General features: G+C 34.5%; 10 protein-coding genes, 3 long non-coding RNA genes and 1 pseudogene across 40 annotated transcripts in view; 6 read left to right on the top strand and 8 right to left on the bottom strand.

Annotated features, from left to right (window-relative positions):
• Nucleotides 1-5,953: 5,953 nt before the first annotated feature.
• Nucleotides 5,954-51,231, bottom strand: Pnut (septin 7-like protein pnut). 8 transcript variants are annotated; one of them, XM_083092471.1, is made up of 11 exons: nt 41,581-42,067; nt 37,459-37,968; nt 22,918-23,389; nt 20,509-20,716; nt 20,155-20,407; nt 19,729-19,918; nt 19,220-19,385; nt 18,259-18,300; nt 16,263-16,398; nt 15,818-15,981; nt 5,954-10,306 (listed from the first exon to the last, which is right to left on the bottom strand). In XM_083092471.1, exons 2-11 carry the CDS (start codon nt 37,861-37,863, stop codon nt 10,258-10,260), a joined length of 2,085 nt encoding a protein of 694 aa, XP_082948597.1. In that variant the 5' UTR covers nt 37,864-37,968; nt 41,581-42,067; the 3' UTR covers nt 5,954-10,257. The 8 variants fall into 8 exon arrangements, with proteins under 8 accessions (XP_082948597.1, XP_082948598.1, XP_082948599.1 ...); XM_083092473.1 differs by lacking the exons at nt 5,954-10,306; nt 37,459-37,968; nt 41,581-42,067 and adding exons at nt 11,497-14,246; nt 47,180-47,290; nt 50,874-51,231; XM_083092469.1 differs by lacking the exon at nt 5,954-10,306 and adding an exon at nt 11,497-14,246 and having other exon boundaries at nt 37,459-37,946.
• LOC145967520 (uncharacterized) lies at nt 50,859-55,994 on the top strand. 4 transcript variants are annotated; one of them, XM_083092510.1, is made up of 5 exons: nt 50,859-51,502; nt 51,596-52,287; nt 52,470-52,592; nt 52,823-54,005; nt 54,079-55,994. In XM_083092510.1, exons 2-3 carry the CDS (start codon nt 51,599-51,601, stop codon nt 52,471-52,473), a joined length of 693 nt encoding a protein of 230 aa, XP_082948636.1. In that variant the 5' UTR covers nt 50,859-51,502; nt 51,596-51,598; the 3' UTR covers nt 52,474-52,592; nt 52,823-54,005; nt 54,079-55,994. The 4 variants fall into 4 exon arrangements, with proteins under 4 accessions (XP_082948636.1, XP_082948635.1, XP_082948634.1 ...); XM_083092509.1 differs by having other exon boundaries at nt 51,596-52,592; nt 52,823-52,904; nt 53,760-54,005; nt 54,079-55,990; XM_083092508.1 differs by having other exon boundaries at nt 51,596-52,592.
• Nucleotides 55,995-59,089: 3,095 nt separating this feature from the next.
• Nucleotides 59,090-78,997, bottom strand: Bma (SCY1-like protein bma). 2 transcript variants are annotated; one of them, XM_083092464.1, is made up of 17 exons: nt 78,454-78,997; nt 74,823-75,040; nt 73,230-73,364; nt 72,358-72,588; nt 70,531-70,651; nt 69,960-70,043; nt 68,688-68,833; nt 67,721-67,966; nt 66,769-66,914; nt 66,517-66,667; nt 65,949-66,189; nt 65,220-65,388; nt 64,599-64,780; nt 64,105-64,158; nt 63,698-63,939; nt 62,480-62,626; nt 59,090-61,569 (listed from the first exon to the last, which is right to left on the bottom strand). In XM_083092464.1, the coding sequence occupies exons 2-17, from the start codon at nt 74,973-74,975 to the stop codon at nt 61,537-61,539; spliced, it is 2,481 nt and encodes an 826-aa protein (XP_082948590.1). In that variant the 5' UTR covers nt 74,976-75,040; nt 78,454-78,997; the 3' UTR covers nt 59,090-61,536. The 2 variants fall into 2 exon arrangements, with proteins under 2 accessions (XP_082948590.1, XP_082948589.1); XM_083092463.1 differs by having other exon boundaries at nt 59,091-61,569; nt 62,367-62,626.
• A 6,119-nt stretch (nt 78,998-85,116) lies between these two features.
• LOC145967510 (DDB1- and CUL4-associated factor 11) lies at nt 85,117-90,463 on the top strand. 3 transcript variants are annotated; one of them, XM_083092490.1, is made up of 10 exons: nt 85,117-85,290; nt 86,508-86,601; nt 86,809-87,058; nt 87,226-87,372; nt 87,440-87,624; nt 87,708-87,800; nt 87,957-88,203; nt 88,406-88,558; nt 88,648-88,754; nt 89,004-90,463. In XM_083092490.1, the coding sequence occupies exons 1-10, from the start codon at nt 85,274-85,276 to the stop codon at nt 89,145-89,147; spliced, it is 1,437 nt and encodes a 478-aa protein (XP_082948616.1). In that variant the 5' UTR covers nt 85,117-85,273; the 3' UTR covers nt 89,148-90,463. The 3 variants fall into 3 exon arrangements, with proteins under 3 accessions (XP_082948616.1, XP_082948614.1, XP_082948615.1); XM_083092488.1 differs by lacking the exon at nt 85,117-85,290 and adding an exon at nt 85,398-85,736; XM_083092489.1 differs by lacking the exon at nt 85,117-85,290 and adding an exon at nt 86,230-86,386.
• Nucleotides 90,464-90,810: 347 nt separating this feature from the next.
• Nucleotides 90,811-91,575, bottom strand: LOC145967533 (uncharacterized). Its single transcript, XR_014437446.1, has 3 exons — nt 91,229-91,575; nt 90,960-91,146; nt 90,811-90,855 (listed from the first exon to the last, which is right to left on the bottom strand). It is a non-coding gene; the product is annotated as an uncharacterized LOC145967533 (long non-coding RNA).
• Nucleotides 91,576-97,875: 6,300 nt separating this feature from the next.
• On the top strand, nt 97,876-109,691 carry Tan (C45 family peptidase tan). 4 transcript variants are annotated; one of them, XM_083092497.1, is made up of 8 exons: nt 97,876-98,390; nt 99,281-99,452; nt 100,470-100,667; nt 102,143-102,250; nt 104,907-105,123; nt 105,420-105,660; nt 107,849-108,045; nt 108,383-109,691. In XM_083092497.1, exons 2-8 carry the CDS (start codon nt 99,339-99,341, stop codon nt 108,508-108,510), a joined length of 1,203 nt encoding a protein of 400 aa, XP_082948623.1. In that variant the 5' UTR covers nt 97,876-98,390; nt 99,281-99,338; the 3' UTR covers nt 108,511-109,691. The 4 variants fall into 4 exon arrangements, with proteins under 4 accessions (XP_082948623.1, XP_082948621.1, XP_082948620.1 ...); XM_083092495.1 differs by having other exon boundaries at nt 97,876-98,386; nt 99,276-99,452; XM_083092494.1 differs by having other exon boundaries at nt 97,878-98,390; nt 99,276-99,452.
• LOC145967532 (uncharacterized) lies at nt 104,754-107,247 on the bottom strand. 3 transcript variants are annotated; one of them, XR_014437444.1, is made up of 5 exons: nt 107,039-107,247; nt 106,689-106,784; nt 106,428-106,612; nt 105,227-105,651; nt 104,754-105,157 (listed from the first exon to the last, which is right to left on the bottom strand). It is a non-coding gene; the product is annotated as an uncharacterized LOC145967532 (long non-coding RNA). The 3 variants fall into 3 exon arrangements; XR_014437445.1 differs by having other exon boundaries at nt 104,757-105,157; nt 106,731-106,784; nt 107,039-107,244; XR_014437443.1 differs by having other exon boundaries at nt 104,755-105,157; nt 106,428-106,784; nt 107,039-107,246.
• Nucleotides 109,692-109,851: 160 nt separating the features above from the next.
• On the bottom strand, nt 109,852-116,518 carry Eef2 (eukaryotic translation elongation factor 2). Its single transcript, XM_083092466.1, has 14 exons — nt 116,363-116,518; nt 114,314-114,528; nt 114,040-114,233; nt 113,441-113,649; nt 113,119-113,352; nt 112,911-113,024; nt 112,565-112,711; nt 112,151-112,391; nt 111,802-111,969; nt 111,250-111,539; nt 110,922-111,131; nt 110,647-110,829; nt 110,278-110,535; nt 109,852-110,006 (listed from the first exon to the last, which is right to left on the bottom strand). Exons 1-14 carry the CDS (start codon nt 116,363-116,365, stop codon nt 109,938-109,940), a joined length of 2,535 nt encoding a protein of 844 aa, XP_082948592.1. The 5' UTR covers nt 116,366-116,518; the 3' UTR covers nt 109,852-109,937.
• Nucleotides 116,519-116,915: 397 nt separating this feature from the next.
• On the top strand, nt 116,916-122,008 carry LOC145967534 (uncharacterized). Of its 2 annotated transcripts, XR_014437448.1 has the most exons (4): nt 116,916-116,987; nt 117,419-117,773; nt 118,369-120,159; nt 120,290-122,008. It is a non-coding gene; the product is annotated as an uncharacterized LOC145967534 (long non-coding RNA). The 2 variants fall into 2 exon arrangements; XR_014437447.1 differs by lacking the exons at nt 116,916-116,987; nt 117,419-117,773 and adding an exon at nt 117,784-118,175.
• Nucleotides 117,785-129,806, bottom strand: Cactin (cactin, spliceosome C complex subunit). The gene is made up of 13 exons (XM_083092530.1): nt 129,480-129,806; nt 128,550-129,397; nt 128,283-128,459; nt 127,995-128,193; nt 127,396-127,891; nt 126,018-126,047; nt 124,555-125,039; nt 123,325-123,805; nt 121,754-121,870; nt 120,676-120,765; nt 120,368-120,592; nt 119,844-120,015; nt 117,785-118,642 (listed from the first exon to the last, which is right to left on the bottom strand). The coding sequence occupies exons 1-13, from the start codon at nt 129,626-129,628 to the stop codon at nt 118,443-118,445; spliced, it is 3,669 nt and encodes a 1,222-aa protein (XP_082948656.1). The 5' UTR covers nt 129,629-129,806; the 3' UTR covers nt 117,785-118,442.
• A 186-nt stretch (nt 129,807-129,992) lies between these two features.
• Nucleotides 129,993-132,029, top strand: Cks30a (Cyclin-dependent kinase subunit 30A). Of its 2 annotated transcripts, none has more exons than XM_083092526.1 (3): nt 129,993-130,437; nt 131,382-131,489; nt 131,569-132,029. In XM_083092526.1, the coding sequence occupies exons 1-3, from the start codon at nt 130,284-130,286 to the stop codon at nt 131,634-131,636; spliced, it is 330 nt and encodes a 109-aa protein (XP_082948652.1). In that variant the 5' UTR covers nt 129,993-130,283; the 3' UTR covers nt 131,637-132,029. The 2 variants fall into 2 exon arrangements, with proteins under 2 accessions (XP_082948652.1, XP_082948654.1); XM_083092528.1 differs by having other exon boundaries at nt 130,012-130,437; nt 131,362-131,489.
• A 566-nt stretch (nt 132,030-132,595) lies between these two features.
• Nucleotides 132,596-134,260, bottom strand: Vps25 (vacuolar protein sorting 25). The gene is made up of 5 exons (XM_083092523.1): nt 134,178-134,260; nt 133,808-133,904; nt 133,414-133,559; nt 132,993-133,211; nt 132,596-132,896 (listed from the first exon to the last, which is right to left on the bottom strand). The coding sequence occupies exons 2-5, from the start codon at nt 133,855-133,857 to the stop codon at nt 132,784-132,786; spliced, it is 528 nt and encodes a 175-aa protein (XP_082948649.1). The 5' UTR covers nt 133,858-133,904; nt 134,178-134,260; the 3' UTR covers nt 132,596-132,783.
• Nucleotides 134,261-135,364: 1,104 nt separating this feature from the next.
• Nucleotides 135,365-140,058, bottom strand: LOC145967508 (E3 ubiquitin-protein ligase RNF34). 7 transcript variants are annotated; one of them, XM_083092484.1, is made up of 9 exons: nt 139,776-139,833; nt 139,481-139,527; nt 139,120-139,381; nt 138,920-139,005; nt 138,422-138,614; nt 137,919-138,030; nt 137,013-137,370; nt 136,760-136,940; nt 135,365-136,683 (listed from the first exon to the last, which is right to left on the bottom strand). In XM_083092484.1, exons 1-9 carry the CDS (start codon nt 139,816-139,818, stop codon nt 136,508-136,510), a joined length of 1,458 nt encoding a protein of 485 aa, XP_082948610.1. In that variant the 5' UTR covers nt 139,819-139,833; the 3' UTR covers nt 135,365-136,507. The 7 variants fall into 7 exon arrangements, with proteins under 7 accessions (XP_082948610.1, XP_082948608.1, XP_082948611.1 ...); XM_083092482.1 differs by having other exon boundaries at nt 139,445-139,527; XM_083092485.1 differs by lacking the exons at nt 139,481-139,527; nt 139,776-139,833 and adding an exon at nt 139,990-140,058.
• Nucleotides 140,059-141,832: 1,774 nt separating this feature from the next.
• Nucleotides 141,833-144,179, top strand: part of LOC145967503 (transient receptor potential channel pyrexia-like) — a 4,679-nt pseudogene continuing 2,332 nt past the window's right edge. Inside the window, exons 1-6 of the transcript XR_014437437.1 lie at nt 141,833-141,922; nt 141,986-142,296; nt 142,657-142,839; nt 143,057-143,333; nt 143,546-143,923; nt 144,130-144,179. The exon at nt 144,130-144,179 is cut by the window's right edge and continues 1,674 nt beyond it. The product of XR_014437437.1 is annotated as a transient receptor potential channel pyrexia-like (transcript). The remainder of the gene's footprint in view (nt 141,923-141,985; nt 142,297-142,656; nt 142,840-143,056; nt 143,334-143,545; nt 143,924-144,129) is intronic.

The raw sequence follows: 144,179 nt of genomic DNA on the forward strand, positions 1-144,179 counted from the left end.
CTATATCTCATTTAAATGAGGTATAGATGTTATGAATATAAGGATGCCAGCGACATCAGAAATTTTATCCTTTATGTCTTTTTATATCGAGCATTATTTTTTTCTCGTTAGAAGATCATATACTGGAATTAAAAAAAAAAGAAAATATGTAAAATCAAGGTGCTCATTTATATGATGATTTTGCATATGATAGATCAAAACTTACTGATAAGCCAAGCTCTGAATCTTCCGTAAATTTTTTGTAGTAATTTTTTGTAGCCAATTGTAACATTGTAATATGATATAAAAAAAAAGACAACGTATTAGAGTTTTACGAATGCAATGACCATAATATATGCTTAAGTATGGAATAGAAGAACGATAAGCAGAACTAATCCCTGTATCTCATGCTCCAACCGTACAGGGATTAGTTCCCCTTAATATCCTTCTATCCCATATCTAAGCCGATAAGATGACATTGAAGACTAATGTAGAGAGATCTTTTTGCGTAATCGTTTAATTTTATTTTGTGGGGAATATTTCAATGTGCTCGATCTCTTTCCGATACTCGACTTATGTTACTGGAGAAAGAAAGAAAGAAGAGGAAAGTTCTCGGTTCGATTATACACAATTCGTCGTCGGCCACTTGATCAATAAGTGGCCATTTAAAGTCTGTCCATCTCTCACATCTCCCTCACATATAGCCCTAACCGGATGTACATATATCGTGCACTTGGCGATAGAATTGTATAAGGAAAGATGTATAAGGAAATTGTAAAATGTATAAGAAAATTTCATGGAATATTTGGAATATGAATTATATCGTAGATATAGCCATATTTCTAGAATAATAAACATATTGTGCGGAACTGATACATGTAGCTGGAGTATATCTTATAGCCCAATATCGCATAAAATTTTTATACCTTATCGGAATTTGAACCCGAGATCTCTTATAGCAGCCATTTTGCCGCCTCAGCCACTCACGGTCCCTTGGCTGTGTTCGATATTTTATTGATGTGAAACGGATGTTGTAATATGCTTCACTTAGTTCCTTCAGTAAGATAATTTATTTTACGACAGGTCGTACACACTCACACACCACCGGCAAGACTAAACATTATGAGTTATAAAATTTAAACGATAATTTTTATTGGTCGTCGACAGAAACAACTTGATTATCGCTTCACTTCTCTTGAGTTTATAAAAAAAAATCTCAACTTTGATCGAAGAAAAAAGAAAAATTTCTCGAATTTCTTTTGAAAAAATCACTATAATATTTTTCAGGCCATTTTATTTTAAATAATAATAATCTGTACAGAAAAACGCTTGTTTATTTTTTTTGAAAGCCTATTTTATGTCGGGATTATTTAACGCATATATACATATTCAGATAGTCCTATTTCGCTTCTTTATGCATTTTTCAAATTAGATTTTTAATTAGATCGGTAAAAAACGCATTTCAAACTCGCGTTTCTTGCTGAAATGTAAATACATTTCAGCAAGAATAGCGAGTCTAAAATGCATTTTTTATCAAGGTATTCAGTTGATGGCGACAAACAAGTGAGAAATATGCACATATATGAATTCATGTATGAGAATCAAACATAAATATAATCATTATCGTCATTGGAAAAGCAAATTCGGCTATTTTTCATAATACAGCAGAAACGTGCAAAAAAACCGCAAAGTTAATACTAGACTTTTTATTGGACTTGAAAACTAGAAATTTGCTTGTAAAATTTTGTTATCTATGCTGTTCAAATTTTAAATAGTTCTTGTCACGAAATATTTAATAGTTATATTATCATTAAACAGAAATTTATTTCTCGAAATAGATATATTATACTTCAGAATTGTTATGCAAACAAATTGAATGAAAAATAAAACGCCAAATTGACAGATGAATAAGTTTCGATAAAAGACGAATAGATTGCAATTTAAATAAAACAGAACTTTTGGCCCGTGTCAGACAATAATTATTTACAACTGAAGTAAAAACTATGGTCTTTATCAATTGCTATTTTTTCTGTTTATAATAGTATATATATTGTATTTATTATTAGAAGCAATATTGAACTTTAAACTATTTTTTAAACTTTATAAAATATCTTAGCTGCTTTATAAAATATCCTAATATATCTTGTAAATTGTATATTTGGCTCATTAATAATTAAATTAAAAATTAGTTTTTATCAATTACAATTTCTTCGTCTTAATTAGCTAGTAGACCCAATACATAAAATATTTTATAAAGAATTCAAAATTAATAATCTCAAAATCAATAGTCTCTGCTAATAACTACAATAAATACGTGATATTTAGTTTTTATTTCAGTTTATAATTAATTAAAGAAATATACGTTTTTATTTTACTGTTATATTCATATTTAAATTTTATGTAACTCTTTTAATATATTTTTGTTAAGAAAATAAATTTATACATATTTATACATATTTATATATTTTATGTAATACTTTACGTATTCATAATAAATCAGCAATATTTTTTTCATTGAATAATATACAATTAAATATCATCTAAAATAATTTTTTCTTTCGGTTTTATAAAATTTTTCTTAGAAGATAAGTAATTTACGACAGAATTTAAGACAGAATTCTATTTATTATACAAGGTGTTAAAAAAAAAACATTCAGCATTCATATTGTAGACAGTATACATCGAATTTTGATTCGCAATTATGTAAGAAGATGTCAAGCGTGCATTGATAGGAAGATATTTATAAATATTAAGATAGAGATTTTGAAAGATCATCTTTTTTCATATCGTATGACGTAAAAGCCACTAAAGTAGTTATAGTAGTCATATACATGTTTATATTTCTGAAATAATTGAGTTTTCAACCTACCAAGACTTTTCTTGCGTCCACTATTTACCATATGAATGCTCTAAATGCTTTTTTCTAATATCCTGTATATGTAAAATTATGTATTTTTTTATATGATTATTTTTCTATTTAATAAGTGTTTTTATTTAATAAAATTAGGATTTTATTTTTAATTTTGTCATTAACTATTACTTATAGTCTAAACAAGATTATGTAAAGCGACTTTGGTAATTATATACATTAGCGATTTCTCACCGATTTCAATGATCTTGAAATATGTTGTCGGGAGCATGATTCTGAACAACTTTTCCTTATACATGTTACCGCCGCTCGGCCTTAGTTTCCGAGATATTTATAAAAATATTTTATGGTTTTGCAATATTGTCACCATTATGAAATAACTTTTTTGCACCATGTATTCAGTTTTTGACAAAGTAATAATGTTTACCAAAAAGAGTTGTAAAGCGAGATCCTACCGGCGGGGTGGTCGCGGGAGGGGGGGCCGAAGGCCCCCCTTGCACCCTCCGCGTGTGTGTGTGTAATATATATACATTTCTGATATTTTTTAATTTGTATAGAATTTAATACAATTTAATACAATTAAAAAATATCAGAAATGTATGTGTACACACACGCAGGGGGTGCAAGGGGGGCCTTCGGCCCCCCCTCCCGCAACCACCCCGCCGGTAGGATCTCGCTTTACAACTCTTTTTGATAAACATTATTACTTTGTCAAAAACTGAATACATGGTGCAAAAAAGTTATTTCATAATGGTGACAATATTGCAAAACCATAAAATATTTTTATAAATATCTCGGAAACTAAGGCCGAGCGGCGGTAACATGTATAAGGAAAAGTTGTTCAGAATCATGCTCCCGACAACATATTTCAAGGTCATTGAAATCGGTAAGGAATCGCTAATGTATATAATTACCGCGACTTTTAATTTGCAAAGAGAAAAGCATTTGCAATATAATTAATTGATTCAAAATTGAAATTATATCGAAATCGAAGATATAATCGATCGATTGTTAACAATTTATACCATTTCAATGCTGATTCGAAAAAATTGAGAATTTCAATTTTAATTAGTTCGACGTCACTATATATTTCTGACGGGGGAAAGAGGAATTATATTCAAAATTTTAAATTTTGCGTATAACTTACTATTTGTAAATTTTTATTATATTTATTATTGATAATAAAAAAATCACAATCAATTTAGATAATCTCAGACTAATTTACGAAACATATTCAAAAATAATAAGTCGATATTGTACGAAAATCTCATGTATTTTAGCTTTCTACTAGACATTAAAAGAAGTAGAAGTGAAGGGGATTCTATGAGAACGGAATTCTACTCGTATTGCGCGTTCATAATATCAACGAGGAAGATTAGCACATATAAATATTTTTGCAAGTCTATTATTTTTTACCTTGCAAGTATTATTTACCTTGAAGAAATAAGATACGCGAAATAATTACCATTGTTAGACTATATTTCGCCTATAATACCACGCAGAAATAAATTTTAAACATTTCAGTACGAAATTATTACTATATTATACGTAGCTTTTAAAATAGACAAAAAATGAAAAAGATAAAATAAATTGTAACTATGTATATATTATAATTCATACTTTAGTATTTTAATAATATGCAAATCGATAATTTAAATTTATCGAAAATATCTTTATAGAATCTTATCGCAATCCAAGAATAAAACTATAATCTAATCTGGTAGAATTATAACTTTCTTTTAACTAAATTTAATCTATTTTCTATTAGAATTTTGTACAAGTTCATTTTTTGAAAGCTTGAAGAATAAGAATAAAAATTTGAAATTTGTTTCTCTATCAATTTCTTTTTATGTATATATCTGTCAATGTAAAACTATTAAGATTTCCAAGCTATTTCCAAGAGACTTAATCCTGATTAAAATTTAAAATAAAAAATTAACACATGTAGCTCAAATTTTCGCTAAACGATATTGAAAAGACGCAGTTAAAAAAGCATGCAAGAAATATTTAACAATAATGCTAAATCTTAGCGATTTAATGAGCTTATTTATTTTCGTTTCTTCTTTGACGTCTCTTTCGGAAGGAGACAAAAGGTAAATAATTATCGAAGAAAAAAATTTCGCCAGTGAATAGAAAACGTATGTATGAGTCACGTGTCCAGTCACATGTATATTTTATGTGTATGCATGTGCGTCGAGAACGGTATGTAAATAAATATTTAATAGCTTTCCACTTTCCGTTATACACGCTATTCCATCTCGGCGTGGCTTTCGTTAAAAGCGCATGTTGAGGAATAGTAAAAGCAGGCCGGAAGAAGAAATTCCTTGAATACATTCCTTCTTCGATGACGCGAGTTACACAAGTTTCTTCGACTTTCATTATCGATAAAAAAATCTCTGTAATAAATCTCACGATTCATGTAATCTTGACATTCTATTCATGTTTAATGTAAACCGTTTAATCTTATCGTCTAAAATACAAAAAAAAAAAAAAATATTTAGTAAATATTATATTTAATTTTTTTTACATTTCTTTTTTACTCCTAATTCTTTTTATATTACTTTTATTATAACTTCATGTTATAAGAAAGATTTGTATATGTTATATTCAAGATTATGTCAAATAACGCGAAATTATATACACATCTTTTTATAAACTATTTGTATGTCGTGAATAATAATATAAATCTTTTTTTTAGTATATTCTTGTTTATATAATTATTAATATAATCTATGCAAGAGGAGATAATTTTTTCCGATAAAAGAATCGAGTAACAAAAGTAAATATCAAGTGACAGAAATTATACTCGCAGACTATATCTTTTACTACGTATTTTTTACTTACTATACATAAAGTTGCTTTGCTGATGAAAAGACGCCGAGTTCATCAATCTATTGGACCTTGCACCATGACACACATGTGTTTGATAGTTACGAAATACTTACGATTACTATCTTTATCTTGTATCAGCGAGTGTCTTCTTCGCGTCTATTCATAGGATGAACGGCTCATAATTCTAACAAAAAAACTCTTGTCTTGCCATGAAGATCGATTGTCGATTGAATTCATGAAATTCAGAAGGGGAAGACTCGCGGGAGATCGAAATCACCTGGTGTTTTTTTTTTATTATAGTTTTATATATAATTTATTGGATACATATTCTCTCTAAAGTGTTCGTCGCGATACAATAGTGAGTCGTTATTACATCTACAATTAGCGGCGGCAGCTTTCGTTTTCGTCTGGCACGGCAAAATATATAATTTGTTTTGTTTATCTATTTTCTCGCCAGCCCTTCTCTTTTCCTCTCATCGTTCCCCCACCCTCTCTTTCTCTCTTTCCGTCTTTTATTCCCGGAACTAATGTAATCACATCGATTATCGCGTACAAAGTAGTCACTTTACAATAACCCTAAGAGTAACCGTATTACAAGCATCGTTCATTAAGAAATACGTGTAATTAATAATGTCGCTTGACCATCTGGTTTTCGATTATGGCCCTATAAGTAACGTCCTTTATCCGACTCGTCTTGATTGTAAAAGCAATCAGGAATTTCGCGCGATAATTAAGTACAATCGACTATCCCGATTCGTGCAAAAACACGCAAAGCAATTCCAAGAACGCTCCAGGAAATTCCGCATCATTGATAAGAATTTATCTGATATTTATTTATTTAATAAAAATTTTGATAAGACATTAAATGAAAAATTTAATTAAACTTCGTCAATTAACATCGATATTTCATGAAATTAATTATATTGAGATTTTATAGAACCGAAACAGCGTCAATTATCGCAATTAATTAACATCGACGTTCAACATTACTATTATGTTCTGCATCATCAGTATTATGCTGATACGAAATTTAGAATTCGAAAATGTCAATATCTTTTTGTTAAAAATACACTTGATACAGGATTCGTAAATTTTTTTAACAAATCATATTTAATTTTCAATTCCTGGATTTGTGCAGGATCTGTTCCTTGGATCTTTGCTTTTTCGTGTTTTTCGCTCGGATCTTTGTATTCCTATTTGCGTTATAAACGCATCTCCGCTCGCTTTTTCTTACTTTCAATTACTCGACACGTATACCAACGAGAGATTAATTAGCCACATCCTCGGCAAACGCTCGAGCCGGCGAGCCTATTTAGAAAAATGCGTAGAAAATAGGAATGTAGCGCACGCGCGCGCGTTTTTCATCCCCGAGAGATGAAGAAAAGTCTAGTGCGATAAAATAAAATGACGATATCGAATAGAAATTAATTGAGATGATAATCGACAATTTTTACTGGCCGTACTGATCGTTTCTTCGAGATCTGTTCTCTCTAGTCGCCTCTTCTCCGTATTTAACGTAAGATGAATACATTTCGAAGAGACGGAAGTCTTTAGGAAGAGTATAATTAAAAAGGAACAAATCTCTTTTCCATGAGATCGAACAATGGAATAAATTATGACATCAATAAGCGAATTCGCCAGATAGTATCTAACAACATCTGGCCACTAGAAACGAAATCGGGTGCGTTTGAAATACCCACCGGAGGGGTTAAATGCGAGCACGTGATCCCTTGAACCCTTCAAACGCATCTAGGGGGAATCTTCCCGTGAAGAACACCTCGCGGTAACTGAAGAGACCGCTCGCTACAATGTTAGAAAATTGCTCTCATTCCCTCGCTCGTCTTGGCACAGAAGTAACTTAATTTGTAGCTTAGCCCCTAAACATATCAATTTGAACAGATTCCAGACGGTGCGCGCTTCCGATTCCAATGTAAACGTCAATTGTGTAAACGCCATCAACGACGCCAATAATTTGATTACTATTATTTCTCAGTACTACTTTGTCGGAGTAAGAGAAACCTCAAAGAAGCGTCATAACTTTAATTCATATTTGTGTAACTTCTAATATTGTAAATTCGGTAAAGTAAATAAATACTTTTAAGAAAAAATTATACGAAAATATTTCTCGAAAAAGAAAATTACAATTTTGCTGCGATTTAATAATAGTTTTCGCTTCGTGTATCATACAGAACAATACATCATACAGTACAATTATACTGAAATCACTGTTCCGCAAGTGACTCGGCGCTCGGCTTCTAATGAAGATCCCAGAATTAATTTTACGCCGTAACGATCTTTAAACACGGTAAAAAAACCGAATCCCGAGTGACTTTGATCTAAATATAGGAAGAAGGAGGAAGCGCACCGTCTCGAATCGCAGTATTCATAACACACCTAGATTTACTATATTTATACAATGATCCGTTCTTATCATATATAATCGATCCGTCGCGCGTCTATTGCGACGTTTTACGCGTACATATACATGAATTAGACTTACACTTACTCTTTCTCTCTCACTTGAGATTTATACATAAATATATATATATATTTATATATATAATATATGGCCGCTGCTTTGTGCGATATCATGTTCAGCCTCCCTCTGCAACATGATTATGCTAGTCACGTGAATATCACTCTTCCTCCCTACTATTTTACTGCCACGCTACCTAAAATTGAGAGTTGAACGAGCCAAAAATGCGAGAACCGAGAAATAACGTAAGTATAATAATATAATTTTGTATAACGTTATAAAAATTCGATACTTTTTTATTTCAATGATTTTTTTAGAAAGCTAATTTTCCTAATCTCTCTACTCGAAATTGTATAATTTACATTATAAATTTTTGCTTAACCAATATTTAAGCATAACCGCCATAATTTTTCACAATTTTTTAACCACGCAAGTTTCAATACACACATTTCTCTTTTAAATTAAAATCCTATTAAAGATTATTTGAAATTAATTCAAAAATGTTATCTGTGTGTGAATGTTACTTGTTACTTGTTACTGATTCGTAGAAACTTTTAAATTTGTGCTGACACTTGAAAACTATCATTGCTTCAATATTCTAAAAAGAAAGGAAAGTGTAACAGAATAAAAATACAATAAAATCTAAAACACTATTTGATTCAATATTACAAGTTAAATTAAATTATAATTTTACCACGATTATTTTGATAAATAGCAAATAGACGAATCATCCAAAATCATAAATTTTAATATCATCACAATAATTGAAATTAGTAGTTAATATGTAAAAATCAGGGCGATTGATTTCATCATTGGAAGAAACAAATCCATAATGTTCTCATCTCTATTTCAGGACGCGAGACGATTGCTTTCATTCTAGCTAGGATATTGATATGATGAGTTAGAAACTCTCTATCCAATTGTATATGTACGTTAACGCACAACAATGTAATCGCGATCAGCGGAGGACGGCGAACATGACATTTCTCGTGTTACGCAGAAAGATACATAGGTTTAAATGGCTAACGAGCTAACTCGCGTCGAGGAAAGTACGAAAGTTACGTTCTCCAAAAAATTACGTCTACATGGATTCTTTTTCTTTTGTACACAGTTGTTGTTGTTGTAAGCAAATGATGGTCGCGAATGAGCGTGAAAGGACGACTATGCGTCCCTTTTGTTCTCTTCCCTTCAAACACACACATACTACACACATACACACACATTCTCTTTTTATTTTCCTCTTGAATGCTAGTAGGAAGCGCGAAAAAGCATAGGCAGACACACCTTTTCGTCGTGGAGAACGTTCTTTCCCTCTCTCTCTTTCTCTCTGTCCGTCTGTAGATTTGCACGAAGCATATATTGCGAACAATAAAATGAAACAGACATCTCGCCGATGCAGAGCATTCGCGTAATCTAGACAGCACTTCACGATCTCCCTCAACGATGATATCTCTTCTGAATATTAATAATGGCGCAGCTAATCGGCAATCAGTCAAATTTGCATTCAGGACTCTTGGATCGGCGACTCTATGTATGAACGGAAACTAGGCATCGCGGGTCTTCGAGTTCCACAGATCGATGTATCATATAAGAATTTGCTTCAGCCATCCTTTTTGAATTATTGCAATTTTTCTTAGGTAAACTTCTGTTTCAATATCTCTCGGCAGTGAAGACGCTTGTTTCATGTGTCCTTGACTCTGTAGACTTTTAGTTTCATTCTTTCTCGATTCCGCAGGATCTTGATCACAAAATTCCAAGGAGATCTTTGTAAACCGGGAACCATTCTTCGTCTTCGCGAACTCTGATTTTCAAATCCGCAGATCTTCAGACATATCTAGAATAGCCAAGCATGGATCCATGGTTGCAAATTGAGTTTTACAAAATTCAGCAGCTCTTCTTCCGATTTTAGCATTTGTGAAACATGTGATGAAATCGCCAGATTTTCGCGTAATCACCGATCCTTATATGTATCGCGCGCGAATCAAGTTTATCGCTGACTGGCTCTATCTAACTCGTCATCAGTTAAAGCGATGCCGGAAGTACGACAATCGTGCCGGGTCGTTCCTGCCCATTCTCTCTCTCTCTCTCATTTATAGATCGATTAGAAGAGGCCCTTCTTCTTGCTCTTCTTATCTTTACCGTCGACAGCCCTGAAAGGAGAATTTCCATATCAAGCACCCGAACTATTGCTTGCGTCGCTAAAAATGAGAGGATCCGAGAATCATCGAACGCTTATATCCGAGTTGCACACGGTTGCATATACATAAATTATACCGGGTGTTTGACGACGAAAAGACGAGGAAGAACAGGAATGATTCTGATGAAGTGCAGAGCTGATCTCTTAAAACTTTCGTCTTCTCATCTCGATCATTTTCGTTTGCGATATCAAAGAGTTACTCGACAGGATTATGAAAATTAACAGTAACTTAAGTCATAATAATTCTAATGAAAATACGTGTAAAATGCATATACAATTATAGAATAAATACATACTTGACTACTCGATGTCTCTTGTAGTCATCGAGAAGAAACCTACGACTCTTTTTTATTAGTATATAAATACATAAGCTCTATTTTTCAGGGGAACACAGTCTGGACAAGAGTCTATAATGTATCTGTTATGCAAAAAATAATCTTTTTGCGAGTACAAAATCTATCCATGCGAAAATCATGCTTCGAACCCATCCATTGCACACGCGACCAAAGAGCAACATGCTAATCACATGTGTGTTCCAATATTATGCGCTAAGAAATCATTTTCACAATCTTCCTATTATGTACGTCAGCAGTGGATAGAGTATTCACTTTATTTCGCACATGTAAAATAATTTGAACTTAACGACATTTATGCAAAATTATAGATACATATGCGTATCGACAACGTAGCAAATCGGCGTTTTAAAGAAGACACTTTGTTAACGCGAAAAAAAATAGGAAAAGAAGAAACTAAAATGTATAATTATCAGATCTATTTGATAACGTTTACACACGCGATTATTCATATTAATTTAAAAATTTAATTCATATTAGTTTAAAAATTTAATTTGATTCTCTAAAGAATTCTAGAAAAATTTCCAAGGTCTCGTTAAATAAAGCTAACGATTAGAATTAAAATGAAAAGCAGCTCCAAAGTGACAATATGCGACGACGAAACAGCGTAAACATTATATGTAACAAATAATAAAAAAGCGACGAGGCAAAACTGTGTTCATCTTCCGAGGGATTAATGACATATTTAATTTTCTCTTCTCCCACGACACAATCACACTTTTCCCCTCGTCGCGAGCGCCTCGAACACGAAGATAAGCTACATAAAAATCGCAATGAAGACGGTTAGTAATTGTTTTAGGTAAGCATTGCGTTTATTTGCGAAAAAAAGGATTATCAATCATGAAATTAACAATGTATAATCTCTGCTTGTGAGTAATTATTAGTAATAGGCGGTTATATATCCTCTACCAAGCTGTCTCTATTCTCTTCCTTCGTTTCGATCCCCCCGTAAAATTCGAGGGAATCTCTCATCGGAATGAAACGGCGAATCGTGTAAGCAATTTGACCATGACTCGAGTGTACTTTTGATTCGATCAGTTTATCATTGTGCGAACAAAGTGGAACAAAAAGAAACGAATGCGCGAGTCGAACTGGGATAAGATCGATCGACAGCTTGCTCAGAGTCTTACAAACTGGCTTGATTTTGCTGATCGCGCCCAACTTGTGTATGCAAGGTGGCCATATTCGTATATCAAATCGACCCTTTACCGCACAAGACTATTACTTAATCAGGCATTTAATTCGTCGAGCGATAGAAACAAACTTGTCTCGTGAATTTTCCTCAACGAAAACATGCGTATAATTAAAAAAAAAAAAGAGGAACTTTCTTTATAACTCTCCTGTCATTATAGTATCTTTCGCAACAAGACAAGTCAACTTGTCTCCGCTATTTTGCGAAATAATCGGTGGGATAAAATAAGAAGTAGCACACAAAAATACGTTCAGATTTGCCCGACAGAGAACGATAAAGCCACGCTTTCGCCAACACCAACGCACTAAAAACGTTCAGACGAGAACTTTAGATCAATACGAATACGTAAATATAGCCGGAAATGAATGTAACTAGTGGCAATCATAGACATTACAGTGTATCACTGGAAGGGAGCGGGGGTAAATTACTGCACGCGATGCGGTAAAGGATCGAAGTGCGTGTAAAAGTATGTATGTCAACGTGTGTAAATTGTATGCCCTGGGCGAGTGTACAAAAAACGACGCCGAGAATAATTCTTCTTTTTTTTTTTGCGCCCCTGTTTTTTACATGTAATCTAAAAGTTTATCAAAGTCCGTGCCAAAAATACATTGCAAAATGTACATATCGCTAAATATATACGCTTAGTATAGTTCGTCGTCGTCCTACCTCTCTACGGATGTCGTCGACTGTAATTTACCGTAACGCGAGATTCCACGTTTGTTTTGTACCTAACGGACGCGTTACGGCCAAAGAAAATGCACGATAATCGCGATAATGCAAGGATAAACAGGCGTGCTCCAAGAATCGCGCTCGGGATGTATAATTTTGCCGCGAGGAGACGCGTAATTTGCGAAATGAATTTGCGTCTCGTTGAGACGGCATGTCTCGGAAAACGGGGGTAATCGACTAGAACGTGAGACAAAATTAAGACCAAATTTATCTCGGACAAGCTTTCTAATTTCGACGTCAATATTCTCCTCGCCTTGTGGGACAATCTCCCTCCTTTAATCGATTCGCTTTTAATAAAACGTCATCCGGACAATCGATTCAATCCTTCTTCGAAGCGAGGATTAATTGCAATTTTCCTGTCAAAAATTGCCTAATTTCTAAATAAAAATTAAAGCGCTACCTCAATCTTGAGCTCAACTCGACGAATGATTAATTAATCAATTATACAACGATATCGAAAATATTCGCAGAAAGCAATCTCAACTTTGTCCGGCATTACACATCTCTTTTCATCGATTCCCGTATTTTCCGTCCTTTTCTTCCTTTGAGTACATGTCGCAATATCTTGACACATGCTCGCTGTCTTAACACAAAGTTATCGTGCGAAAGCGCGATTAGAAACGCGAGAGACGATCGAGTATAAAATAACGAGCAGAGATTTACCGGGTCGCGCGTTTTTTGCGTCGATATCTACGGTGATGCGTGGCTTTATGGGACGCCTCTCGTTAGAAATATACAGTCGCTTTGGATATGTGTCGGACGACGCACGCACACGCGTGCCGAGAGACGAGTAAGTACCGCCTATCACGCATTTGATTCTCGGCTCCAATGCAACATGGACTTAGAGGTTTAGAACTGATCGAGTCTCGAATTTCGTTTTTTTTTTAATCTAAAAATTGATCCGCTAAAATAATTGATTCGGCGGCTCTCTTGCAATTTGTTGCGTAAATTTGTAGTTTTGAAGAGGAAAAACAAAAAAGATAAAATGATGAATAAAACTGCCATAACAGATTGAAGAGCGAGTTATCTTCCAAACTTCTATCGTTGACGAGACAAATGCTCGTTTTATCATTTAAATTTTATCAGAGTAACGTTGTCAAATTAATACCGTTTAGATAAGCAGTACTTACTTTCCTCTCAGGTGTGATAAAACTCAATTTCTCAACCCTTATTCGGGCAATCGCGAGGGATCGCATGTGTTTATATATCGCTTTATATTATTTTTGAGACTTGTTTGATCTTCTCTAAACTAGCATTTTGATTGCCTTCGAGACTGGAGTAAAATATTTCGATTTTTATCCTCGTCGAGTGATTTTTTATTACTTACAAAGAAAAGAAAAGTGATTTTGCAAATAACCAAATAAGGGTTGAGCGCGAGGAAAGGAGTCCGCGCGACAGATCCCAAAAGCGAGTCTCGCAAGCGCATTCGAGAGCGGTTCTGGGGGAGATTCGGTCGTTATTAGGGGTGCTCAGGATGCTGTATGACAAGCTGTATCTGTGCGGGGCTGTCTTGAGGTGATTTGAAACTCGTGTGACGACGAAGGAGGCTGCTTATCCCTCGGGAACCCCTCAACGTACCCCCGCCGCCGCCAGATCCCTCGGAGGACATCGATCCCGTCCTAGATCAGGACACCCCGATATGGTATACAAGAAAGACAAACAAACCGGGCTTCTTTCTCTTATTCTTTTTCTTTTCTTTGCAAATCCCGACGCAAGCTCGAATGTAAAAATATCGCGCGCGCGATTTTCAGCATAAAATAAACGCGCGGTTGGATCAACAAGCGTACATTAAATCTGGAAAACCGTCGACGTTCCTTGCACAATGAGCTTCTCATCTCGCTCTTTTTTAATCTGCCGCGAGAAGCGATGCAATGCAACGTCGGCGGTGCATCGTCACGTTGCATTTAACGCTAAATGTGTGTCAAATCTCGAATTCAGGCAGCACAAAAATCTAATGGGTGTCTCTTATAATTCGTTTGTATTTTTGGATTTCAAAATTAATAAATAGAGAGATGCTATAGTATTAAATTTAAAACATTTAATATAAATATTAAATTTAATATATTTAATATAAATAATAAATTTAATATGTTTAATATAAATTTAATGCACATTTTTATAATAATTTTTTTCCAAGTGAAATTAGACAGTCAAACTGATTTAGCGTTAAATGCAAGATGACTATACGTATGGAAGTCACGATATGTACATGTGCGGACAATATATTATCGCGTGGATACGTGAAAATTATAAAATTAATACGAAAATTCGCTTCAATAAGAATCTTAGAAAAATTGAGCCGGTAACCGATTATTATTCTGTTATTGGTGCAAGCTTCGTGAAGTGATCGTGATGTGAAGGATCGTAGATATCAAAGCGTGAATAAAAAATATTATTGCGGTGTGAACGACGAATTATTGAAAATTGCAAACATTAAAATATCCAAACACGAATTAGCGACTAAGGAACACTACAGCGAGAGCGAGGTCCGCGTATGTACAGTGCACACTTACTATCGTATTCTTCTTTCGTTATCATATATGTGAATCTTTTTCTCTAAAAATTTCTTGTACTACAAATTTTACGGTTCATCTTAATTAACAAATTCTGAAGGAAATTAAAGTTCCTTTAAGTCCACTTAAAGACACATTTAAAGCGAGGTATCACCGCTATTTTAATTCATCCAATTTTATATCAGACAATCTTGAGAGACAACTTGTGTTTCCATGATGTAAACATTTCGTCCACTCGAATCTATATTTTATAAATGCTCTCATACAGCCCGAAGAAGATACGATAGTGACGGAATACAGTGTACAAGGAAGCTATCAAGCTGATTCTAATTGCGTCGAGTGCTTTCCGCGCTGAATATACAAACAACTCCAAAAACCAAATACTAAATCACCAGCGCTAAGCTTCGAAAGCGATATACAACTATTTCGTTAATACTCGTTCGTGTTAGAATTTAGCTCTCGCTAGAAATAAAGGAGAAAGATATGAAGCTGAATAAAAATATTTGCCTTGAGAAAAAAAAGAGAAAAAAAATCGTGCGAAAAACAACGAGATGTATCCTCTTTGAGACACAACGGAAAAATAAAACGTGTGAGAGTGCAACAATGTAAAGACAACGATCAAACGCAATATCTCTCGGTTCCTTTCTCTTCCTCGTTCGTCAATAAAGACTACTTACTCTTTCGAATTCGCCTCTAAACTGCGTCTACGAAGTTCTTCAATACTGTGACCGGTCTGTTGCTCCCAGGCGGTTTTTTCCGCCTCGAACGCCCGTCTCTTCTCCTCCAGCTCTCGCACTTGCTGCTCCAATGAACGTCGCATTTGCTCGTGCCTTCTCTGTAACTGTTTGCAGATTTTTCCATAAGTATCTCGACTTATTGGATTTCTTTACGTTTCGTTTTTAATATGCCATGAGATAAAAATTACAAAAAAATTCACCCCGATCGAAATAATTTCAGGAATAATGAGTGAGAAATTGCAGTACACACGAACTATCTTTTCCATCTATCCTAAATCTTTTTCTTCTTTTCGATAAAATAATATACACTTAGCAAAACAGTTTAAATTTCAAAAAATCTTCGACTTACGATTACGACATAACGTCATTATGATTTTACACTTACATCCGCTTCGGAGTCTTTCAGCTTCTGCTTCTTCTCGCGCACTTTCATCTCAAAGACTTGCTCCATCTCCGTTTCCATCTTCTTCATCTTATTATCATGTTCACGCTTCTCCTCTTCCAGCTGTGCCAACGGATTCCTACAAAGATTCGAGCAGATCCAAACTATAGTGTACATGTTATTGAGTCAATAAGAAATCGTATCATCGGGAATACAAATACGAGGGACGCGTGTGACATTTAGGTGCCTTCGAAACTTATCTAATTGTTAATTAGCGCACTACTACACATTTATAAAATTAGCTCTTCGCAGCAAGACTTCTAAGACTTGATTTGCTTCAAAGTTTCGAGAAGTTATTAAAAAAAGATAATAATTATGATACGTTCAATTGAAACACTTAAGGTTGTTGTTCCATAAAAATCTCAAGTGGACATATCTAATATCTAATTTAGCTACTTCAATCATTATATGTTAAGTATTGAAATAGTATAGATAAAATCAATAGTTTAAAGATTACTAAATATATTAGTATGATATTGAGCTAATTTTTCCGGATTGTTACGAGCAATTACTATACAGAATGCGCTGCAAAGAGGTAACAATATAAAATACTACATAAACATTCTTAACTGATATGACATCATCGTGGAAGAGTCGACGAATATTCCGGAAAAAATGTACAAATATCTTTAATCTTATTTTGAATCATGAGAAATGATTAAAAAATAGCAGAGAAATTTCTCCTGATAAAAATAAAATGGAATAGATAATTCATCGCCGATAAGTTCCTACGAGAGCACAATCAGTTAAGGGATAAATATTGTGGAGCCCGAATTTGCATCGATGTTACGTAAATTACAACTCGATAATTGGTTTTCCTCGTTATTAAATCCGATTGTTATCGTGGCAATTAGAATATTGCTCTAAATCCGTGAGAAACGATTACATTCCGGAAATTGCCAACTTTATGCAACATACATGTCACGTACATGCATACTATTGGTGTAGCGAGAATGCTTTTATTTGTAATACTTTTATCACATCTAGTTACGTTTAGTGTAAATAATACAAAAATATAAATGATAGAGAGTAATACTTTTATCACATCTAGTTACGTTTAGTGTAAATAATACAAAAATATAAATGATGTGAAAATATTTTTATTTTTAATGCAAATATTTTTATTTTTTTAAACCAATTTCCGCTATACTGACTTTTCTCGCATTTTATTTCTTATTTTATTTCTTACTTTACTTCTTATTTATGTGCGACACAAATCAGGGCTCTTATTTAAAAGATTGAAGTGAAATCTATAAAGCCATAACAGATATTATGAAAATTGTAACTATATATACGATTTCTTTCTAAGTGAACTATTATTACATCGTTGCTAAATATATTAATGCAAAAGTAAAAGTAAATATAAAGACGGCAAGCAGATCTAAATCGTGTTATACATTCAATGTGGAAATCTAATTTACCAGTTGTTTTCTCTCTAAAGAACCTACAATAATTTGCTGGTTATTTCTTTAGAGGACTCACTACGTTGGATGAAGCATTTAATGTTTATCAATCTTATCATATATTTTATCAACCTTATAATATAAAATTAAATAAGAACATGCATTTAATTTTGTAATTATAAAACGCAAATACAACATTCTCTAATTGAGAGGAAGTGGATGATGTAATTATTTTAAAATAATCAAAATATTTTAAAGAATAATTAAATTAATATACTCTATAATATTCTCATCTTATTATTCAAATTTCCTTTAATATATTTTAATTCAATCGTATACCTTCTTTTAAAAAATCTACGATCAATGATGGATTAAAGATATTTTATTCGAAAGTTTTCTCTAACAACATTCTCAATCTCTCATAATATAATTGTACAGTGAGTCCTCTTGGAGATTTCGAGAATGTCTCGAAACTCGACAAGGCTTGTGCACACAAAACCATAGTATATCCGTTTGAGCCTTATTAAAGGACTTACCACACCATCATGAAACTGTTCATCACTCCTGGAGGGCACAAACTGACCAATAAGAAATTCACCATTAAAATTCGCACGGGCGACACGCTGTCGAGGGGTTAATTGACGCGTCTACCCCTTCCCCCCCGCTTTATCTTCCCTCGGCAGCGTTTTTGTGTCTAGTCTACTACGGATACAGATCTCGCTCGAGATCGAGATATGGCAAGAGACAATTCAAACGCGAGGGGGGATCCATTTCGGGGTCATTTCGATAGTTTGCATGCACAACCTTTCTCTGAATTCTTCAGAACGGAAGTAATGGAAGAAACAGAAACACACACAAGTATGATACAAGCATGTGATTCGGACAGTACACGCAATCGACTCGCAAGCATCGTTATTGGTGTGATACTGAAGCTCGAAATAAACCATCATTTCATCACGCATAACACAGTCGAGTGCTCGCCGAGACACACTGCGTGCTCAAATCAAACTCAACGAAACAATCTTGCTCGAATAGAAAAAGCGAGCGTCGTAATGGCGTGGTTAGTACCTGACTAAAAAAGATAAATTGCTCCGTCATATTTATCGCATCCGGCAATAATATTAACATTGCACTACTGGGGGCAGGTGAATTAATAAATTGAACCGTATTATATATAATATGGGGCTAAATAAGTGTCATATTAGAACATGTATATTTTTGGGTCATTTAATTTTGGCGATGCCACAAGCTGACTGACTTAAGACAGATAGAATCGACCTTGCGGTTTTCTTTCACATTTATTTTATTTCTATATCGGTCTATCTTATTTAAAGCTTCCAATCGATTTGTTTGAGAAGGAGATTATGACGCCCGATTTGTCTATTTCGATAGAATAAAAGTACATCTACTCCTCGACAAAATTCTGCTCTAGTTATGCCTCCTTCACATACGAGAAATCGTAAAAAATCGCGAATCGCACAACACGAATTTACTTACTTATTGGAGGCCTTTGTTGGCTTGCCGTCCGCACCTAAACCGGCCAAGGTGCGACACCGAAAGTTCTCATAGTGCACGTTGTTCGTCACGTCTTTTAGGTCCTGCACATGCGTCCTTACCACCATGTTTCGGAGCGCTATGAAATCGCAGTGCTCCAGGTTCTCGACTATGTACAGAAAAAACGCCGATTGTAAACAGATGCGGAATAAATGATGGATTCTTATTTATCTAAAGTTCCGGATGCTACTTACTTTACAAATGACATAAACAGCATAAATGCAGCGAATATATACAAACAAGTATCTCTATGTACGTATATAAGCAAACATTTAAAGACTAAAGCATAGCTAAAAGAATATTTAAATTTCAAATTTCAAAATGTAAGAGAATTAGGCTTGACTAATTATACAATTATCATCTAAATGCTAATTTATCAACAAACAAGTTTACTCAATTGTACCGACTCGAAAATCGAGCTAATAAAATTTACCTCACAAACTTGTACATACCTTCCGCAATTCCCCACGGATATTTTCTACCTCGTACTTTCTTGCCATCATGTTCGACGACGGCATTCGCTCCCACGACAGCAAACGGCACTCTATCCCTTAATAACTTGTGAAATTTGTTGTCCTCCTCCTCCTCGACCTCTGGGAATTCGTAGATCTTTATCTTGTGTTGCGCAATCTCATTCAAAATCTGGAAAAATGAATCAAGACAATAATAGAATTAACTTAGAAGAGAAAATATATATATAATAAAAGACGATTAACTGTTCGAGTATATTTTACATTATAATTCTTTATAAATTTGAGAAAATCTTTTAAAGATTTAAAGTCATTTTTTAAACGATGTTTGGTTTTAGCCTCTTATTCCGGAAAAATGAAGAGTATTTTGTTTTCTTTTTTTCTTGAAATTTCGAATGTGTTTTGTACCTGTTTTTTGAAGTGCGCACACTCATCCGGCGTCATAGTATCCGCCTTAGCAATAACCGGTATGATGTTGACTTTGTCGTGAAGACGCTGCATAAACTCCACGTCGAGAGGTTTCAATCCGTGGCCGGAGGGCGCGACGAAATAGAGGCAGCAGTGCACCCGACTATCCGGGATTTGTCGTCTCGTCACGCGGGACTCTGCGTTGAGAAATTCCTCGTACTTCGATTCGATGTAGTCGATTACTGGTACCCAACTGGGAAATAAAGATGAAGATGTTACAGAGTAAATAAGTCAGAATCGAAAGTTTTGAACAAGTTTGACCATAATTTATCGGTGAATCTATTTTATAGATACCAATTACTGTTGTCGACAGCGTCACCGAAACCAGGGGTATCGACAACCGTGAGAGTAAGATTGACGCCGTTTTCCTTCAACAGCACTTTGCTAGTTTCCACGGCAACCGTCTTTTTTATCCTGAGGCTGGGTCCGGGATATTCAGCGCTGTATATATCTGCCAGGAACATGGAATTGATCAAAGTCGATTTACCGAGCCCTGATTCCCCTGTAAGATTGAAAAAACATTTCAGCGACTCCATTCTATCTATATAGATCACTAAAATCTATTTATTTATTTTCTATAAATAAATAAATAAATATCTATCTTATAGATAAATATATATTCTTCAATAGATAAACAAAATTTCAGAAAATTGAACTTGAGATACGCACATTCAGACGCAACGAATTTCGTTTATTTATTATTATTTGTTATTTAGAATGTTTATTATTATTATTATTATTATTTATTATTATATTTATGATTTGTTATTTATTATTATCTGTTATTTATGATTTAATTAGAATACTTAACGATCTCTTTTTCTCTCTCTCTCTCTTATCTTTGTGTCACTGATATCTTTAATGTTCAAATACTTCTTGAAACATTTGCAGTTTTCTTTATACTATAAAAAATTGATTAATAACATTTTTTTTTAAATTAAATGAAAAAAAATCATCTTTTTTTTCGACACAAATTGTACTGTTATAGTATCCGATGCGTTTTAATAACAACTGAAAAATATACCTCACGAAAAGATCTAATGAAACAATTACAGGAATGTACAATTTTAATTACGGAAATATTAAAAAAAAAATCTCAACTACCCCAGAAACACTATAATGGTAAAAATATTTCGATTAAAAAACAATTTGTCGACGAATATACTTTTCATTCCATGAAGCATTGTTTCATAAATATCTATTTTCAGGGGAAATTTCATTCGCCAAAATACCATAATCTCTTCAAGGCGAAATAACTTCTTGGCTATTAATGTTCCGCCATCGAGACAGCGATCATTAATCTCAGTCGGAGTATTTACGATCGGGCATTTCTGTCCGACATTTCTGTTGGCGGCCAAATAAATTTGGGGACGGTCACCGAAACGAGATGAAATGTTGACGGCGTACCGTGACCTCTTGACGCATAAACCTTGAACCAGGCGAAGTGCCGCGCCTACGCCTTTAAACCAAGGGTAAGAACTTGAATTGCTCTATTTACGGAGAAACGGCTCCGTTTATACGTGGGTCTAATAATAGTCCACTCCCTCCCGTTTTCCGCACGCAGCAACCGCGCTCTCAAATTTCCCCAGACCCAATGACACTCTTTTACACCCGCGCGTACGTGTCCCGGTCGAGACGACGATCGGCAGGACGTCGACAATTTTAGTCAACGCTCTTATTAACGTGCTCTCCTCCTCGAACTGGTCGAATTCTTAAAACCTTTCGCACATATTTCTTGCTCCGATACATCGTATCATGTATATAGGAGAATCTCTTCACTCATTTATCACGAGAAATATAATTGGACAAGTTCGCCGTGTTAAAGAGTCCTTAATTATACCGCTGCCTTAAGGAAAGCTTGCAAGGTGATAAATCTAAGAACAGCAGAAACTGCAGAGGCTGCAATTAATGATTTATGGCCCTTTTCAATCGGCAAAGTCGTCGACGTCGACTACGAGACGTGTTATTGCCGGGAATTACTCTCTCTCCCTCTCCTCCCTCTCTTTCTGACTGACGGTACCATTCATTTGCATAAATAATGCGACGTAGAAATATTCGCCGAGCGATAAAAGAGCGGGCGTGCTCCGAGAAAGCGGACCTCAGGGACTCGTTTCAATGTGAGAACCGCTGAACTTCGACGACAGCCTTGATCCGGCAAACGAGGGAGAACCAAGAACGAGAGAGAGAACTTGGAGAGCACGTGCTTGGCAGATGGGAGATTGCATCGCGAGATGATACTCTGGACGAAATGGAAATACCATTGCCATTGCCGCCGAAGAAACGGATCCCTTTGTCCTTTTGCGCGGGCCGAGCGATTCTCGAGCGAAACAGACGGTCGTTGTTCTTCCGTTGCCGCATAATGAACGTTTCAATGTCCGGGATTGCGTTTCTCGACGTCAATAATGCAACACCCGAGGACGCAGAGATAATTACATCTGCCCCTCATTATTCTCCGCTTTTTTATATTTATATAAATTGCATTGTTTAGACATTTGTATAGAAATCATTTAACTATGAAACGTGAAAATGGGGTTTCCACCTTCCAATATAAAATAAACAATAGTTTGAACTATCTTAAGACTACCCTTATCAAGATTTTTCTTCCTGATTTTTCTAAACAAAATAAATTGAGAGAAATAGAACAGCGTCTTTGAAAACTTTCACTTATATATTTCTTCTCATGCTAAATCGCGCGTTACCGACCTACGACCATGAGGGTAAACTCGAAGCCCTTCTTCACGGCTTTCCTATACACTTGGTTGGGCAGATTCGCGAAGCCGACGTAGCCGTCAAGTTCCTTGGGCTTGGTAGGCGGCGTGGGTCGCGCATGATGCAGACCGGCCTCCTTGTTGCTATCGTCCTTGGCGCTGGAGACGGCGGTCCGGGCGCATTCTCGCCTGTTGCTGTCCTCCGAGGGATCGTTCGGGATCGCCGTCGAGACCGCGGACGGCAATCGCGGCTTCGCCGTGACGACGCCGCTCGAGTAAACCGGCGCCGTGTTCGGCGACGTTAAACCGCCGACCGTCGTGGGGTTCGTCGCCGACGACGAAGAGTTGTTCACCTGAGAGCCCGGGGTCTGCGTCGGCGGTTGTGGGGGCGGCACCGACGGCACCGACGGCGACGAGATTATTCCCCCGCTCTCGCCCTTGAAGAATTGCTCGCGCTTCATCTGAATCTGTGCAGAAGAAAAGAATATGTCAGTTTCGAAAGACTTATATAAAAATTTGTATGAATTAAAATTATTATTAAAATTAAAATTATAATTTAAATATGTACATTATAATAATAATTTTAATAATAATTTAAATTATTATTATTATTGTATTTATAATGTATATATTTAAATTATAATTTTAATTTTAATAATAATTTTAATTCATATAAATTTTTATCATTATGTAATTGTATAATAAATTTTTTAAAAGCATGAAAAATGATATATATACATATATGATTTCTTTTATAGATAGAAAGAAGAAATAGTAGATTGTTCTTTCTGTGCAATCTCTCTACAATCGCTCTAATTATAATATTTAAATCTAAACGCACAAATTACTGGGAACATGCTAGCTTTTATAAAATGTAATTTTGAAAATATATACATAATAAATTTTTTAAAAGTGAAAAAATATTTATATATATACGAATTTTTCTATAACGAGTAGATTTCTCTTTCAGTTGCTCTAATTATTATACTCTAGTTACATATTTTCATACACATTTCCAAAGAATTTAATTAATTAATAGAAAATTATAAATTAATAAAACTAAGAACTAGAAGCTTTATAAAAATATAAAGAAAATTTACAAAAATACATAAATTGAAGAAATGTATCGAGACACGTTTCGATCGTTTCATCGACTTCCGGTCTCAATTCAATTCAAATGCGAAGGAGACGAACATTTCTCGCATTCTACTATTCTATTTTTAGAAAAAGTTAAATTGCGTTTCATAAATACATCGGGCAATTCCATAAGTTACTTCGACCGTAACATTACTCGTACGTGAAACGCGTAAATTCACAAAAGTACCGTGAGGCGATAAAATCTCATTGCCGTACCGTGGAATAGCGATCGATATTGCAATGCCAGCCGACGACGGACGGTCGAACGGCTTCCGCTACCGCAGTGTCTTACACGCTTCCGAACCGGAAGTAGCCAGAATTTCTAAATAACGACTATTATTCGGAGAACGGCAGCGAGCAATCCATCTTTTTCATCAAGGATATGTACAAGATGGCTTTAAGATTAAAAAAAAGGAAGTGATAAATCTCATTTTGTTGGCAGACAACAAGAAAAAGCAGGAATTATTCGCTTATCGATTAATTTGAGATGGTAAAATATGCGTCATCGTTAAAAAAGTTAATTTGAAATTTACACATTAAAATGTCTATTCCCAAGTTAGATAAAAAAATTCCTTAAATTCTCCTATTTCAGATATTTTAAAATTCCAGGTAAAGAGAATGTTATTTTAAAGATTTTTGATGCAAACTTTCTAAAATAAGTTTCTTTATTGTACGCGTTTTCTAATGCTTTTCACTTATACGAAAGAAACATAGAACCATTTAAGTTTCAAGTATTAAATTTGCAAATATACTGAAAAAAATTGAATAGTTTTCGATTAGTTTAAGATAAACATCTTTCACTTGCATATTTTCTTTTCTCTAAAAATTATAGTAAAAGGAATATATACTGCATATTCAATATTTTGTTAAGACATTGAATATTAAACAAAGATATGTATATATATATAATTTTAAACATATAATTCATAACTTGATTTAATGGCGAAAGAAAATTGCTTCAATATAAAACAATTATCAAAGACAATTTAAAAAAAAATTGAGTCCCAATAAAATTCCATGAGAATTCCCTGATTTCTCTGGGAAATAAAAGAAACCCCTGAGACTTCCAGATTTTCCATGTTTCTCCAGATTTTAATAGATATATAATTGATTTAATAGATATATAATTGAATTGCTCTGATATATAATTAATATTTACACGCTAAGAAAAATTAAAATTTTCTATTGATAATAGTATTAAAATTTCTATTTTATCTATTCGTCTTTATTTTAAAATGCCTCGGGCAACTTCAATTTTCACATAAAGAGAATTTTCAAGATATCTTCGTTGAATAGAGCTTTAATCTATGTCGCTAATGTTACTCCAACTCCTTCCTTCCTTCGTACAATTGGTCATATAGAGCCTAAGTGGTGATCGTTTGAGTGTCAAGACGTATAAGGGAACGGTACAGGAAACCGCGATACGCCTCGTGTTCCGTTACACTTGAACGCCGATCGTGGAATACGAATGAATCGGATAATCTGAATGCACACGCGGTGAACATAACGTGTGTAAGGTCAAGGAAGGCGGACAAGAGACCATCGTCCTCTACCGCGTCGATAGGTTCCTGTTAATGAACTTGAATCACCAGTCACATTGCTTTCTGATTTCGCAATCGCCATTTATTTGCATTTTCATCGAGCTCTACAATCTTAATAAAAATGCATAGAAATATCCTAGAAACGAGATATATTCCGCGTGTTATAAAAATTGTGGCGTCTATTTTTTACGAAATTCTCTGCGCGATTTTTATTTCATTTCTGTTTGATATCACGCTCCGAATAATCGGGGAAAGCTTGAATCATTCCTCTCTTTCACACGAGCGTGCAATTTTCGAAAATGTTTTTTATTCGAAACGAAGCGTTTTTTTTCTCATCCAGAGATAATACTTTATAATCATTATCACACGAGAATAACAAGGAAAAAATAAATGTAATCTTTTACAAGAGATGCTATTTATTATGCATTTTTGCGGATAAAATTTTGCATACTTGAGAAACTTTGGGAAATAATGATAATATTTTATAATCATTATCACACGAGAATGGCGAGGAAAAAATAAGTGTAATCTTTTACAAGAGGTGCTATTTATTAAGCATTTCTGCGGATAAAATTTTGTATACTTGAGAAACTTTGGGAAACATTGATAACACATTATAATCATTATCACACGAGAATGGCGGGAAAAAATAAATGTAATCTTTTACAAGAGATGTTATTTATGAAGCATTTCTGTGCGGATAAAATTTTGCATATTTGAGAAATTTTGAGAAAACATTGATAATACTTTATAATCACTATCACACGAGAATTGCGAGGAAAAAATAAATGTAATCTTTTACAAGAGATGTTATTTATTGCATTTCTGTGCGGATAAAATTTTGCATATTATACTTGAGAAATTTTAGGAAATATTGATAATATTTTATAATCACTATCACACGAGAATGGCGAGGAAAAAATAAATGTAATCTTTTACAAGAGATGTTATTTATGAAGCATTTCTGTGCAGATAAAATTTTGCATATTATACTTGAGAAATTTTGGGAAATATTGATATTTTATAATCACTATCACACGAGAATGGCGAGGAAAAAATAAATGTAATCTTTTACAAGAGATGCTATTTATTGCATTTCTGTGCGGATAAAATTTGGCATACTTGAGAAATTTTGGGAAACACTCATCATCCGAATTCGGGAGACAATCGTGAAAAACACGAGAGAAATCATATGTGAGTGTGAGAAAAAGAGACCTTCTCGCGAGGCGCGAAAATTCTTTCTTTCGCTTATCGGACGCCTCCCTCGACGGAGTCAACGTACGAACGATTGCGCTTTAAGAGCATTTCACGGGTGCCGCGAGAGGAACGGCGGGAAGCGACAAATGGAGTGCAGCATGTAGTTTAAAGTGCGCAGTTTTGTTGTAGAAGCGAGCTGCCGGATGAATATCTCGCGAGATATCGTGAAGCCGAACGACGTGTTTGGGCTGAGCGAATCGAATGTGACAAGCAGAAAAACATGTATATTTTTTCCGCACTATTAACATCAAAAATAACGAAATAAAATCATTGAAAAATTAATTTAATTTGAAATAAAATCAATGGGATTCACATATTTTGCCGAACGACGTGTTTGGGCTGAGCGAATCGAATGTGACAAGCAGAAAAACATGTATATTTTTTCCGCACTATTAACATAAAAAATAACGAAATAAAATCATTGAAAAATGAGTTTAATTTGAAATAAAATCAATCGGATTCACATATTTTGCAGAGAATATTTTTTAAATAAAATATCGTTTAAAAAGAGCTTTATTTTTTCGCGCAGCTCTTAGCTTCGAAAAACAAGAAGAAATAATTCACATCCGCGTCTACCATAAAGAGCCTCTCACAGCAGCGCTATCACGTCGATCGCATTCTAATCAGCGCGTATGAGATCAATCGTCGTGGCTCGCAGGCCCTCCGAGAGCCACTCTCTGTACACACGTCGCTCGTAATTATTGTTTCGTCGGGAGAAACGATGACATAGTGCACTGGGACTCATCCCCCGCGAGGAAGGGCGGATTCTATGCCGCCGGCGCTACCTCACCCGTTCTGTTCACAGAGCGCACGCTGGAAACGGAGGACCATCAGAGGCAGCAGCAGCAGCAGCAACAGAAACCGGTCCAGCGCATCGCAGCATCATGCCAGGAATATAAAGCTCGCGACGAGTTTTTCGGAGAAGAGACCGGTGCCTTTCGGGACACCATGTGTAACAAACACACATGTACATAGGAAAGAAAAAAAAGGGAAACTTCGACTCGGTTTCGCGAATACACTGGAAAATGTTTCCCGGTGAAAAATGTGCAATGGGATCTCGAGGAGGTGGAGTATCTCGGTGTTTCTCCTGCGAGCGTATCGCACGTACGAGGATTTAATGTTATTTACGTTAGAGACGTGAATAGTGATTATCTTTGTTCGATAACACAATTAGATTGTGTGTACAATCGAGTTGAAAAAAGCTCGAAAAGATTTGAACGAGGCATTCGGGGGAATTGTAACTCTCGTAAGTAAGTTAAAAGTTTGAAATTAACTTTCCGAGAGATAGATACAATCGACTGTTTGTACTATCTCGATTTCTGGGGTAGCTACATTTTCTCTCTCGCGGTAGCTGCTCCGCAAGATACATATTCAAATAAAAGCAGTCGTGTAAAAATCAATGTTCGAAAGCTGTAAACACGTGTAACAAGAAGATTGCAGAAGTGTGCACATCATGAAGATAACAATTTCTTGTACGTTCCAAGGTAACCGTGCACAGATCCATTAGGATCGAGACCGTATTCCGTGAAACGAGAGATAGGAGCTTCGGAGATGTACTTTTCTCAAAATAGGATTCTTGCATATTCGTTTCCCGATGATTCGTTCCAATTTCGATCATCATCATCCTCTCCATCGCGCTCTCGCGACCCACAGAGCATCCCCCCTCTGGCCCTCTTCGTGACCCAACTTCGGCTCCCAGACTTGGGAACCCCTGTCGTAGGTCAATACTCTCTCTCGGCGAGGTTCTCCACCACCACCACCTCCATCGCCACCGCTTCTCCACCGGGTGGTGGCGAGTCGTCGTCGTGGTGAGTCGATTAGATCGATTCCGTGGAAAGTGCATCGTAAGGCACCTCGACGCTTTTGTCTCGTTAAGCTCCCTCGTATGGAATCTCTCTCTCTTTTTCTTTTTATCTTCTTTGACGCACCCGTCGCTCTGATGATGATCATCAGCGGCGAATGAACTTTCACCTTAACGACCGCGTTATGTTTGCACCGTGGCACGTGCTTGTTGTTTTTAACAAAGAAGAAAAAGAAGGGAAGAGAGAGAGAGACACAGGGATGTAGCCAGGTTGAGATGTTAGAGCAGGCAAGAAAACTGACAGAGAAGTTTCGCTGCCTGATGACAAAAAAAAGGATGATATTTATGAAAAAGTATTATTGCAAATAATACTTTGCAAATATTTGAACAAAAATTAATAGAATTATTTTTAAATTGCTTGATTTTTCAACAGCAGGCAAAAAAGCTACAAGAGCATGGCTACGCCCCTGGAGAGATGTGGCATTTGAACCGAGATTTTTTTATACCAAGCAAAAGAGAAAAAGAAAAGAAAACGATAATGAGTCTAATTTTCATTAACGACATTAATTGCGACAAAATTTCCAATAATCAGTGTGCAATATAATTTTTAACAAGCAAATATAAATATACATGAAAAATATTTGTACTCATTCTGTCTTTCCTTAGCTTCTTCTACGAGAGATGTAACTTTGCCGAATTAAAATATTTATTAAATATTTTAAATATTATTTATATATTATTTTAGATATTAAATATTTATATCGTTCGTATATCTTTTTTAAGATCAAACGCGTTTGACATTACCTTTCTAATCAATCATCGAAGGGAAAAAGGAAATTATGCAACGTTCCTACGACAATGATTTGCAAGAGTATTCTTTTAATAGCATGGTTACTATAACCACGCGCCTGAATATATCGTAAGCTCCATTAATTGTTAAAACGGGGACAAACACGCGAGTGTACTCGAGCGAAGCTGATAATAAATGATACCGTAACACCTACGTTTAACACCTATAATGACAGGTGATATCACCAGGCTAAATTATGTATACCGGAATATATTCGGAGTTGCTCGGATATAATATTATTCGCTATTTATATTCTCACGAACGAATAAATAATTATGTAAAATAACGAATAATTATTATAATGTAATGTATACATGTATATAATTATGTTCAGATATTGTTAACAGTAAATAATAAAATGTCAATTATAACACTTTTCACATGTTCACATGTTCCAGAAAGTCCACTCTAAATTTTAAGTTAAAATAACTTATTCGTTGTATGTTACTTATTGACAAACTAAAATGTTAAATAATTGACACAATACTTTACATTTATTTTTGTTATTGTGACTTTAAGTGTAATGTAAAAATAACATATAAATTAATTAAAAATTACATGAAAAAATAGTTACAATAACTCGTAAGAATTGTTGTAGGACATTAACGTATAATAATAATTATTTTAACTTAAATTATTTGTAATAGAAACATATGATTTTAGTAAATTGATTATTTTGTATGTCAAAGTTCAAGATCATTTGAAAATTCACTTTAACCTTTCTTAAAATGTTAAACTGACTTTGAGACATGTTGATTGTTTAAAATGATTATGTTAAAAATACTCAAAATAATATTCCATTTCTAAGAGACATATACAAAGTGTTAAGTTATGAAGTTGACATAAATGTAACACATGAAAACGTTATAAAAATAATAACATATAAGTTGTATGTTAATTTTATATTAAAGTACTAATAAAAACGTGGTAACACAAGAAAATTTTAACATATGGACGCACAATTTTTTACTGTGATATATTGCAAAAAGTGAATTAAATGCCACCAAATATTGTCGACGGAAAATCGTTTTCTGGAAGAATGCATCATGTCATTTCGACACGTATTGGAAGAACTCTCGTAAATTTCGCCGTGATATGAGATTAGTCGAGTAAATGTAGATTTGCCTGTATAATAAGTACCCATAAAATTCCAATGAACGTGTGCGACTTCTCTCCCTCTCTCTCTTTCCAGAGAGAGGAGAGAGAGAGCCAATCGTTTTAATATTAATGAGGTAATCGACGATTCGATCGCGAGGAGTCTCTTTTCTAAGAGCCCTTTATTAATCGCGAAATTATTACACCGACTCTCGGTATTGATTGCACATGTATGCTCGTTAAACCTCGGACGAAATTGATCGATCGAGCCGCCTCTTCGAAGAAAACCGTTGATACGATATTTTCTGCTTACAGCGCGTCCTGAATCGTGCAATCTGGAAATTAGCGAAAATTAGTCTCGAGACACATATACAGGGTGTTTCTTAATAAGTGCGAAAAATTTTAAGAAATGATTTTTTCTCGAAAATTAAGAGGGTTTTTCATATAAACATTAAAAAGTTCTAATAAAAAATTGAATAGGGGTTGCTAGTTTCATCCCCTTATAACAATACGAGAGGCTGAAAAAATATTAATAAATAACCTTTTTACTAGTAGAAAATATCCACCTGATTTCATTTCTTTAACTTGTTTTAAATTTGAGAAAAAAATAAAAACCTAATTTTTACCCCCATTTTTGAAAGAGTGTAACTTTACAGGGAAGGATGTAGGAGTATATGTTTATAAAAACACCCTGTATACAACGCTTTTGATCAAGAAAATTAACGCTTCAATGATTATCCAGAAGAGAAAAATGAATGTCTATTTTTCACAAGCAATTAAAAAATTCTTTTCGACTCTTTTCTCATAATTCGTCATTAATGATGTTCATCAAAGGCTCGTAAAATCATATTGAGCAAGAAAACGCTCAATGATCGAAAATAACCGATCGTTTCGAGTCAATTTCGAAACAAAAGCAGGGGAATTACACGTGAATTACGACAGATATCATCTCGATACGCGCATAATCGAGTAGCCGCGACTCGATAACGACGATTGACGTAAAAAAAAAATCTTTCGTGGGAATCTTCCGGTTCGATGAACTCGATACGGGAAGCGTGCGACGACGCGGAAGCGGAAGAGACGGATTTGCGTCCTTATTCGCGGCAACTTAGGCTTCATTACGTCTAAGAGTTCGTCATTTGTGTCAATTATCGTCCTTCTCTCTCCCTCTCTTTCTCTCTATCCGTGCACGGTAACATGAAGAATGCTCTATCCGTTGCACGGTAACATGAAGAATGCTCTATCCGTTGCACGGTAACATGAAGAATTCAACGCTCGTACGAGAATAAACGCTCGATGTGCCATAAATCTGGGCCACTGTAGTCGTGGATTCGATTCATTATGCAACGCCCGTTGACGAGGGAAAGAGAGGGAGAAAGAGAGAGGGAAAGGTGCATATGCTTCTGATGCTTTCTCTCGTGCAAAAGACAGTCGACGACAGTTATCGAGTTGCAGCGACTCGATTATGCGCGCATCCAAAGGATACCTGTCGTACTCGGGATGGATCGAGAGAGAGAAAGAGAGAGAATATTTCCGTAATAATATTTGCATACAGAATGTCAAGAAAGAGAGAAAGAGAATCTGCTTTAGATAACCGAAATAATATAAAAATAATGAATAATAGAAAAATAATATGAGAAATATTACAATAGCTAGGTTGAAATTTTTTAATTCTCAATAAACAATTTTCTCTCAAGATAGAATTCTACTCATTTTTTTATATTTGCATATATGTATGTTTTTTATTATTACAAATAGAACCCTGTTACAAATTACAAAAAAAAAATAATTCCAAAGTATATATTTTTCTCTATAAGAATTAAATATAAATTAAAAAAGGAGTGATAAATCTTCTTTCTTTTGTCAATCCATTGTTGCATTTCGATTATAATATTCGTCCCTTTTTTGTTTCTAGTTCTAGCGCATTTATTATTCTACAGTTTCTCGATTATCTAAAAATAGCGCGGATATTTCATGCCTTTATTTTCTAAACAAAAGTTCTCTACAAAGTTTCAACAATAAAATTCCGAAAATTCCAAAGTTCGGATCCGTTAATTATTGAAAAGCCAGAGATTCAGGGCAAGGACAATTTCGCTTTTGCGGGGAATGGAATTGGATTAGCGACGCGGCGCTGAAAGTATATATCAAGTATATAATAAATATGTAACAAGTATATAACATTTACAAATCGCTAGCCGGACAATACAAAATACGTGCACAATCCGACAATGCATCGCTTTCATTTCACGCAATGTCGATTGCACAATAAAGACGAGCGACGCGCTCTTTAAGACGCGTCACGCGCCGCACACGTGTCCTCGACCTGGACACACGATCACCGTAATTAGCGCGTTTCCTTTGTCTCGAAAAAGGCGGCGCATAACGATCCGCGATGCGATCCCGTTCGCGATTATTCATATTTAATCGCGCCATTCTTTCACGACGTAATAGACTTTCAAGAATGAATTACCAGGTCGTTTCGCGAACGTAGTTCAATTATCCTTTAACCGCGACATATTAACTCTTAATCGTGCATTGATTCATAATTAGCTCTCGTCGAAAAAAGATTGTTCTGTAGAAAAAGTTAATTATTATCATACATTATCCCGTTATGCAATCATCTCTCTAATTCTTCTATCTATATATCTTTAATATTTATAATTAAAAATCAGATAAAATGATGTTAAAGTTTATTTAAAGTAAAAAATAAGATAGAGGTTTCGCAAATAAAATATTAATTTTTTTTAATCTATATATTATTTTTAATCTATATATATAATATAGATATAATCTATATATATTTTTAATCTATAATTTTTTAAATCTATATATTATTTTTAATTTATATATTATTTCAATGATGCAAATAATTATGAAATAATACACAAATCTGAGACAATGCCTTAATATGACTCGAGTATGCCAAGTTTTTATACTAGACTAATTTTAGAAAGAATAATAAATATATCTTATATATAAATACCATCTTATATAAATATAAATTATACCATTTTTTATATTATTATTATTATAAAACTTTAGATACATATATAACATGTATATAACATGTATATAACTTTAGGTATATAGCATGTATAAAATGAAAGATCGCAGCATGAAACAATAAAGCATGGACATGAAATACACTCGGTGTCGAATAAAAAAAAACATCGTTCTGCCGCCGCGAACAAAGTCGGATTGTCATGATAGAGAGGGAGAATTTATAACTCGTACGGATATATCGGCAGACTTGAATGGCGCGATTGTTCGAGACCTTTCCCCGCGAGTGTGTGTATTTTTCTTTATCTCTCGCTCGTCGAGGAGAAGTTGTTATCAGAGGGATATATTGTGCTGTTTCTCCGTTCGTAAAAATGTGTCAGAGCGATTAGCCCTCGCGAGAGAACTCGTCGACAACCTTCCTCTTTTGGGATCGAGACGTTTCAATGACACTTTTAGCATCCTTATGTGTCCTCTCGTCACTTCGTTATGTTTCCCCTTTATTCCTAGTTATTTTTTCAATCGAAATCGTTTTCATGGTTGACAACTCTCACTAGTACACTCGAAAACGTTCCAACGAGATTATCATTTATTGCGCGTCAACTTTCAATTTCAATCCATTCAATTTAAATTGTGTATATTATTATAATATAACTCTCTCTCTCTCTCTGAACTTTAGATTCTAATAAAATTTCCTATTTTCTCCTATAAAGTTTAATTTGTCAGAAGTTTTTTATTCGCAATCCTTAAGTCGTTAAAAAAAGTTAATTCCAAAAAATGAATTTTAACGATTAAATGTAAAAAAAATAAAGATCCAAATATGACGTCAATTTCATTTCAAGATTATATTTCAATACATATTTCAACTTCTCGTCATAGCTCGACTGGTAATTTTTATTTGTAAAAGCCTTCAGACATGTTTCCAACAATAAGTATAAAAAAATAAAATCGTCCGAAATATATACATATAATGAGACGTCAATTTCATTTCAAGATTACATTTTAATATATTTTATTTCTCTTCAATATTCGATCAGTTGGTAAGAGCTTTAAGACCCGTTTCATAAGATCCTCTCGATAAACGTCGGCGTGATAAACGTAGCGCAATAAGACGTACGAGAGCGACGAAAAACTCGTTCTCACGATTTAAATACGAAGCGTACACATAGTGAGTCAGCAACGCAGCGCCGCTTATAAGCCGCAACGCTAACAGTGTATCTTTCGTCTCTGCTTTATGTATGACTCACGAATTACAAGTATTTTTCGATTGGCGCACACACGAGGGTGAGACCCTCGACTTACGAGCGCACCCTTCGGTCCCAAAAAGCATCGGCGAGGGAGGTCTGCCTCCTCCGTCATGTGTTGCTCGACAGTGATTCTCAAATCAAGATCACGTCATAATATACGCCGATGAATATTTGTACACAGTCAAAAATTGCGCATCCGTATGTTAAAATTTTCTTGTGTTACCACGTTTTGATTAGTACTTAAATGTAAAATTAACATACAATTTATATGTTATTATTTTTACAACGTTTTCATGTGTTACATTTATGTCAACTTCATAACTTAACACTTTGTATATGTCTCTTAGAAATGGAATTATTTTGAGTATTTTTAACATAATCATTTTAAACAATCAACATGTCTCAGTCAGTTTAACATTCTAAGAAAAGTTAAAATGAATCTTCAAATAATCTTGAACTTTGACATACAAAATAATCAATTTACTAAAATCATATGTTTCTATTACAAATAATTTAAGTTGAAATAATTACTATTATATGTTAATGTCCTACAACAATTCTTACGAGTTATTGTAACTATTTTTTCATGTAATCTTTAATTAATTTGTATGTTATTTTTATATTACACTTAAAGTCACAATAACAAAAATAAATGTAAAGTATTGTGTCAATTATTTAACATTTTAGTTTGTCAATAAGTAACATACGACGAATGAGTTATTTTAACTTAAAATTTAGATTGGACTTTCTGGAACATGTGAACATGTGAAAAATGTTATGATTAACATTTTATTTTTACTGTGTATGTGCGTTTTTACTTGATGGAAAAAAATTATGATTCGTAAGATTTTAGCTTTCATCTTTCGTCTGTCAGTTTATTTGGGAGACTATCAGTGATATAACAGTATAAACGAATACTCGGTAATGATACTTTGACAAGTGATGCTTTGATAAAATTGACTGAAATTTCTTTGGATATCTTCTCGATAATTTTATCGTAAAAGTTGGAGTAAGTCGAAAGTCCCCTTAGATATATCAATAAACATATCACTAGAGAAATCATTTCGTAAGTATATATATATTTACTTTGAAAACTCTGTTTTTAAAAAATAAGATTGAATCGTGAGTGATAATGGATTTATGTAACTGAAAATGACTTTCTGCGAAAGACATATAAAAGTAAGAATTATCTTAATAGTGTTTCCAAGTAAAACAATCGTGTCTGCATATCTTTCAGAGACTCTGTCATCATCATATCAATTCAGTGGAAAAGCAAATGTTTAAAAAATTGTAGAAAACAGATGTTCTAACACATTTAACGTCCGACAAACTAAGGATTAAATTCACTTACGTAACAAAATCATAAAATAATTTAGAAAATCAATTTTTCAAGTAAGACTTACAAAATCAATTCTTCATATAAGCCTTAAAACAAAATTAAGTTCAGTCAGATTACTTTTGACAACATTATATATACGATTTCATGATGTGACAGATCTAATCTACAATGATCTTATAGAAATATATGCAATTTAATAAAGAAAGAAAAATAAGGAAAAAGATAGCATATCACGAAATTATTAATAATTGGTTGACAGCTTATCACAAAATACTGCTATTTTTACGTGTACAAATATTGTCAGATTCTTCCAAGAAGTAGTATATCAGTGAGTATATCTAAATATATCAATAAAGGAGTCAAGATTTCAAAAATTCCACATTTTTGGATAAAGTCCATGCTATTTAAAAATAACTGATATATACCAGAAAAAACCGGCAAAAATTCATTTTTTGATACTTTTTAAAAACGATAATCGAATAGAAAATCTAAAAATATGAATGCCAGAACGTGATGGAAAGCGTTATATAAAGATAATTTCTCCGTAAAAATGATATTTTCATTTAATTTTGTTGTCAATTTACATAACTGTCCAACCAATTTGGGATCAATTAAAATTAAAAGTTTTCCAATTTAATTTTCCAATTTAGCTTTATCCAAAATAAAATCCGAAATAGATTAGAAATCGATGTAGGAAATAATATCAATTAATTTTTCGTTACAAAATATTGAATGATAAACATGAAAGCAGATCTATATTGGTAAAGATTTTTCTGTTGCATTTTTCTCATTAACTTAAAAATTAATATAAAATTTAATGACATTTATATTCTTTTTATTTTAAAAATATATTTTACGTATTAATTTAAATAAAAAAAAAGACTATTATTATATTGACTTTGTTCTTCTTTAAATTACATGACTAATATGATTTATTAATTAAAGCAAACATATCTTTTTATATAAAATTATATAAATATATGTATTTTCCCACGTCACATATATTAATCATTTTATAATATATTATATATTTATAATATTTATAGTTTATTTCATTGGAAAATCCAGGACAAGAGGAATTTACGGTATATGATTTTTCCTTCACCCCCCCCTGGATGGACTTCTCTGTCAACCCTAAAAAACTTCCTAAACTCTTCGAAAAGAGAACTCCGATCTGAACCGAACGAAGCTCCCAACCGCGTGATCGATGCTACCGATTTCGCGGGACAATCCGTATGCATATTTGACGACTCGCTCTCGCATCGCGCTTACCGAGATGGACTCGCCGTTCGCCTTCTCCCCGTCCAGTATCCTCTGTCGCAAGGCCAGCCTGTCCATGCTGGCGAGCCTGTAGCTGCCGCCGGCCTCGCGGTCCCTGCTGAGCCGCTCGGCGGCGGTGCCGACGCCACCGCCGTTCGAGCCGGCGTTGAAGCTCGAGGTATACTTGGGTAGGGTCGGCGGCGGCACTTGCCGCGCCTTCTCGCGGCTCAGCATCGTGCTGTTGCTGTAGAGGAAGGACGAGTTGCTGTTGTTGGGCAGGCCGCGGCCCCCGGACGGCGAGATGCCCGACGACGCCGTGGACGACGCCGTCGACGACGACGACGACGCCGACGGCGTCTTGATGCCGTTGCTCTGCGCGCCGCCCGCGGTGCCGTTCTGGTTCTCCGTGGCCGACATTCCGTCACCCCGCTACCGACGTACGCGGGCTACTCCGGCTTCCTTTTCTCGTCTCTCCGACGGAGGATCGTCACCGAAAGGCTCTTGGAGGGGGATTTATTAATCCTTGAACCGAAAGATCGGAGAGATAGTCAACAGGTTCGCTCTCGTGTAATTATGTCATGTATACACGTGTGGTGACACGTGAGCGCGTAATGTCATCTGTCATCTGTCAGAGTCGGATTTTTCATCGGATGATCCTGGTAGCGAATGTGCGATCTCTGAGACTACTCGGAATATTTCGATTGCGTTCTTTGAAATGAATGTCATAGAAATGAATTTATTGATATGTCATAGAAATAATATGAATAATTTATGATATGTCATAGAAATGAATTTATTAATTAATTCATTCATAATGTGTACATAATAGCGTATGCAAACGACGGTATATGCGCACATTATATTAAACAAATTATTAATTATCATCGAATCTTAGAGATATTTCGGTTTAAGGATTAATATTGTGGAATATAAGAGTTACTGGCAAGTCTCGATTTTTCATAAAACTGCAATTTTCGCAATATTATTCGGGTAGGAAATCGTTACTTTATTAATTATATATTTATTTATATATTTTCTTGACAGAGCGTAAAAAATATTATTTTTTAAATTTATTTTTATCAAATCAGATTAATCAAATCGGTAATTTAAAAAATAATTATAATGTTTATTTTTTAAGCTTTAATTATACATTTCACATAATTAAGTTATATTTACAAATTTCTAAATTTACAACAATCTATAATTTTATAATTCGAATGTGATTAATCTATTAATCTATTTATTACCTTATTTATTATCTTCTAAAAAGCAACATTTAATGATTTTTTCTAAATATAATTATTAAAAATTATGAAGAAATTTTGACAAAAATGCGACTTAATTTTAATATCAAAAATAAATGCGTAAAATACAATAATAACAAAAATAAAATATATTCTCTAGACGTCGTCTTCTCGGATTACTAGTTACGACACTAGTATATATGTCTCGTATTATCGATATGCAGTTTTATGAAACAGAGTCTAGCTTCATAAAAAAAAATTGTCACAATGGTGATTCGAACGACGTATAAAATGCACCAACGTGCGTAAATTATAGATCGACTGTGCATTCCAACGCGCGCCAATCGAAAAGAGCTTTAATTTGTTCCCGCGAAACTTTATTTGAGACACGCTCAGTAGTATCTTCTAACCCATCCGACTAGTCTATAAGTACGAGATAACGTTGTTACCCCGATTCTTGTTCGATAATGGAAAAATGTGATCAATTTCACGATCAAACAGATGAATCTCACTTTTTTTACGTACGTATTTAAATATATTATATTATTTGTAAAATGCATTAATGTGTTTCATTAATGAGTAGCATCATTATTAATTTGTCATAAATATACGTAAAAAATAGAGAATTTATATATGTATTTATTTTTTTATTATTTTTTTTGTAATCTGATTTGTTGACAAAAAAATAGCAAATATTTTAAGATATATACACACGCAATTTTATAATAAAATTTTTTCTAATAAATTTTCTAATAAATAATATGTAATAAATTATAAATCTAATTCTAAAAAAAAATCAGAATTGCAGTGTAAGTAAAAATATTGCTACTTTTCTCGCCAACAAAATCAGATTATGGAGAAGCTTTAATATATCGGCTGTATCGAAGACGTGAGCTTTTCAATGCGCGCGATAGAGTCGAATGATTCCTCTGGCAAAAATGTTTTAGGTAGAAGAAGAGAAAAGAAGTCTCTCGATTGGGGCGTCGGAACACATTGAAAGTCGATACCAGATGCGGTTTTATTTATCCTCGCCGCGAGAGAGACGGTGTTCCGTAACGAGACGAGTTCCATACTTGTCTTATATTCCGCGAGGATAATCGGGCGACGACGGAGGCGGTGTTTCTCGTTTCGGTTTCGTATCTCGTATGAACAAACGTGGCATTACTCGGAATCGATCCACAAAGGCAAGGAATGGAAACATGAGGAAGCAATGTTACTGATATTTTCGATATCGAACTAGAAAATGCAGCCATATATCTCTCCAAAGCCTAAATATTGTCAAAAGATTAGACATTTTATATAAAATTTTTTTTTTAAAGTTCAACATGTAATAAAAAATTATTTAATTAAATTAATTATAAATTATTTGAATTAATTTAATTAATTTAGACAACTAATTTAGGCAAATAATTTTATATAATGTATAATATATAATATATAATATATATTATATATTATAAAACATATTATAAAATATTATAAAATTCGAGACAGAATTCTATTTATAATTTTATTATTTTATTGTGCCATATGTTTCAATGTAATATATTAATATTTTGATTTGTACATATTTTACGCTTTCAAAAATTTTCTAATACATAGCAAATATATAAATTAGAATTCTGTCTTCGATTTTGTCGTAAATTATAGATCGACTATATAAAGAGAGATCTTTCAATCTTTCAAGAAACTTATCATTGATAAATTGAATATCGTAGATACTAACGTATCTCATTGATTTATGCGAAGCATGTAACTCTGTAATGAAAATTTATTGCCAATAAAAAACTACTTAATGCAATAGTAAATATACTCAATATTCTCAACTATCAAACTTAATTAAGCAAATACACTATGTATCTCATACAGAGACTGCATTCTCAATTCAATATTGAAAAAGATTGTGAAGATTTTGTTTACATACATCTCATATTCAAATCCTTCCAGACTTGAATTCGTGTGCAATGATTATTTACGCATAATCGCTCGATGTTGACTCACACTGTCTGTATCTTTCGACTCGCATGACTACGATATTAGGAATGTATCGCGAAATAAAAGAAATCGAACATTAATCGGAATAAAAAAATTACTCCCATCGTTTAACTTCAATGATCGGTCGCGATCGAAAAGAGAAAGGATCTCTCCGTGAATACGGGACAAAACTGAGACACGTCATGCTACTTCCGGTTAACGAAAATTTTAATTAAAATTAAATAAATAATTAAGATTTCTTTCTAATGTAAAAAGATTTCTCAGAAATTTGATAAGGATTTTTGTCTACAAAATTTTAATTTAAATTAATTAAAATGATTAGAATTATATTTAAAATAATTAAAATTATATTTAAAATAATCAAAAATATTAGAATTATATTGAAATGAATTAAGATTAATTGTGTAATAAATACGAATTAATTAAATAGATAAATAATCTCAATTTGACTGTTGATTGCAACAGGGCAGCTTCTGATTCGCTGCAGTTTAGAAAGAGAGAGCGGTATAATTTCGATGAATTTTCCTGTGTACATAAATACGAAAAGAAGCACATCCCATGCCGCGTTTCCATTGTGACATGCAAGTAAACATAGAGGTCACTTTCGCGCGTCCACGCCATCGGAACGTCGACTCATCGAAATTACACCGGTTTCCGTCCTTGACGTTTGAATGGAGTCAATATTTCGTTAACCGGAAACAATAGCTTGCCCGTCCGCTCGATCTCCCTCGCTCTCGAGAATAAATATCGAGAAAATTTCTGGAGAAGGAACATTTCTCGAGTTCTCATGTTCGAAATAGCCAGTTACCGAACTGATATCGACGCGATTCCCAACGAGAACACCACCTGGCCGTCGCACATGCACCCGAAAATCGAGACGAGGCAAGCTACTAACCTATCTATGTCCTTTGTGATGAGCACTAAAAAACCTTAAGGTTCGCTGCGTAGGTAGTGCGAGGACTTTTTCGCATGAAAGGAGAAGGACGGGACAGAGAACGCGTCGGAGGAAACACACAGACACACACCACGCGCGCGCGCGCGCGCACGCCCGCGAAAGAGCGAGAAGGAAAGAAACGGAGACTGTATAACGTGCGTCGCACTGTGTGCGGGCTCCCGAGGGTCGGAGCCGGCGTTGCCGATGATTCACGCCGTCGGCGAGCCGGTCGAGCGTGGCCGCGTTTTCACTCTCACTTGGCCGTTCATCGCGTTTTACACGCGTCCCGCACGCGCGAATGTAGAGGGAGGACGCGAATGCGACGACGCGACGCGTATAATTGACCACCGCACCAACGAAACGCCACAAGATTGCACTAAACGCGTCCTCGACGAGAGCTCGATACGCGCGACGCGCTCCCCACGACCGACTCGTACGTACTGCGGCGACCACGCCTGACGCAGCTGCCGCGAGGGGGAAGAGAGCGAAAGAGGGGGGGAGGAGACTTTGTGCGCCGCCGCGGCGCGATTCGTGGTCGTAGCGCGCATGCGCCGACCAGCCGCGGACGTCGACGGCGCACGCGCCGTCGGTCACTCGCGCAGATCAGTCAGCGCGCTCGATGCTGACGGCGCGCGAGCGAAGCCCTATCGCCGTCGAGTGTCGATACTGCAGTGTCGCATCCTTTCAGTCGCTTGAGCGGACCTTTGTTAGGGCTTCGAAGCGAACACTCTTGCTTTCGTTCGTTGACAACTTTCTTTGCTTTACGCATCAAAATCAGTAATAAAAGACATCTTTCTAAATTAATGTGTTCTGTCAAAATTTAATAAAGTAATAACTTGGATTTTTTCTTTGTATATTATTCTTGTTTGATATTTTTTTGCAGACACTCATTAATTTTATTAAAACAAATCGGTTACAAATGCAGTTGTAGAAAATTGTTATGGTATTTAGATACATTGTTATATTAATGAATAAATAAATTATTCATCTTGAAACTAAATTTTCACAAATATTTAATATTTAATATTCAATATCGCATAATCGTAAAAAACGTAAAATTCATGTCGTATGCAATTATTTAGAAAAATGCGTGCAAGAAATATGTGTGCGACAATTTAATTTATTTAATTAATGAGATAAAAATGGAATGATATATTATGTATTAAATTACTGCGGTTAGAATTGCTTTGATTAGATATCCTCGATATATGATATTCATACACGTGCGTCCTGGCATCAAATATCAAGAGGACATCAATAACAGGGTTACATATAATAATAACAACAAAAAAGTTATATTAGTAACAAGAGACTGAGAAAAATAGAATTAACAATATTCTGAGAAAAATATCTGATAGAAAAATTCATTATTTTTCACAGATTAAATACGCCTCTTGAGCTATAAATACTCCCACAACAAGATCCAGAATAGAAATCATGCTCACAAACGCAATTCATAAATTCTTCAACAACTAATTAATTGGCTAAATTAGAGATAAAGAGAGAAGATTGGAGCTATTAGTTAAACAGTAATTTAGTATGTACGCTAAGTTATTTAGATCTCGACAACTTTTGACGAGAATCTTGCGTGCTTTCGTGACTGAGAATTAAACTCGAAAGGAGTGCAGGATCAGAAATGATCTTATCAGCGATCGTTCCTCTGTCAACGAACACGCATCGCGTTGTAATGAAACATGATCGCGCGCCACTTCTAACGACGAGAGTGCGTCGATTAGCTCTAAGTGATTCGAGCACGTCGGTCTCGATTTCGCGATGTCAACGCTCCCGCGATCAAGCGCATTGTCTTTGCGCTTGTTATTCTAACGCGTCCACTAGGAAGTACGCATAGCGAAATGCCCGGACAGCATGTCGATTGCGACCTTAATTGGACGTCGAGCTAATAAGAGCACCGAACTGTTAACCACGCGTGTCGTGTTGCGTGCGTGCGTACGTACACGTTCGAACGGACGAAGCGGACGAAGAATAAAAGGACGTCTCGAGTGGAATGCAACTCGCGACAATGCATCGCAATAAGTCGGGTGGAAACTCTCTCGAAATCATTTCTTCGCCAAACAACGCATCATATAATCCAAATATATAATATAAACAACGCATCATATAATCCAAACATATAATATATATCAACTAGTTCGTATATTAATAGTTCGTTATATTAATTCGTATATTAATTAATATCCATTAATTCGATTTTATGTATATATACAGGGTGTTTCTTAATAAGTGCGAAAAATTTTAGGAGATGATTCTTTGTCGAAAATTAAAGGGGGTTTTTCATATAAACATATAGTGGAGTTACACTCCAAAAATGGGGGTAAAAATTAAGTTTTTATTTTTTTCTCAAATTTGGAACAAGTTAAGGAAATGAAATTAGGTGGATATTTTCTACTAGTAAAAAGGTTATTTATTATTAATATTAATTAATATTTTTATTATTATTATTAATATTTTTTCAGCCTCTCGTATTGTTATGAGGGGAAACTAGCAACTCCTATTCAATTTTTATTAGAACTTTTTAATGGGCCAGAATATGATCATCTAAAAATATGCATTAAAAAGTTTGATTTATTCAGAAACTTTTTTATTTCTTTTATTTTTTTCATAAAATCAGTAATTTTCAAGAAAAAAAATAAAATACGTCATCGTGCACGAAGCTAAATAGCATAGGTTTCGAATTACGAGAAGTTAAATTTTAAAATAAAAATAAAATTAGAGTAAATGTTGAAAAAATTGAAACAAAAACAAAATTATAATAAACACCTAAAAATCTAAAAAATAAAAACCTAATTTTTACCTCCATTTTTGGAGAAGTGTAACCCCACAGGGGGGGATGTAAGAGCATGTGTTTATATGAAAAATTCCCCTTAATTTTCAGCAAAGAATCATCTCCTAAAATTTTTCGAATTTATTAAGAAACACCCTGTATATGTAATATTTTATATAATTTACTTATTTTGAGTTTCAAATTCGATTTTAAAAATATATATGCATATATACAATATATATATAAAATTGAAATAATTATATACAATATTTATATGTATATAATTGAATATATATATATATATATATATATATATATATATATATATATAAATCGAATTAATAAATATTAATTGATATACGATATATATTATACATACATGTGCAGATAAATTTCCGAATGTATGTGCTAGAATGTCACATTTCCAAGTATTTATATAATATTTATGTAATATTTGCACAAGATAGTTGTGTCTCTATTAGTATATTATCAATAAAAAAATTGTCACGCGAATGATGATACTATGACTACCTGTTGAGACTCCTTGTTTTTCTGGCAATTATATCTGGCGAGAACGGCCGGGTTCAAACGGCGTCTCGTCGACGGGTCCGTCATCGACATCGTTTATCCGATTGCTCGCCAATCGTCAAATAGCAACTCGCTGATTCACAATATATATCGCACTTTCATCAATAGTCTAGCTCGACTAGCTCGGTTCGCGTCGTGTATAGGAAACGCACTATCGTGTCCCGAGAAATCGCGTTGATTCGATCACGGAAACGCGATCAGAAATTTACTCGAGAGCGATTTTCTCGCAATTCGATCGATCTTGATCGTTGGCGCGAAACTGATAACGAAACGGGCTTGGCTAGTAAAAATCCACCGGGATAGAATTTTTATCTACTTGCAGCTTTACATCGATACGTCTGTACAAAACCGGAATGTTGTTCTACGGTTTGGAGACGGAACGATAAATTTCATAAGTTGCTGTTCCGTGAAATCAGAAGCTCGTAAAGAAACTTGATACGTTATATTTTACAATTCTCTCTATTATATGTGTAGATAAAAGCTTAGTAAATTTTCGTGAAATGTGCAATCATTTATGAACACTTATTTAATTTACAAGCTCATGGATGAAAGATTTTGACAGTTATGACGTTGCTCTCAAGTTATTGATGAAAAATAGTATAACAAAAAATAATAAAAATAATAAAATCAAAATTGATCAATTTAATAGAATATTACTGTTCATTCTGTTACATATAATAATATAATATTCAGAAATTAAATTGTTAATTTCGGCATTTATTACTTTTAGCACATAATAAATATGTCAGTGCAGTAAAATAAAGAAACTTAATAGAATTGTTTTTTTATTATGTGTAAAAAAGAAACTTTTGAATATACGTCAAACTTTATTTGTTTTTTATGTAGCTTGATTGTGATAAAATGTAAATTAAATTTTGTGAAAATATTTATTATTTCAAAGTTTATAAAATAATTGAGAATATGACAAAAATATTTTTAGAAAATTTGTATGCTTGTATTGCTTTTATATAATTTTTTTATATTTATTACAAAAATAAGTATAAAAATAATTGTTAAATTGCATCGTTAATTTATTAAAATTATACCAAATTTATAAATTAATCATTGTGTTTCAAACTTCAATACAGTTTATTGGTTTGAATTATTGGTTAGATACGAAGAATTTATTGAATAATTTACGCTTAATATATTTGTTGTTCCTTATCTCCAAGAGTCGTAGGAAAACATCGGTGTTGTAACTTCAGCTTAGAAATTGATGATACAGATTATAATACCAGACTGGAAGACACAAAAAAATAGATAATCGTCTCACGAAAATTCCAATGACATTTTTTTTCCTAAATTAAATATTTTGAAAAAAGTTTTCAAGATAAAAATATAAAAATTATACACTAGTCAAAAAAAAATAAAGAACACTTTTTGAACCCTAAAAATTGGGCTATTTTCAAACCGCTGAAACTCATCAAAAAATCATATCGTAGATAAAAAATTAAAAAAGCATTTTGAAGCTTGAAGTTTCAAATTTAACGCGCAGTTGGTGGTTTTTAAAATTTTTTATCTTCCTTATTTTGCGCTTTAAAAAAGGACATAGTGTTTAGCTCTTTAAAATTATGTATTTTTCACGTTGCAATTTGATAAAAAAAATTTTTTCGAGAAAAAATTTCAACTCAAATTCCATAAACTGCAACATTTTGCTTACAAAACGCTTTTTTTTAAATTTTCCTACGATTTTTTTTGACCGAGCTACATGACTTCGAAACCAACATTCTTCAAAAAGAATGTCCAATTTTTAGAGTTCAAAAAGTGCTCCCTATTTTTTTTGACTAGTGTATATTCACAGAGACACACAATTTTTCTTTATAAATTTATATAAATTCTTTTTGATGGATGAATTAAAGATTTCCAATTAAATAAATAATATAATTCCATACATATATTAAACTAATCTGCCCATGTCGGATATACACTTTCGACAGTTTTGCGATTATCGTGTTGTGTAGAAACTGACACTCCGTTCGTCGAAAAATTAGCGAAATATTTCTCTCTCGCACCGTGACACTCGTTCGATCGATTCGAGGTCCGCGCGATCGTCGTGCAAACTGAACTCACGCGACCACGGTATTAATATTACGAACACGAAGCCGACTTGTACAACGATCGGAATGCGACTAGCCTTATCAGAGCGAAAGAGAGAGAGAAAGAAAGAGAGAGACAGAGAGAGAGACTCACCGCTGTCGTGGTGTCCGAAGCGACCGTGACGGTGATGACGTTATCGTCGTCGTCGTAGTCGTCATTGTCATCGTCGACGTTGCCCATGTGGTCATCCAGCATCCGTGCAGCACCGGAAACAAGCCAGAAAAATGGATAGGGAAGCGGGGTAGGTAGATAGGAAAAGGAGACCCGGGTTAGCACCGCGATAAGGACGATAAAGAGCAAGGATCGTCCGGGACGTGAAAGGAAAGGGAAGGAAATGTTACGTTAGAATTGTATTTTTTACGCTTGTTTATCATTGGGGCATTTTCTATTACAACTGTCCGTTGTTGAATATTGTCTATTTATAAAATAAATATCAAATATTTTTTTAAATAGTACATTTAGGATAATAATCTTGTCCGATTATACGTATTTCTACCAATATTTTTTTTTAATTATGATTGGTTGTTCATATTTTATAAGAAAAATATCTATATATTTCTCGAAAATGTGTCATATTGTTAAAATTCATTAAAAAAGATTTCCTTCTAAATTATAAATTAAATAATGATCTTTGGGGTCAATTTATTTATTTTTTCTTTTAAATCAAGCCTTTGGAATAAATTATATTCAAAAAGTTCTTTTTCTTCCTCCCCATAATATTTGAAATATCAATCGAGAATTTTCAAAGTGAAGGCAGAAGAAAAAAATTAGAAGAAAAGAAGAAATCCAAAAGAGGGAGGTATACGGAAAGAGCAGGTTCCTCACGTGAATCGTGCAGAGCGATTGTGGAAGTCTCCATCCCGATTATCCGTCTGATATCTCCGTCTTATCGTCGGATTCTATCGCGATGAATCGTCCGAATCGTGGCCACGCGCGCTGCACCGAGGGGTGCCATCGACGGAAATAGATTTTCCGAAAAGTACGGAGATTCCGGGGTTGGATTTTAAATATCGCGCGATATATACAATGTACCAGCTACGCTAGGCATGTCGGATATATCGAGTCGAAGAAATCGAAGAATCGTTTAATTAATGTCTCGATCAAGCGATCAGATGCGCGATCGTCGAAAGACGTTGATTTGATACTTGATAAATAATTGTCAGGCTGTCACTTGACAGAAAAGATCTGCCCACTCATAGGTTTAATAGTTCAAAAATTTCGTGTTTTCTCTTGCATTATTTTTATATAAATTTCTTTTACATTTGTAAAATTTTTATTTCATATATTTACTTTATTTAATATATTTTTATTTAATATATTTATTTTATTTAATATTTATTTTATTTAATATATTTTTATTTAATAAAAAATATGTACAAAAATGTATAAAATATATATGTATAAAAATGTAAATATATATATTTTATAACTATATATAAAATATGTATAAATAAACTGCGTCGCGCTGTTATTAAAATTTTTTTATAAATTCTTGTATAAATACAATTAATTAATCAATTAATCAATAATTATTATTTCCACAACTTACAGTTTAAATTATTGATTAGATACAAATCTGAGAATTTAATTTGCACGAGTAATTTGCGCTCGACAAGACGGTCTATCGCGAAGAAAATCCGTGCCTTTGAGAATTCTACGGATGCAGAAACGATGGAATCTATTACATTTATCTCGAGATATACGAATTAAAGTTCTCGCTTCGATTATCGCGAAGAGACGCGGAAGCTTGTCGCAAATTTCGATCATTCCAATCGTCGTAAGGAATGGAAGACGCGAAATAAAAAATAGAACTGACGGTAGCTTCGTTATTTGCACGATGCGGAAGACGATGGGATGCCACGAGATACGCGAATGATCGCGTCTTCGCGTGTCGAATACGCGATTCGCACTAAAGGCACATCGACTCGGGCGATTCGCGATCGCCCGGAGCTTCTTTCACGCGCGACGAAGAAGTCGCTTCTTCTGCCATCCTCGCACACGTTGCTCTTCCTTCCACCATCGCTCTCCTACATTCCTCCTCTCTCGCATTCCCTCCCAGCATTCTCTTAATCGATTAAGAGAATTGATTCTTTAACCCTGCGATGCCTGCCAGGTCAATCTTGACCGTTTTAACATGTGTAATATCTCTAGGGGAAATTATGTTAATATTTTATCACATCATATTTCTTTCATTTTATTAATATTTCTTATTTATTATTTTAATTATTCATTATTTTATTTATATTATTTTATTTATTATTTTATTTATTATTTTATTTATTATTTTATTTATTATTATTTATTATTTTATTTATTATTTTATAATTATTTATTCTTTATTTATATTGAAGAATATTTATGAAATATGAAAAAATAAATATTTAAGAGAGAATCATATATAATATATAATTTTAATATATATTATACGTAATCATATTATAGTAAAAAATTATAATAGCTATAAATCATATGTTACATAATTACAAATCATATATTACAGAGATAAATTATATGTAACGAATATACTGCATATGTCAAGCGTACGTTTTTATGTCAGATCTGCTATTATAGCTGATTGGGAACAGGCGTCCGTGAAAATAGCGGAGCGTTATCTATGCAGAACCAACAGCAGGCAATGACAATCTTATCTTAATGGGAAACTAATCGGGCGAGAAATATATTATACAAATAGTTAGAAATAATTTTTTAGTACTTCGTCGAACGAATGAGTAAGAGAATGCAATATTGCAAAGAAATAATAAAGAAAATCAATTCAAATTCTTAAAGTAATATTCATAGAATTTTTTTATGAATAAAAAAACTTTCATGTCTACACACACATGTGCTGATGTATATGTGTTATGCATGGGCATTTGTATAGATAAGTAAAATTTATGCAAGAGACAACTATAAATATATCGCTCTTTTTCAGAATTTATTTAAAATGTTTTTCAAATTTTTCTAGATAATTTTAAGATATTTATATGATCCTAATTGTAATATTAATTATTTCAATTTTGTAAATGAATCAAATATTAACTGGCTAAAATTATTCGATGCAATTTATTTCGCGATTTTTTGTCTGCAATAATTTCAGTAGCAAAAGTAGTTAAAAGATAATTAAGTAAAATGCTAACTCCTGGGGAAGCCATTTATGGATATAATATTTTTATACAAAAAAAGTCGTTGACACTTAATATAAAAAGATATAAAATATGTTGGTAATAAGTAATATAGAAAGTTATGACTAATAATATATAATGAAAACAAAGAGTCTCCGAAAGACACCTGTCTCGAGACACCTGTTAAAATCAATCACAGTACAAGAGAAAGAGAGAAATAAATACAACTCGTAAAGAAATACGAACTGTAAATAGACTACTGTCAAATTAATTCTCAGTGTCAATTACACGCGTCTGGACAATTAGTGGACATTACAGCTTCCAGAAACGAGGGAGAGAGAAACGGACAGACGCTCGTTGATGGCATCAGATTGATGCTCCGAAAATAAAGCAATCTCTTACTCAATTCTTACTGCGATCAGGGAGATGTCGTACACGAGGAGGGGGGAGAGAGACAAAAGGGGGAGAGACCGCTAACGAGAGACGTAATTAATCGGGATTGTCGGTAATCGTTATGAGACGCGGGGCGTATCGGTAGGTTAGGTCGGTCCACGGCGTGTATCGACCAGGCGCGCCTTATTGACGGCGAAATTTCGACGGCGCCCAAAATGGTGTCGGCGTATCTCGCACCTGCCACCGTCGACCTGACATTCCGTTCATCGCTTACCACTTCGCTGCATCGTCGCTATCGTCGTCCTTGCCGTCGTCGTCGTCGTCGTCCTCGTCGTCGCCGTCGTCGTGGTCCTTCCACCGGGATCCCGTCACAGCTCATCGATCATAATCCTGCGCTCCTCGACGAGGACGACGAGGCGGGTAAACCGTCCGTCCTACCGGCGTGCTTTACCTCGCATGCCACGCGAGAGACGAGGAGAGACGCGACGCGACGAGGGTTACTTTTTCGGCGATCACTCCGGGAACGCGAGCGGAGGGAAACGCGACGCGACAGGGACCGAAGACTCGAGGCCGCGACGCTCGCGATCCGGCTCGCACTTTTCAAATATTCGCGTAGGTCAACCTCGCACGGCGATTCGAGTGTCGCTGACGTCGCGGGCGCATGCGCGCGAATGCGACGCGGCGATTGGCCGCCCTGGCGTACGTGACAAGTGACAACTTGAGAGAGAGAAAAATCCCGGGCGGCGTCCGCGCCATCTGTCGCCGTTTCGTGAAAGCAAACGCCGGTCACGTGACGAGTAACAACCGGGAAAAAGCCACGGTTTCGAGGATGATGCATTCGGAGGTTATAGACTGAATTGTTTGGAGACATTTTTGAGCGACAAATATACTTTTAACTAACGTAAGTGTTTAATCGCTAGACGATAAAGCAATAAATATGTTCAAGTGATAAATATCTCCGATATCGGTGAAATCTACATAGTTTTTATTTTAGATTATGGGGAGAGTATGCTGCGTCTTGGGATGTCCATCGGGCGGAGATGCCCCGTCTCACCAGATTCCCAAGAATCCAGTCCTTTTCCAGAAATGGAAGAACATAATATACTCCGAGAAGATTCAACATCTGACCGATGAGCAGATAAGCAAATGTGCCGTGTGCTATCGGCACTTTGCCGATGATGATTACCTAGTGACGTTTAGAGTGAGAAAATTGAAGCGGGGCAGAGCGCCTTCTTTAAACATACCAAACAAACCTGCTGCTAATAATTGCAACTCTAGTACAGGAGAATCGGAAATTAAGACTGAATCGGAAACATTCGACGCGGACACGAGCATGTTTCTTGAAAATTTGAACACGGAAAGTCAAGGAATGGTAACACCAGAAATTGTGTTATTCGAAGATATTCCAGAAGACGCTGGATCCTATCTCCGTAAACAACTGCAACCAATTTTACCAGATAAGCCTAATGTAAAACAAACCAATCCAACAATGGAAAGATTTGAATTATGTTGCAGAAAAAGAGCATTAAAAAGAAAACGACGGAAATTAGTGGCTGAGAAATTAGTACTACTTCGACTTAAAAAACAAGCTGAACAATATGAAAAAACACCTACAATACAAAGGCTTTTATCTTCTTTAACGCCTAATGAAATAGCATTAATCAAAGCTAAAATACGGATTTCAAGGTACTCTCCAAGAGTATATGTAAAACTATATTATGACATCGCTAAGAGAAAAGCTCTTGGCCAATTATAAAATTTTATAAAATTTTATTTTATTGATTTTTTGAAACAAATTGAAAGAGAATTATAAGAAATTAAGATGCGCAACTTATTATCTCATGACATTTTTTCACATACAATGAAAGTTGAAGAAAGCATGGGATGCGTTATAATACAATTGACAACTGTAATAAACAATTGCATTTATAGAGGTTTCTTGTATGTCAACAAGAAACAATTTCACCATAATAAAACCAGCACAGTCTATTGTAAGTGTCTATTTTTATATTAGATAATTATATACAATTTACAAATAATTTTTCCTAATAAAAGAAATACGAATTATATATATATATATATGTATATTCAATATAATCTCCGATTTATACATATATTTAATACATACATATATAAATCAGATATATGACATACGATACTTTCCACAATATATATAATTATTATGCAGCGATGTATATTATTTAATTTTTGTTTTTTTTAGATGGCTAAAGAATAATAAACGTTCCAGATACGATTTTAACAAAGTCGCAATCTATTAAATATTGTCTAAACAGACGGAAAAGGTACGAGATCACGTGCAAGATAATTGTTCGAACATTGTGTCGACACAACGTGGTTTTACTGTATTTTTAAAAACGAATACATGAAATATACATTTATAATTATATATATATCTATATATATGTATAATTGGTAGAAGGATTATATCATTCTCTGAATATAGACCTCTGAAGGCTATCTTATCGCTAATGACGTCGTATAGAGTCGATAACGTATCCTCTCTGAACACATAATCTTGACGGGGATTATTCTGTTGAGCACTTCACTCGCCGGTGATGTATTTTTTTGTTGTTTTTTTTTCCATTTACTACGCGAGAGAATCGCTATACTGACAATAATCCAGTGATCCGCGTTAAGGAAACGCGCCGATAAATACTTATCCGCGCGTGATCGATTCCGCGGGACGGGAGGGAGGGGAATAAAGCCGATCGAATTGGTACAAATCAGAGGTACACAGCAAAGATACACCCTTTAGGATCGGTTGTCGTGTGCGCAAAGTATTTTTTTCGAGCGTAACACACATCCAAAAAGTCGTCCGACAAATTACGTTGAAAAATATTCTCCTTTATACACATTTATATATTAATCTATACATCTCTTATCGATTTATATTCTGGAGGTGCTGCGTGTATTTTTTTTTTTTTTAATTTTCTTCCTCTACGTCCACACACTAATTACGAAACACTGCGATTTCAAAAATGTGCTCGATCCTACGACCGATCTCAAAGAGTTAGTGTTCCGTCGTCTGTATATAATTAGGAAATACTTTCCCTTTAGTTTTGCATGTAATTATTATACGGAACGCGCATTAGCTGGCTTGAATTTCAACTTTCTTCATTGCTGATTCTTTTTCACAGAATTCAACGGTTTGAGAGAAATGCACCGAGTAAAAAATTTCTCATCTTCTAAAGTCTCGATCAAAGATTTCTCTAAGAATTCCTCAGCGATTTTTATACCATAGATGTAAGAATACAAGAAGTGAATAAGAAGAGGAAGAGTGTTGATTTAAAAACGGGATTTCTCGAAATCTGCGTTTTTATATATACGTTTTTTTTAATCGTCGATTGTCACTCAATACGTATAAATTAATTGATCATCGTCTCGTAAGTATTATTGTGATATAATTAAAGCCAATAAGAGATAAAAAGATAGAGATTTTTTTTTCGCTTCTCACAGCACGATGAGACGGATCGAGAGAAGATGTAACGAGCTGCGACAGACGGAAAGTTTCACGAAAGCGAAATTTTCTTTAAAAATCTGCGAATGAAGATCGTAGAAGATATCTAAAGGGAAAGTGTACAATCAAGAAAAAGGATAAATAATTATAGTTGTACCATAGCGGCATGTTTATCCCGACGCTTTTAGGCCCTGCGGAATAATGTTCGGGCCCCGAGAATTCAATGGGAACTCTGAAATGATAGCATTTCGATTTTTCCAAAATGCAAAAATTCCACTAGCAATGTTTATCTCGATCTCCGAGAGAATTTCATTTTATAGACTACAAACTACTCATACATAAATCATACATCATCGAAGGATACAGGACCCGAGCCCATTCTATGACGCCTAAACGCGCCCCTTGCATAATACGGGACAGTTTGTGCGTTGATACTCTTAAAAATCGATAGTATACATATATATGTACTGTAGGAGAACCGTCTCTCTCGATGCACGCGCGTTCGGACGAGCTATGAGCGTCGATCAACATCGGAATGTGTATTAATTTGATTGTATGTCTCCCTGGGCGCAATGTTGATCGATTCTGGTATTACGACAATCGCAAGCGTTTGTATTTTCAGCAATACGAGAGCGAGACGAGTGAGCAATATCGAATTAAATCGACAAGCTGCAGTGTCACTTAGTACAATACCTAGCTTCTCCTAATTCGATCAATAAAAATTTCGAAAGGCGAAGAAAATCTGTCAACAATCATAGTCATAAGATTTAGAGTTGGAAAGAAAGATCTTTAAGCTTCTTCATCTTTATCTTTAGATATCTTTAAATTATTGCACCAATTTTCTACATTTTTTTCTTTTTGTAGCCATTTAATTTGAACGACAAACGTCGAACTTTGTGTGAAATTAATGATGATGAAAATAGCATTTGTAATATGTACTTGGTCCAGCGATTATTCGACAGATAATCGTCGCTCGTTATCGATCATTTCGCATTTAAAGTCGCTACATTTTACTTGGCGATAAAAGCCGCGAGTTTGGTTTCTCGTCCAAACGCGTCTCTACTTAAACGAAATACGTGTCGTGCGTATCACACACATCTACCTTGATACGTGTAAATGATTGTCCGTGATTGTCCGTAGTTGATAGAATAATCACACTTCGATATCTTTCTATTCTTTATCTTTGCCTGCCTGTTTTAAAGTACGCAAGAAGAAGAAGTGGAAGAGCGAAAGAGAGAGTCCGCGGCCGCGGCCTCGACGTCTCTCGACCTCGTTTTGTTACTTTCTCCAAATGTGTGCTTAACGTTAAGGACACTTAACTTTGTATAATCTCTTATGCCATTAGTTAGAATCGTATGTAACCACACGAAAAACGAGATTCTTTGGGATTGTGTAGACGTCATGAGTGTTTGGAACGAGATTGATGAAACTTTGGCGTTTCCCGTTTTTCTCGCGCGAAGAATGAAAGCCGTTCACGCCGGATTAAAGATTAAAAGATGGATTTTGCACATATAAAATCCAATACGAATATAATCCGATTTTCGAATCTATTCCTTCTTATATTCAACAAATAATCTTATTTTTCAAATTGATGTTTATGGAATTTAACAATTTGAAAAATGATTTCCTCCCTTTTTTCCCCCTCTCTCTCTCTTTCTTTCTTTTTCTTTTTCTCTCAATGTCTATATATGTGTCAATAATTTCTATATTTGTTTATTTTAATCGCGCTGTATATGTATATGTATAAAGTCTTCTCTCTCTATGTAACATAAACATAGATATACAATCAAAAATCGAATTAATCAAAATATGATTATAAGAATTATATGATATTATAAGAATTATATGATATTATATGATATAAGAATTATATGATTCATTAAATTACATAACTAACCGCAGTACAATTTATTAATCATAGACTTTCCTGTTTTCTTCTCTTCCCTCTTTCTCTCTCTTTTTCTTAATGTTTACTTATACGCGTGTGATTTATGTATTTATTTTAAGAGTCTACTAAGAGTTTCTTCTAGTATGCAACATATACACAGATAGAATCAAATCAAAAATTAAGTTTATATATTGTTTAATTTACATTAGACAACAAAATTAATTGCGCGAGTGAATGTTTATTCTTGACTACACACGTTTTATAAACATATATCGTATATAAAATAAATGATGAAATGTTTGCTATTATTTCTCATTATTGTATAAGCATCGCTTGGCAAAGGCTGCAAATCATAGCTGGAAAGTAATTATTATAGTTAGAGAGAAAGGGAGAGGGAATGAGAAGAGTTTTTATGCTAGAGCGAATTTTACCACTTTGAATTTATAATTAACCCCAGGTAGCAAGATGACGTCTCCAGACGTCTTATGACGTACAATGACGTCTTTAAAACGTTATTAAGATGTCATTTGACGTCACCTGGGACGTTTCGATGAACAAGCATTTAAAAATTAATTGAAATCAAATAAGGAATTTACACAAAATTTATGATCAAGCTTCATATTCATGTACAGCATGAAAGCCGCAAATATCAAATAAAAATGAATTATTTTAGGAAGTAAATTCTGCGAAATTCTAATAATAATTTTCAATAACTTAAAAAATAGATTCTTTTTCGCATGTTCTTTTCTCTCTTTTCTCTCTCTCTCTTTCTTTTTTTCTCTTTTTCTAAATGTTTATATACACGCGTATGACCTCCATATTTATTTTAAACGCATTGTAAGGTTTTCTGCGTGTATATATGTAGTATAAAAGAGAGACAGATTAAATTAACCGAAATTTAACGTTTAATTTTCATTGGACGACAAAATTAATTGCGCGAGTGAATATTTGTGGCTACACATGTTTTGTAGATATATATAAAATGAAATCTTTCATTTATCATATGATGTATAATTTGTTTAAAGACAGTAGTACAGGAAGAAGTAGCTGCGATGGAGCAGAGAAAATTATGTTTAAAAAGAGAGAGAGAGAGAGAGAGAGAGAGAGAATTTTAAAAAAAGAGAAAGAGAGAAGAATTTTCATTCTAAAGTGATTTTTAACCATTTAAATTTACGATTAATGATCCAATGAAAGAATAAAAGATTAAAACGAATTATTTTGGGAAGTAAAAATTCCTTGAATTTTCAATGTTATAATAATTTGGAAAATAAATTCTCTTTCCTGTTCTTTTTTCTTTCCTTTCTTTTTTTTCTTTTAATGTTTACATATACGTGTATGTGTTCTATATTTCTCTTAAACGCGTTGTAAGATTTTTTTTCTATATATGCAATACAAACAGAGACAAATATAGTCTCAGATCAAATTAATCGAAATTTATAAAATTTATAATTTTATTAATAAATTATAAATATTTATAATTTTATAAATAATACTTTATAATTTTATTAATAAATTATAAATTTATAATTTATATTTTCATTAGACGATAAAACTAATTGCGAATTAATTTTGTGGTTACAGTTTTACACACGTCCATTATAAATATATGGACATTGAAATGTATTTTCCTGTTCATCTTTTGGTGTATAATTTGCTTACAGATACAATATAGCTACAAAATGAAGGGATAGAGCAATTATGGTAATTACGTTTAGAAAAAGAAAAAGAGAGTGAGAGAGATTTTTATAAAGATCCTAGAATGATTCTTATTAATTTAAATTTACAATTAACGCTCCAATAAACAAGCGTTTGAAGATAAATTATTTTGGGAAGTAAATTCAAAAAAATCATAGAATTTCACTTCTCAAAGGTCTCATTTTTTACTGTTTGAAACGTTTCCATTCTTCATATGGAGAGATCTCTCAACTTTTCACATCACGCGATAAGAATCGAGATTATTTTTATTCGACAAATAGACATGAACGCTCCGAAAATCTCTGTATCAAAATATTCGAGTAAGATCGAAGAGATTGCTATCAATTATTCGCGGAAGTTATAATCAAGCATCGAAGGATCGGATCGCACTGAGTATGTATGAATAATGACCTCTGTGTATATTTGTTTTGCAATCGAAAGATAGGGACGTAGTCCTTCTTCGAAGATCAAAATCGCCAAAGTTCCGATCAATTTGTTCCGATGATTCATTTCTTTATTGTTAGACGACGTGACCGGTCGCGCGCGAATGCACACATATCGTTAACTACACACTCTCTTTGGACATCTTATTTATGAATAATACTTTGGATATTTTTTATGCATTATTTATATACAAGTATGTATATCTTACTTACATACAAGTATATCTCGTGACGCGTTGGTGCCAGATAGAGCTGTCCAACAAAATATTTTGTAAACGTTTAAGATTGTAAATTACTCTTTGTCAATCTACTTTTCATGACTGATAGATTGATAATTAGTGAGAGACAAAAAAAGGGAGATAGAGTAAAAGGTGTGTGCGCGCATAGAAGTAATGTCACATCGAGGATAATAAAGGAAACTTACTACTCGAAAAGTCCTTAAAATCTTATTGCTACTAAAATCCTTCAAACGCACGCACGCGCACGCATGCGAATACGCATACATGACGTAAAGAAACCGCGATCTAAGATTTTCTTTATGTTGAGAGAGCGATGTCGCGGGCGAAAAAATATTTGCTGAAAGATTACTTTGGCTTACAACCAAAAAATTAATTTATAAAAATTAATTTACAAATTAATGTACAAATAATTACATATAGATTGTCCGAGCACTTGATCGCTGAAATTTTTCGAAAAAAGTATCAGAAAATAATAATTTCTCGAAAGAACATAAATTCGAGAAATAAAATTTAATTGCGAGAGTTTTTAATGAACTAGTATTGAAAAAATAAAATTGCATATGAATTCTGAAATATTATTCATTCTTTCGCGCGTATGTAATTAACAGTAACGAGAAAAATATTTTTTGAACAGAAAGTATATTCATTTCTCATATTCATTTACATACGCGAAGATGGACAGACAAAATATAATGAAACAATTATTACTATATGACCAAAAACGACAAATAAGAGCAGAGCGCGATAATTAAGGCGCAAGAAAAACTTTTTATTTTTAATATATTACAATATATAAATATATTTTTTTCACAATTTCGCTAAAGAATATATACTGAGTATAAATGTTTCGGATCATTTTTTGATCCACTTTCAATATAATAATAATAATGTCAATTTTCATGTCAAAATATTATTTTATTTTTATTATTCGACATTCTTTTGATATCAATATTATTACGCTCAAAATAGATGAAAAAACGTTTAATGTTTTATTTAATGTATATTATTTAACAAAATTGAATATATATGTTTTGTGATACATTAAAAATAAAAATCTTCTTTTGCGCTATAATTACCGCGTTTCGACTCTTATTTATCATTTTTATCACTTAGTAAACCTTAGTACTTTGAGCCTATTACTTTATATTATTTTTAACATGTTAATAATTTACAATTATTATCGATCGTAAATAATAAAATTTTGTTTCTTAACATATATGTATATAATTAGTTTCGATCGCGTGTGCGATAATTCAATGGGCGATTTCGTCTTCCGCGACACGGTTACATCATGTATGGCGAAAAACTCAATCGATTGCGTACATATGTGCGTGCGTTCGTGCGTACGTGCGTGAAACCCATTTGAGACGATTTATAATTCACGATAAAATTCAAGAGATAGAAACCTATTTTATATACCGCAAATTACACGATGTACATATGTATAATATACATATTTTATCCTTCCAAGTTTTCTATTATTACACGCGACACATAAAATAATAAGTAGAATAATCTGCCGTGAATTTTCTATCGCGAATTACAGGTCGTCGAAAATGAGCTCAAGTGTGTTACCCGATTACGCCTGAGTTATAAAAGCTATCTTAAGATTTAGTGATTGTGTAGTGCAACAATTGACGACTGTGACGTGTGGCTAGACTCGCGCACACGTCGTTATTACGATACTTTTATAGATTATTACATAGACAAATATATATCGACGAGAAAAATATTTATTCCTTTGTCTCTCCGTACGTGGCTAAGATAGAGAGATATATGTATATATTAATTTTTGTATTTTTCTTTTCTTTTCTTTGGTACTGTGTGCATATTTCTATAGGAAGTGTCTCCTGTCGATATGCAGGTTGTTTCAGAAGTCGCGTTCTATATCTCCGATTTTTACGAAATGTGAATTCGTGATGTTCTTAACTCGCAATTCATATTCGTCTCGAGTTATCTTATGTCACCACTTTATGGAGTTCATTATTGACGTTTGACCCAGATACCTCAAGTTCAGAAACGGACGGTATGTAAGCTTTAAATGCGCGACGAGAATTTAATTTTTAAAATTGTAAATTTATTATGAGAGTTATTATGTAACAATAGAAGTAAAATAATCAAGAAATATGTATGTAGCAATTAATAATTCATGTTAATAATCAATTTCATTAATTATGAAATATTGAATGTGTTAGATGGTTGTATATAAAATATTTAAATATTAATACATATTAACACTTTATCATCAAGCGCTTCGCGCATACATCGCTCATTGCAAACAGTTTTTAAAAATTACGTTTTTAAATACTGTTCAAAACAAAAATTTTTTTTCTTGCTTCTGACAATAAGTTTTTTTTTATTATAACGAGTTATACGTTTACTATTTTGTTTAAAATTATTTAAAAATTCGAGATGATATAGAAATATTTCATGTTATTCGTGCAAATATATATATTATATGTTTTTGATTTTTTGTGATACGCTTGTATACGTACTTACAATATACATATACAAGAACGAGCGAAAGTAAAAACACAAAATATTGTACAGATAAAATGTTAATATTATCAAAATATTCTCTCAACATCGATAATTTCGAACGTTATAATATCCGAGCCAATTTTTCAGAGTTGGCGACTTCTGATACACCCCGTATGTCCATTGCTCATTACACGTGTCCTCTCCAGAACCGCATATCCCTGAATCCTTCATCGCCACTATGGCGGCAAGGGTAACATATGCGATGCGAATATTAACTCGGTGAGAGAGAGGAGAAGTTTCTCTCCCTCTCTTTCCGGATTAATTTGCGATCATCAATTCGCGATCTTGGCCGCCGAGGAATATACCTACGTATGTATATTAGATCTCGCACGAGCGTGGTTGGAATGCGTGCGAGAACCGCTTTCTCATTAACTTGCACCTTTACGTACCTGCAATTTGCCTCTTCTTTCTTTTTTACATCTACGGTCTCACTAACTCGTGATCTGGGCTCGCGTCTATTGCCCGGATCCCGAGGCTAATTAAAAGGGAATCGGCGTCGTCGTTGACCTGTCCTCGCGAGAATCCGCGATTCCTGGCTTCTCCGTTCCTTATGATTGACCGAGCGTGCGAGTGGATCGGTGCGCGCTAGTTAGAGACTCCACAACCACCGCGATCTTGTCCGATCTTTGTTCAGTGACAATCGTTGGCACTTCACGCTTCGGGCTGTCTATTGAAGAATTGGTACTGCAACAGAGGAAAGAGAAGGGAGGACGTCCCTTTACGGCTTCGCCGTTTCTCGTATCGGTTCGGCGAGGCACGTCGCGAGAATAAAGAGGAACCGCGTTAACGATCGACCTTAGAAAGCGCAAGCCTCAGAGAAAGCCTCTCGTTCAGTTCAGGATAAGCGCTCTCGTGGAAAATTTATATAAAAATTTTATTATATATTAAATTTTTATATAAAAATTTTATTATATATATTAAATAATAAAAATTTTATTATATATATTAAATTTTAATATATGAATTAAAATCTCCGGATCTAAGATCTCTGCCGTTGTTAATTTAAATTTTTCATCTTGACTGAGAAATAACATTCTTGCGTATTTTTTGCGTCTCTCGTGTTGAAAAATTAATTCATCGTATAATAACGTCAGAAGGGAAATTATAATTTGTTATTTTTTGGAGAAAGAAAGAGAAAAAGAGAGAGAACGCAAAAATATCAAGTATTTAACTTTATAATTACAGTACAATTAGTTGTACGTTAAGAAAACGCGTACACTTGAAACTTTGATATTCCTCCCGAACTTACTCGCATTTGATTACCATCAATTACGAGCAGAAAACTTTGATCAATATTTCGATATTCGCGATGGTTTCCCCTAATTATATATAATCGAGAATAGAGAGAATCTAATCTAAGGAGAAGGTGCGTGTGGGAGTGATTAGACGGAGAAAGAAAGAGAGAGAGAGAAAGAGAGAGAGAGAGAGAGAGAGAGAGAAAGCGGCAAGCAACGGAGCAAAGTCTTAGCGAATATCCTTACACTGTAACGGAGGGTCAGTGGGAATGTTGTCCCGGTAGCTGGAGTGATGGAGAGAGTGTTGGTGGTGGTGGTGGTCCGTTCAGGTTCAGGCAGATGGGGGGTAGTTGTCTTACCATGCTGGAGCCAACCTGCTGCAGTAGCCCGATCCCCTGCTGCGACGACGTCGAGGATACGGACGGCCGTCTCGAGCCGCGAATACTGCTTAGGCTCGTACTGAGCAGATATGGCACGCTGCTACTCGTGATCGGCATCCCGCCCCCCTGCGAACAGATTCCATTTGACAGATTCCACTTGACAGATTCGATTTGACAGATTCGACTCGACGTTGAGCCTCGCAGGATTAATTATTAGCTCGTATTACACGCGAAATAAACGAGAGACATTGATTTTTCCGACTCCTTCTTGGAGCTTCTATGTGTAAGTCACGATTCTACTCGTGCTAACTTGGTGCATTAATATGCATACCGCGCGGCGATCAATTAACGACTCCGATTTATTTCTGTTTTACGTCGCGTGGCATGATCAATAGAGGGGATTCGCTTTTATAGGCGGCAGGTAGTTTTCCGATTGTTCCAAAGCTCACGCAAAAATGTCACTAGGTCACACTAGTTTTAAACCTCGATATGCCTCATTAAACGATAGATAAAATTCGGGAGAGAATCAGCGCAAACTTGATTCTCGAAGTCGTGGGAGAAAGGGGATTACAATCTGATTCATCTTAGAAGTATTATTACTCGCCTCCGCGTTTCACGATTGCAAGCATCTCTGTCACTAATCCTCATGTACATATATTCATTATCTTCTTTATCTGTAGACTACGATACTTATCCTTCCCTTTACTACACGTTACGTTGCGTGTCAACGATACGTTTCGCCGCGAATTAAAGTAGGAGCGGTAAATGATACGTGCGGCAACTTTTACATGTGTATACAGGGTGTCCCAGACTTAACGAATCAGCCGTTAATGGTAGATTCCTGAGATCATTTGGAAACGAAAATCTTAATACCAAAATGTTGAGGAAGAAGTAGTTATGGCGCTACAAAAGATTAAAGATTACCAATCGGCTTTACGGTCTTCTGTGCTCAGGCACATGGCGCATCAAGAAGCCCGCGTAAAGCGCAATAATATCGATATCGATAGAGGGATCAAATAAAAAATAGGATTCTGCAGTGAGTGCGATTGTGTCTTCGATGCGACAGTAGTCAGTAGTTTGAACATTTTTATGAAGTCTTCCTCAACATTTTGGTATTAGAATTTTCGTCTCCAAATGATCTCAGGAACGACTGATTCGTTAAGTATGGGACACCCTGTATACAACACACATACGTACCGTAGGCGGGGATAAATTAATACTGGATCCACGTCGTTCTTGGGGACCGGTGCTGGAGTGTCGACGGATCGGCAGGCCGCATCCGGGCGTCGCTCCCGGCGAGCTCGCGCAGGATGGCGCTATCCGTATCTTGGGTGTCATCAGGGTGTTGTCCGACAGGCGTCTACTCGTGAACGTGTTACCCACTCGCAGGAAGTTGTTGTCGTTGCCCGACGACGAAGTGAACCATCCACCGAACATCGCTAAACGACCATCCGATTCGATTAGATCGATCTCCCTCGCTTTTCGAAACGAGAGATATCAAGCCCCCCCGCGCCCCACCCTCTCGAGGGTCGCGTTAATATTTCATGCTGAAAGAAGGCAGGGGGAGAAGAGGCTCCTGGAAAAACTACCACATTTCCACTTACTAGCCATCGAACTTTTCCGCGCCATATTTTCCGCAGATGCCGTTGATATGGAACCTGCGTACGGAGAAATACCTTTTTAGCATCACAAGCGCGGATCACATGATCCCTTGGAGGATCGTTATCATAAATATCAGATAAAGTTAATGGACTCGTGTCTCCTCTGTCTTCTACCCGCGATCCCGTTTCGCTACCAAGAGACGGAGAATTTATTATATAAACTACCGTTCACGGTTTAACTAATATTTATGAAAACCCTTCACACTAGAGTGCTATTTCGCCGTGAAAGAAAGTGTAGTAAAATAAAACGTCGAAAGTACACTTTTAGCTATTATGACTTGAGAAAGAAACATTAAGTTAAGTGCGTTACGAGTTGGAAAATTTAAAGACTGCACAAAAGCCCCGAAAGTTTTCATCGCGCGAAATTTAGGCTCGCGCGTAAAAAACGTCGGATGACGTTAAAGGAGACGTTCGATATCCGCTGGATATTTTCGCACCGATGCTATTCTTCCTGGCCATATCCTCGGCCGACGAGGTCTTGCGTTGCTCGATGCGCAAATTCGGAATGTTGAACGTCGGCACGTGCACGTTATCGGTGCTGTACTGATGTCGCAGGGGTCGATACTTGTCCGGACTCGGCAGCGATAGATTGTCGAGCGTCAATTTGTTCCTCTGATTTCTACAATGGCAGAAACAAGAGAGAAAGAGAGCTCGAGCTGTTACTCGATAAATTCTACAGGTGCATTATACGTGTATCGACAAATGCGCGATATTAATGAATTGATAGCCGCCGATATTTATTAATTACGCTAGGTAATATCCGTAATTGAGTTAAGTGGCGTGAATGAGATCTTTGTTTCGGCGGAATAACGAGCTACATCGCGATAAAATGTCGGTCGGTTTTTGCTTTTTTAATCAATACTTGGAGGAATTTTATGCATTAATTTCCCGATGAGAAAATTCTGCAATTATTTCGCACACGCCATTAAACACGTGTACAAGAGCTCGTTTGTTCCCGTTTATTCTCATAATAATTAGAGGAAGAATCGCGTTGTTGTTGTCCCGTTCAACCGACACTTTTAATTACAACGCTCGCTCTTAGCGCTAATTGTGCTTGCCTCTCGATGTTGTTCAACATGTCCTGCAGCACCTCGAGGAGCAGGATGAATTGATCGAGATTCAGCGCCGGGTTCACGGTTTGCGGTAGCAACGATGGCATCGCGTGCGCCGCCATCCAATTGACAGACAAGCCGTACTTTTTGTCGGTGAGCATCAACCTGTAAATATCTAAACGCGAACGGACGAGAGCGATTAGCCTTAGGGTTTGTATGCCGTTTCTCCCTTCTTTCTTGAAATGAGGATACCTGTCTCTTTGCCACACAGATCATTTATTATTTCTTTTTCTTTCCTTTCGTTTGTATTTTTTTATTTTTCTTTTCCACATTGTCGAGAACAGGCTCTTTTCCCTTACTTCATTACGGATTAAAACGGTCTCTGGTCAATTTTTTTTCTTCCTAACAGACAATTCATTTAGAGATCCATTTTATTAAATATTGCATATTTACCCGAGCTTCATATGCTCAATAATAACTGCGTTTGCCTTGATAAATAATAATAGTAAAATAAAACTGAGTCATTTTTTCGACCGCTTTTCATTCCAAGCGAACAAATGCAAGAGAGATATGTGTCTTCTTTTTATCTCGTTTTAAAGAAATTAATGATGCATTTTTTGACCTCGTAAGATACGCGAATAGTTGATGGTCATTATCGAGAAAGGTTTCTATTAAATGTGTGTACAAAGTACTAGATCCACGCTTGTGTGTGATACTCGCTTTTACTTCACTTACTTACAACCCGCACGACGATCTCGGGCTCTTGCAGCTTGACTTTACAGAGGAGCGGTAGGATGCAGTCGATGATCTTCTGCTTCTCGAGACGGCTTAGGATGCGCGGCACCACGTCCATCAATACGCGCGCGTCCGCAGAGTTGTTTTCGAAAGCGTCCAACAACTTCGGGAGCACCACGTTACGTATGGCGTCGTCCTCGAGATAATTCGTCACGTTCGATACAGCCACGAACGCGGCCATCTAGTAGATAAACCAATCAAAATCGTGTCATTAATACAAGGATTATCTTTTAGAGATATAAAAATTTCTTAGAGATCCAGGATCTTGAATCGGTGCATGATTTTAAATAGAAACTTACAGGAAATTAGGGTTTAGGATTAAGGATTAAGATTAGATTAGGGTTAAGGATTAAGAATTTTTTAATCAAATTATAAATTCCTTTCAATTTCTTAAATATTATATCAGAATTTTTGGTTTAGCAGTTGAATTTATTTAGTTGGACCAACATATTTTTCGATGATACCTCTACTTTTCCTCACCCTTGCGTGAAATTGATGGTTTACTCACTCGTACTTGAATGGTCGAATTCTCAAAGGACATGTACAGCATCGAGAGGACCTCGCGCTCGTATTCCTGAGGCGTCTTCTCCAGGATGATGTGTAGATTCTCCAGTAGAGTCACGGTTCCCTGAATCGACTTTCGATTGGTGAAGAGTGGTCTGCGGAAGAGAGAGAAGGAGAAAGATGGAGGAGGTGTAAGACGAGACGTGCCTATCTCGCGCGGTCTCGCGCTCATTTCCGCCCTCGTTCACATACGTACTTGAGCGTGGGGAATACGATCTGGTCGTACTCCTCCTTGGTGCTGTTCTGAACGATGTACAGCATAGGTTGCAACACGGCCGACAGCACTTCCTGCGTCTGCAGCTCCGCGTGAAGATACGTCCAGATGTGTTGATACCAGAGTTTCTGCGGAAAACGTTCGCGTGACACGTGCGGAAACGTGCGCGATCAGGGTGCAACTCTCGCCCCGCGAAGCGAGCGAAGTCGAATTTACAACTCCCACGTGTGGAGAGCTAATTCCTAATTTCCTTTGTGTGTTTTATAATTTTTTTCCATTTCCCCAAGATCGAAACATTCGTACATTCCATGATTGTATCGCAAAAGGAACTGAGAAAATTGTAAAGAAAAATAATAGAATAAAGAATGATAATTAAATGTTCTAAACCATCCTTGGTTAATAAAAACCTGATGTGCAAAAGATGACACCAAACCATGTTATTGTTATCGAGAAAAGCGGTAAGAACCGATCCGAGCTCGGTGAAACGCATACTCCCTCCGTCTTTTGCCAACCGTAGGTTGGCAGCAGTCGGGAGTAAAAAAAATTATAAAGAAAAATAATAGAATAAAGAATGATAATTATATGTTCTAAACCATCCTTGGTTAATAAAAACCTGATGTGCAAAAGATGACACCAAACTATGTTATTGTTATCGAGAAAAGCGGTAAGAACCGATCCGAGCTCGGTGGAACGCATACTCCCTCCGTCTTTTGCCAACCGTAGGTTGGCAGCAGTCGGGAGTAAAAAGGAAGTATCATGATTAAAAAATTAGAGACTCTAAAGCATCTTTGATCAAAACTCCACGTATTAAACACACAATTGCGATACTTGTAATGATGTAAATGCGATTGTAGATTCAGTTTTTCTGTCCCGGGAGTTTTTCCCACCCCGCAAGTCCGCCCTGAATAATTAACGCCGCAATATTCGCGCGTACCTTCGGCATGTAGGGCAGCAGTTCCCTCAGAGTCGTCGTATAAAAGTGCTCCTTCTGCGACACGTCCTTCATCTTGCTGACGTCGAGAAACTGTAGAGCGTGCACAAACGGATCCCGGAAGAACTTGATCATGGTCAATATTTGCGCGGTAGGCCTTTGCTCGGGATCCTTGTGCAAGAGTCGCGTTACGGCTTCTCGCAGAGGTATCGGTACCAGTGGCAAGATGACGGAGACTTGATCGTCGAGCTGATCGATGGGATGCAATAATAACGCGACACTTGTTTAATCCGACGAGTTATTTTTTTAGGAGACTTGAATTTCATAATAAAAGTGTATTATGTTTGTGAAATGTATCGGGCTTTTTATGAAACAATATTGCTCTCTGTATAATTATCGTATATTGATTTACGGGACAGCAGAAGGATTGACTGTGCGATAATGCGGATAGTTGATGACTTTCTAAATATTTTTTGTGTCGAGAATTTTTTTTTTTTTTTTTGAAAATTGCAGCTACTCTTTTGACGATTGAAATATCGCATAAAATCGCGAATTGAAGCATAGAGCGTGGCAACAAACGATATACTACGTCGTTCTAACGAAAAATGCAATTTGAAACTATCGGATAGAATAAAATCAATATTTTTTATATAAACAAATAGGTATCTCCCAAAAAGAATTTCAGCAAATAAATTGTACGCAGACGCGCTTTTTTCACTTTCCAATTAGCCAACTATGATACGATTGCAGTTGTGCTATACAATTGCGGTGGAAAACTCAGAAAGGGAAAAAGATATAACTAAAGACTGAAATTTATTTATGCGAGAATCAGAGAGATGAAGGATCCTCGCGAAGGGAAATCTCTCTGTCTGTCCCGAAGGTTAAATCCTTTCAAAGAACATCCGCGAGATCCTTCTCGACATTCTTAAGAGAATCATCTCGTTTCTGACTTGCGGACAGATTAACTTACAGTCTCTAGTTGCTTGAGATAATCCGAGCAGCTGTGATTCGCCTGTATCAACGGCCGGCCTTGATTGTAGATCGCGCATATCGTCATACCGAAGCTGTACATGTCGCTGGAAAAGCTGCCGAGCTTCTTCTGCTGCACCTCCGGCGCTGCAACGTGTTGCATTTACAGACGGACTCGATGTACGAGGTCGAGAGGATAATTAACAATGCAAATGAGAGAGAGAGAGCGTTAGTCGGGAAGCTGCTGCCAGCAATTTTTAATGTGACTTTTCGATGTGAATTTTCATACAATCTAAAGCCTTGGGGTGCAAAGGTTCGGAATTAACAGAGTTTTCAATGAATTCGATTTCATTGATGCCGAGCTTATTTCCCACGCATACCCTCCTCCCCCACCTCGCTCTTTTTTATGTATATATGTATATAAATACAGAAATCCCCTTCCCCCATAATGAACTCGACTGGCTTCCGGGGCTTCCAATTTTCCCTCTTGCGCCCCTCCTTCTCGTTCCTTTTAATATTAATATCGAATCCGGTAATAGTCTATTTGCCCTCCACCTGGCAGTCAATTTATCACTCGCCACTAGATCCACGTATCGATAATTGTCTTATTTTCTACGATAATTAACAATATTTGTTTTATATATCGCTATCATATAATATAAAAAAAAACGCGTTTGAATTGTTTCAGTTATTAATCATCCCCATTTTCTGATATACATATATACGAACGTTCGAGCGGAATGTATTCATCAAACAGTACAATTCAACCGAATTACAAAACGCGGGATCGTTACATTATTGTAATGGCTGTATAATTAGATTTCTGTTTTCATCGCGTATTCAAAGTTAAATACAATTGTATAATACCAGATTGCTTTATCTAACAGGAGGGTCGCGCGCGCAAACACGAGAGAGGGGGGAAGTAAATAATTGCGTTTGTAATACTCAACGCATATTCTCGACATGAAGATTTTTATCTCGCTGTTGCATAAAGATGTTTGAAATTTCATTCATTTAAGAGAGATTAAAAAAATCTCTATTTATAAGGATGTAATATTCAGGATTTCTATTTATAGAAGAGCTACTTGTATTTACGAAGAAAATCAATTACTCGGTTTCGAGTGAAAGCTCGAGAGAATGCATTTAATCGCGTTGAGTGGCGACAAAATATAAATTCATTGATTTTACTAAGTAAAGTTGAGTGACTCGAAACAACGTTACTGGAACAGCGCGTGGGCGTACGTTAACGACACGGTCATTCACGACACCTCACCTATATAATCGAGATTGGGCTGAGTCATTTTCGGCATGTGCTTCGTCCACGATTGCACGGTTATCGGTACCTCCTTGGCCGCCTCTAACAAGAGCGAAACGCATTCTGAAGTGATAGACTGCATCATGCCATCTATTGCTATCAGAGTCTGGCCGATGTATCAATTATTTCTATAATAATTAGCTTTTTTTATATTCTCTAAAATCTATAATAAATAAATATAAAATAATTTGATGGAAACAAAATTTTCTTCAACTTAATAATATAAATTTTTAATTTAATAATTTTTAATTTAATTTAATTTAATGATATAAATATATAAATTGTAAATAAAATATATAAATTATATAAAAATATTAAATAAATAAATAAAATATATAAATTGTTCTCATTATATATTTATTTATTAAGGAATCATATTTTATCATATTTAATATTGAGAAATTGGAAAAAGCACAATGTGACACTTATCTTTTATTCGGTGAAGTATTGCTGATATTGACAAAAAAGGGCCAAACTTTGATTAAGGAATTTATCTTTGATACGAGGGATAACAAGATTGCAGACTCACCGAGAAACTCGAATCCCGACAACTTCCACGTGCCCCTCTTCGTAATGATGATGCTCGTCGGGCAAACGTTTCTATGAAGAAATTTACAGTTGCCATGAAGGAATAAGAGAGCCTCTGTGATCTGCCAAAAGAAAAATGAGAAAAGCTTACAATACGGGTTGCGAAGATATTTATTATTTTTTTCCTACATGATATTTCTAATTTTCTTTTCTAATTTTAGCGTTATTCTTGCCCCGAAAAATGTTGACATTATTTTTCGGCGACGTTTCAATCAAGTTTAATTCATCTACTTTACGCTAAAGATATAATTGTGGATCCGAGTCATTAGACCGTGTTGCTAAACGCAATTGCTCTAACACGGTGACGCAAGCTTGAGTTGCAGTTTGAAGAGAGTTAAGGGCATCAAGTATTCTATTACGCTTCGTAATACATTCTATTATACGAGAGCTACGTCGAGCAGTGGTAGTAGCACCGTGATGGAGTTGATTTCTCGTGGTTACAACCAGAAACTCGTTTTTGAGAAAATTCGCTCTGATCACCCTTTCCCTCTTCCCCCCCTCCCCCCCTCGTACACGCATGCGTCGGGATTCGACTTAATTTTCCGCAACGCAACCCCGTTATTGCATCTACGCTATGATTGTGCTTACGCACAATGTCACGGTCGTGCATGCGTACTCGTGTATTTTGAAACCTGCCTCTTTTATTCCGCGCGAAAGAGATCGATCGCGTAATTTCCGCTCCGAATTGAGAGAATCGATTATTTTCGCGCAAATTTGACGCACGATTTGACATTTAATTTCACGTTTAACGTATGCACGTACCGCATTCCAGCGTAACAATATAACGCAAGAATAACTTTTGTTGAAAACTTGTATTACGATCGTATATCCATTAAATATTAGAGAGATTAAAGCGAAGAAGAAACAAATATCGTGAAGCGACGTAGGCGGAAAGGAGAGCTTAAAAACACGCCACGTTAGTTCGTTATTCCTCTAGTCTCGTTTTACACGTTTACAACGACTTAACTGCTAATGGACGAACCCCATTATCGGTGCCCCGTATTTGTAGAGCCGCGAAAAGTATTAAGTAATTATCGTCTATTCCTCTATCGTGAAAATAGAGGCAAATGAAAAAAATAAAATTCGCGGAAATTGATTTACCGGGAATGCTATGGACAAAAAAGAAGCAGAGCGTTGCATCCGATAACATTCTTTTTCTAAACAGAAAATTGTCTCTCTTTTCACGTAATTTGTCTTTTTAGCAGCTTGTCTTTTTACCAAATGTTGTATAGACAATAATCTTTTTCTTAATAATTTAATACAAATATATTTTTCTAACATCTAACTACTATTTATCGTGAAAAAATATAAGAGCACTTCACACATAAATAGAATTTCTATTTTGTTTCGATGAACCACCAATAAAAAGCATTTTAAGTGTTTGAATACCTTTAACTCATCTTTCATACTTGAAAAAATTTATCAGTAATATTTTTCGAAATAATTCTTTTTTTTAATAATTTTCATACAATTTAATACATACAAGTACATTTTTTTAAACATTTAGTTATTATTTACCATGAGAAATATAAGAGTACTTTGATAAATAGAGTTTTTACCAGTTCACTTTTAATATACTTTCAATATATATGTCATAAAATTGCGCTTTTTGAGTGCAAAACTCTTATCGGCATGCATTTATATTCTATGAGAGAGATTTTTCATTAGATAAATAATTAAATATATATCTGCAAAATGTAAGGGCAATTTTTTTGAAAAAGAATAATTTTCTATGAAGAGGTTTTCGCGCGGGATGCGTTCTATTTACCTGCAACAGCCCGTATTTGACCTCCAGCTCGAGTAACTCGTACTCCTTGACGAAGGTCGAGCGATGATGGCTCGTGGTCGGCGGGTGGTTTTGCTTGCCCATCGGCCCCGAGGACTGCGCCGCGAGCGTGTTTGCCAATTGCTCCTTGTACGCCAGGACGTTCGCCAGGCTGGCCAGGACCGGCTCCGACGCGAAGGCCAACGTATCCGCGCACTCCTCCACTTTGTACGCCTACGTGATTGTCAAATATAGCGCATCGATTTACATCGAATGTAAATAGCTCTTGAAAATAGATGAAAAACGCGCTATGCATTTATACATTTCCACCGAAAACCTTTCGGAATAAATTGGTGAAATTCGTTTCGTTTCCAGATAGATTCCGTTTCCAATTACGTTTGGCCGTGTGGGTGTATGCGTGTGCATAATACTTGTGATATGTGTGTGTATCATATTTTAAATTCCCTTTTAGAAAGAAAGCGGGATAGATCGCATTTCTTTGGCTTCCTCGTTATCGTCTTCTTCGCAGCTTTTCAAGGAACTGCTCTTCTCGCGATTCCTTTCTATGCTTCTTCGATTGATTTCCTCGCGCGGCATATTTTTTATACATATTTTTATACAAGAATTAGGAAGAAAATTGCATAACTAGTCTGACGATACTTATGTTAATTATCTTGCATTATGTCAGAGAAGTGTGGAAGTTGGAAAATAAACTTGTAGAAACACCGTCCGTCTTGTCGCTCTTCTCGACGAAACCATTTCAGTTTGATAGTCGACTCGTGAAATATATCCGGACGAGCTGAGAAGGGAGGACGAGGGGAAAAGTTCTCGCGCCTCGCCTTGGCCTATATAATACGCGAGGGTCGCTTACGTACCTGCAGGAGCTTCGGATGCGAGTATCGCTCCATCTGAGTGGCACCTGCGCGCAGGATGTCCGTGACCGTTTCCCTGCGTTTCGGCTTGTGCAACTTCTCCACGGAACGCTTGTCGAACAGGAAGATTGAGACCTCCTGCAAGCGAGCAATCGCCATTTTTTCGCGCGCAAACTCCTCTCTCGGTAGCCGCAAGAATTTATCTTTGGAATTGAAGTGCGAGAATCGCCCGGATACGAACTGATCTTGTTCTCGCGCTTCTCAACCGTTCGATCGCTTTCAGAATCGATTTCTCGAATTGGATTACCTCTAATCCGCGATCCAATCGTCTCTCCTTGTGTGTGTCTCTCTATCTCTCTCTCTATCCAGAGTAAACTATCGTTAGAGTGGAGATTGAATCGCGATTAAGGTGTTAAGACACATCTCGAAAGAGATCGTCCTTAACGATAATTAAGCTCTTTAATGCAATTATTACACAGTAAAAAATAAAATGTTATTCATAACATTTTTCACATGTCCCAGAAAATTCACTCCAAATTTTAAGTTAAAATAACTCATTCGTCGTATATTACTTATTGGCAAATTAAAAATGTTAAATAATTGACACAATACTTTACATTTATTTTTGTTATTGCGATTTTAAGTGTAATGTAAAAATAACATACAAATTAATTAAAAATTACATGAAAAAATAGTTAAAATAACTCGTAAGAAATATTGAAGACATTAACATATAATAGTAATTATTTTAACTTAAATTATTTGTAATAGAAACATTTGATTTTAGTAAATTGATTATTTTGTATGTCAAAGTTCAAGATTATTTGAAGATTTTAACTTTTCTTAGAATATTAAACTGACTTTGAGACATGTTGATTGTTTAAAATGATTATGTTAAAAATACTCAAAATAATATTCCATTTCCAAGAAACATATACAAAGTGTTAAGTTATAAAGGTGATATAAATGTAACACATGAAAACGTTATAAAAATAATAACATAAGCTGTATGTTAAATTTACATTAAACTACTAATCAAAATGTGGTAACACAAGAAAATTTTAACAAATGGACGCACAATTTTTTACTGTGTACTTTTGCCTTATGTAAAAAAAACTGTGGAGTTTTTGCTGACTTTGCAAAGATTATTTCTAATTTAGAAAGAGTTTTAATTCCATTCGGGAAAGATATATTTCTTAAAATTCTGGAAAAAAATTTTACTCTATAAAAACTCTCTATAAAAACTAATACATAAATATATCAATGTATTCTCTATATCTAAATAAATCTCCTACAAATCTTTATGCTCTCTCATATCCGGAAAATAGCTTTCGATATAAGAATACAATCGGTAAATACTGAACGGCATTCTACTATCAAAACGGAACTTTTCAATAAACATTTTATTTCCACAGAGAAAGAAGGGGATTCCCATTTTATTCTCAATAAATCTTTCGGAGGGTTTACGATAAAACTGCGATAACATTCCATTTTATTCTCTATAAATGATTGACTTCTCGTGATTTAATACGAATTTAGAGGAATAAAGTATTATCAAATTCCCCATTTTTTTCCGACTGATTTTTTTTTAATTACCATTCGGTCCTTCTTCCGGTAGCCGTCGTAGATGCGCCAGACGTTCTCCGGCCCGGCCGTGGCAGACTGTTTGCCAATCTCATACGTGTTGCGGATAGGATCGGGGAGCAGGTCGCACGGTGCCGTGCTACTGCCTCTGGATTTCGCGAACATGATGATGCGGCACCAGGAAGCGAAGACCCCTCAGTGGATCAACGTCGACCTCGTCCGTTTATTATCTGCCAAGCCAAAATTCACATTGAGCGCGTTAAGTCTATTTGATATTGTTAGATAACTCGCCGGAGGGATAAAGGGCAAGTCAAGGGAAAAGGGAGCGAGACCGAAGCGTAATATCGCGAAAATAATCTCTATGTTCGTTCGTGACAATGGAATATCGCCGTGGTACGTATTCGCGAGATTCCCGTTTCTCTGTATTTCATATTACGTGTGTAATATGAGAGAGATCGCCGAGAGATTCGCCAAAATTACGTTGATTTTACGATCATTACTGCGTGGAAAATTTCTATAAATCGACGATGAGAGAGAAATTGTTGAATTTCTGATTTTTGAAAGCGAGAGTCGAGGCTTTTAAATCTTTAAATTTCTCTAATAAGACAATCGCGAAAATTAAGAGAAATTTTGTCTTAAATTAAGGGAAGTCAAGAAATTAATAGGTGGATTCGAAGGACTTGGAATCACATTTATGCCAAATGTTTAAAAAATACAAAATTTTTTAATCGATTGATTTTTTCACATATTTCTTTTTTTATATCATACCGATATAAAATTTACTTTTATTGAATTTACTTTTATTGAACTTTCTAAAAGATGCACGCTATGATATATTATAATCGATTTTTTTTCTTTTTTTCTTTTGAGGATTTAATCCGGGAAGCCGCTGTACTTCATGATTAATTAAATTTTCTCTTGACGGTATTATGCTGCACAGAATGTCCAAATACCTACGAAATCTTTGGATCGTGAATTGTGCGTATATCTATGTACCTGAAGGTAGTATCAGGGAAACTTTTTAATTATTGACAGTGAAAGTTCTGTTTCGAAATTAAACTGGAATGAGATTTCATTACCTATTTGCAGCTTGCGGCTTAATTTGCAAACTCGTTTTTTCATCCGAGAATGTTAAGTAACCTCGTAAATATTGAATTTGTAAGCTCAATATTGAAACACCTCTGCGATTTGCAGCAAAATAACCGTTTACAATCGCGATTTGCAGCAAAATATAATGTTCGCGAGCTAAACATTCACACAACTAAACCTCAAAAACTGAGCAAATTATATTTTTATCAAGGAAGAAATATTCAAGATTTTTTTAAACATTTATATATTATAAATAGAAGGAATATTAAATAAAATTAAATGTTTACAATATCAAATAAGCGTTTTCAAAAAGAAGAAATCTCTTGAATCGTACGTGACTAAATAAAAAGGAATGAAAGAGAGAAAGAGAAAAATGTTTCTCTCTCTCATTAAATTGATATTTACTATTCACAGTTCTATATCCATTTGAAAAATATAAATTCTCTTAAAAAAGAAATTGTGCAAAAGACACTATAAAATTTTTTTACAACTCCTCTCTTTTCATAAAATTTATATTTTGATATTCGGAGAGACTTTTCAGCGTTCTCGTCCTTCGCAGAGAGAGATATTGGGTGTTATTATTCGCACTTCTCGCGTAGGAGTGAAGATCGTTGTCGGATCTCCTCGACAATAGAAATACGAGCTTTTTTGTGTCGTTTTCAGAATATTCGGATATAACAAGAAAGGATGAAGAAACTTTTTCAAGAAAAATCGATAAATCGTTGTCGATTACTCACGTTCAATCATTCGAAAGCGCTCATAGAACGAAAAAGATCAGTGTAATATTCGAGCTGAAAGCTCGGAGAATCTGATACTTGTATACAAAATAACTCTGCGTATAAATAATATTTATTTCCAGACGAAAAAACGGCGTGTAAATTTCTCGCGCGTACATGTATATCAGAAATTAATTAAAATTCGCAAAGTGTGATTCGTTCCGCGATCGTTTCGTTCACTAAATGACATAAATGACGCGTACTTAGTTGCTCCTTATACGCCTACACCTTAAAAATACGCGAGCATAAAGATCTGGGCGCGAATCTTCTATTATATTTTTATTATAGTTAGGTATTTATGATCAAAAAGTAAAAGGGAAAATTTTATATTCTTATCTCTTTATAACTGACGTTGTCTGCATTTCATAATAAATAATCATTTAAATATAAATTTTTTGAAAAATAAATTTTACGAAAAATATGGAATTCTTCTCTCTATGAAATTTAATTTTTAAGATGTTGAATATTCGAGGGATATCTAGAGTTAATCTTCGCTCTTTTCCATTGTATAAAAGTAGAGAGATCGCTTTTTTAACAACGCGAAAATATAAACCCTCCGAAACTGTCGTATTAATCTCTGAATAAAAACATGACAAGGACAATAACACATTGACATGTGTGTGTGTGTGTTGTATTTGTTTATCGAAACGCGAAACGCCGAGTGTTGAAAGATCCCTCCTCAAGAGCAATTAATTACACAGAATGAAAAGACATCGAACTTGTCGAAATTTATCAACGTTTGTTTCGCGGTCAATTCGTCTATCATATCACGTGATTAATCGCGCGAATGCACGCTTATTATTAATTAGTCAAATTTTATTAATAAATATACTTGAGCATGATGCTGATCTAAATATGATTCCAGAATTGGAAGCATTGAAAATCGTCTAGTATGAAGAGCTTGTTACATAAATTATGTATAAGTAAAATCACGAAAAAGAGAGAAAGAGAAAAAGAAAAAAAGAAAAAGAAGAAGAAGTATATTATATATAAAAAAAGATAGAGAGTATATTTCTTTCTCCTTTGAGTGTCTCCCTTCTTTAAAGGACTCCCATGCAGGAAATATGATTTCTAAAATAAATGTCCTTTGCTTTAGTCTTTCATTCTTCCTCCCTCTTTCGTGGGAAAACGATGAGACAGAGGCAGAGAAAGAGAAAGAGGGAGAGAGGACGAGAGGAAAACCCTTCTCTCTGCTTCTCTAGGATTAATGCACGCGGTGGTAATTTTAATCGCGCCACCGCAACGATCTGGAAAGGCCATAAGTTTTCGTCGGATTGATGTTAACGGGCGTTATCCGCTCCGGTGAATCGATATAAGCGCGCGAGCCGTTAACGTTAGCAAGCGCACCCCTCTAATCGCACCCCCGATCTTGGAGGCTCGGCTCTCCCGCGACGACGTGCGGCGCGTTATCCTGCCGGATTCCCGGTGTGACCCCAATCTCGCTCCTGTTATTCCCGCGCGTAATCCTTCTCGCGCACTCCTCCGTTTGCACTTCTACGCGCAAATGCGAAACGCGAATCCCGCGGGTAGCGCGATCGTAAACGGAGCCATAACGCGATCCGGATATATCAAGGAAGAACCGCGACCCCGCGCGACACCCCCAGGAGCTCGCAGCGGATAATGCACTATTATACGCGTAATATACATAATTATGCGAACGCACACGCGCACTCATACATACAAATACGATGCAACACATACGAGAAAATCAAATAAAAGGCAGTAGACGGCGTACGAGCGGATAGACAGGCAGACGAGCGCGAGAGTGTGTGACTCACCTGTTGCCGAACGATATCGGGAAACGCGCGATAGCACACCACCGTACATAGGCTCTCTCTTTGTTGCGAGAAGAGGAGGAATAAGGAAGCGGAAAAAGAGACACAGTATGGTGACGGTTGCGGCGACGGCGACGACGACGACGACGACGAGCACGATGACGACGCTGACGGCGGCGGCGGCGGCGGTGGCGGCGGCAGCGGCGGCGGCGGCGACGGCGACTGCGGGAAGGTTAGTAATCGCCAAGATTGGCGCGAACTCGCGAGCGAGTAGACGGACGCGACGCGCGTGGCTCGCGCGCGCGCGCGCGCGCGGGTTTGACAGATGGGGCGGGCGGGTGGGAGGAGGGGGCGAGCTCTCGCGCTGACAGCGCGCGCCCCTGTGTGTGTGCGTGGTCGTGGACGCCGCGCCGCGGCCGACGGGATGCGCCGATGGTGCGTCGCGACGATGGACTGGCGCGATCGGAGCAGAAGAGGATCCTGTTATCCTGTAAACAGCGATCCTTCTCCCCCCTTCCCCCTCCTCCCAACCCTCTTGTCACCGCCGCCGTTCCAGCGGCGGCGTATCGCCGTCGACGGCGACGTCGACGTCGACGCTGACGGATCACGCGCGTGCGCGTGCGCCCTCCGCCTCCTGGCTCTCCGCCGGCGCCTGGCAGGTCCTCGCCCGGCTCCGAGCTCAGGGTGTAGGCCTCCTCGTTGCCTGGAAATTATAGGTCTGGGTTGCAGGGTAGGTAGGTTGGTAGGTTGGTAGGTTGATAGGTTGATAGGTAGGTAGGTAGTAGGGAGGTAGGTAGAGAAGTAGGTAGGTAGGTAGGTAGGTGTTAGATATATACGCGGGGGATGCGTGCATGGGGGAGAAAGACGAGGAGAACGAGGATTGATGCGAGAGATTTCCTCCCTCGCATCGAAAAAAACCTGCCTGCATTCTGCCTGCGTTTCTGCCTGCCTACCTATCTATCTACATGCCTACTCGACTGCCTACCTATCTATGTATCTATCTATCTGCCTGTCTGCCTGTCTGCTCGCCTGCCATCAATACGCTCGACCGCCCCTTTTACCCCCGAGACGTCACATAACGATGAGCGATTGTCCGCTGACTGATTGGTTGGCTGATCCAACTCTAATTTATCTATCAATCCAGTCACGAATCTGACGAGGGCGAGCCAATGATCCTTCTTTAATACTCTATTTGATTGCGACGACGAGACGATTTTTCGTCTTCCTTGCTTCATTCATCATTGTCGAGATGCGACTTTGAAACGTGTTGGAAAGATTAAAAGAGAATGTGCAATTTAAATAGCGTTGATGTAAGAAATAAGATTTGTTAATTTTATTAATTATTTTTGAATTTTAATTAATTTTATAAAATTTACTCGAAAGAAAATAGGATTTCGCGAAATTAAATTTCCATAATATTTTAATGCGCCGATTAAATTTAGAATGAGATCTTTGAATTTCTTTTCTGGATTTTTTATGGATGTGGAATGTTAATGCGACGCAATTAAAAAAATTTGCGGAGAAATGAATGAGAGAGGCGCGGCGCAAAAAATGATGCTAATTTGAAAGTTGCGGAAATATATTACAAAATCGCGTTCTCGAAATGGATCTCATAAATTAAGGGCTCATCCCGTTCCTGCGTTGAACTCCTCGGATCTGCGTATATACTCTGACGTCACGCGCCGCTCCATCAGAAATACGAGTCACGGTCGTATCTATAACTCCGCATTGTAGCAAGTTTGCTGCGAGTCAACGAACCAATCAATGGACCGATCTAATTTCGTCGTAATCGTGCTATTGTGTCACGGCGTCTATTGTACATCCGGCCCGATCGGATCTCCTCCATATTAAACCCATTTTCCCTGACGATTGTCGGCGTGTCGGCCGGCAAATTTGTGTCCCAATGAGATTTCGGACTCTCTCGTAAAATCACGTCCGAATTAATCGCGCGCGCGTGTGCGCGCGCGCACGAGCGCACTGTCGGCTCGCTTCAATTGTAATTCAATTGGACACAGTTATGCGGAGAGAAACTAATTGCACAAAATGTTATTATTCGAGTGCAGTCATTTTATAAAGGAACATGAAAAACAAAATTCCACGTAGCGGGATGTTGAATCAAAAATAAATTGTTTTTTTCTCACACTTTTTAATAATTCAGTTATCTTTATTATGCATGTATATATAAAAAAAAAAACATTCTGCGATTCGAAAATCGAAAAACTGGCAATATCGATTTTTCCCGTGCAATTGTGTTCAATTATAAATCATCAATTATTATATTCGTAAGAGGTTCGCGTATTTTTTTATTATTTGAAATATTTGCCATCGTGAAATTTATATTTATAGTATACCTTTTGCTCTCAAAGCTAGATTCGTGGTACTCGTGCTCTGAAGTAGAATTAATTGTAATTATATCAAGTAGGTGTAAGTGCCTGAAGCATCGATATTTACAATTCGAGACTCAATTATTAGCACCCACAAACAGAGAGCGAAATTAATAAATACATATTTCGATATGTATCTTGGACAGATTCTTGAATCCTTGACGGATTTTTGACACCTACATTTTCTGTATAAAGCGTCGAGCTACCTCATTATTTGCCATCGATTTTCGAATATCAATATTGAAAGTTTCATCGGATTCAACCTCTTAAATTGAAATTTTCTGGAAAAGTAAAGTTCGCTCTTCAAATTAAGAAGAATAATATCCCGTAATTTCTCTGAAGCAATTAGCGATTAGAGAAAGAGAGAGAGAGAGAGCTTTTCGTTTTCGACGGGCTCTTGAAAATTATTCGTATTACAAGTTATTTTTAACGAACGAGCAGTCCATACTGTAAATTATTGCGATGAATATGAAATTAGGGCGCGATTCAAATTCATCGTGCATCAAACGCATTATCGTGCAAGTACCATTTTCAGGACACTCACGTCCAGAGAGTAGCAGCGGACGTTTCCGCTCGTATCGAACCGTTATACAGATACGATTACGCGCAGGACAATCGGAAATAGTGGCGCAATATTTGCTAACGCTATTAGGATTCTCCCGTCCGTGATCGACAAGGCCGAAAGTGATGATGCGTCATTGAATGATGACAGGCGCGATTCCCAGAGCGAAATTTGCTTTCCCTGTATAAAAAATAAATCAGCACCCAAAATCACCGAATACATTTTTGATGACAGATTTTAGATTTAGTAGACAATCTGAAATCAACATTTAAGGAAAAGATTGAGAAAGATTATGTTTTATTTCATTTCTTTCGTACTTTAATAAAATTTATTAAAAAATATAGTTTTGTCATCCATTTGGCTTTTCAAAGTTTGAAAGTTTTCGCGAAAATAAATCCTTTTTTCTCAATCATTTATAAAAAAATTTATTAAAATCTAAAAATTTTAGAAAACTGATTTTAAATTGGCAAAAGATTTTGTTATTAAAAAGTTGTTTTACGGTCTTGAGATGTTCTGTTTAACAAATGGTCGTGGACAAAAGAGTTGCAACGTGAGTTGAAAAAATCACGAAGATAATTTTCATTTTGCCTTCATTTATATGTCCACAACCATCTCTGATATTATCTAATTTATTGAATATAATAGACTTATTCTATTAGACAACAGTAAATATCTGATTATTTAATCTATTAATCTTTAACCTTTTGTTCTCGTGAAATAATAATTTTCCGCCCCCAAAATCCTTGTTTACTCTATAAATGTTTACTCTATAAATGATTAAGTTTGAATTTCCCTTTACCTATGTAATATGTATGATAACGAAATGACATGACCCATCACATTTTTAATCGATCATATTTTATTTTTAATTACACGTATTTTAAAATACACACAACAATTAATTGTCCCAATATTTTCTCTTCGTAAAGAAATAAAGCATAAAAAAACAGTCTTATTTTTTTTTCTTCTAACAACAATCACGCAATCGGTAATGAATTAAGTAAAATAATAAGACTTCTGTTTATGTTTCCTACAAAGTGCGCTTATCATTTTCCTTTGTTTCGTGAATTAAACTTCAAAACGTGAATGCAGAGATACTTTATTAAAAGATTCTGATGCCAAATCAAGGGAAAACCATTTGAAAAAGAATAGTAAACAAAATTAAAACAACATTTATACAAAATTAAGAAAAGAATTTTCGTGCAATAAACACAGAATATTATATTAAGCTATCATTCACTATCAAATGTCGAAATATTAACTATGCGGATATATCGATAAAAATATAATAGCATTGAAATATTGATCCGACCGTGAATCACTTAACCGCAAAATTAACCGCATCGTTGTATCAAATTAATTATCATTTTCCGGTGCCTTGTTACGTAGAATCCGGATTATGTTAAAGTATAAGATATAAGTTTGATTCAAATTTATACATTCACCCCTCACATAAATTTCTTTTAATATCGCTATCCCGTAACTGTAATCTTTTAGTAAACCGTCTTTCGCGACCTTTACCTTTATCTTAAACTTTCTAGTACGCTTCTAAAGTTTGAACCAGTTACCGCAGTATATGCGATAATAAATACGATTCGATTTGCATAATCAGAAACGAAGACTTTCCGGGAAGATTCAAGAGCACGCGTTCTCGCGAGATATTGTTTAACGATAACAGATAATAGAAAGGGCAATTCATGAAATCATTATAGAAAAAAATTGCAAAAAATAATCAGATAAAGAAAGTATTGCGACGAAAAGTATTAGAGAATCAATTTGCGCGAAATGCATTTGAGAAAAGAAATTAATGTATTAATACATTAACGTATTAATATATTACACATACACGATTCATTATTATTATTATTATAAAATTTACATATCGTTCACAAGCGTGATACTTCTCCAAAAATAGAAATTAAATCGATGGAAATATTATTAAATCAATAATTACAAATATAATAGCAAAGATTTGCTATTTTAAAGATCATGAATTTTTCAATTTCAATATGTTGTTCTCATCATGCAATTCTCAATCGAGTCGAATGCTGATCAATTGAATCGAATGGATAGGGATTCCGATGTTGAAAAAAACTACGTTTTATCGCTTCTGAAATTGTAATTATTGCAAATTATTATGCAATATTATTACAAATTGATCTACATTTATAAAAGGTGATTTTAGCGATAGATAAATGTTGACAAATGCATTAAATTGTTTAATAATGAAACAAAACCGCGAATCCCGAAATCACCGACAGTTTATATTTGAATGCCGATAAATACAATACGCAAAATTCGAGCGAAATATATACGCGAAATAAAAATTTATTTATATTAATAAGAGAAATTCAACGTTACACGAAATCGCGAAATTGTTTCGAGGTTGCGTGGGTCGTATGATTTAAAATCAGCTTTGCGTTCACAGAAACAAAAAAAAAACAAAACAAAAAAAAGACGAGATTCAGAAAAATGATGCCTGTATCAATATTCGCGGATTTTTTACGGTGTCGAGTTCTAAATAACTCCAAAAAATTTGAGTTATTTGTTACCTTGTTAAATATCAACAATTTATTTATATATGTACGATATATACTGGATATATGTAGATAAAGAAAATGAGAGAGAGAGAAAGAAAACGCATGATTTTTATATTTAAACATGGCATCTTTTAATACCAAAGACTTTTATGTAAATAGACTGCACACTCTCTCTATTGTCTCATCTTATTAATATTTTCGAGCCACTTATAAGAGAGCGCGATTGATAAACCAAGTCCACTGTCCCAGTGAGAAATGTTGGTCGAATTTACATCGATTCGACATCGATTCGACCAACATTTCTCACTGGGGTAAACATGTATAGTGTTCACATAGAACGCGGGCGATTAGCTATTTGAAAATTTTTAATGTTGCCTTCGCGCTTTGCTTTTCGCGCGATTAAAGATTTATTTAAGCTGCGTTCCATTTGATGATCGCAATTGATCGCAATATATTCATAAACATTATTCGTTACTTAACCTTTTTTTATGTCATATCCGTTTATTTTTATACATAATTGCATATACTAATATTCGCGACTCAAAGAGCGACTAATAGAAGCCATTAAAGTTTTGAATTATATGATACCTACATTTCTGGCGAAACTTCGAAGCGTTTAATAGACCAATCAGGACGAAGAAGCGAAAATTTTGAAGCAAAAATAGCATCAAGTGGAGCACACTTATTATAGAACTCACAACTTTGAACTTCAGTTGATTAAAGATTATATTTATACGTTACTTTTAAGACCATGACAAATGAAAATTTTATTCGTAATTATAAGACCATAAATTGATCAATCAGAGTCAAACATTTTTACTACGTTGTGAAAATGCTTGACTGTGATTGGTCGATTTGTTTATAACCTTAAAGTTACGAGGCACAAATTCATGAAACGTTCGACGCTCATTTTCAAAAGACATCACAAGCGACCAAAAAATAAATTGATATCTTTATTTTTAGTCATGTGATGTTTTTTGACGCTGAAAATGAATATCGAGTATCGAGCATCGAACATGAAAAAGTGCCTTAAAACTTTTCACAGCCATTAATATCTTCATACGTTTCGGATTGGCCAATCAGCTATTCCTTTGAAGAATAGAATAATTGTAATTGGCCAGCCTTAGAACAGCTGTTATTAAACCCGATTAAGAATGACGTGTAACCTCAAGAAGGATACAAAAGTCAAATTAATATCATTTGACGTCATATTAATGTCAAATTGACTAAAATGTGATGTAAATTTGGTTAATATGGCATCAAATTGACATTACTTTGACTTTTTCGTTCTCCTTGGGACATAGTCACAGTTTTGTTGTCTTATATTGTGTTCAATTATGTATCGCAATTATCGGTGATGTCTACATAAATAATTTATAGATAGTACACATTTTTTTTTGTCGGACTGAAAACAAATATATATATATATAATATATATATCGCACGTATTATGCAAGTCCGTTTGTATAGACTTTCATCATCGATCCTTCTTTCGCGCGCGCTATTTCCTGACCTCTCGAGCCTGTCTCTCTCGCCCTCATCGACATAGGGCACCAGCTGCACTATCCATATGTAAAAGCGAAAGAGAAGGATAGGACGTGAAGAAGACGGCCAATCTGTCACTTTCTATTCAACGCTCTAATATTGGTTAGAAAGAGAGAGAGAGGGAGTAGCCATCTTCACGCCGTATCTTTTTCCATTTTGCTGACCACATCTTAGTACTATGATAGCGAATTGCACGTGCTGTTACGAGACTCGTCCTCGAATCGCGTGTGTCGCCTTGTTGGGTTACATCTGCCGGTAATCATTGATCCTGTCGCTGATCGAGTCTGTGAACAGAAACAAGAAAGATCTTTCCTCGCCTGCGTCTCGCGTCACATTCGTACGCTGCACCTGTCAATCGTAACCTGACCTAACCTAATCTCAGTGTCATGCGACATATATATTTCGGATAATTATTCCTATCGAACTCTATACATTGGCTCTATCAGGGTCCATTCACCATACTCTACGCATATTATTCTATACCTTACGAGCATAGGTAGTACGAGTAGTGGTAAGATGTGCGCAAAGAGAGAGAGAGAGAGAGAGAGAGAGAGAGAGAGAGAGAGATAGAACAAATTCTGTGGGTTTTTAACTTTTTCGAGAGACACTGTGCTCGATATTACTAATACAATATTGACAAATTTATCCTCAAGAAATCAGTGATTTATTCGTCTGCTTGCTGGGATTAACTTCAAATAACTTTTTTGGATTGTGTAAAAATAAGAATAGACCATTCTTCAGCAAGCAATACAGAGGACACAATGTATCACTTTATCCTTGTTGATTGCCGAATGTAAACAAGGATGAAATGACTCATTGGATGAATGATTCACTGTGTTACACTGTGTCCTCTGTGTCGCTTGCTGAAAAATGCCCATAGTTATATTGGCTCTCACTCTCTGTGTGTACTGTATCACGTACTATTATGCTATTTTAAAGTGCACATTATATAGAAACACATAGAATATACAATGCACATTTACAAAATTATATTATCTATTTAAATAATTATCTTCCATTTCTCAGTGCAAACAATATAGAGGATAGATCTGATGAATCCGAAGATGAAGTTGCAAACACCTCAAATCGGAGATTTGTTCAAGACACAACCAGGCTAGTGGTAAGTTATCTACTATAGAATAACTTTATTTTCGATTGAATACATTGTTTGAAAAATATTCCTCTTCTTTTTCTTTTTTGAAAAAACAGGAGTAAATTCCTTGATATATATTTATTACTGCTTTTTATATTTTTCTAAACTCTTGATATCAATTACCTTGCATATCTTGTGCAATTTGCACTTGTAACTTTGTGGGATGCTTTTTAGGAAAATGATATAAACTACATCACCAGACAGGCCTCTGGGATAGCATATAGTTCTGACCAACAGAATGTGTCCATCATACCTGTGATACAAAGAAGATCCCTTAAGCCTAATAGTTTTAGCACAAATGAAAAATGTAGATTAAGAAATAGTCTTTTACCGAATAAACCGTGTATAGTACAGAATTATAATTCTAAGGTATTCTGTGGTTTATATTCCAAGGATGGGGAGTTTTTTATCACTGCTACTCAGGGTAAATTCACTGCTTACACTTATCATGTATTATTTTATGTGAAAAGTTTCATGCATTTCATATATAAATAGTGATTGAACTTTGTAAAGTCATAAAATTGCACGTTGCAATTTTATGACCTTGCAATAAGATTTATTACTTTATATTCAACGTGCAAATCTTTGCAGATAAATGGTTGCATATGTATCATACGCGTGGCGACAGAATTGACATATACAAGGAAATCCAGGCATGCGACGTGGGTTGGAGTATCCTGGACATAGCGTTTTCTCCAGATGGTAGACACATCGCATACTCAAGCTGGTCGGAAAGTCGTAAGTATATTAGAATTATATATGTTTAGGGCTCTTAAGCATTTCTTTTTTTTTGTATTTTTGACAGTTTATCAAGTTTCTCTCCATGGGTGCAGAAATTGGGCCTTGGAAAAGCTACAGTTAAGCCCGACAGATCGGCGATTCTGCGTGTTCTCAATAGTATTTTCACACGATGGCAGAGAAATTTTCGGTGGCGCCAATAACGGATATATTTATATATATGACCGCGAGTGTAATCGGCAAATTTTACGGGTTTGTAGAATTATTAGCTAGAAAGAAGAAGGCGTATTCGCGATTCTTTATATTGGCCTTACATTGACCATTAATTTTTACAGTTTTCTGGTCATAGTAAAGATGTAAATACTGTAGCTATTGCTGACGACACTTCACAAATCTTCTACAGTGGCAGTGACGATGGATTATGTAAGGTATAATTGATCTGAGAATTTTTTCTTTCTTTTTTTCTATAGTAATATAAGTTGAGCATCACGAGAGAGATTGAGCGCATTAAAATATTCGTTCCAAAAAATTACAATTATTCAAAAAGGTCTCTATATATTAGTCTTCAATGTCTTTTTATTTAGGTATGGGATAGGAGATTGATAAGCGAAACAAATTCCCGTCCCGTTGGAGTATTGGCTGGCCATAATAATGGAATCACGCACATCGATTCACGTGGCGATGGACGATATTTGATATCCAATTCAAAAGATCAAAGTATTAAGTTATGGGACATACGCAAATGCTCCAGTCACAGAGCTGAAGAAATTGCTAGACAGTTTGTCAATCGTCAGCATTGGGACTACAGATGGCAGCGTATGCCTGAAATGAGTAAATATTTATTATAGCTAAATTAAAAAGAAAAAAAATTGTTAGGAGAGCCATTATTTTTATTTTCAAATTATATTTAGATATGTTTAAGCTATCTATAATGATAATTGATGGTTATTCATAATTGTCACATATATATGCGCAAATATATGCATAATAATCAATTATCATTATATAATAAATATGTATTTTGTTGTTCCAGTGCGGGAACCGCAAGTTTTAGACGGTGACACTAGTGTCATGACATATTACGGTCATTGCGTCCGTAAAACTTTAATACGTTGTCGTTTTTCGCCAAATATTACAACTGGTCAAAAATACATTTCCACGGGAGACTCGAGAGGTCGACTTATTAGTAAGTTTTGATCTTGTTAATCATGTAAAATCATTGTGTACATGAGCATATTGATATATTTTACATGATTTCTTTTTTTTTAATTCCAGTATACGATCTTCTAACGGGCAAAATAGTGCTCAATATAAGAGGTCATAGGGGATGCGTCCGTGATGTTAGCTGGCATCCTTATAATCACAACATCTATACCTCATCTGTAAGTAAATCTCTCTCATTGCAAAGATATCTTTCATATATATCTCAAAGTAAAGAAAAAAAAAGTTATAACTGTCGCTAAAAACTAATCGAAAAAATAAGGAAAATGTTTCTTTGCAATATTATTTGAGAGTTTTTTACTTTCTGGACATTTACATAAAACTTATATTTAATATACATATATAACTATTCAAGATATAAACTATTATCATGGTGAAATCATTATTTATAATTATATTTTATTTTATAGTGGGATGGCAAAATAGTTAAATGGAGCGATAGGGAAGAAACGAATATCAATGTGAATAATCAAGAGGATGAAGAAGTAATGGTTAATAATGTCCCACTGTTACGGCGAAGTGAAAGAATAGCTGAACAAAGAAGAGCATGCTAATCCTAATATAATTGATCAATATTTGTAAGATTTTTTCTGTTACACATATGTTTAATTATATATCAATCTTTTTCTAATTATATTACATAATAATTACATTACATCTTTCTGTTATTGTGATTTTTATGCTCAGATTATATTTGAACATAGCACTCGAGTCAAACTAAAATTATCTTCAAAATGTTTTCCTCATATCTTTATAACTTAAAAATTCGGATCGCCCTAGCATTCGTTTGTAACTATGTAGCTTGAAATTTACATTACTATTATCTCATTAATAGAAAGATATTCAAGATTGATTATTCTATATTAATAGAGAGAAACAGTGAATCTTATTTTCTATTATCTTTGAAAAAAATAATAGTTTTAGGTATTAGTTTTAGGTATTTTTTTAAAGATAATAGTTTCAGGTATTATCTTTTTAAAGATAATTCCGTGCTTTCCTAGCTTCTTTGCCGAGATGAGAAAGTATAAAAATGAATGAGAGAAAATAAAAAAGAACACAATTTTTAGCATATTATAAAATGCTACTTAATGTCAGGTTAGATATTCAAATAAAGGCTCGAGCTTCTGCTCGCAGAATAGAAGGAATGATTCTTGTGTTGAAAAAACAAAAGATCTCTCTATTAATAAGATAGTACTATATAATTAGTAGTTATTTTATCATTTTATATTGTATGTACTATATAATTAGTAGTTATTTTATCATTTTATATTGTATAAAGAAATATTCACTCGTGATTGTAATATGCGATATTACTGATAAAAGTACAAACTTCAGTGCTTTCATTATTAAATACGACTGTCTTTCGCACAATATTCCAATTTCGATTAAAGTTAAATTTTGCATTATCTTTGATGCAGAATAATATGTACAGTCGTAAAACACTTTCGTTTTGTACTGCACAATAATTATTCTAAAGCTCTAAAGTACGCACATACATACACACACAAGCGACTTTTTTATTATTATTTTACTGCGATGTTAAGTATAAATGTATTAATTTGTACATATATTTTTGAAATAAGAATTGTCTCAGGGTATGAAGACAATTAGCTTAAAATTATTAAAATTATAGCGTAATAAGAGAGAAAACCGTTTTTGTATGTATGGAATTTTTAAAATTAACTAATTAATAATTTTACTAAAAAATAAGGGACTAATTGGGCGATCCATAATTTTAAACCGATTGTTAAGCCCTCGTAATTAATGTACATTTTTATCTAAAAATAATTAATGTACGTAATTAATGTACATTTTTATCTAAAAAATGTAACATGTGTTGATTTAATACAATACCGATTATTAAATATGACTTGGTATATTAATATCATTATGAATCCTTTCAAAATTTTTAAATAAGTTTTTTATTGCACTTACACAATGTAGAATTGTATACGCACATACGCACAATTTCAAAAATATTTTTAAGTTAATTTCTTTTGAAAAAGATTCTTTTTAAAAAATAATTTTACTATATATTAGATTATATTTATGCGCGGACATTTGTGATTACGAGAATTTGGCAAGAATGTGCGCGTGAAAAGTTTTTTATTTCTTTTTACGGATACGTTGATACATATTTTTATATTAAAACACGAATACAGATTAATACTCTGAATAATTTTATAGATTATCTTCTTCGTTAAGATTTATTGAATGCACGCGAGGGAATCTTTATTATTGTGTTGCATATTTTGTTGGAACCTGGAAGAATATTTCTTTCTCTCAAATGTACAGGAATCTAATTATCTCGGGACAAAAAAACTACGCAGGAGCCATACGACATGCGTTTTTTTCTATGTTTTTACATTGAATGATTTATGAAAATTATTTGAAGAAAGTGTCGTCTCGCCAAAAACTGTTCGTCTTCAGCTTTAGCTGTTAAATTTAAATCCATTGTCAATAGACGAAGTACACACAAGCGGCGATATATTTCCCGAACGATCCTTGAGCGTTAATATCGAGAGAACCTTGAATGAGATTCTTCCACAAGACCTATTCGGATTTATGCATACCTCTGTGAAAGGAATCGATATAAATGGTACTATCTTAATTTCTAAAATGATGGCATATTTACGGTGCTATAATTCTTCCGTTTTTTTCTTTTTTTTTTCAATTATCCATCGCAATTACGATGACAAGATGTAAGAATAAAGCTATCTCGAGAAAGAGGATTGAGATAAAAAGATATATCCGAAGAGAGGATGAATATGGATTATCTAAATTGCCTCGAATTATTTTTTTTCTTAAATGATATGTACGATTCGACAGACGATATTTACAAACGACAGAATTATGATGCAAAGTCAATGCACTGACTGCGATGAGCGGTTTGTTTGGGTCCGCGCCTGTTTATGGTTTTTGTGTAAAATCGCACAATCTTGAGAATTCGAGCGTGCGGGAATATCTTTCGATAGATCGAACGGTGTATAATTGAATACAGATAATGATAGCCTGAGACAAATGCATGGTCCTTAGATGCGATTGCAATTAATCGCAGTAGTGGAAGTTCGATTTCGATATACAGAACTACGCAATTAAAGAGCGATAGATGCTATAAGACATGGTGTAGGTGGGATAGTACATACATATGTATTGGTGAATGTGTTTAAATGCGAATGCATATGTACGCAGAATATATATATGTTGCTATTTAGTGGTTTTTGTTACTGTTTAAGAAAGGGCACAATTGCCCGACTGTATTCATTAGACGGCAAACTTTCGGTGGATGAACGGCTGGGAAACATATCGGAGTGCATTTTATATATATATATATATATATATATATATATATATATATATATATACATATATACTTGAATATGCCATAAAAAGTGGAGGGTTCCATTTCAAAAATTCAAGGTGGCCTTGTCGTGACCTTGGCGACGCCATCAAAGATCAAACACATGGCGCCAGTAAATAGACCTTTTTACACCCTACAACTTTTGTTTGAAACAATTTTTTGTAAAACTTCTATTTTTTGTGATATTTCGAGGTCCCGACTCTTTCGAACACTCCGTATGCCATAGCGATGTAATGACACGTTTCCCCAGGTTCATTTGCAAAAAATGATCCTTATGGTGCCCCCGACAATCTCTGAAAATTTGTCGATTGAATTTCCGAACACCCTGTATATTTTGCTGTATGTGGGAACTGCAAATTTTACTTTGGCAAAGTATATTATTATTAACTATATTAGGGGATATTATTATTAACTAGAGGGATCTTAAGGGATGTATTCTTTGGCAAAGTATATTATTATTAACTATATTAGGGGATATTATTATTAACTAGAGGGATGTAGTCACTCTATGGCGTTGTGTCAGTCGGAAATCAGCATGCAATACACGCGAATACCTCCACCGGCTTTACCTGGTCAACAAGCGCATTAATGAAGACTATTTAAAAGTCTGTGGCAATCGGCATTGCATTTATTAAGCGAGATTCCAATATCGCTCCAGAGTCGTATACGTATTAAATAGCGACATTAGGTGTGAGGTCTGAATAGCTCAGTGGCTTAGAGCAGTTGCCGGGAAAGTGAAAGAATTCGATTCTCGATCCAGCCACATTTGCGCCTCATATATTTAATCCGCAAATATTGTTTTCTAGCGATTATTTGTTGGGCTGAAAGATGTGTGAATGATCCACACATAGGATGTGCATCGGTGCCGTTGCCACGAATTCTACCGCTCGTTGGCTGAATGAGACACACCTGATCTCTTTCTTCATGTACAACCCTATCTTACTCGTTTACTTAGTTGTAATATCTGGTGATAAGCAACATCGTATTAAAGTCTTACGAACCGTATTGGAACCGCAAATTTTAGCGACTCTAATGTCATGACATATTACAGTCATCGCGTATTCGTAAGATTTTAATACGATGTTTCTCGCCAAATATTTTACTAGCCAAAGATACATTTCCACGGAAGATTCGAGAGGTTGTCTTATTAATAAGTTTTGATCTCGTTGATCTATATTGTTGATCATATGCAAAATCATGTAAATAAGTTGATTTTACATTTTTTTTTTCAATTCCAGTATATAATAATCTTCTAACGATGAAAACATCAGTGCTCAATATAAGAAATCATAGGGCATGCGTCCGTGAACTGACATTCTTATAATCACAACATCTATACCTCATCTGTAAGTAAATCATTGCAAAAATATCTTTCATATATATCGTAAAGTAAAAAAGAAGTTACAACTGTCGCCAATGAATTATTCTATGAAATATATTTATAAAATACGTTATACATTAAAATATATTTAAAAAAGAAGGCAGGAAAAAATTCTAAATGTGTGCAATTCTTTTTTCGGGAAAGAAATAATCGAAAAAATCATGGAAAATGTTTTTTTGCAATATTATTTGAGGCTTTCGCTTTCTGAACATTTATATAAAACTTATTTTATATATATATATATATATATATATATATATATATATATATATACATTTATATAAAACTTATTTTATATATATATATATATATATATATATATATATATATATATATATAAAATCATGATTATAAATACGGGCCTAAGCAACATTCTATAATTAGTTTGATGCTAAAAATTATATTCTTTCTTTTTTTTCGTCATTCATTTTTATACTTTCTCGTTTCAGCGAAGAAGCTTCTAGGAAGATATGAGATTATCTTTGAAAAGATATACAAAAACTAAACTTATATATATATATATATACATTATCTTTTTGAAAAGTTTAGTTTTTGTATATCTTTTCAAAGATAATCCCATATCTTCCTAGAAGCTTCTTCGCTGAGATGAGAAAGTATAAAAATGAATGACGAAAAAAAAGAAAGAATATAATTTTTAGCATCAAACTAATTATAGAATGTTGCTTAGGCCCGTATTTATAATCATGATTCTGCTGAGACACTCAGCTGAAACTAATCTTGAGATGTGATATGGTTTAATAAATGAATCTTAAGAATCAATATGGTATTCATTTATAATCTCGATTCAATAGAGATACTCAGAGGAAGTTTATCTTGAGATGTGTTGATTGCATTTCAATAATCGCTACTTGAGAAAAAATCACACGTATACATATTAATAGTCTTTGGATTTCGTATCAGCTAAGATTTGAGTCGGGAAAAATTGCGTATCACTCAAGTGTGGTTCGAAGATGACTTGAGGAAAAATTGACAGAATTAATAGGATAATTTACACAGATTAATCATCAATTGATACATAGAAGTATGTTTATATTTTGCAATTTAATAATATATACGTCTACTTAATAATAAAAAAAGTAATAAATAATATAATATAAATAATAAGTAATATAATATAAATAATATAATATAATTAATTAATATATAATTAATATAAGTAATATAAATAATAATTTTACTTCATAGTAAAAAAGTATTATACTTAATAGTGAAAATATTTTTATTATAAAATTTTTGACAATATACAGGTTAATTAAAATGAATTGGATTGAAAATTATGAACAGTATGATATTTATGAAAATTATGATCAATATGATATATATGATTGTATATGACATATATATGTAAAATTTTTCTTTTTTTGTGTCGATGACATTCTGTCACTTTTGTATATATTCACTTATGATGTTTAAAAAAAGGTTACTCAAACAAGCGCGTATCGCTGCTTTAATCAATATGTTAAATCTTAAGACGAATTTCATGTGAGTAATCATTCCACTTTTCAATTGAATACAGTCTCAAGTGATCTTTAATCAAAATGTAACTATTGAATCGTTCGTATCTCAAGACACAAAACTCCAATCTGAGTATTTCACCTGATACGTTCTTGGGACGAGATTTGAGAAACGACTATAAATACGGGCCTTAATGTCGATTAGATATTCAGGTGAAGGCTTGAGCTCCTACTCGCACGAGAATAAGAGAATAGTTTTTTGTTAAAAAAAAAAAAATCTGTTAATAAAATAATACGATATAATTGATAGTTATTTTATCACTTCATAAACAGATATTCATTCACGATTGTAATATGCGATATCACTGATAAAAGTACGAACCTTAGCGTTTTTATTATTAAATGCAACGTGTCTCTCGCACAATATTCCAACTTTGATTAAAATTAAATAATTTTGCATTATCTTTAAGAATACAGAATAATGTACAATCGTAAAGCAGCCTCATTTTATACTATAGCAGTAATTATTCTAAAATCTTACATACACACAAGCGATTTTCTTATTATTACTATTCTACTGCAGTGTCATAATGTCGTATTAATTTATACATATATTCTTGAAGTAAAAATTGTCTCAGAATATGAAGACAATTAGCTTAAAATTATTAAAATTATTGAGTAAGGAGAGAAAAAATCGCTCATGTATGTATGGAATTGTAAAGATTAACTAAGTTTATAATTTTATTAAGAGATAAGAAGTATTGGGCAATCCATAATTTCAAATCGATTATTTAGCCTTCGTTATTAATGTATATTTTTCTAAAAAAATGTAATATATTGTTGGTTGAATATAATTCCGATTATTACATATGACGTATTTTAATATTAATATGAACTCTTTATTAAATAATTTTTTTATCGTGTTTAAAAAATATAGAATTGCATACACACATACACATACACATACACACAACTTCAAAAATATTTCTTAAACTTAATTTCTTCTGAAAAAGATTCTTTTTAAAAAATAATTTTACTTATCTATTACATTATATTTATAATTTATACTCTATATTGTATTAAATATATTTATATACAGTTTTACTGACACTTAACAGTATTATTGATAACGTCATTCTATTGGGCATTAATATGTAACTTCATGCAATTATATAATATGCATGCAATTACGTAAATGCAAAATTCAACACGCGTAAGAAAACACGTGCATTCATATTTCTGTTCTACAAAAACAAATTATCTATTTGAATCAACGTGATCTTACGGAAGCCACATAAAACAGGTTACGATAATCGATTTAACTCACGGAAAAGCAAGAACATGGAAGCCACATAAATTCTGATGACGATCAATCGATCGTGATAAGTAAGTCGCGATTGTGATTAAGGACATTTGTGATTACGAGATGTGGTGCGCGTAAAAATTTTAGTGTCTCTTCTTACAGATACGTTGAAATTATACACATTTTTATACCAAAATACGAATAGACTAATATTCTGGAGAATTTTACGGATTGTTCCCCTGGCGAAAATAAATATCGGAGCGTAAGTCGAATGTAAAGAAAGAGTAACAGAAGTGTAAACGAAGCTTCTAGGAGGCATAAATTGAAACAACGAAACGTAAACGAAGTATTAACGCTTCGTTTACGTTTCGTTGTTTCAATTTACGCCTCCTAGAAGCTTCGTTTACACTTCTGTTACTCTTTCTTTACATTCGACTTACGCTCCAATATTTATTTTCGCCAGGGTCTCTACGTTGTGGTTTATTAAGTGCGAGGAAACCTTTATCATTGTGTTGCACATTTTGCTAGAACCTTGAAGAATATTTCTCTCTCTCTCAAATATACAAGAATCTAATTATCTCGGGACAGAAAAACTGTACAGGAGCCATATGTAATTGTCATTGACCTGCGTTTTTTCCCATAAGTTTTTACGTGGAAATCGTTTAAAGAAAGCGTCGTCTCATCTAAAACAAAGACTTCGTTCATCTTCGCCACCTCCAGATTTAATTGCGCGCAAAATCGAAATCTATTGTTGGTAGATGAAGTCCACACGCGGCGATATATTTCCCGAAAGGTCCTTGAGCGCAATATCGAGAGAACCTTGAATGAGATTCTTCCACAAGACCTATTCGGTTTTATGCGCGTATGAAAAGAATCGATGGCTGTAAATGGAGCTGCCTAATTTCTAAAATGACCACATAATTCTTTCGTACGGTTTTTCTTCTTTTTCAATTATTCATCGCAATTATAATGATGAGACGTAAGAATAAAAATATCTTGACAAAGAGAATTAAGACAAAAAAGATGGTCGCGTAAAAGGAAAATGGATACGTGAATTACCTGAGTTACCTCAAATTATATATATTTTTTTAATTAATCTGCGACAAACTACTGAGAAGACGAAACTTCGTGATATATATTTTCTTTCGAATTTTCTGTTATCTCGATGGGCAAGACATGAGTAGATGTAGAAAATAAATCCTTCAAGTTTCCTGATAAAAGTAATATAAATAAATAAGATTGTATCAGTCACGTAAAGAGAGAATGCTGTACGCATAATAATATTTATATATATGATATAAATATATGTTTAATTAATTTCTCAGGAAGAATTTATGTATAATATTTCTACAATGTAAGATTGATTTCATGGCAAATATTATATCAAATTTACAAATTGCTCTTAAGTACTTGGCTAATAGTAATTATTGATTTTATATTTGGTTTTGATATTTTATTTTTTAATATTTTTTTTAGGAAAATTATTTGTTTTGTTTTTTAGGAAAATGATTTTGTGAGGGAAAATTATTGTAAATTATTTTTAAGGACTTTTTTTATTAAACATTTTGTTGCATACAAGGTAGAATATTTTTTATGTATTTGGCGTATTTTTTTACCTTACAAAAGTAAAAGAGGTATTTATATATATGATATAAATATATATGTTTAATAAAAGGATAGAAGTTTAATTCCTGCTAATCTTCCATTTTTTATATTAGGTCAAGAGATAAAACAAACAAATATCGAGATTTCTTACATTGAATCTATCACTTTTATGCGATTGTTCAGCACAAATTCGATCATTTAAATAGAGCGATAACGCGATGACGACGTGGATTAATAAGCTCCTATAAGCTTCCCTCCTCTTTACCCGGGTGACTATCAGCCTCCCGCCTCCCGGATCTACCTCAAGAGAGAATTTCAAGGTAACGGGTGGTGGTACGCGCGAAAACGTAAATCCTCGTCTCTCTCTCTCTCTCTTTCTCCGTTTTTTTTTCCGCGTGGTGGTCGTGGCGCGACGCGGCCGCGATTACGCGAACGTAAAGCGATGTAACGCGATAAAAGCCAGATAAAAGACACTCGCGAGTCTTCCCGGTGGCGAAGTGACGGCCGTCGAGGAATTGTCAGTCGCGCGACGATCGTTAATCGCCGCGAATCGGGTGATCTACGGGTCCGATAAAGAGGGACATTGTCATCGGTCTGCACGATCGCCCCCACATCCGCGAAGATACACCTGCGAGAGACTCTCACGCAACCCGGTAGGAATCACGCAGGCAGGTATGTGCGCGCGATGGATAAATGAGATTGTTCTTCGAATCTCCCTCTCGTTCCCCTTCCTCCCTTCATCTCCCTTCCTTTCATTTTTGTTATTTTTTCCGCGAATCATCCGTTCCGTGAATAAAAATCGAAATTAAAAAAAAAAAAAAACAGAAGTACGTGGCTCAGAAACGCATATCGAAAAGACCTGTCTAGATAAGCCTATTTCGTAATGACAATATCGTTATCGTGTCATGCGCAATTAAAATATATCAGAAAATAGTTATAATAGTGACCTTATCGTTAAATTAAAAGTTACAGAATGGGGATACAAAAGATATACATAAAAAATGTTTTTCGGAATATATCCTTTGGATACGTACTATCTGGATATGATCACATTTATTCGCGCGTTTTGTCTAATTATTTCCCTTTTTGCACGAAAATTGACTACAAAAGATGTATTCCATCATATTATCATTATATTTTACATTATCCGTATTTCTAGGACGGTTTCCGATTACGCATGGATTATGATATCAACTTTTTTTCGTTAAAGTACAGAGAGAATTAATACAGAGAGAAACCGGATATTATTGAGTGAAATCGGAAACTTCAAAGAATATAAAAAATAGCAGAGAGTGCAATATCCTGTTTATCGTAGGAATAATTAATAGCAAATTTATGCGGTCATTAATCAACTTGTCAATATGTAATTATATGATCAGATGATATTAATATATATTATTTAGTATAGTTGATTATGTTTGATAAGCGCGTTCTAGACGAATGACTAATGTATATATGATATGTCATTTTCATGCTTCGACTACTAATTTGAATTGCAACTCTAATTCACCGAATCGCAATCGACCAAGCATTAAAAAAAATGTACTATCAATTCAGGGCAGACGTCCGTCAAGTTAAGGATAAGAAGATCCGACCCAATTTATCATCCACGCCGAAGACATGGCGACCGATGAATCAAGCAAGATCAGGCCGATTTTTAAAAGTGTAGGTCGCAGAAACGTCGTTCCTATAATCCACGTTCGAGGAACACACTATGAGATTGGCTTCGATATCGTAAGAATCAGAATTTTACGTAGATCTTATTTAATTCTTTAAATTTTGACAAGTTTTCCGAACTCGAGTGTGTGTAAAATAACTGTCTCATTTCAATTTTTGTGTGTATAACGATTATTTCACTTTACTTTGTACGATAATTATTCGTCTTTAATTTTAAATTTAATAATTTTAAATTTAATTTTAACTTTAATTTTAAATTTAATAATTATCGCACTTTCATTTACTCGTTTTACTTCGATTCACTCCGAAATTATACGTTATTATACGTTATACGTTATTATTAAATTATACGTTATGGCAAGGATAAATGAGTTAACCGCTTTGTCTCGTTGTATCTTTCGAATTCAAAAGAAAATGAAAAAGTTTAGAAATATAAATAAATGTCTATCAACGTTCGATTATATCTATAACACTTTCTTACGATCGTAAATAACGTAAATGACACATAAGTCACCGTTAATAGAGAATTGCAATTTCTCGTGTCCAATCAGAAAAAATAAACTGCGACATATCATGCACGATTGAGTGAAAAAGTGTGCATAAATAATCGGAATCGGAACGAGAGCGGGGTAGGTAACAATGCACGAGTAGAAAGAGAAGAGAAGGGCGGTGTATGTGTGTATCTGTGTGACGTTCACCCGGATTAAATTCTCCGCATGCATTATTACACGTGACATGTACGATTGATGTATATAACATGCCGTGTTCGATTGTTGATAGGATCGACTCAATCCTATCAGCGATGAAATTCTTTTATTTTAATTACCAGCGTGTGTTAATGTGTTTTCTCTCTTCTTGAATATAAATTTTTAGGAAATTTTTTTGTAGGAAATTCCGCATTTTTTCTTTACAAGAGATACGAATAATTTGAATATAAATTTTATAGATAAAAAGAGAATTAATTAAATTATCTTTATAAGGAAAATTAATTTTTAATCTTTAGTTTCGAGAATCGAAACTTTAGAATTGAATTTTTTCTTCTTTCGCGACGTATCCTTTATTTTTCTGCATCAGGGACGTACTTTCGCCAAAATGATTCAGGATTTCGTAGATATCTATCAACCACTGAATGAAACCTATCTACCATTGTTTGCTACCGAAGATGGCAAGAATGTTTATGAAGAAACCCTTAATGCGGTGAAAAAACAGTTTCCACAATACGTGAGGGAAATTGAGGGAACAGCGGACGGTGCAAATGTGCCATTCTATAAGGTAGGGATCCAGAGAAAGATAGGGATGTATGTGGGAGGAGGTCGGACGTGTCTTTACGCCCATTTGATCAACGAGCGACAGAATCCATCCGTGGCAACGGCATTGACGCATATCCTGTGGAAAGATCATTCACACATTTTTCAGCCCAACGAATAATTGCTAGAAAACAATATTCGCGGACTAGAAAAATATGTGAGGCGCAAGTGGCTGGATCGGGAATCGAATCCGAATCTTTCGCTTTCCGGGCAACTGCTCTAGACCACTGAGCTATCCAGACCTCACACCTAATGCTGCTTTTTAACACAGTGATATGCGACTCCAGAGCGATGTTGATATCTCGCTCGATGGATGCAATGCCGATTGCCATGGAGGATCCTTAAAAAGGTCGCTCGCTGACCAAATAAGTGCCGGTGGAGGTATTCGCGTGCATGCAATCTTTGTAAAATATATAAATGAAAAAAGGAGGCAATTACACAGTAAAAAAGTTGTGCGTCCACATGTTAAAATTTTCTTGTGTTACCACGCTTTGATTTGTACTTTAATGTAAAATTTACAACCTATATGTTATTATTTTTATAACGTTTTCATGTGTTACATTTATGTCAACTTCATAACTTAACACTTTGTATATGTCTCTTAAAAATGGAATATTATTTTGAGTATTTTTAACATAATAATTTTAAACAATCAACATGTCTCAAAGTCAATTTAACATTCTAAGAAAAGTTAAAATCTTCAAATAATCTTGAACTTTGACATACAAAAATAATCAAATTTATTAAAATCAAATGTTTCTATTACAAATAATTTAAATCAAAACAATCACTATTATATGTTAATGTCCCACAACAATTCTTACGAGTTATTGTAACTATTTTTTCATATAATTTTTAATTAATTTGTATATTATTTTTACATTACACTTAAAGTCATAACAACAAAAATAAATGTAAAGTATTGTGTCAATTATTTAACATTTTTAGTTTGTCAATAAATAACATACGACGAATGAGTTATTTTAACTTAAAATTTAGAGTGGACTTTCTGGGACATGTGAAAAATGTTATGATTAACATTTTATTTTTTACTGTGTATAATTGACGATGGAAGAAAATAAGATATTAAAAGAGAAAATCGTTAATTGCGCAGGCAAATTTTGATTTCGAAAGAAAGAGAGATTTGAGGATTTTACAATTATAAACATGAAGAGAGCTCGGCATTGTTAATCCTTAATTACGCTAATCTATATTTAAGTATCAACTGAAAATTATAATTTAATTTCAGAATTTAAAAATTCCTTTTTTCCATTTATCTTAATTATTTTAAAACAAATTTGAAAATTTTAAAGTCACGTTAATTGTTAGAATGATGGTGATGACAATTATTTTAAAATAAATATTTTTTTTTATCCTTCACGTGCATAGAAGGTTGAAACATTCTGAAAATTAAAGAAACGCGTAACATGGTTGTTACAGCTGTTTCTGATGCATCTGGATGACATTATTCCGAACGTCGTAGATGGAATTCAAGAAAACTTGCTTCCAGTCGGCTGTTCGACTATCATATGCAATCAACCAGGGCATGTAAGAGTGATAATAAATCAAACTAGTTAGTTAGTTACTTTATTCTTCAGCTTTTGTGCCAAGAAGGGACTTGGTAACAAAAATTCTACACAATTCTTCATCCGTCCATATCTTTTACATCTAAAACCTAAGTCGCTAATTCTTTTTATACATTTCTATACTTCTATCTTTATATCTTTTACATTTCTTTTTACATATATATATACGTGCCCACCTATTTACTTCCATATCAGCATACTCACATGTATATCTATTTACATATACACTACATGTATCTATATATATACATTCATTTACATTCCTTTACAAAGCTTTAACGTTTTCTTATCTTCACCTAACATATCACATAGTATCACATTTCATTTTCTTTTATTATCACATATTTCGCTTATATTTATACCTTTATAACTTATTATTTCCTTTATACTTTATGTTTATTTCTTTACCTCGTTATTACTTTTACCTATCTTTTATTTTCTACTTCCAATTCTTTCCTACCTTATATAAGCTCTTCTGATTGTTCTATATACTTTTTTCTTTTTCCTCTTTTTCCTTCCATAATCTTTCTAGGGTTCTTCCTTTCTCTTCCTCCAAGTCATCATTCAGTAATTTTTGAATCCTGTCATTTACATTATTTCCTAAACTCGCAAACCATTCCTTCACTTCTTCACATTCCCCTACATAATGTTCTATATTATCTAATCCTTCTTCACAAAATATACATATCTTATACTCCTTTTCCATTATCCAATACCTATTTTTTCTTTCCATGTTACCATATCTTAGTCTTAATAATGCTCTTACCTCGTCACCTATTCCCTCAATATCCAAAATTTCTCTTCTTAGATAACTAGATCTTTCTATTCCTACTCCTACTTCTTTATATCTTTTATTATATCTCGCCTCCCTTATCCTACTATTTACCGTTTGCCTCTGTATATCTCTTTCTCTATCTCTTATCATATTTTCAATTTCCATCTTTAAACCACTATTCCACATATTCTCGATTTCCTCTACACTCCATCCATTCCTATTGAAAAATTTTTCTCTTTCTCTACTATACAATTCTTTATTTACCATATTTATAAATCAAACTAGATTAGTGTATTTCATTGTTATAGAATAAAAGTTTTCATCAAGATAATATATCTGAGTCGAACATGTATTTCGCATTGTTTAAATATCAACAATAATGATGATATATGACGAGATAAGATATAATAATTCTTATTGATGCTCGTTATGATGCTCTCAGATAACGCATCATTATGAGAAAAGAATTGAAATCGTGATTAAAAATATAGTCATCAATTAAAATACAAAATAATCATATCTATTAGTTAAAGTATTATACTATAACACTGAAAAAATTATACTGAAAAATGATTAATAATATTGAAACCCCTAAAAAAACACGCATGAATTAACATCTAATATGAATCATCAAATGCGAATATTTTATCGTGTAATTATGTACGTATTTCATAGCATATTTTATATAATTAAATAGAATGAGTGTGTTGTTTATGCCACGTTTTCTAACTTGGCTGCTGAAAGCAATTTGTGCTAAAATTCTCACGTGATATAGCCATGCGCGAACCGATCAAATTGTGAAATATGATAATCAATAATTAAATCTTGTATTAGTACGGGAAAAAACCCGTGACGGAAAAAACATTTTAACTCGCACTCTTGCGTCTTATAAAAAATGTATTTAAATACGAATACAGCCGGATAATGATCTCGTCTTCTGTGCAAAATAATATAATAATGATATCGGGACGCATTATCAATTTCCTTTTCCATAAGTCTCCTTCAAATGTCACAATTATTACCTTGCGTAACAAGATATGAAACGGCAAGCATTATTTCATGACCATAAAATGGTATTACTTAATAACAATCGAACAAGTCGAATAAGTCGCTAATATATCTTTGATTATTATATTACATTATTTTTATACATTATATTATATATTATTTTTTATTTTACTTTATATTATTTTTATTATTATTGTATCTTATATTATTATATTTTTATATTATTATATTATATTTATATATTATTATATTTTTATTTTATATTATTATATCTACTAAATAATATTAATAATTTATTTTGCTTTTTATTATAAATTATATTATTATATTATATTATTATAAAAAGCTTATATTATATTATATTCAAAGGATCATTAAAAAATATATATAATCGACCAAAACTAGCCAAAATTCTTGTTTATTTATTAAAAATTACGACGTTTCGACCATATGGTTGTGGTCCTTTTCAAATATACAGGTTCAGATAAAAGAGTATAACAATGTAAATCTTAATTTTGTTTAACCTGTATACTTGAACCTGTATACCTGTATACTTGAAAAGGACCACAACCATATGGTCGAAACGTCGTAATTTTTAATAAATAAGAATTTTGGCTAGTTTTGGTCGATTATATATATTTTTTAATGATCCTTTGATTATTCTACTAGCGATATTAAGATAATTTAAGAAAACCTTTTTATATTATAATATTATATTATTATAAAGCTTTTTATTTTACATTATTATATCGAATTACTTAACGTTATATTTACTTATTTTCGTTATTCGATTTTATTTTGTTTCCGTGATACGTGCGTTTAACGAAAAGCATAGGAGATTCTGGGTCACAACGAGGACGCCGTCAAGGAGACCTTGAATCACTGGTACCTGGTGAGCGCTCACGTGATCGAGACCGGCTACCGGGAGGAAAAATTCACGTCGTTGAGCTATGCTGGTTTTCTGCCGGGCTACACGATGGGCTACAACCATCATGGTCTCGTTTACAGCATCAATACCCTTAGCGCCGCTGTCCTACGATCTGGCAAGACTCGTGAGTTTCATCCCTTTATGAAATTTCAATCTTCCTGTACAATTAAACATGAACAAAATGATTAAAGTCATACAGAAAATATAACTTTATATCTCTCATTTACTTCTGTCTTGAAGATCTCTTATCTCTTGGTCGACAAACTTCTTAAGCATTTAATCGTTGATCGAGATATAACTTGATAATGTTAATTCATGCGTGTTTGTTTAGCGGTTTCAATATGAAAGAACGATTTCATATTGAAGGAATTTTTACGCATCATTTATCCCGTGTAAAAGAGATATACTTGTGTTTTGCAGCGCGATACTTCTTGACGCGGGCGCTTCTGGGTGTGGAGAACTTTGTGCAGGCGCAGCAGACGCTGAGGAACGAGGGCTGCGGGGCAGCGGAGGGCTTCTCGGTGAACATGACGTTCCTCGCGCAGGAGGGCGATCGGATGTTTCACAACGCCGAGGTAGGCCCGGCCAAGGAAGGTACCACCAGGTCGCAGCTCAACATCCTGACCGTCAGCCCCGGCGAAAACACGTCGCACTGCAACAAGTATACAATTATATAATGTCCCAGCAAACACTAAATAACAGTTATATAACTGTTAGTTATGATTTCCCACTCAATAATATAACTGTTACATGTTATGTAACAGTTACATAACATGTAACAGTTATATTGCTGAGTGGGAAATTACAACTAACAGTTATATAACTATTATTTGATGTTTGCTGGGGTATTATACAATTATATAATGTCCCAGCAAACACTAAATAACAGTTATATAACTGTTAGTTATGATTTCCCACTCAATAATATAACTGTTACATGTTATGTAACAGTTACATAACATGTAACAGTTATATTGCTGAGTGGGAAATTACAACTAACAGTTATATAACTATTATTTGATGTTTGCTGGGGTATTATACAATTATATAATGTCCCAGCAAACACTAAATAACAGTTATATAACTGTTAGTTATGATTTTCCACTCAATAATATAACTGTTACATGTTATGTAACAGTTACATAACATGTAACAGTTATATTGCTGAGTGGGAAATTACAACTAACAGTTATATAACTATTATTTGATGTTTGCTGGGGTATTATACAATTATATAATGTATTATACATAACGTCTTATGCATACATTGTTTTTGTAATTTTTCTTGTTCTGCAAAATCATTTTTCGAATTGATTGCTTCAAGAATAAGGTCAGTTACGCAATTTATACTCGGCGAGGAATGTAATGATCAACGATTAAATGTAAATGTTGCCATGAATCAGATCAATCAATTTGACAGATACTTACATTTCTAACGACCGTATTCATAGATCTTCCTTGAGGAATAAGGAATCCTTATTCGCTAAAACACGTTTCATAAATCTTCCTTTATCACATAAGGAATCTTATTGGCTCCCTTATCTCAAGGGAGGTTGCGAGCTTCCTTGAGGTGGCGATTGCAAACTTTTATTAGCAGAAGACGCGATAACAATCTATAAAGTGTCACTATTATTGCTGCACCATGTGTTAAAATGGATAACGAATTTTTAAATAATTCAGATGATGAACTTGTTAATGAAAATGCGGAAAATTATATTCGTTGGCGTTTACCAAAAAAGTACATTCGTAACGGGGAAAATCCAGTTGAATTTTACGAAGATGAACCTTTTAAAAAACGATATAGATTTAATAAAAGATGTGTAATTGAGATCTTATTACCACTGGTATACGAGCAGTTAAAACGAGATGATAACCGCGGTTTGCCGATTTCTCCAATTATGCAGTTATTAATAACATTACGATTTTATGCAACCAATAATTTTCAAGTATGTATGTAAATATTGTAAATATGTAAATATATGTATGTAAATATTGTTTTAAATCTGCTGCTCCTGTTTTTTTTTTTTATTTTGAATTACTTTTTCTTCTGAGATTAATTGAGCAAGGAGCGTCCGTTCCGTTTCCGTATAATGAACATTTTTTTATTCGCAATCCATAATTACACTCATATATGACACTTTGAATTAGTTGAAGAAAAATTGGTTATGTAAAAAAAAAAGATGCTCTCTCTGAACATTGACATAATTGAAGTTAAAATTATAAATTACCAAAAGTTCCCAGAGAACAAGCTCCTTCTGGAAGGAAACCTTAAGGTCTTATTATGAAATAAGGAGGCCTTGATAAAATAAGGAATCCTCCAATAAGGATTCCTCAATCCTTAAGATAAGGATCATCTATGAATACGGGTGTAAATGTTATTTTTTTAAGAGACAACATAAGTAATAATCTAATTTTCGAAATATACCAAAAAGATTGCTATTCATTAAATTGATGTAACGATAATTATTATACTTAAAATCACAAACATGATAATGATTATTGCATACTAGAAGTGAAACAATCATTATGCTGACAGTGGGATAATTCAATTGTTTTATATATCTTGGCCCGTATTCAGAACGCGCTTATAAAGATGTTAGTGCGTTGTTATCCAATAGAAGTATCTGTTTTACATAAAACAGATACTTCTATTGGATAACAATGCACTAACATCTTTATAAGCGCGTTCTGAATACGGGCCCTTATTTACAAATAAGACACTTGCTCAACAGTCGAGAATGCTGAAGTAATTGAATATTAATGTATGCATTGAATAATTAAATGATAACGTATAATTTTTCTCGCGTACGCCTTCGTATTTCGTCACGATATTAAGCAATGCATTTCAGGTATTTGCGTCTGAAGGTGGCAGAGGTGGAAGGCATGATCATACAGAGCAGCATTAGGAGGATGAAGGCGATCTCCAAACATCCACCGGCTGAATGTCGTCAGGATGTAATCAATATACTCAGCGATCAGACGGACGATGAGTTTAGAGTATATCAGGAAATTCGTAGCGATGATCACATCAAGACAATTGCCACCGGTATGTCCTGAATCAGAAAGTCGAGTTATAAGAGTTGCTCTTTTTCTTTTATCTTTGATTAAAATTGATACGATTACATGATCATTAATGATCGAGCATAGATTCGATTTTATTAAGAAAATAGGAAGCATTATATATTGGAAGAAACACATGCAGAAAAGATTATTGAAGCTTTATCTATCAATCTTACCCATCAAGATAGACACTGATTAAAATCCAAGCACGTGTCTCTCAGAATTCACTTTATGGAATCACCTGAAAGACTTGAATGCAAATGAGAAAATTCTGCGTCTCGCGCATGTGAGATAATTACTATCGATAGCTTCATGAATTGCAGGTATCTTCGACTGCATCGAACGAACGTGGTCTATTTACACGGATAAGCCGCAATGCAACGAACCGATACTGGTAATACCTATGCAGCTTCGAGACTCCGCGGCTTCACGATGCAATTTGAAGAAATAATGTCCGTAGCTTCTCATCTCGATCGCATTTTCACCATCGTCGAATCACGAAAATACAATTAATGTATTAAGCTGGTGCCAAATTATGCGCGTATTCTTCATTTGCGATTTGTAATAATTATGTACAGAAAATATCGTTACTCGTTACTCGTTAAATTTGAAGTAATTATAAAATTTACGGACTTATGTATAATTTTAAGTATAATAATTATACTTAAAATTATAAATATAAATGGTTATTATATATACTAGAAGTAAAATAATTATTCGTGAAACTACACATGAATCGCAAATACACGCATAGTCTAGCGCCAATTTTATACGATGACATATACCCAGTAAACACAAAAAAATAATAATATAACATTTTAATATTATATTACTGTTACTTTGTTTACTGAGCACATGCTATATCTAAAACATTAATAATTTTAAAACAAAAACTAAAAACAAAAATAAACACATTTCCAATCTTTATAAAATGTGAGCTTGTAAAATATCAATGCGAATGTAAAACAGGAAAAAATATTAGGGTCCACGTCACTTTGCAAGATGTGCAGATCCGAAGATTTTATATACTATAAAAATCATCGCGCATCTCAATATCTTCAACTGAAAAAGGAAATTGCTCGTAAATTGTATTAATAATCGTTGTTATTACGAAATAATTATATTGGACAAAAGGAATAAAAATGCTTGCCATTATGTACTATTTCGTAATTTCATCTTTAATTCCTTGATATTTTCGTAATATGAGTACATTGTTGTGATGATTTTTCCGGTTTTTCGGGAACTGTTCGCATCCAATCAATCGTATAATTGTAAAATCCTCAACGTAATCTACTAAATTCCAGTAAAAAAGCAATTTAAACTATTGCAGGCCGATATTCACATAGTCCGTTTTTATTTCAAAACCATCTTAACTAATGGCTCTGTGATTTTATAACATTTTAAGATTGTACTTAAGACAATCTTAAGATAAAAGATATATAAGAATGTAAAAACTGACTATAATATCGGCCACAGTGAATCGCTTTCTTTTCTTTCACCTTCAAACAAGATTGGCGCGGAAAATGCCGTAATATGAGTAACAGTCATAGCGCTTTACCCAATATGCTAAAAAAAACCATAAGCAACCGATCGATCTTGCGTTGCTTTCCTAATTAAATAAATGTAACAAAACATATAGTCCCTTTGCACTTTTACATGCAGATATACTCTGCATATTTTTTTTGTTTCGTTTCTTTCGTTATATAATTACATTTTATTATCCTTGTTCGTATTTATAATTGTGTATCTTTTACGAATCATTGCGCAAAATAAAATTAATGATAAACCGATATTGTAATTGTATACAGCTCCAGCGATTTATTAATCGAATTACAATATTTAAATAGATATTTAAATATGGTGCGCGCGGATTGGAGGTTACAATTTGTCGAGGTACGCGTTCAAATCTGGGAGACCTTCCTTCAACCCCTTTCTCTTACGTGTATCCTGCAAAAAACACAAATTTTCATCGTCAATATCTCAATGCAATTAAGATTCTAATGAATGTAATGTATTAACGTATATCGCTGATCTGATTATTTGTTAAAAGAATGTACGTTTCCCTATTCAGGCAAACCAGGACATTGTACTGGAAAGCCAAAACTAAAAAACGTTTTCTCTTCCACGAGGTTAAAAATGGCGGTGGTACCGTATAATCATCGCCATCAGTTATGCACGTGGTAAAACGGGAGAAATACGTGATGTAAAATGTACATACTTGCACAACTTGGTATGGTCGAGAACTGGCTTCCATCGGGTCACCTGGCAGGATCTGCCAGTGATCGAACACGCATTGTGGGAAAGCCTGACCACCAGTGTTGGAGCGTAGATCGGCGGTGAAGCCGAAGGATTCGTTTACAGGAAGATAAGCTTTAACTACGAACATGGGAGTACCCGCCACCTGTTGTTCCTCGAACACGTGACCTCTTCTACGGTTCAGTACACCGTAGATACCGCCGACTGCTACCTCTGGACACTGTAAAATAAAATTAAATAAATATAATTTCAGGTATATCTCTTGATAGATTTGTTATTCTTCGATTCATGTAAAATCGATAATGTACATTATTGAAATGACCTAATTTACCTGAATTTCACATAAGTAAACGGGTTCCATAATTCGGGGTGAGGCAGTGAGAAGACAGGCATAAAGGCAACGTCTTGTGGTAGGGATAATTTGACCACCACCTCTGTGGATCGCGTCGGCGTGTAACGTTACATCATGAATGTTGAAACGTACGCCTCTTAAATTCTCTTCCGAAAGAACACCCTACAATAATGTAGAAACGAGTTATATCATTAAACATTGCTCATCACACGTGCATTATATCCGAGACGAGAGAGCCTTCAAAATGTCTTTACCTCTTTCGTAGCCCATTGGAATCCAGCTACTACAGAGTCCTTAATTTCATTGAGATATTGTACACCCTTGGTGCAATCGACTAATATATTGGGTCCACTGCCATCAGGTCCGAAGCACCAGATTTTCCTAGCTTCGGTCACATCATAATCGTATTTCTCATTCAAATAACGAGCGCGCACTTTGAAGTCATCTCGCGGGTTAACGTCGCCCTACAAAATATCAAGAAATGAAATTTATTTTATAGTTTTTTCTTTTTTTAAGCTGTCACATTTACACATTATATTAATGCTTAAGTTCTTAAAGAGGAAGAGAAAAAGATGTACTTACGCTGTCAATATCCTCAGCGAGACCGTCCGGCATCGGACAAGCCATCATGAACAATCGATTGTGCTTATTCGGAGATTTTGAAAGACACATTTGATTCGATTGTTCAGAGATCGTTTCTCTGTACGATACGACGGGATCGGATTTCTTAATCGGGATACACGCGTGATCTTCTTCAAGATCCTTCAGACAAATTTCAAGATGTAATTCTCCGGCACCGGCGATGATATGTTCGCCAGATTCCTCGATGATACACTGCACCATAGGATCAGACTTGGCTAAACGCTTGAGACCTGTTAAATTTGACAGGAAAAATTAAATTATACATTCTCGCAAATATAAAATATTTTAAAATAAATAATATTTAATGATATTTTCAATATCGTGTCAGATGGAAAAATTCAAATCATGGTTCTTCATAACCCAATGCTCTTATTAGTCTCATCATACGTGAATGACATATATAACAAAATCTTTAAGGTGTTAATAATCAATATTTAAATGTTAATTATTATTTAAATTAATATTAAATATAAATAAAACTAGAAAGCTTACCTTCAACTAATTTTGGCAAATCGGCAGGATTCTTCGGTTCTACTGCAACACGTACGACGGGCGATACCGAGAATTTCATAACTTTCATGTTGTGTGCATCTTTAAACGTTGTGATGGTACCAGTCTTGACCAAGAACTGATCAACACCGACAAGACCGCAAATATTACCTGCATTATCAAATAAACCTTAGTCAAGCAATAATAAAAAATATAATAAAAGATCTTAATTTTATTTAATTAAATCAGCTGGCCGTTCGCTATCGATCATAAGCTATCAGAACAGGTCTGTTGAACAATCATCATGCAAATCTTTGGAAATAAAATCAGCAACAGAAATCTTGATACTAACCGGAAGGCACATCTTCGATAGCTTCGACATAACGACCCATCATTAGAATAGTACGTTGGATAGCTTTCTCATATAGATCTTCCTTCTTGCCCGGTTGGAAGTTGGGCCCCATGATACGAGCCTTCATACCGGTGCATACCTTGCCCGAGAACACTCGACCAAAAGCATAGAAACGTCCTTTATCCGATGTCGGTACCATTTTCGAGACGTACATCATCAGAGGTCCGTTCGGATCGCAATTCTAGACAAGAAACGATTTGATTAATAAACGCAAACTCATCGAGTATTTTATATATAATTTTTCTGAAATCAGTATTTCAATTTTCCTTCATTACGTTTCGGTACAGGTCTGTGAAATAAATGTCATCATGTATGTTTAAAATATTTAGAAAGAATTCAATGTATGTTACAAACCTTGATACCAATGGCAGCTTCATCATCAAGTGGTCCTTCATACAGCATTTCCATACGGTATTTTTGAGCAGTTACAGGAGATGGCAGGTGAATGGCAATCATCTGAAGTAGAGCTTCTCCAGCAGGCAACCATGTTCTCATAACAACCTGAAAAAATTATATAACGTGATAAAAAAAAACATTCCAAGATAAAGAGAAAGCTAATACAATTGAGAATCTTTCAGAAACTAGTATCCTCTCATTATAAATCGGTAGAGGCGTCAGAAAAAAGCAATAAAATTATCATCATAACATATATTTTATAAGTACATATCTAAACTGAATTTATTTTTTAAATGAAATTTACCTTTAAAAGAGCTTTGCCATCCTTGTCCTTATCTTCAGGTTTCAACACAATTCCCAGTTTTTGCAAAAGAGTGTCTGCTTCCTCTTTCTTATAATTCATGATACTATCGAAAACCTGTAAATAAATTTAGTTTCCGAGATAACTCTCTTTTCATGATATTAAAACATAATTGACTTTAGATAATATTGAAGATTAAGAGAAAGCTTACCTTATAAATTGGATCTAAAACATACATGCAGAAGGATCGTTTGTTATCAGGCTCCTTCTGTTTACTCCATTTCTTGGTCTTAGGGTTAAAGAAAGACTCGCCCCACAGTCTGTTCATAAGTTTCACTACGTCAATCTTGAATTTCTCAGCATACATCTCAGAAAATTGTTTTAGAGTAAATGCCCAACCGTGAAGGCCAGAACCAAAACCTACAGATCCCTTGCTGGGATCTACCTATTTTACAAATATATTATGTTTAAAGAGGCACTTTGTGTCTATGATTATTTTCATATAAAAATAAAAATAAGCTTATTTCTCTTACTCTAACTTCGCCCATAGGACCATCATCATCAGAATATGTCGCAATAATAACATTAACATTTTCAACAATACGTTGGAAAGTTTGATAGAGATCTTCACTATCCAGTTGGAGTTCTAACAGTGCACGGTCCATTTTGTTCATAAATAAAACAGGCTTGATACGTTCCGCAATCGCTTGGCGCAGTACAGTTTCAGTTTGTACGCATACACCTGAAAGGAAACGAGAAAATAATTATAAATTTTTCTTTCATTTTGAAAGAAAAGCATATTATAGCATGTTAAAATGTTTGTAAAAGTTGTATTTTATAGATATATTCTTCAACATAATATGTTAATATTATAAAAAGGTAAATTTGTAACATTTGTGCCGTAGCATATTAGTAACGAACATAAGGATAGAGGTTCACTAACAGCGTTTAAACACATTTGTTCTTTACTCTTCTTCCATTGCACTGTCAACACTGTCAATGTATATCGATCAGTTGCAGATGCAAACCAAAAGACATACTATAGAGTGACCCTTGTGTGCTGGAAGATCAGTATCTTTGCTTGTGCCAAAAAAATTAATATACGAGTGATGAAGAAAAATCATATACATACCAGATACACAATCAACGACAACGAGAGCTCCATCAGTAACACGAAGGGCGGCTGTGACCTCGCTCGAAAAATCTACGTGTCCAGGTGAATCGATCAGATTAATTAAAAAGCCCTTCTCCTCTTTATCACGTTGATCGGGATTTGTAATAAAGACTATATCTTTCTCTTCAAGTTCAAAGAACATGGAAATAGCGCTATAAGAAAAGGAGCAAATAATAATAATGAACAATATAAGACCCATTAATGTATAATAGTACAGAGAGATGCTACTTACGTAGATTTAATAGTGATACAACGCTCTTGCTCATCCTTGCGCGTATCGGTAAACCGGGTTTCACCAGCCTTGGCGCCAGCGATAATGCCAGCTTTGGATACAAGGGAGTCGGTCAGAGTTGATTTCCCGTGATCGACGTGTGCAATGACGGACATATTTCTGATGTTCTTTTTTTTGTCCATCATGGTACGGATCTCGTCTACTGTAAAGTTCACCTGCAATAATGCATTTTCACGATTAAAACATATCTCATTTTCATGTCGATACAAATTACTGATTATAATCTAATATAAAACTGATAAATCTACTGATTAATCTAATATAAAATTAATTCAAATTTATCTCAATAATGCATATTTATATATAAATTTATAAACGCATAATAGAAAATAATCAAAGTGCTTTGTTTGCTATATACATCCTCATATAACTTTATTGCGACATATTGCAATATTGCAAAAATGTAGATTTTTTGCAAATTATATAAAAAATATCCTTTTTACAGGTATAGAGGAATAGTTCAAGCCTCATATGATAGCAAAATCAAATGTTTGCATAAAAAATTTTAATATTTGGAATATGTTTTGTATATCTGACAAAATATTTAATGTCTGTAGTCGCTTTTATATTAATATTTGAGAAAATAACAATGAAAAATAATAATTTTATTGAAAGCAGAATGTATAAAGCAACATGAAAGCTAACGATAAAGTATAAAGAAAAATATATTCTCAGAGACAAAGCGACAGCATACATGCTGTTTTTAAGCCTAACCTAAATAGATAAATCTACAAAAACAGAGATAATAATACATATTCATAATCTATAATCTATATTCTAAACAATATTGATAAAAACAATTATCCATGCAAGTAAACATGAAAAGTAAAAACAAAAGTAAAATAACCACATGATTAAATAACATGATAAAACATTGTGCAATAACAAATAAAATTGGAAAGAAAAAGCAAAGTAGATATTAAAAACAGATATAAATGCAAATTAAAATATTTCAATAGGAGGAAGCAACAAAGAATTTCACGATTGACACAAGAGATACGAAGGAAAAATGCTGCTGAAAGAGAGGGGAGTCACAATGTCGGAATTTAAATGAAGCAGAAGAAAGGGATAAATCGAAATACCAGAACATAATAGCAAGACAATGCGGATAACGAGTATATGTTGGAATTAATAATTATTTAACTCTATTTCTCCGCCTCGAGTAGACGCGCGTTATCCTGCGCGCTGGTTCTCGATTAGCGTCATCGAGCCAGAGACTCTAAACCGAGGGGGAGAGGAAGATCAGAGCACGTTGTCTCGACACGAGGCTGCATCGTGACACGTCGCGAGATGGAGAGAAAGGGAGCGCAGCGATAAAATATTTCCGGTCGGAGACGGGATTTTCGCCCTCTCGCGCCTCTCGTGACTTGGCCCCAGGTATCGCGCGATCCAGCCTCCTCGAGGACTCTCCGCTCCAGATGCGTCCCGTATTTATCGCTATCCTGACGCGTTATCGAGAATTTTTCTCTTCGCGACGCCCGACGTTATCAGATACGTTATCAGATCCTCGATCAGCATCGGGAGAGCGACCGCGTGGTCGAGAACGTCCAGGCGAAGCATGGCCCGAGCACATTGCCCGACAGGCACCATGACACGTTGCGAGCGAAACATATTTCCGCTCGGAACTTGTCGCGGACGCGACGTCGCTGGCGGTGGAACCACTCTCCGGGCTAGGGGATGCTCCTCGCGACGCTCGCGATCCGCGTGGCGTGACTCGACGCACCCGGAAACCCGGGATCTCGGGCGAGATTCCACGCGCGACAAAATTGCGCAATCCTGAGTAATCGCCGTCGTTCATGCGAGCGAGAAGGCGAGAGAGACGGGCTCTCTCGCGGCTCTTGGCTCTCCGATTACGGGCTCGAGGTCTCGCGGGCGAGACGAGACGGCGAGGGATCGCGAGGACCCGAGGAAAAAAATATTGGCGGCCGCGCGTCCCCGGGAGCCACGCGACCGCGATCGTGACGACGACATCGGGACGCGGTTACGTACCATCTTGGATGTTGTCCGATTGTCGACGGCCTGGTCCGAAATATACGTGCACCAACAATGGCGAACTCCCTCGGAAAGAACTGGCTATCCGCCGTGCACCCGAACGTCGCCTCTTATGAGTGGCGAAAGCGCCGCGGTGCGGCGGCGTTGCAGCCCCTCGCCGCGTCGGCCAATCGGAGCGCGGCGCGACGCGCGCACGCGCAGTCCCGTCCCTCTCCCTCCATGGGAGATTTTAAATTCTCGCAGTGCGCACCTGTGGACGTTCGTCCTCTCGCGCTCTTCCGTTTAATCTCTTGATGTTACGTTTGTCGTAAATGGACAAGTTTTTTAAGCACATTGATTAGCTACGAAATAGAAAATATCTAGAAACTAAAGAATTTCTATTCTGCAGTTAATTATTATTCTTGAAAAATTTATCGTGATGACAAATGTAATGTTGGTCTAATGATATCTAATTAATCGTTACTTATAATTTTTTTCTTTATTTTATTCGTCCATTTGCGAAAAATGCGATTCCATGAGTAAAGAGTGTATCATTTTCTTTTACGCAGAAGACAACACCAAGGTCTGTAGATGAACGACGGAAGGTACAGACCTTGGATAACACGTGTCAAAGTGATAAGAGGTTTGCAATTTAATCACATCTCTCGTATTTTTTCCAAAAATTTGTCAATAACACTTATCATATGACGTGACAGCGATGATAAGAGATTAACTCTATTATTGGCTTCAAAACAGAGACGTAATCTCAAAAGTGATAAAAAAAATCAATCAATTATGAGTCGAGAATTTTCATCAATCTAATCTTTTCTCGAGAATACTCGATTTACTCTTTAAGCTTTATCCCCAGCCTATTGTGTCTGATGTTTGACATATGACAATTTCTATCCAATTGAAAATATAGATTCCAATACATTTTCATTCTTGGAAAATAAACTTTCTTATTGTCAAATATTGGACGCAATTGAAATCTTCCATAATCTATCTTGCATCGAGTACATTTAGTATAATAACCGTTTACAAAAATATTCGCTGATGATTTGTGTATATTTTCAGATCTATCCAAAATCTAAGAGCTAAGAGCCAATCACGAGCAGCCACTCGCTGAGCGACCAATGAGCGATATTATACTAAATGCATGCACTGCTTGCATTGCGTTGCATTCCACAGGATTAATCGAGTAGAGTTTCGGAACGCAGTTCAAAAAACACTGTTGCACTTACTGCCATCTATGAACAGTAAAAATGCTTTGAGAATATCGAGTCAGTTATAATCGATGTAGATTTAAAAAAAAAAAAAATACAGAATTTTTTTTATATTCTCATAATAAAAAGAACATGTTCCACACAAACAGTTGCAACTATCGTTTTGGCGAATTGAAGTGATTTCTGCTGAGAAAATATCATTTCGCGTAAGTTCCTTTTTTGAATAAATTTTATTTTATAAAATTTTTTTATTCGACTCAGTTACAAGGCCATTCTGTGTTGTGTAAATTAATCGCCCGATCAAAAATATTTCTGCCAAGATAATATCAATTGACAGAAAAATTCACGAACTGGAGTAAAATTCTGGGACATCTTGTATGTATATACATTAGTAGTTATAATTAACTTTTATCTATAAGGAATATAACGTGCATTACATGCGTAATTCCAACACTTATTGACAGTATCTAATGACATTCGTGTTCACGCAAAGTGCACGTCAAGTGTTGCATACGTTTGAGTTTTCTGGAGATTGTATTTACTCACTTTTAAACGAGAAAACAAGAGAAATCGTTAACTCGAATTATGTAATGCAAACCTAAATAAAAGTAAGTTAAGAACTGCAAGCAAATCCATATAAACACTCTACTATTACAAAAGTTGCGAACTAGTATTGTAATATTTAGTCTTCATATAAAAACAAAGAGAGATGAAAGTCACTTCTAAAAAATAATAAGATGAAAGTCACTTCTAAAAAAAAGGATGTAGCGATTTGTTAAATATTCTATCGCTTGTTCACAGTTAGATCTACGTTCACCCGTGAAATCGAAAAATTCTAAAATTAAATAAGGAGCAAATCGCAGTGTAGTGGACTCTCAACGATTCCCTTTACAGCTATTCTCGTGAATGTTCACGCGATCCGGATTAAAGGTTCTTCCACAACGCTTACACGGCACCAGCTGGCTCAGATGCGTCATCCAATTGGCTTCTGCCGTTGCCGCCTGATCAACTACTATATTCCCCGTACAGGAATCCTCTGCGAACAGTGAAGTCGTCATTGCCAATTGTATCGAACCTTGAAAAGTGCAGGAAAAATCTTAAAAAGAAGATACTCGAAGATTTATATCGAAGATAAATCGGCGAATAATGCTAACTGATCTGTTTGATTGCGATAAATCGAATCTCGTAACAAATTAACGTCAAGGTAAATTTTTTAGAAAATTTCCACTTTTGAAAGTCGCTGCAAATCCCATCTTGCATCTCGGATTTTAAAATTCTTTTTGTTTGGGAATTATTTTTTTATTTTTTATACATTTATATGGATTAATTATCAATGGATCAATTAATTAATTTTTGTATACTTGTATGGAAATTAAAAGGCACAACGGAAATGCAAATTTTTTAGAAAATTAAAATTTTTGAAAGCCGTGGCAAGTCCTATATTTGCATCACGAATCAAGGATTTTAAGATTCTTGTCTCGGGTTTAATTAAGTTTTATGCACTTGTATGGAAATAAGAATAAGAGGCGAAAGAACAAGGGGAACGAAATTTTTTTTCCGTCGTTTTTCTGTCACGAATTATCGATTCGTCGTAGGCGGCACTTTTAACCGAGAATAATCTGTGGTGCGTGTATAATAAATCAGGATTACACCCACTTCCATTCCACGGCGATGCATAAAAGAACATTACAGATTCATATCATATATGCGCGCGTAATTGCTTCGGTAACCGATTGATTCACTATAAATGCTTGAACGTACTATTTTTGACCCTGACAGCGGACAGAATGAATTTCAAGGTAAGAGACAGAAATGTGTGCGAAAGGGCAAATGTAAGAAATACTTATGAACTTCGAAGAAATCAATTTCAAGTGCTATTTATCACCCTTTGAACTATTTATTCGTTCTGATAGTATAATGAAAGAAATTTATTTCATATGTGTGTTTTAAAAACATACTTTTTCTCTACGTGTTAAAATATTTAATCGTAACTTTCGCCAAATAATTAGTATACTTTTTTTCTCTAAAAGGTCAAAATTTTCATTCATATTTAAATAGAAAGGGCTGTTAAAATATACTTCGTTTTTCTATAATATATATAAAATATATTTTTTTATATTAAATCATGCGTATTTCTTATTCAAATATCGACTCTTCTTTTAAATGTATGTACTTTAAGTGTATGTATGTTCTTCTGATTTTTTGCGATGTATTATTTGCATATTATATTTACATGTATGCGTGACAATATTATCGAAACGAGAATATTGACTTACGTATGTATATGACCTCAGGTTTTTGCGGCTCCTTTCTTCTGCGGGCTGGTGACAGTTTGTTATTCTCGGCGTGCCATTTCTTCAGGCATTGCGGTTCGTGAATGGCGATACTGGAGGACCCGAAATCTCTACCACAAATGTAACACGTGACAGTCCTCTTTTGTGATAAATCCTAAAATGAAACGGTTTATCTTCTTCTTTTTCTCTTCTCATCTTCTACTCAACGTCTTATCCGAAGATTGTTACTTGCACGTTATCTTTTATTGAGATTGTAGTAGCAAGTTCTGTTTTATCGCATACAACACAATCACTTTGCGTAAGATAAGAATATTTTATTTCGCAAATAACAGACAAAATCGTTTAGAGTGCTACACAGAAATAAATTGTTTTAAATATTAGAATTATTGAATTATTAAAAAGACTGATTAAGAAAACTTTATTTGCAGATTAAAAGATTAGACAATAACATGACTGGCTACAGAAACTCAAGTGCGCACATGCTTTTTTCTTCTGTAAGGACTCACCGGATACATCGACGATGAATCTTCCTGCTTTCTGGCCGATTTTTGCCTATAAAGGGTCAGCTGATCTTTCTGCTCGCTCGTCGAATCGTTTTGCATCTGCCATCGTCTACTACACTGAGGCTCATGAATCTTGATGCTTCTGGTGCCAAAATTTCGCCCACAAACCCGACAAGGAACAGTTGGTGGCACAACATTACGTCTATTCGCTGTGGCTACTCGTTCGTTCTAAAAAAACGCGGTATCGATGAAAAAAAGTAAAATATGAAAATAATTGAGAATTTATATATTCTCAATTAAAAGTTTAGTACCTTTGGAGCAGCTTTACAGCTTCTCTCGTGAATTGGTAATCGTTCCGGCAAAAATGTCCTTCCGCACTTTGCACAAGGAACTAATTGCTCCTGAAAGAAAATACAGAATTTTATATCTTCAATCATCTTTTTTAAAATAATGTAAGAAAAGGTATCAAGTTCTCGCGCCTTTTTAAAATTTTTTCATAAAAATCATATAATGCATTTTATTAAATATAACAATTTTTAAAGTCGCGCGATAGTAAAAGAATCCAAATTTCTATATTGTTGATTATTTGTAGGAATCGCGAAAAAATCAAATTTAATTTACATATATATCACATTTTATGTAAAGAAATAGATTATATTATTTATAAATTATTTCATATATTAATAGAAATACTGATGATTCAATTAATAATTATGAAATAACTTAAGAACAATTATTTATTAAAAAAAAACAAATTTCTTTTGTTTGCCTGTAATACTTACAATTAGTTGGATTTGTAAATTTTGAAACCTAGCAATCTATCATTTAGCGTATGCAAAATTCTGGTTTCTTACGTAAATGTTTATTAATCGTCAAAATCTACTTGAGGAGGGCGGTTCTCATTTAATATGCGCTCGTGCGAGTTATATGCATATGAGATGTTAAAGAGCAATCTTTAATATTCCACGTTAGAATTACGCACTCGAAACGACACGAAATCTTCATACATCAATACATATATTTTTTCATTATGATTTATAACTCAATTCTAGACAAAAAGTGAGCTGAATATATTTCAAAATTTCAATATTAATTTTTCATTTCATATTCTCCACTTTCATAGAAGCGATTTCTTCCTGGTCCATTTTAACTTACAATGAGATATATGTTTGTAAGTATATATGTATGCTTCTAAATCTCCGATTACACATCCTATAAATTTCTTGCATCATCGCTCAACGATAATTGCGTCGTCGTTCAACAAGATTAATGAAGCGCGGACATCGACGTTCGTTCAGCCGGAAACGACATGATGCGCTTCTCACGTAAAGATAATTGCCTCGTAATGTCCTATTGACGCTGCAATGTTAATTGGAAAGAGTTAACTACCTGACTCTGTTCCCATGCGGCTGCGTTCCAATCGCTGTGTTCGACATCGACTACGGGTCTTTGCGGCCTGGGTCGTCTTTGAGACGGAGGTAGCGAATTATTCTCACGATCCCATTTCTATAATACAAACATTCGCATTTAAATAAAAAGCAAAAGTAGCATAATAATTAATAGTTATTTAATATTACCAATAATTATATATAATTGCAATACAATGTTTAATGTGATAAATTTTATCAAAATAAAATCATTTTTATCGGCAATTTTATATAAATATATTATAAGATTATATATATATATATTTTTTTTATATATTTTTCATATATAATTATAAATTTTTTACTATATAAATATAATATAACATATAATTATATTTATAAAATTATACATACATATTTATACATAATTATACATATATATATATATGAAATTATATATAAAATTTATTAAATTTTTACTAAAATTTCATTGGTAATTGTATATACATTGCCGGTACTATAATAGCTAAGTTATTCAAATTTACGATAACATGTATATATATGAATATAAAAAAAATAATTAATCAATGTAGAAATAAGTAAATTGATCGACTTAATTATTATTAAAAGATTGTTTTGAGCAAAAGGAAAAATTCTTTCTTTTAATAAAAAGGCTCGAACAATTTTTTGCACGATTTATGCGCGACATGCAGCTGTTGTATCGATTTTACATTGCAGCACATTGGCATTGCTGTTGCGGTTGACGTATGTACAGCATGTTCCTTAATGTCTGTCATTGCAAAATATATATCTATCAAGTTAGAGGTGACTACGCAAATGTGAATTTTGTTGATCGATTACGAAGATCCCGAAGCGAACGCGATAAAGATCGCGGTTAACGTCACTACATTAGTCGGTCGATCGAAGACACCTCATATAAGAGAATGCGCAAATTACCGATCGTTTATAGTGAGTTATAGTTACCTGTAACTATACGACACATCAGTTACACGTGCACGAATCTGCATCTGCGAGATATCGAGCTTGATGCCGCGTCGCGCCATCGATTTTGCAAAAGGGCCTTGACTTATTATACGCGCATTATCGAGGCGCTATTATATTATAAACTTTTCTGTGTCGCTTCCGCGATGAAATATATAAAAAGAAATTGTCACACATAAAGAGAAATTTACTCGGATAATCTACGGCTGTTCCTCGATTAATCGCTTTAACTCTGTTTCAAGAGGCTTAATTAAGCTACATGATTAATTTTATTAATTTACTTATTATAAAAGAGATAGGACAGGGATTTTTAATTCATAGAAATAAACGCTTTTGATTATACTCGCGCAATGTATTAAATTTTAGAAAGTTCCTTATCTTCTCAATTAAACTGAATTTACGGAAAATTTTATCATATTATTGTATTCTAAATTTGTTCAATAATTATTATTAATGATCAATAATTATAAATTAATAATAATTAATCATCATAAATTATTAATCACTGTCAATATTTATTATTAATTATGTTAATAATAATTAATTATTTTGTGTCTAGGATATTAAAGTGTAACAATTGAAGCTATTTACCTCCATACACTTGGGCTCGTGTATGGGGAAACTGGCGGTGCCGAATTCCCGGCTGCAAATGTAGCACGTGACCGTCTTAGGGCCCCGTTTCATCGCGGACGACGACCTGGCCTGCTGGCCCGAGTCCTGGGAAGGACGATCCTGAGAAGCGTTCGGCTTCGTCGCGATCTCGTCCGACTTGTTTCTGTTCCGATCGCTGCGAAAGTTCAACGCCACCGGCTTCTGGATAGACTTGGGCACCGACGGCACCGCGGGCTTCGGCTTCATCGCCAAGGTCGGGAGATCCTTGATCTTGGTCTGACTGCCCTTCGGATGACTGTGAAATCTCTCCGGCTGATCTGGACGGCCGCAAGTCTTGCAGGGTTCCGGAGCGCTCCTCGCCGACGACGCGGCGGCGGTGAATATTTCCAGGTCGCTCGGCAGACCGCCCCGCGAGTTCTTCTTCTTCTTCACCGTGGACAGCACTTTGAGAGTACCGTTCCTAATCGTACAGATTATATAATTAAATATTGCGATTTTTTAAGTTAATCAGATGTAATATCTATTGAAAGATTTTTAAATTGATATCGTAATTATCAAGAATAAAATTCACGATTATTTATCAAGTTTTAATAATTATTAAATGTAAACATTCGATATTTTTTGATAATTTTATAACTTATTATTTATTTATTATCTTGTTTTTTCTTTTCTTTAAATAATTAATTTACATTATTAATGTATCTTTTACAAAAAGTTTGAAGTTTGAAAACACTCGAAAGAGAAATTTGCATATAAGAAGAGGAGCATACAAAGAAGGTGCTATTATTTTTAACGTCTCCCCAAAATATAAGAGAAAGAAGTAAAATATTATTTCGGCTTATATACACAGCCATTACTTCAATAGCTAGCATGGTATCAATAATTTATCACCGCAGAAATGTCATTCACGTATTTTATTTTTTAGCAGTTTTACTTATCATGCATCAGCGATTCGATCGAAACAATTATGCTAATCTATTTTAATTTGATAATTTTCTTTTCTTAAATTGTAATTTATTTTGCAGTTTAATTTTTAAATCTAGAAAATCTTTCTTTTTTAATGCGCAAACTAAATTCGTTGATACATGATGTATTATAGAAACTTTTGACAAATTTTCTCATTATCTCCTCAAAAAAATTATTCAGTTTTCTATTTTCGCTAAAAATAAATAGCTCTATTAATAAATCGTAATCACACAGATCACCAACCTATTGTTATTATCGTCGAGTTTCCTGACATCGGAGTTCTGCGTCGCGGCTGTGGGCGACGTGATCTTTTGACTTCCGGTGGGCGATCGCAATCGGTCGATCTCCATCTGACGATCCGTCGCGACCCGCGACTCGCGAATCTGCTCGAAGCTCCGTCGCTGGCAACGCGTCACTGGAGGAGCGTCTTCGCGGGACGACCAAGTGGTGGTCGTCGTCATCGTGGCAGCGACAGCAGCGGCGCTTCGGCGGCGTCGTCGTGTTGCCGATGGCGACGATGGCACCAGTAACAACGATGACGACGATGATGACGATGATGATGCTCCGCTGATCGACTTGTCAACATTGTTCGATGGAATCGCAGTCGACTGATGGAATCGCGTCATCGAGTCGCACAGCAGCTCCTTACTAAGGAGAGACATGTCAAGCTTGTCCACGAGCGCGGGGTCCAGCACGCTCGGTCGCGAGAGATTCGCCGTCTTCGGCCTCTCTGGTATCTCCGCGCGAGACACATTCGCGCGCTTTATCTTGGGCGGCCAGGTGCCGGTGTTCGCCGCATTTCTCGGCGTTATCCTCCCGCCGTTCGTTCTCTTGGTCGCACCTATTTAGACGATCCATCGTTGATAACGTGTGTCGACATCGTTACACGCGAATGTACATTAGTTAATATCCATTAAAGAAACCATAATTGTTGTAAAAAATTTATATATGTATATTATTGTTTTTTTTTCCTTACAAATATCAAATTAATACCGGAATTATTAAATAGTTAATAATTTAATATTTGGGAAAATATTAAACTTGAAAATATTGAAGAAATATGCTAGATATAATAATAATAATATTAAAAGTAATATATTTATTTTAAAATAAAGTTTTTTCTTCTTACAAAATTATTTCAATTATGTAAAATTTTGTTTCAAAAATGGATATTGATTTTTTTAATGGGTTAACTTAACATGGTTGAATAAACATAAAAAAATTGGAGATCTACTTCAGAGAGATAGATTAAGAAAAATATTTTGAATATTCAAGAATTTATTTATAAAATATTGCATAAAAATGTAATTTTTGTTATCAATCTGTTGTCAATCAATCAAAAAGGTTTATATACTATAAGTTCTGAATCTTATTTACAACATTCTATATAAGAAATATTTTTTATTAGATATGTCAATCGTAGTCCCGTAATAATTATGAGTCTTGTTAAAAATTAATTTTTTCAATAATTTATTACGTTAATATGCATATCGACAAGTTTGCGATAAAGTACGCGATAAAATACATAATGAAACCACATTACCTTTCAAAATCTTCAAGTCATCTTTTATTATGAGAAACGTTTTCTCCGACAGAAATTCGCACGGTCCTTTCTTCCACTTCATTTTATCGATTTTATCGATTTCGGATCTTATAAATTGCGACTATCAAAGTTATTCGCGCGCTACTCGTGTCGCCAGACGAGCATTATCATATTTCCCGTCACGATAAATTTTCTTCCCTATTAATTTACATCAACACACAACTTTTACATTGATCTGTGACAGATGAAACCACTTAGAGAATTAAATTTATCAATTAAGCTCCCCTTCAATTTCATCGTTCAAAAATTAAGTTTTATATTACAATTTATCTCATATCAGTGACATGCGGTTTCGGGGAAAGCTTTCGCGTTAATAAAAAGGAAACATTTCCCGACGCCCGCTAAATTCTGCTCGAGCGATCTTTCGCTTCTTCAACTTTCGAACGGGTGTCGTTTCTCTAAAGAATCCGAGTTACTCGACGGCTTGACGTCATAAACGTGTAGTATTTTTCCACCCCGATTAACGAACGATAAGTATTACAATCCCAAGTTCCCGTATTATAATCTGTAAAACTGATTATCGAATGATACGAGAATCCACTTGATAATTGCAATTAATTTAACGACGCTGAAGTAATAACTTTACACCACTCGCGTTATAAATGCAAAAATGTGGCTCCCTTTTTTGTTTTACATATCGCACATAAACACGCGAATCATCCACGCACCAAGTCCCGTGCATCCTTAATTGTGCGTGAGCGTAGAGCGGAAGTCGAATTCTCCATCGACGCGCAGCTCCTCTCCATCGAATTACGCGGCGCACTGCGAGGCTCGGCCTTACCTTGCCATTAGCTTTGGCTTTTACCTTCCTATACGTATGAGTGTGCGGTTGACTGTGTGACAGTACACAGGTGGCAGAGGAAAAATCGATCCAACGAGCACCGTTTAAAACGGCTATACACCACGCTGGGGTGTGTGTCTCGTCATCGCGCGGAAGTCGTTGGTGAGCGAACGATAAAAACGCGGAAGAACCGCGCGCATTGCCATAAAACAACAACGTAAAGCCGGTTCCAAAAAAACATCCTCTATATTGCTCAGAGATCTCTTCTCTATATTCATTTTTTTTATATAAATACAATATTAAAAATTCTGCTCGTAGTTTTGTAATAATAAAAATGATATATATACAAGTTTCTATCCATAAAATTATGGATATTAGATAATGATACATATTTTACATTAACGGCGATATCTGTATCTCTTGAAGTGAAACCACAGCTGAAAGATGTTGTTATGAAACTGACATCTGAATCCGCGTTTGTACGAATATTCCCATTCCCGGTTAACGATCTTGAACGCTATGTCCTCATAAGGCGGGCCCGCGTGAAATCGCAAGATAGCAAAGTCCTTATTGTCGGCACAAGGTGTCTAAAAGAATTGAACATCGAGAATTAAACATCCAATCGCATAGATCAAATTAAAATATTTAAATAATTTTACATCTAAAAGAGAGAGAAAAAGCTAATATACATATATCTTACCAAAAAGTATTCCGGCGTAGTATTTTTGTCGATGAGATCCGGATAAAAGATATTGAACTTGTATCCCTGGACAATCTTGGGCGGCGGATTATCCATGTCATAATGCGTCTGGTTGTACTTGTTCCATTCGAAACCGGTGTGTACGCGATTGAAGTATCGCGGTTTACGTGGTCGATACTTGTCGGACCAGAGATAAATCTGCGCCTCCAATGACGACTCGACGCTAAACTGCGCCTCGTCCGATCCCATACCCTTGCGCGCCTCTCGATGCATCGCTTGTTCTTCGGTCGTCAGTACGTTTTGAATCTTTCTGCCGGTGCTAAGCACCTGTTGTCTCGCGTATTCCAATCGTTGATTGTCCTCGACCTCCTGTGTGATGAGTGTACCTGGCTCGAGTTGCGAGTAAAGTACATAACTCGGCGAGTAGCAACCCGCTTCATACTCGCGGAAGGATTCGGATAACAGATCGTCGGCAGCATTAGTTTCCTGATTATCACTATAACATATGGCATAATAATTTATTTTAACCATCGAAAAAAAAAAATTAAATTTTAATAAATTATAAAAATTAGAATTGATGCGAGCGAAAGAATACTTACTCTTGATTATTTTCATTCTTGTCAATCGCTGTACTCGTGGAAGGCTCATCTTGCTTAATCAAAGGCTCGCTCTCTTGCGCTTGCGAGTTTTCAGCCTCGTTCTCCGTTCTGGCTACACCTTGTTCGGCGATCAGAACCTCCAGCTTTTTACGCAGGTTTTCTTGATGTCGATCTCTAAGTCGTGCCCTTGCCATATGGGCTATATGTTTAATACTTAGCGTGAATAACATGCATTATTATTTATAGTTTTTTAATATATTTCTAATTTATTCATCATATCTCTATTACCTTTCAATTGCGACAATAGACTTTCCCAGTATCCGATATCGACGCCTTCTGGCTTTCCCGTAATTTTTGCCTGAATCTGCAATTGTAAAGCTTCCAATTGTGTCGCAGTTTTGCCCTTAAATATGGTCGTAACGTCTTTGGCAACTGATTCATGAATTCCTTCTCTTCTACCAACAGCTGAAGAAAAAGAAATATGATATAGCAAAAATAAAAATAACATGAATAAACTATAACAAGAAAAAAAAAAGGAAAAATCACTCTTCTTACCAACTTCGTATTCTGTCCGTTCCAGCTTTCTGAGCTTATGCAGTTCGTCTTCCACAATCACCGTTATATCGTTCCAATAATCTAAGTTTTTGCCTCTCTCCAATTCCTTGTAAACCTTTATGTCCTCTATAAGATCCTCCAGATCTTTCACTTGCAAACCTCGCAAATATGTATATGGCTCGTGCATTTCTACCGCATCGACCTCTTCCTCCGCACTGATGTACTTTGCAAGAAGATCAATAGGTTTCGCACGACCATCTTGAATTCTGATGCGAGATCTTAATCTAGCCTGCTCAAGGTGAAACTGATCTTCCTGTCGAGCCCATTGCTCTAATTGTGCAGCCTCCTTGCCTCTTTGCAACATAGTCATTTCTTCTTCCCTCTGTTGTCGCTCTAATTCTCTCTCTTGCCTCCTCTTCTTTACCTTCTCCAACTCTCTCTTATTCTCTTCCTGCTTGTGTCTGTTACGAATCTCCAATTCCTCTCTGGCCACACCAAGCAAACCCTCTTTTTCCATCTTTTTCGACCATACAAAAGAAGAAAGGATATTGCCATCCCCAAATGGATTATCTGTATTGGTGTAATGTAAATAATCATTGTCCCAGCCCATTCTCTCCTTACGTCTGCGCTCCTTGGCTTCCTTTTTCTTCAGGCGACGTAGACGCTTCTCCTCTGGCGTTTCTGTCGCTTTCATTAACTCCTTCTGGCGTTTACGCTCTTCGATCTGCTTCTGCCTCTGCTTTTGAAGTTTCTCCAACAATTTTGTAGAATCTGAGGATGAATCTGTAGACGAGCTAGGCTTATTCGAATCGGACGACGACGTTAATGACGATGATGTAGATGATTCCCTGAAAATGTCAACATACATTGTCATAAATCAAAAACCAAGAAAATCTCGAAAATAACTGAAAATTTGAGGAAGAAACCTACCTCTTTCGACTTTTATGCTTGGAAGACTTCTTTCGCGATTCGCGACGCGAATCGTCCTTTGATTTTTTCCGCATTTCGCTGGATTTTCCTGAACGTCTGTGTCTAGACAGAGAGAAATCTGAGAGCGGCCACATCAGGTTAACAGACATATTAAAGTCACTAGATATACAAAGTACCGCAAATGGCGTCGAAAAGTGTACATAATGCACATTTATGTACACATAAGTGCAATTCTGTTCAATTTTCTAACCCACATGTGAAATCTGAGAAGCGTTCGTGACTACTGGTTGCTGCATAAAAGATTATAGAAATCAAAGCGAAAAAGGTTTTCGCATCCAAAAAGCGAAAATAACAACGAAAGACGAAATACAACTTGAATGAGCCGCTTGTTGGAGCCAAAATGGCGAAGCGCGCTACTTTGCACATCTAGTGACTTTAGGCAGCGAAAGACGCGCCATCTCGCCGCAGCCGCGAGACAGTCAGCTGATCACGCGACTACGCGAGTCGACGGACGGAACCCGGTTGATCGACGAGAGGCGACGAGGAGGAGCTATTCCGGATCACCTGGAAAGCGACGACGATACCCGCGACAAGCGATCGGTTTTTGTCGCGCCAGGATATCGACCTCGTCGACGAGGAACGCGTCGCGACGACTCCGCGAAAGCCTCTCTTGACTCGCGCGGTCGCGCACTCGTTGCCGCCTCCGTTCGCATGCTCGGCCGGCATATCCGTTAAACTTTCAAATTAGACAGCGTGTGCACGCTAGCGCGAGTGGCCTTTTCGAAGGGTTCGCTTCGTGTGTATATGTGTGTTTGTCTCCTCGCGAATCCGAATCTTTCTCTCTGTCCTTCTCGCTCCCTCGGTGATCTCTCGCGGAATCTGTCGCGCGTAGTCCAGAGGATACGATGTCGAATATCTACTACTCTAGCAAGTACTACGACGACAAGTACGAATACAGGTGGGTACAACGCGGACAGGGAGTCTTTTATGGTTCCCCTTTCTTCCTCCAAACGGGTCAGCCCTCGCTGACCTCGATACCTCGTGAGATTTGACGTTTCCTAATTTCGAGGCGGTACCTCTGCGCCCGATTCATTCTTTTTTCTCTTTTTGTGTTGTGTTTTTTCCTCGTCTTTTCCCATTCTCTTCGTCTTCCTCGTCTGCGACCATGTCGAAACACATCGTTTAAATGGCCGAATCGAGAAAGTTCGCGCTGTCAGTTTGCTTTGTTGCTAAACCTCGTCCAGCCCAAATTAGCATTCTTCGACCTATTGCTTTTTTTCTGTTTAAATAGATTCGACATACTGTTTCGACATGGTTTCAGATTCCTTGACCTTCAGCACGAGCATTTCCTTCGGATGAGAAGAAAATGCGCTATATCTATGTATTCTCTCTCTCGTAATTTGTCGTTTTAATGTGAGAAATGTCTTCTGTAAGATAGATGCAATATATATTGATGATAAGTGACATTAATAATGTATTTATTACTTATATTAATATATTAATTAATGTATATCACAACTATAATATTTGAAATTAAAGAATCATGGAAGAAAAGCTAAATATTATTTTTTGTTTAATTGTATTAATTTTTAAAAATAACAAAATTGAATTAGAAGTTTACTGAATTTGGAACTGTGTTATTTTGCAAATTGATAAATTTTATTTTTACTTAAATTGATAAATTATTCTTTAGATAAAGAAAAGCAAATTTGAACACCCATTTTTTTTTATATATAAATTATGTATATTTTATATAAATATCTAAAGAAGATTTATAAGATTTATCATGCGTATTTCTTATTTTTATTTTTTCTTGTATATTATTTTTATATTTTCTTTTTTTTATCATTTATTTTTTCTTTTTCTTATAAATTCTGTATAGGCATGTTGTTTTGCCAAAAGAAATGGTGAAACTAGTTCCGAGGACTCATTTACTGTCAGAGCAGGAATGGAGAGCCATTGGAGTCCAGCAGAGTCAAGGATGGGTGCATTATATGATTCACGAACCTGGTATGTATTTATATTAATATGATGTCTCATTCATGCATAATTGATGAAAAATTTTGTTTAATCGAATGAATGATTTCAGAACCACACATTCTCTTATTCAAGAGAAAAATAACGACCCCTCCAGAACTGAGAGAGGAAGAAAATTGAATGTGGAGAAATTGTTACACTGTTAGCTTGTAAATAACGATTCAGATCATGTTCATATTTATGGTGGGATATTTGTGATGGTAGAGCAATATTATTTTCTCCCCCTCCTTCTTTAACTGTTTTTAACATTACAATGCACTAAAGGAATCTCGAATAAACTCTCTATAGATTTGATTTAAGGAAATTGCGCAAATCAATTATATAGTAGTTTGGTTAAATTCCACAGAATAATATGTCCATGGTCTTTGTGTCTATAATTACTTCGCTTAGCCATTCATAAAAAAATGTCGAGCAAGTATGCTGTATATATGTCTATAAAGTATTTTAGTTTTTAATTATCGCTTTGTCATAGGTCTCATCCTCTTGCATTAAAAAACTCAAGCATGAAAGATATCTAACGATATATTAATTTTGACAGCGTGTGACATACTTTAGTTGTCCTCAAAAGTTCTAATTCTGAAGCGAAGTAACTTATAAGAATTTACTCTTGTGATTATATAGTGCCTTTTAGATTAGTAAAAATTTCAGTTAAGTTAAGGCGCTTAGAGTAAAGGTTTCATTAAGTTTGACAAGTTTTAACACAATTAATACAAGAAAGTATAAACACATGTTCTACATAATTCGTTTCAATTTTAATTTGACTCTGTTTAAAAAAGTTTTATTTTTATTTTTGCTCTTTCTCTCTTAACTAATCTTATTGCATATGATTTATATACCTTGAAAAGTGTATAACCAAATACGTTTAAACCGAATTAGTTTATAAAACGAGTTTAGTTTTAAACCGAATTAGTTAAAAACGAATATACACAGAATAACGAAATCATTATTTATGAATTCTTACACCCGAACTTCAGGTATACTTAACGATTTTGATTTACTTTTTATAAGAAAAAAGAAAAAAATGTAATATTAATATTATGTTAAATAAATGTTTGCATTTATGAACACATAATATCATCTTATTTATAAACAATATCACTTTATATTTAACAATATTTTCTTTACATCGCTTGCGTAATCATAAATTTGATAAAAACATTTATCTCTAAATGCAGATATTTATAAGTTATAATGTGTGAAATATGTGCAATTTATTTCACATCTATATCATACGATTTTCAGTAATGCTCATGTAATTTTCCAAGGATTAGAAGAATTTGACACCTTGGTTTTCATCAAATAATATTAGCTCTGCTTTTCTGGCAGCTTCCAACGTTCTCAATGATCTGATTAATACTTCTGTGTCAAGACCATGGAATTCTATAAATTGAAATATATGTAAAAGATTCATTCGTCATGGTATTGTAACATGAATACAACAGGCAGTATTATGCACAATTAAAATACACAATATACCTTGTTCAGTCGTGTCCTCCCCTTGTGTTAGTTCGAATAATGTGCACACAGATCCAACAAAACCATTCTCCTGTGCCCAATTATATATTATATCACCCCATTCCTCTAAAGTGTGCCAATAAACCAACCATCTCTGTTTGTTCTTATCCAATGGAGATGCGTTTCCTGATTTTCCCAATTCTTCTAATATTATTAACACAGCTTCGGATGGCAGCTTTCCTATTATTATTCTGTTAAGGAGTTCTCAGCAGCAGATGTGAACTGTTACAAACTATTGTAGATAATATTATCAAGTAACTATTACAAGAAAAAATAAATAAATTATTAAATAGTAATTATAAAATATGGAAATTCTATTGAATAGAGCATATAGTAAAATGATGCGAAATAAGTGTCTCCCAATAATGAATAAGAAGGATACTATTTATATTGGTGTTGTTGAACAGAGGGTTCGTGTATACTTCTCGCACGTCCACGACAGCCTGCTTCGTGATACGATAATATTCGAGTACTAAACTCTTCCAGGCCGCTATTTGTTTGGCTCTAGTGTCCGCATGAGGTTGAAGTCTGCAGTGACAAAACGAAATCGTAAATGCATGGGAAATAACATTCCAAGTATATTTTATTTTTTACATTATTTTGCGAAATGTACGATCGTAAAACGACATACTTTCGTTTTCAATTTAGATTCTTAACCTATGTGACATTATGCGATTTTGAGCGAAACATATTTTACGGTTGAACATGTTGTCAAGCGTTTAATGACGTTTCTAATTTCGTCGCGCAATCGTACGTTTTTTTACGATGATACTCACGTAAAGAACGGAGGGAAACTGTATTGCCACGGCCACTCAATTTCTGCCATTGTTAGTAATCAATTGTCGCGGGACAATCGTGTATCTCGCAATCAAACTGTCAAGGATGTCGCAGGTATCATTATAAAAGAAATTATTTAGCATCTCGAGGATGCTTGAAAATAATGCATTTATTCGCATTATCGTTCGCGAACAATATAAAAACAAATTTGTTATATTTTTTAATCCGCCTTAGATTTATAGATTTATTGTCAAGATTTCTTTGTATATAATTATTTTTAAATTAGATTCTCTTTTTTTCAGATTCACGATCTTAAATCTTAAACTAATGAATGTATGTCATTCTTTTTGCAATACATATAATGTATACCTCATTATTCAGGATAGTTTTTCTATATTGATCCCTTCTCTCTATGTGCAACAGGGCAAATTTAATAAGCTAATTCAGTTAATATTTTTATCGATTATATTTATAAGATTCTAATCAATGTTTCAGTTTGAGACCAACAATGTAAAGTACATTTTTATCCAGCTCTGTTGCATTGCTGATTTATATTTGTTTTGTGTCATACATTTTGTTTAACATAAGTCTGTATAAAATGTTTAGGGCCAGTGTTCCTTCTCATGCTGTAGTAATTGATCATGATAATTGCTACATTTCTTGAAGACAGACATACATTTTCATACAAATAGTTTATAAGTGAAATGTATATACTTGCACATATATGAAAATTATTATTATTATCTCTTTTTCTTCTGATTTATAAAATTCTATTAAATAATATGTATCATAAAATAATTGAAAGAAAGAATATTGTACAAATAAGTAAAAGGAATGTTTGCAAATAGAAAGATAAAATAAGAATTTTTGATTGACTATTATGGTATGTTTATCATATTATAGTTTTTCTTTTAAATGAAGTGTAATGTACTAGATATATACATGTGTAATTATACGTACATATTTATGTAGAAAAACTTATCAGAATATATATTTTTTCTTATAAATATTTGTTATATAGCATTTTTTGCTTTTGTAGAAACAATGTTAAAAAAAAAAGCAAGATATTCATGCATGATGATCGTATAATACATAATAAAATATGCTTCAGCATTTTTCTGTTACATTTATTCTGTTATCATTTAGGACATTTCGATTACATTTCCTTTAATTTGCATAGAGAAAATGAAATAACATTTATAATTTTAATTTTTGCAATTTAAATGTTAAATATCAATTGTAATTGTAAATACAAATTCGCAATTTATGCTAAATATTAAATGTAAATTTCTTTACATTGGGGTAATTGGTAATTTAAATCCAAAAGTTTGCAAAATATATCAGAATATTATCGAAAATTGGCACAAATTATAATTCTAAAAATTTCAAACATTTTTAGAATATTAATTCATAGTTCAAATTACAAAAATTTAAACTTTCAAAGAAGAAAGCAAAATATTAAAAGAACATAATCAAGAATTTAATTATAATTTTAAAAGAATCGCTACTCCAAGAATTCCTATAGAGGTTTTCAAGTATTTGATATTTCGCAGAACTAGAATTCATTTATAGTTTATTTTCATAAAAAAGATACACTGTACAATACAGAATTTACAAAATTTCCTAAAACACAATATATTCTCAAAGTATCTCGGAAAATTTGCAATTCTGTAATATAAAAACCTTATCTTCTTTCCTAGCGCTTCGAAAATTCACTCACATTCTATATATATATATATATATATATCCTAATTTATAATTAATATACACATTTAGACATTGATTTCAAAATATAATCGATTTCTTCTATTCTATGATCCTCTATTCTAGATTTTTCCTTTATTAGGACCAGCTAAATAAGATATTTTATTGTGCTGTTTTCCTATTGCTCACATTTGTCATGTAACCATGTTAAAGTGAGAAAGTGAAAAACGGAGCAGATAATGATATTTTTATTCTGCACGTACATTAGAATAAAAGCAGCGATTAAAAGAAAATTATAGAATAAAGGAATGTTTATAATCTTTTATTGTGTGATCATAGATATAATTTAAATAGACCTATGTTCGCAATTTAAAGACTAAGTAAAAAAGGAGAGAAAATATACTTGCATAGTAATATTATAACAATGATTTCTAAATTAGAATTGAAATTTGACATATTTATATAATTTAACATTCAAATTTTAACATGTTTTAGTTATCCTTACTTTCTTTCATTAGCTTTTAGTTATGCCTTTTTTTTACTTGTTTTTTAAGCTATTTAATAAATTAATTATTTAATAAATTAATTATATTCTTTAAACTAATTAATACTCGGTTTATTTATACTATTTCTATGGCCCCGATGATAATAGAATAGAGGAAATCGATTGTACATCGCCTAAGAAAAGAATTATATTTCAGATGACAAAAAGATTAACTCAACTAAATTTTAATAAAAATATGGATTTTCGCACATATATAGAATCTGTCCATATAATTTGCGATTTATATTATTCACCACAATGTGCCGATAAAATTGTCGCGCAAGAGCTTGGTGTTTCACGATTCGATTCCTTGTCATAGATTTGTTTGATGATATAATCAATCTTTTTGATGTAACAAATGATAACAAAGATTTTAATTGCGTTTCGTCGGACCTCGCGCAGATTTAAAAATATAGTCAGTCGCTATGCACGCGCGGCTACACTCTAGTCATTAGGCTTTGAAGAATCGTACAACACGAACAACATACTGCTTGCATATCGGACACTCGGACATTTGTTTACCGCAGTTTATGCAGCAGGCCATATGGCCACATTCTAAAATTACGCATTCGATCGGAGCGTCCCAACAAATTTTACACAATTCTTCCTCGCTGAGTTTTTCCACATCTGTAATAATTCATTTATGACAATGTGTAGAGTTCTTCATGTATAATTATACACACATTAATATATTTATCCTTACCTTGTCTAGATTGTTTATATTCCTGCCATAATCTAGATACTCTGTTCAACAATTCTTGCCTCTCTATACAGCCTTTGTAATCTACACGATTTGTACTCAACAGATTTTTTAATTGTTTAACACTTAGATACTCTAATTCCGACATCTCTTTTATGTCTGACAATTGTACTTTATCTGACCACTGCAAGAAGAAGGATAAAATTGAAGGTAAATTTATACAGATTTATAGATTTGTGAATGTTGTCTATCATACCGTGGGGATTTCTGTAACCATATCCGACTTTTTCTCGTTTGACGCTTCGGAAATTTCCTCATGCTCGGTAATAACCGGCTCCGATGTATTATTGGGTTCGATTGGACTGTTATCAGTTTCCGACACTTCTTGTATTTCAACATTATTACTTTTCGTCGGTCCTTCCTCGGGTGATTCGTTATCGCTAACTGGCACACTAATGATCGGACTGCTATGACTACTTTCACTTGGCTCCTCTGCCATTTCGACGTCTTCACTTCTTGTGGGTTGCGCTTGTGCTCGCGTATCCTCGTGTGGTTCGTCATTTGCAGTACTGACATTTGGTGTGTTTTCCAATGTATTTGAGGAAGAATATACTCTAAGGTCATAACCATAAACATATTTGTATTATTTTAAAGTATGATCTCATAACATGTGTCTTAATTTATTTGATATTTTTATAGAGAATTTATAGAAGAAATATTTTTATACTATTCTTTTGTATGAAATTAATGATAAAGTAGTGAAAACTATAGTAAAGTTATAAATCTGTTTAATGTGTATCTATAATAAATATTTTCTGTATAATTATTTCCTTTAAACTTTTCAAAGCAAGTTATTAGTACTGTAATATTTTCTAATACCTTAACTCCTTGATAATTGGTGGCACATATATATGTCAACAGAATTTCTTGCATAAAATTTTATCATATTTTTATTTAAATATAACAAATACTGACTTATTAAGAAGTAAATTTTTCAAAATTTATCTTAATTATATCTTTATAAAGAAAAGTTTTTAAATCATCAAAACAAAATTCGATATTAAAATAAAATAAATCAAATTTTCGTTGTTCGAAAAAAATTAGCTTTCAAATCGTTAAAGTGTCAGTAAATGTACATGCTGCTATGTAAAATGTGACATACAGTGGCTCTGCGGCAGCGTTTTGCGTCCAGACGCTTGTACTATAGTCAGTACTAGAGCAAGGATCAGTTCCGTTAGCAAAGAGCATTAGTAAATGTACCAAGTCTTCCTTCTCTGAAAAATCAAAGTATGGTCCATAAAGCTCTTTCCATCACAGTGTATATTCAATCTTCATTTTGATGGAAACTATATATTTAATACATGCATTATTCATTGTATTGAATGTGCATAAAAATTCAGAATATTGTATTCATAAAAACAGGTAGAAAGAGAGATATAAAAGAGATATAAAAGTTGTACAAGATGCGTTTACTATAAATTTCTAATCTCCATAAATTGGACAGATCAAATATTAGATACAGACCATACTGAATTTGAGAGAATAGATTTCTCTCTTTACTTATTTTATACTAAGAAAAATCCCTGAATCTTTTACAAGTTAGTATTTATTAAGAGGATGTATTATACACAAAACTATATCAACGGACAACATTAATGCACGTACCAACACATCCCTTGACAGAGACTTTCTTTGCCACAAGATACTGACGTAAGTCCTTGGAACGTATCTGTCTGATCTGATTCCTCACGAGTGGCCTCCTTGAAAGTACACCGCAGCTGTCACAGGTAAATACCTTATCCAGTCGTTTGATCACGCATTCCGAGCAGAAGTGCCTCAGACAATCTGCGCACTGTTTCTGCAAATAGTTTACATCATGTCATAACTTTTATCTTTCGAGCAGATAATTGTGACCTAATTCAAGAATTTCTGGAAATGTTTAAATCCTTCAGAAAAGCTTGGAAGAGCTTCGAGGTATTTAACGAGAGCAAAATCTTAATTACTAAGTCATTGAGCTGATAAAAAATTGAAACTTGTAGTGACATTTGTGACACGTATCGAAAGAGACGCGTCTTCTTTTGCCACCCAAATCATACGTTTAATCTTTTCTAAAATTCGTTTCAGATCAAGTACGCAGTGCCAAGGAAAACATCGTCCACTCACTTTTCTCTTGAACAAATTGAACTTTGCACTGCAAGCCTCGCAAGCCATCTCGCTGGAGGGATCCCCGGAACAGCCCGTTCGTCGGCCTGAAAATAGGAATGTCGCGGACGCGTCGTGAGATTAGGAAGCAACGGGAATAAACGTCGTATGATACATCCTACGTAAATCTATGATAGAGAATGAATGCTATACACACGCACGTCGTAGAGGCGACATAATAGGGAGCGTAACCTTTTTTAAATCGATATCGCGACTACAGTGTACTGTTATCGGTCCAGTATGGCCGATGACGACGATTTTGCGATTCGCGGATGAGGAACAAAAGCGCCAATCGGTGAGGAATATCCCTGCACGTCCCCGTCCTGTTGTTCTCCTTGTCGTCGACGTCGTCGTCCTCTTCCTCTCCCTCTTTTTCCCTTTCTCTCGCGCTTGATCCACCGAGTTACGACTCTCGCGATCAAACTGAGAAATTAAATATGTCATAATGCACTGACCGGTCATATGATACATTTCTTCAAGCTTCACCGGAACTTTCGCGATAACATTCTTCGAAATTAATACCATGAGTGATGTGCAGTATAACGCCCCCACCTCCGATTTTTCTGAAACTTTGTAAATTTGTGCATTTTAATGTTTAAAATATATTCTGAGAAGGAAAATCGTCGCTTAAATTTTAATCCATACAAAAAGAATTAAAACGGTATGGATTTTGAATCCCATTGTATTCTCTGCTATATTAATTATTTGTGTTTTTAACAATAGCAGAAAATATTTGTATTTTTAAGAATTTATTTAGATTAAAAAGCAGAGAATATGTTGTACTGTTATGAATTTATTGAGGTTGGAGCATACTTACCGACATCACAAAACTTTGAAATTAAATAAAAAAAAAGAGGCATGAGCGACGATTTTCCTTCTCAGAATATATTTTAAACATTAAAATGAACAAATTTACAAAGTTTCAGAAACTTCTAGTGTACATAAATCTTAAATTATGCGTTGCATGAAAAATTTTTGTTTATAAAAGTTTTATTTTATGAAATATAAAATGTAAAATAATTTTTTTATACATAAGTCGAGGCACCGATAAAGACGATGAAGTGCATCGATAACGAGCATCGTCGGTATATTATCACGTTGACTCGTACTCGTATGGCAAATAGTGTATACTATTGAGATGACTGCCGTTCATGACAGCCTCAGCGAAGATCTGCATCAGCAACGTCATTTTGCTGAAACCCAGATTCACATTTTGACCGGAAGAATGGATGTTTCCGATGTGCCACGTCCTTTAAAAATGAAAATATCAATGTTAAACGGAAAATTAAAAAATATTGAATTCTTACAATGATGATAATAAAATCTTTATAAAGAAATTTCAATACAATACAATCAATACAATCTTTTTCATTGTTTATGAAAATCCAAAATATAATATACTTAGATTGAGGTTTTTTGAACTTTTATATATTACATTATTCGAGGAAAATTAGATGAAAATTAAAAGCAGTTGTTTCCAAAGGAGGATGGTAGTTTCCTTTTTGATTTTCCCTTATATTTTTCTATCTTGTTATAATATATGTAATTCAATTCGCTATAAGATCCCTCGATTCTTTGATGACTTTCTCAGCGAATCACCAATACAATTTATGACATGGTTTCAAAAAAACACACAAACCCATCTACCACTAATACATACGTCATTCCTTATTCGTGGAAATTCTATTAAGCAGGAAAACAAGTTAACGGAAGCAACGTGATAATGATAAGTCCGGTTGGAAGAAACCTCTGCCGAAGCGACGATGTTCTCCGTAGGCTGAAATTGATTGAGAATATTATAATTTCTCAAGGCATTCAAATATCAACGAGCAACTCTTAAAGATAATATTATAGATAGTTTTTTTCGCTTTTTAAAAAACTAGCAACTCGAAATGTTTTGATAAAAAAGTGATGAAATTTTTTACAGCCAACATAAAAATAAATCATATATAAATTAACAGATATGGAGAATTGTTGTAGAGAACTATTGCATTTTTCAAAAGTTCATGTATTTTTACATTATACAAAACTTTATATCGCATATTCAATTATTATAATCAATAATAGTTGAAATAATAAGTACAAGGCTTTACTACGAAGTGCACCTAAATCAAACATAAACAGTTATTGTCGCCTCTCACTCGCCATTCGAGTTGCTATATCAAAAATGATGATTGTGAACATTACTTCTCAAGTGCAAAAATCAATTTCTATATCAACTCGCAATGACTGTAAAGCTAGCGCCAGACTATGCGTGATTCGTAATTCGCGATTCGTAATTCGTGATTCATAGAGATTCGTTGGACATTCAGAGAGATTCGTTATTCGTCAGTGTAAACCTTCCACACTATTCGCGATTCGTTGTATATCATTCGTAATTCGTAATTCGTCATTTCTTAGTTTGCGTTACTTCGACCAGTTTTTTTTTATAATATTTATCTTTTGGATCCCATAAACATCTATGTTCTCTTATGTCTTCTACAAATTCAAGCACGCGATTATTTGTCCAGCTCTCCATTGTCTCTCTCTTCATTATAATTGATGCAATAACCTATCAAAGAGAAACACGAACTAATTACGCATAGTGTAGCGCGACACGAATGGATTGATTCGTAACGATTTTGATTCGATCGATTCGTCTCCTTTGAGTTTCGTCAAAAAACCGCTCAGTTAGCGAATGAGTGCGAATGACGAATCGCGCATGACGAATCGACGAATTTTCCCTCCACATTATTCGCGAACGTTATACGCATCACGATTCGCGAAAACATGCATAGTCTGGCGCTAGCTTAATGTATGTCAATTTATTTGATCCGGGTATCTTTTTAAGAATGCGAGTCCGAAGAAAAATATTACTTTGTCGAGTCTCAGTAAGAACTTCGAGTGATCCGACAGTCGTTTGACACGAGCAACAACGCTCAGGATACAGACTGTAAAAACAAGAGATCCAACATTATGAACAAGGTCAGTGAAAGAATCATGGATGGTCTTTTGATTTTTCTATGTCTTGATGTAGATTTTATTTAGAAAGAATATGAGAATATTGGAATGAGACGGATATCATATCCGCGGACATCTACTAGCAGCTCCGAGGGTAGCTTGGAATCTATCATATGTCACGCATCACAAGATGAGTCAACGACGCAGAAACAACCTTGGAGCAAGGAGGAGATCGAAGTAGCATTATCAAATCTTCCGGGAGGTGACATAGCTTTATCTCTGATTCCTACTCTTCATAGCGATGCTCTACAAAAGGTTCTAGAAGAATTTCAATGTGTGACTTTCAACAAAAATGAGGATCGCAAGCATAGCATATCGTTGCCCACGTCCGCAGATGAGTACGGAATGATATTAGCGTTTCTAATTTATGCGTGTTGCATTAAGATAAAATAAATAAATAAATAAAGATAAAAAATAGAATTTTAAATAGAATTTGTCATGCTTCTTATAATTTATTGTGTGTATATTCCTATTTGATGTTATATATTTCTATTGATAAAAATTGTTTCTGTTATTAAAAATCACTCTATTTCTACATTGATCATTTTATTTAACTAATCTATTTTACATATAATAAGATACTTTATATAAGTAAAATAATAAAATTTTTAATTATAAAATTTAATATTTTTATACTTTATAATTTAGCATTTTATATGCTAATTAACTATCTAGTATAATTAATTTAAAACTTGCAGAATTAAGCAAAAAATTATATTGATTGACGAAAATAGAGCAGCGGCTATTACGATTCCGGGACAACTACTTCCAGAATGGTTGGATACGTGTCTACTGATTTCTAGCTGGCTGGGTCATGTAGAAATAGTTAAGGCTTTGTTAGAGAAAGGCGTGCCAGTTTCTACGAGCGACAATGATGGAAGGTTTATATCACTTATAATATATAGACGTCTAAAAATTTATCATAAAAAATTGAAGTTGAACTTTTGAAAACCATAATTTGAAAACCATTTATCTATTATGATAGGAGAAGTTTATACTAGCTAGCAGTAGTTTATCAGATACCTTGATTGATTAGTCAATTAAGCCTGTAATTATAACAAATTATTGATAAAAATTATACATTTCCACTATCTCCAGGACACCGCTACATTTGGCAGCATGCGCCACGTCCACGAAGATAGTGGAGGAGCTATTGAAACATGGTGCTGATCCATGTAAGTGGGATTTCGAGAAAAAATGTACCCCGTTGCATTGCGCTGCCGCAGCTGGTTGCGTTGCTACTGTTACATGCTTGATCAAGTCAGGCGCAGATGTGGATGCTAGAAGAAGTCCACTTTATTACGCCGTGCTGAACAATGCTGTAGATTGCGTCGAAACTCTACTGCAAGCAGGTGCTTGTCCTAATAATCCACAGGTGCTTCTTCATCACAATCACAATTTAAACATAAATTTAGTGGGGAAGTAATATTATAAAATAAAAATCGCTGCTAGTTTAAAATTAAAATGGCAAACTACTAATTATCTGATACAGCGAATTATGCAGAAACAATTACTTTCTCACCAAAGTAACGTATCTTTTCGGGATTCTAAGATATCTTCAATGAATTAATTACGATTCGTTGATAGGTTTATACAAAGATGCCTTTGCATGTGGCGGCTAGTTTGGGCAATGTCCACTGCATCAAATTACTGTTGGATCACGGCGCGGATGTGACAATGAAAATGGAAATCACGAAATCGACGCCCCTACACTTGGCGGCGAAAAAGGGTAACGCGGAATGCACTAGATTACTGTTGATAGCCGGCGCGAAAACTGAGACAAAAAACTCGAGTGGTCAAACGGCAATGCACTTGGCAACGCTCGCCCAATCTGTAGAGACGATAGACGTGTTGATTAGCGCTGGTGCAAGGGTGAATGCAGAGGACAATGAAGAATACACCCCTCTACATGCTGCGGTTGCAAGTGCCCGGAAAAACAGCGAACTGGTCAAGACTTTAATACAAGTTTGTAAATAAAATTTCTTTAACTCACTGAATAGAATATCTTTTCTTAATTAAAATAATAAAAAAATTAACTTCACATTTCAAACAGATTTTTTTAATAAATTACGTTAAGTAATTCAATTTATGTAATAAAAAAATTTAAATAATGGTTTTTATTCTAACAACAGAATTAAATTATTAAATAAAATTATTTTTTTGTTAAAAAGGCAGGCGCATCAGTTAACAAGGCGGACAAATTCGGTTACACGCCGCTGCA

The sequence above is a fragment of the Camponotus vicinus genome, unplaced genomic scaffold, assembly GCF_025532165.1.
Source record: "Camponotus vicinus isolate PSW18456_S1 unplaced genomic scaffold, iyCamVici1.0 SCAF_2, whole genome shotgun sequence".
In the NCBI taxonomy this organism is placed as follows: Eukaryota; Metazoa; Arthropoda; class Insecta; order Hymenoptera; family Formicidae; genus Camponotus; species Camponotus vicinus.

Coding starts and splice junctions, on each gene's coding strand:
- Pnut (XM_083092469.1), bottom strand. CDS start 37,863: ATGTCGGCCACGGAGAACCAGAACGGCACCGCGGGCGGCGCGCAGAGC. Junction 20,717..22,917: donor GTTTACCCTCATGGTCGTAG/GTCGGTAACGCG, acceptor TCAATCTTACAG/GGGAATCAGGGCTCGGTAAA. Junction 16,399..18,258: donor AACAGTTTCATGATGGTGTG/GTAAGTCCTTTA, acceptor GAATCTTTGTAG/GAATCCGTTGGCACAGCTGG.
- LOC145967520 (XM_083092508.1), top strand. CDS start 51,599: ATGGGGAGAGTATGCTGCGTCTTGGGATGTCCATCGGGCGGAGATGCC.
- Bma (XM_083092463.1), bottom strand. CDS start 74,975: ATGTTCGCGAAATCCAGAGGCAGTAGCACGGCACCGTGCGACCTGCTC. Junction 66,190..66,516: donor ATTCGACCATTCAAGTACGA/GTGAGTAAACCA, acceptor TTTATCTACTAG/ATGGCCGCGTTCGTGGCTGT. Junction 63,940..64,104: donor GCGGAAAAGTTCGATGGCTA/GTAAGTGGAAAT, acceptor ATGGTCGTTTAG/CGATGTTCGGTGGATGGTTC.
- LOC145967510 (XM_083092488.1), top strand. CDS start 85,660: ATGATAGCGAATTGCACGTGCTGTTACGAGACTCGTCCTCGAATCGCG. Junction 87,373..87,439: donor CTCAAGCTGGTCGGAAAGTC/GTAAGTATATTA, acceptor TATTTTTGACAG/TTTATCAAGTTTCTCTCCAT. Junction 87,625..87,707: donor GTAATCGGCAAATTTTACGG/GTTTGTAGAATT, acceptor TAATTTTTACAG/TTTTCTGGTCATAGTAAAGA.
- Tan (XM_083092497.1), top strand. CDS start 99,339: ATGGCGACCGATGAATCAAGCAAGATCAGGCCGATTTTTAAAAGTGTA. Junction 105,661..107,848: donor AACACGTCGCACTGCAACAA/GTATACAATTAT, acceptor AATGCATTTCAG/GTATTTGCGTCTGAAGGTGG. Junction 108,046..108,382: donor CATCAAGACAATTGCCACCG/GTATGTCCTGAA, acceptor CATGAATTGCAG/GTATCTTCGACTGCATCGAA.
- Eef2 (XM_083092466.1), bottom strand. Junction 113,650..114,039: donor TGTCGTTGATTGTGTATCTG/GTATGTATATGA, acceptor GTTTCCTTTCAG/GTGTATGCGTACAAACTGAA. Junction 110,830..110,921: donor TCCAATGGGCTACGAAAGAG/GTAAAGACATTT, acceptor ACATTATTGTAG/GGTGTTCTTTCGGAAGAGAA.
- Cactin (XM_083092530.1), bottom strand. CDS start 129,628: ATGTCTGTTAACCTGATGTGGCCGCTCTCAGATTTCTCTCTGTCTAGA. Junction 120,766..121,753: donor CCGCATGGGAACAGAGTCAG/GTAGTTAACTCT, acceptor ATTTTCTTTCAG/GAGCAATTAGTTCCTTGTGC. Junction 120,016..120,367: donor ATTCATCGTCGATGTATCCG/GTGAGTCCTTAC, acceptor GTTTCATTTTAG/GATTTATCACAAAAGAGGAC.
- Cks30a (XM_083092526.1), top strand. CDS start 130,284: ATGTGTGTTTGTCTCCTCGCGAATCCGAATCTTTCTCTCTGTCCTTCT. Junction 130,438..131,381: donor GACGACAAGTACGAATACAG/GTGGGTACAACG, acceptor TTTTGCCAAAAG/AAATGGTGAAACTAGTTCCG. Junction 131,490..131,568: donor TTATATGATTCACGAACCTG/GTATGTATTTAT, acceptor GAATGATTTCAG/AACCACACATTCTCTTATTC.
- Vps25 (XM_083092523.1), bottom strand. CDS start 133,857: ATGGCAGAAATTGAGTGGCCGTGGCAATACAGTTTCCCTCCGTTCTTT. Junction 133,560..133,807: donor AGTTTCCCTCCGTTCTTTAC/GTGAGTATCATC, acceptor TTGTCACTGCAG/ACTTCAACCTCATGCGGACA. Junction 133,212..133,413: donor CAACAACACCAATATAAATA/GTATCCTTCTTA, acceptor GAATAATAATAG/GAAAGCTGCCATCCGAAGCT.
- LOC145967508 (XM_083092481.1), bottom strand. CDS start 139,818: ATGCCTCTTTTTTTTTATTTAATTTCAAAGTTTTGTGATGTCG. Junction 139,006..139,119: donor TATTATGTCGCCTCTACGAC/GTGCGTGTGTAT, acceptor TCCTATTTTCAG/GCCGACGAACGGGCTGTTCC. Junction 137,371..137,918: donor AACGCTGCCGCAGAGCCACT/GTATGTCACATT, acceptor TTATGACCTTAG/AGTATATTCTTCCTCAAATA.